At 47.4% G+C, this 144,179-nt stretch overlaps 2 protein-coding genes across 3 annotated transcripts; both read left to right on the top strand.

The window, feature by feature from the left end:
- The first annotated feature begins 32,714 nt into the window (after nt 1-32,714).
- On the top strand, nt 32,715-70,494 carry LOC116954170 (transcription factor E2F5-like). Of its 2 annotated transcripts, none has more exons than XM_032974654.2 (10): nt 32,715-32,902; nt 38,802-38,911; nt 46,196-46,357; nt 48,117-48,160; nt 50,720-50,784; nt 53,634-53,835; nt 55,838-55,990; nt 58,362-58,400; nt 58,641-58,676; nt 60,034-70,494. In XM_032974654.2, the coding sequence occupies exons 1-10, from the start codon at nt 32,774-32,776 to the stop codon at nt 60,147-60,149; spliced, it is 1,056 nt and encodes a 351-aa protein (XP_032830545.1). In that variant the 5' UTR covers nt 32,715-32,773; the 3' UTR covers nt 60,150-70,494. The 2 variants fall into 2 exon arrangements, with proteins under 2 accessions (XP_032830545.1, XP_032830544.1); XM_032974653.2 differs by having other exon boundaries at nt 32,716-32,902; nt 55,835-55,990.
- Nucleotides 70,495-95,360: 24,866 nt separating this feature from the next.
- LOC116954174 (carbonic anhydrase 2) lies at nt 95,361-141,219 on the top strand. Its single transcript, XM_032974662.2, has 7 exons — nt 95,361-95,690; nt 117,720-117,917; nt 118,190-118,308; nt 119,455-119,550; nt 120,692-120,754; nt 122,005-122,160; nt 135,963-141,219. The coding sequence occupies exons 1-7, from the start codon at nt 95,654-95,656 to the stop codon at nt 136,080-136,082; spliced, it is 789 nt and encodes a 262-aa protein (XP_032830553.2). The 5' UTR covers nt 95,361-95,653; the 3' UTR covers nt 136,083-141,219.
- Nucleotides 141,220-144,179: the final 2,960 nt, after the last annotated feature.

The raw sequence follows: 144,179 nt of genomic DNA, 5'->3' as shown, positions 1-144,179 counted from the left end.
CTTAGTTACATCTAGACACGCTGTGTGGGTGTCTCTTAGCTACATCTAGACACGCTGTGGGTGTCTCTTAGCTACATCTAGACACTCTGTGGGTGTCTCTTAGCTACATCTAGACACGCTGTGGGTGTCTCTTAGCTACATCTAGACACGCTGTGGGTGTCTCTTAGTCACATCTAGACACGCTGTGTGGGTGTCTCTTAGTCACTTCTAGACACTGTGGGTGTCTCTTAGTCACATCTAGACACGCTGTGGGTGTCTCTTAGTCACATCTAGACACACTGTGTGGGTGTCTCTTAGTCACTTCTAGACACTCTGTGAGTGTCTCTTAGTCACATCTAGACATGCTGTGGGTGTCTCTTAGTCACATCTAGACACGCTGTGAGTGTCTCTTAGTCACATCTAGACACTCTGTGAGTGTCTCTTAGTTACATCTAGACACGCTGTGTGGGTGTCTCTTAGCTACATCTAGACACGCTGTGGGTGTCTCTTAGCTACATCTAGACACTCTGTGGGTGTCTCTTAGCTACATCTAGACACGCTGTGGGTGTCTCTTAGTCACATCTAGACACGCTGTGTGGGTGTCTCTTAGTCACTTCTAGACACTGTGGGTGTCTCTTAGTCACATCTAGACACGCTGTGGGTGTCTCTTAGTCACATCTAGACACGCTGTGTGGGTGTCTCTTAGTCACTTCTAGACACTCTGTGAGTGTCTCTTAGTCACATCTAGACATGCTGTGGGTGTCTCTTAGTCACATCTAGACACGCTGTGAGTGTCTCTTAGTCACATCTAGACACGCTGTGTGGGTGTCTCTTAGCTACATCTAGACACGCTGTGGGTGTCTCTTGGCTACATCTAGACACTCTGTGGGTGTCTCTTAGCTACATCTAGACACGCTGTGGGTGTCTCTTAGTCACATCTAGACACGCTGTGAGTGTCTCTTAGTCACATCTAGACACTCTGTGGGTGTCTCTTAGCTACATCTAGACACGCTGTGGGTGTCTCTTAGTCACATCTAGACACGCTGTGTGGGTGTCTCTTAGTCACTTCTAGACACTGTGGGTGTCTCTTAGTCACATCTAGACACGCTGTGGGTGTCTCTTAGTCACATCTAGACACGCTGTGTGGGTGTCTCTTAGTCACTTCTAGACACTCTGTGAGTGTCTCTTAGTCACATCTAGACACTCTGTGAGTGTCTCTTAGTTACATCTAGACACGCTGTGTGGGTGTCTCTTAGCTACATCTAGACACGCTGTGGGTGTCTCTTAGTCACATCTAGACACGCTCTGTCTCTTAGTCACATCTAGACACTCTGTGAGTGTCTCTTAGTTACATCTAGACACGCTGTGTGGGTGTCTCTTAGCTACATCTAGACACGCTGTGGGTGTCTCTTAGTCACATCTAGACACTCTGTGAGTGTCTCTTAGTTACATCTAGACACGCTGTGTGGGTGTCTCTTAGCTACATCTAGACACGCTGTGGGTGTCTCTGAGCCACATCTAGACACGCTGTAGGTGTCTCTTAGTCACATCTAGACACGCTGTGGGTGTCTCATAGCTACATCTAGACACGCTGTGGGTGTCTCTTAGCCACATCTAGACATGTTATGGGTGTTCCTTAGCCACATCTAGACACTCTGTGGGTGTCTCTTAGTCACATCTAGACACGCTGTGGGTGTCTCTTAGCCACATCTAGACACACTGTGAGTGTCTCTTAGTCACATCTAGACACACTGTGGGTGTCTCTTAGTCACATCTAGACACACTGTGGGTGTCTCTTAGTCACATCTAGACACTCTGTGGGTGTCTCTTAGTCACATCTAGACACTCTGTGAGTGTCTCTCTTAGTCACATCTAGACACTCTCTGGGTGTCTCTTAGCCACATCTAGACACACTGTGGGTGTCTCTTAGTCACATCTAGACACTCTGTGAGTGTCTCTTAGTCACTTCTAGACACTGTGGGTGTCTCTTGGTCACGTCTAGACACGCTGTGGGTGTCTCTTAGTCACATCTAGACACGCTGTGTGGGTGTCTCTTAGTTACATGTAGACACGCTGTGGGTGTCTCTTAGCCACATCTAGACACGCTGTGGGTGTCTCTTAGTCACATCTAGACACGCTGTAGGTGTCTCTTAGCCACATCTAGACACTCTGTGGGTGTCTCTGAGCCACATCTAGTCATGCTGTGGGTCTCTTAGTCACATCTAGACACGCTGTGGGTGTCTCTTAGTCACATCTAGACACTCTGTGTGGGTGTCTGTAAGCCACATCTAGACACACTGTATGGGTGTCGCTAAGCCACATCTAGACACACTGTGTGGGTGTCTCTTAGTCACATCTAGACACTGTATGGGTGTCTCTTAGTCACATCTAGACACGCTGTGTGGGTGTCTGTAAGCCACATCTAGACACACTGTGAGTGTCTGTAAGCCACGTCTAGACACACCGTATGGGTGTCTGTAATCCACATCTAGACACACCGTGTAGGTGCCGCTAAGCCACATCTAGACACGCCGTGTGGGTGTCTGTAAGCCACATCTAGACACGCTGTGTGGGTGTCTCTAAGCCACATCTAGACACGCTGTGTGGGTGCCGCTAAGCCACATCTAGACACGCTGTGGGTGTCTCTTAGCCACATCTAGACACTGTGTGGGTGTCTCTTAGTCACACCTAGACACGCCGTGTGGGTGTCTCTTAGCCACATCTAGACACACTGTGGGTGTCTCTTAGTCACATCTAGACACACTGTGTGGGTGTCTGTAAGTCACATCTAGACACGCTGTGTAGGTGTCTGTAAGCCACATCTAGACACACTGTATGGGTGTCGCTAAGCCACATCTAGACACACTGTGTGGGTGTCTCTTAGTCACATCTAGACACACTGTGGGTGTCTCTTAGTCACATCTAGATACACTGTGGGTGTCTCTTAGTCACTTCTAGACACGCTGTGTCTCTTAGTCACATCTAGACACGCTGTGGGTGTCTCTGAGCCACATCTAGACACTCTGTGGGTGTCTCTTAGTCACATCTAGACACACTGTGGGTGTCTCTTAGTCACATCTAGACACTCTGTGGGTGTCTCTTAGTCACATCTGGACACTCTGTGAGTGTCTCTTAGTCACTTCTAGACACGCTGTGAGTGTCTCTTAGTCACATCTAGACACACTGTGGGTGTCTTTTAGTCACATCTAGACACTCTGTGGGTGTCTCTTAGTCACATCTAGACACTCTGTGAGTGTCTCTCTTAGTCACATCTAGACACTCTGTCGGTGTCTCTTAGCCACATCTAGACACACTGTGGGTGTCTCTTAGTCACATCTAGACACTCTGTGAGTGTCTCTTAGTCACTTCTAGACACTGTGGGTGTCTCTTGGTCACGTATAGACACGCTGTGGGTGTCTCTTAGCCACATATAGACACTCTGTGGGTGTCTCTTAGCCACATCTAGACACACTGTGGGTGTCTCTTAGTCACACCTAGACACGCCGTGTGGGTGTCTCTTAGCCACATCTAGACACACTGTGGGTGTCTCTTAGTCACATCTAGACACGCTGTGGGTGTCTCTTAGCCACATCTAGACACACTGTGGGTGTCTCTTAGCCACATCTAGACACACTGTGGGTGTCTCTTAGTCACATCTAGACACGCTGTGGGTGTCTCTTAATCACGTCTAGACACGCTGTGTGGGTGTCTCTTAGTTACATTTAGACACGCTGTGGGTGTCTCTTAGTCACGTCTAGACACGCTGTGAGTGTCTCTTAGCCACATCTAGACACGCTGTGGGTGTCTCTTAGTCACATCTAGACACGCTGTAGGTGTCTCTTAGCCACATCTAGACACTCTGTGGGTGTCTCTGAGCCACATCTAGTCATGCTGTGGGTCTCTTAGTCACATCTAGACACGCTGTGGGTGTCTCTTAGTCACATCTAGACACTCTGTGTGGGTGTCTGTAAGCCACATCTAGACACACTGTGTGGGTGTCTCTTAGTCACATCTAGACACTGTATGGGTGTCTCTTAGTCACATCTAGACACGCTGTGTGGGTGTCTGTAAGCCACATCTAGACACACTGTGGGTGTCTGTAAGCCACGTCTAGACACACCGTATGGGTGTCTGTAATCCACATCTAGACACACCGTGTGGGTGCCGCTAAGCCACATCTAGACACGCCGTGTGGGTGTCTGTAAGCCACATCTAGACACGCTGTGTGGGTGTCTCTAAGCCACATCTAGACACGCTGTGTGGGTGCCGCTAAGCCACATCTAGACACGCTGTGGGTGTCTCTTAGCCACATCTAGACACTGTGTGGGTGTCTCTTAGTCACACCTAGACACACCGTGTGGGTGTCTCTTAGTCACATCTAAACACGCTGTGTGGGTGTCTGTAAGCCACATCTAGACACGCCGTGTGGGTGTCTGTAAGCCACATCTAGACACGCTGTGTGGGTGTCTGTAAGCCACATCTAGACACACTGTCTGGGTGTCTCTTAGTCACACCTAGACACGCCGTGTGGGTGTCTCTTAGTCACATCTAAACACGCTGTGTGGGTGTCTGTAAGCCACATCTAGACACGCTGTGTGGGTGTCTGTAAGCCACATCTAGACACGCTGTGTGGGTGTCTCTAAGCCACATCTAGACACGCTGTATGGGTGTCGTTAAGCCACATCTAGACACGCTGTATGGGTGTCTGTAAGCCACATCTAGACACGCTGTGCGGGTGTTCAGTCGCCTCGGGACACCCACAGTGGCCGCTATCCGCGTGCCGTCTTCGCTATTTTCGGTGCCTTCCTCAATTTCCCTCCTCCTCCCTCCCTCCCTGGTGTGCCGGGTGTGAGGTTGCCCGCCAGTGGGGTTGTTGGGCGCGTGATCAACACGCGGCTGCTGAGCCATTTCTCACCGTCTCAGCATCACGCATCACCTGCGACCCCAATCCCCCCCAATCCCCCCCCCCCCCCGCGAAAGCGTGTGCCCCCAAGATGTGCGGCTATCCCTCTTTTCGCGTAAATATATAAATGTGTCGTTAAACCCGCCACCACCCGACACAGCCAACTAGTAAGGGTTGTCACGTAAACAGAACGTGGTCAATTCGTTACTAGGACAGCACTAACCGGTGTGTTGGAGAGAAAATCCACAACATTCGCAATCTGAGTATGACGTTTCGCCAGTAATTACAACTCGCTTCAAATCCTCCTGAAACAGGAGGATTTCTCCACAAATCTGGATATCGCCTGATGAAGCTAGTTGATATTGCTGGCGAAACGTCATATTCAAGATTGTAAATGTTGTGGATTTGTTCTCCAACACACCGGTTAGTGCTGTACTAGTAACGAATTGGCCACGTTTTGTTTATGTGACAACCCTTACTAGTTGGCTGTGTCGGGTAGTGGCGGGTTTAACGACACATTTATATATTTACGCGATCTAACCCCCAAAAAAACCTCAATTATGGAAGATACATTTTACGTTTTATATAAAATTGTATTACTTACCTTTTAACTTATTCATTTGAATTGTTATTTTTTTTATTTCTCTCACGTTTTGCCTCTGACGCGGAAACGGTGGGTGTGTGTGTTTTTTTTTGGTTTTTAATCGACGAAAGCCACAACTAAAGAGCTTCTCAGCGCACAGGGCATACTTCAACAATAAACTGAGCTCAAACTGAACTGAAACAACTCCATCCCATGCACAGCTGCGATCCGGCATTTCCCGTTACCGCCTTATGACGAGCCCAGGGGTTTGTGGCGCTTTCGATCGACGCCCGCGGGAAGAGATTATCCCAACATTGTCGTGATCCACCAACCCCGCCCCCCCCCCCCCCCCACATCGCTGCCTCCCATGCTGTGCGGCGTTGGAGCGACAATAATGAACCAAGGCGGAGTGCGACGAATTCGCGGACCTTTGCTGACGCTCGCCAATCGCCGTTAGCCATTTCAATAAACGTCAGCGGCCGTGACTTACAAAGCTCAAAACGGCCCAGGTCCTCAGCACCTGCAGTCGCGTCTGACCCCCTCCCCTCCAAAGACTGCGTCTGGTCGAGATAGATGCATGCCTTGCTCTCATATTCTTTGGGTCTTTAGGTAAAGTCACGTAGATAGGTTTAAAAAAAAGTATGTCTACGTGACTTTACCGAAAGACCCAAAGAATATGAATCCCTGCAGTCACGAAAGTTTTAAGTGAAGATTTGTGCCCTGCTCTCTCCCCAGGCCAAGCCCTGCTGGCAACAACCCAGGAAATAAATTTCGATTTAAAGCTTTCGTGACTGCAGGGATTCATATTCTATGGGTCTTTCGGTAAAGTCACGTAGAAGGGAAATAATAAAATAAAATAAAATATTCTCACATGTGAGAATTTTATTGTTTTTATTTCCATTATTTTATTATTTCCCTTCTACGTGACTTTACCGAAAGAACCAAGAATATGAAACCTAGGAATTGTTCATTCTACGCTGGGCGGTAGCAGGCAGCAGGTAATTAAATGTACTTGTTGAACCTTTGAATGCATTTGTGTGTATTATCAAATTTCTCTCTGATGCGTTGTGTCTGTCGCTGAGTTGAACTCTCGTCCAGCGGAACTCTCAGATTGGCTCCGAGCCTGGCAACATTTCAGGAAACTCTGCGAGAGCTAAAAGTGTTTTGAGTGTTGTTTTTTGTTTGTTTGCATTTTGACTGCAAGTATTGTGGTTAATGTAAACGTGATTCATGGCACAAAAGGTTTCAGTGTTGTCGCCAGATAAAAGGGGAAAACCCCTATTATTATTATTATTCTTGTTTGTTCCTCTTTTTTATTTAGCTTTTCCTCGAGTGTGTCCCCCTCATTTTCATATATATTTTTATTATATGAGTGCCTTGATTTAAAAGGCCTTCGTTTAATTTGTACTGTAAAGCATTGCGATGCCCTCTTTAGTAATGGAGGGGGGGCGAGTTTTTACTCAAACAATTAATTGAATGAATTAAATAAAGGAGGAGGGGGGGTGTGGATGGAGAGGGCGTGTGTTCACACGACGACTTGATCCAACTATCGATTGCCAATTAAACGACATTTTCAATCGGGCTGCCCCGATCGACTTTGAGCTGGGCCCCCGGATCGGCTGAGCTGCATCGATGCAATTCAACCTCGATTGATGATTTACGATGATCGTATAGGGGCAAAGGGTCCCTTCCCTCCCTCCACCACCGCTTCGACCACCACGACATCTGCACTTTGTTCCACCTCCTCCGTGTTTTCCCTCCACGCTGGGAAAACGCGCCTTTCGACTATAGTGGGAACCTCGGTACGCGTCGTTAATGCGTTCCAGAAGGTAGGAGGACTTACGCCGAAAATGACGAATACCGAACGAATGTTTCCCATGAGAAATAAAGGTAAAGGAAATCATCCGTTCCAGAGTATAAGCAATGATATTTTACATGGCATATTATACATTAATGGGATCGCATAACATAATGTAGGCACTACTAAGTACTAAAATGCATGCATACATACATTAAAATAAATGCATAAATAAATTGAAATAAATTGGAATAAAAATACAATTTAACGTCACTTTAACTTGCTGAGAGGAGTTCAAACCCGTGAAAATTCACAGACAGCTATAGCAAGGGGGTTGTGCACTGAACGAGATCTACAGGCAGACTGAGTATCGGCGCTTTGTCTCAGTCGTGAACGGGGTCTACGCGGGTACCTCGGTGTCTCATCCCGACCCATACAAGTTCTAGCAAGCGCCTCGTATCCCAAGACGTGTTCTTCTCGTCAAAACACGACGTGTACCAAATTCGACGTATTCCAAAGCGGTCGTATACCGAGGTATGACTGTACGTTTATATTTATGTTGCTGCGACGAAATGTCCAAATGCTGGCCCACTTTGTTGAGCTTAGCAGTCGTGGTGGGCAGGTCGCTTCTCTGAGAAAAGAAGTAGAATGCCTCAGCGAGCGTCGTCTGGCATGATGGGGGCTGGTTTAGGGGCCGTCCATAAATGACGTCACGCGATTTTGGACGATTTTTGATCCCCCCCCCACCCTCGTCACACGGCGTCACAAAAAGTCAGACCCCCCCTCAAATATGACGTCACAAAGCTCTGCCCCCCCCCCCCCAAAAAAATATATGAAACATGTTTTAAATCGCTTTAAACTATTGTCATTGTATTGCGTATTTAATGTGGCGCCGCACTGATGTTGCAGGAGAAAACATTTATAAAAAAAAAAAGTCTATTTAATTAAGTAGAACATGTTGTCTATATGTAAAGTTACGCATTTTGATGTGACGTCACATTTCTCAAACCCCCCCTCCCTCGTCACACATCGTCACAAATGTCTGACCCCCCCCCCTCTCCCCTAAGTGCGTGACGTCATTTACGGACGCCCCCTTATCACGTGGACATTTATCGCAGAAGGATCATCGAAATGATCGAGACGCGTGGATGTCGATTCAAAATGTGGAGTGGGTGGGGGGGGAACCCGGAGGAGCCCGGAGAAATCAACGCGACCAAGGGGGGAGAGAGAGGGGAACACGCTGGCATTGTGTTGTATCTATAATCTAAAACATATATATTTGTTTCCTCTCACACAGCTTAAAGGTCGTGATCTGAACGTGGCTCTTTCACTCCAGCGCTGTCCTACCAGACAGTCTCGTCCCTTCACCTGATGAAGGCCGCTTGTGTTGTGGCCGAAACGTCGTGAGAATATTATTGTGTTATTTTATTTTATCAATTTATTATTTTATTCTCATTCTACGTGACTTTACCGAAAGAACCAAAGAAGATATTTTTTTTTTATTTGATCAGGTAAGGCCCGCTGAGCTGTGTAGCCCCTTTTTTCAGAAGCGACCTGGCCGTCACAAATGGTGGCTCAACGAAAGTGGCTCATCATCATCATCGTCGTCGTCATCGTGCGGACATTCACAGCAACGGGCAAACACCCGCAATAACTGGTGGGCGCGAGCCCCGATGCGAGCCAGCTGTGCCGCGCTCAAGCGCCTCTGCTTCAGCCTCATCCGCAGTGCCCGGATGAAGCTAAGTGCGGGGCATGTAGCACATGTTGTTATAAAGGGGCCCTAAATGAAATAAATAAAAAAAACACACGTCAATATTACGACGCAATTTTTTTTTGTTATTTTTAACTTGCAGAGTAAAGTAATTGTATTTTTTTTTCACTTGCTATACAGCCAGATAATACGACAAATCGCTAACCTTTAAACACCCAGCCGTTCGTAAAAGTTGAAGGCGGTATAGTACTGTAGTAATAGAGCAAGTGCAGAATCACTGAACCGGAATTGATAACTTGAAAGCATTTAGCGCGGGGTCCTTGAAAGTGATGGGGCCCGTAGCATATGTAGTTACTTTTGCTACGAGGATAATCCGGCACTCCTTCTGCTTGTGTCAGTGTCACGCCCGAGGTTGGCAGAACGCGAGCGGGTTTCGCGTTTTTTCCCTCGACGCGTGTCCGAATTGCAGCACGGTTGGCTACGTACGGTGCGTGAGTTGTGTAATGTACATTTGAAATTAGTCAGGTGGTATAGAAGAATACAATTCTCATTCGCCGTATACGAGTTGAATTGATTCGACGGAGGTGTTTGCTGCGTCACGTGTGCTACCGATGTATCGCTCTGGTCCACGATCGATATACAGGGTGCTTCAAAAAATGTTAACATTTACATGGGACTATCGTTTTAAATGGAAGAATAATGGATAATACACGGTCACGTGATAACAAATGTATGTCAATAGCTTCAAAAGGTCAAAGAGTCTCCCACGTGTTCGCCATGATTGTCAACGCACGTGCCCTGGCATCTTCTCCAGGTGATCTCCAGAGTCCGGGGGCAGCAACACGTGTCACGTGGTGTTGTTGCAAATTCTCTGAAGTGTAAAGACGTTTTTTTTAAGCAACCCCATGTATTTCCGATGCTGCGCGCCTGGATGGACGTCAACAATCCTGGGGCCTCTCACGGGAATCGCGTCGAGCCGCTGGGGTTGGGGGGGGGGGGGTCCTTTGTTACGTTTCTGTAATGAGGGCTCCCGACGATGTCCCTGGCTCTTAACGAGCACGCGGGCGGTGCCCACCTGCTGTGCATGGGCTTGGAGCAGGGGTGGAAAATGCCACGTCCCTACGGCGGGGGGGGCGAGCATACTCAGGAGGACAAGCACTCCATTTAAAAATGAAATATCGAGGCAATGTGTGGGCCCGTTACATCACTTTGTGATGCACGTGTACACACACACACACCGTCGACGTTAGCCAAACCGGTTATGGAAAGCAGAGGGGGGGGGGGTATAGAAAGATGTGGGGGGGGGGGGGCTCGCTGCCCCAAACCATACGGGGGTCCCACCCAAGGGGGAAAAGGTGACTTTTTTAAAGGGGGAAGGGATGACAACTGGGAGAGAGGGGATAGACCCGAAACACACATTGACATAAAGAAAAAAAATAAACATGAGGCGACCTAAACGACATTTTTTTTTCTATCCACCCCTCCGAATCCGGCTCCCGTCTAAATCTGCAGTGGTTAAGCCCCTTGCCATCGGTCCCTGTCCCAGGAGCTAGCACTCTTGACGTCCGCACAAAGTGGTGCTCTGATTTATCGACCCCCGGAGGGAGGGAGGTATGATGGGCTGAGGTGAATCCATTTACGCGGCTGGTTGGATAACGTGGCCTTCAATTAAACGCAAAACCATTTTTTTTATTCCATACGGGGATATTTATTTCGTGTGTTGCAGGGTGAAAATTGTGCTGAGAATGCCGCGCGAGCCTAGGAGGGTTGTTTTTGTGTGCAAATATCTCAGCAGAGCTGCGTCGTGGGTCGTGTGGCTCTCCACGGAACGCTCTGCTTTTCTGGGCATCCACGGTGTTTATTTCGCCCGGCAACCACGGTGCTCATTCCAACCCGGCAACCCACCCACGTGATTATTACAACCCGACAACCCACCCACGTGATTGTTCCAACCCGACAACCCACCCACGTGCTCATTACAACCCGACAAAACCCACCCACGTGATTGTTCCAACCCGGCAACCCACCCACGTGATTATTCCAACCCGACAAAACACACCCACGTGATTATTACAACCCGGCAACCCACCCACGTGATTATTACAACCCGGCAACCCACCCACGTGATTATTACAACCCGACAACCCACCCACGTGATTGTTCCAACCCAACAACCCACCCACGTGCTCATTACAACCCGGCAACACACCCACGTGATTGTTCCAACCCAACAACCCACCCACGTGCTCGTTCCAACCCGACAACCCACCCACGTGATTATTCCAACCCGACAACCCACCCACGTGATTATTACAACCCGGCAACCCACCCACGTGATTATTACAACCCGACAACCCACCCACGTGCTCATTCCAACCCGACAAAACACACCCACGTGATTATTACAACCCGACAAAACACACCCACGTGATTATTACAACCCGGCAACCCACCCACGTGATTATTACAACCCGACAACCCACCCACGTGCTTTGCGGGTCGCGCTCTCCACGGGCTCGTTAGGAGCCACCCCCTCCACCCCTCCGCAACCCCCCCCCCCGTGTCCCTCGTACCTGGCGATGTTGTGGTCGCGTTAATTAACACGGCGCTCAGCAGGGGCACATTTCGTTGCACGTTACCGCTATGCTGTATGGTGGGCTTCAGGAGGAATGAGCAAACTAAAGCGAAGGGTTAAGAGTCCCAAGAGGCAGCTCAAGGAAGGGGGTGGGGTGGGGGGGGATCAGATCCATATAATAAAAAGGGTTGCACCAACTCAGATGGTAATTAGCATTCAATATTCTTTTTTAAATAACCAGAAATTATCGTAATTGGTATGTTCAACGTCATTATTTCACACGGCTGTGATACACAGTATATTCATATATCTACCGTCATTCTCCGTATTAAAAGACGAGCCCAATATTTGTGCCCGGGGTCAAAAAACGTTACACAAAGACAAAAATCCCCCGAATAGCCTTAACCGACTGTTGGGGCAAGTGCTGTTCGCGAGCACCTATGAAGGCCGGAACGGCACACGAGGGGGTGGGTGGCCAGCACCACGCCCGACCGCCTTTGTCTCCCTAGTGGCGATGTTTACGCACCGCACCAGGTACTCATTTGAGGCTGAATCGACCTAGGGGAGGCCCATTACCGGTTCAGATAATCGTCACTGGGTGCTGGCCGTGAGCGGAAATCGAACTCGAGGCGCCGGATAACCGCACACTACCGCTCCCCACACACACATACATTGTAACCACTACGATGTACACACACACACATTGTAACCACTACGATGTACACACACACACACATTGTAACTGCTACGATGCACACACACACACATTGTAACCACTACGATGCACACACACATTGTAACCGCTACGATGCACACACACACATTGTAACCACTACGATGCACACACACACACATTGTAACTGCTTCGATGTACACACACACACTGTAACCACTACGATGTACACACACACACATTCTAACCGCTACGATGCACACACACATTGTAACCACTACGATGCACACACACACACTGTAACCACTACGATGTACACACACACACATTGTAACTGCTACGATGCACACACACATTGTAACTGCTACGATGTACACACACACATTGTAACCACTACGATGTACACACACACACACATTGTAACCGCTACGATGCACACACACACATTGTAACCACTACGATGTACACACACACATTGTAACTGCTACGATGCACACACACACATTGTAACTGCTACGATGTACACACACACATTGTAACCACTACGATGTACACACACACACACATTGTAACTGCTACGATGCACACACACACACATTGTAACCGCTACGATGCACACACACACACATTGTAACCGCTACGATGCACACACACACATTGTAACCACTACGATGCACACACACACACACATTGTAACCACTACGATGTACACACACACATTGTAACCACTACGATGTACACACACACATTGTAACCACTACGATGTACACACACACATTGTAACCACTACGATGCACACACACACACACATTGTAACCACTACGATGTACACACACACACACATTGTAACCGCTACGATGTATACACACACACACTGTAACCGCTACGATGCACACACACACACATTGTAACCACTACGATGTACACACACACATTGTAACTGCTACGATGCACACACACACATTGTAACTGCTACGATGTACACACACACATTGTAACCACTACGATGTACACACACACACATTGTAACTGCTACGATGCACACACACACATTGTAACCGCTACGATGCACACACACACACACATTGTAACCGCTACGATGCACACACACACACACACATTGTAACCACTACGATGCACACACACACATTGTAACCACTACGATGTACACACACACACATTGTAACCACTACGATGTACACACACACATTGTAACCACTACGATGTACACACACACATTGTAACCACTACGATGCACACACACACATTGTAACCACTACGATGTACACACACACACACATTGTAACCACTACGATGTACACACACACATTGTAACCACTACGATGTACACACACACATTGTAACCACTACGATGCACACACACACATTGTAACCATTACGATGCACACACACACATTGTAACCGCTATGATGCACACACACACACATTGTAACCACTACGATGCACACACACACACATTGTAACCACTACGATGCGCACACACATTGTAACCGCTACGATGTACATACACACACATTGTAACCACTACGATGCACACACACACATTTTAACCGCTATGATGCACACACACACACATTGTAACCACTACGATGCACACACACACATTGTAACCACTACGATGTACACACACACATTGTAACCACTACGATGTACACACACACATTGTAACCACTACGATGCACACACACATTTTAACCACTATGATGTACACACACACATTGTAACCACTACGATGTACACACACACATTGTAACCACTACGATGTACACACACACACACATTGTAACCACTACGATGCACACACACACACACACATTGTAACCACTACGATGCACACACACACACATTGTAACCACTACGATGTACACACACACACATTGTAACCACTACGATGTACACACACACATTGTAACCACTACGATGCACACACACACATTGTAACCACTACGATGTACACACACACACATTGTAACCACTACGATGCACACACACACATTGTAACCACTACGATGTACACACACACACACATTGTAACCACTACGATGCACACACACACATTGTAACCACTACGATGTACACACACACACATTGTAACCACTACGATGCACACACACATTGTAACCACTACGATGTACACACACACATTGTAACCACTACGATGTACACACACACATTGTAACCACTACGATGTACACACACACACATTGTAACCACTACGATGCACACACACACATTGTAACCACTACGATGTACACACACACACACATTGTAACCACTACGATGTACACACACACATTGTAACCACTACGATGCACACACACACACACACATTGTAACCACTACGATGCACACACACACACATTGTAACCACTACGATGTACACACACACATTGTAACCACTACGATGTACACACACACACACATTGTAACCACTACGATACACACACACACATTGTAACCACTACGATGCACACACACACACATTGTAACCACTACGATGCACACACACACACACATTGTAACCACTACGATGCACACACACACATTGTAACCACTACGATGTACACACACACATTGTAACCACTACGATGTACACACACACATTGTAACCACTACGATGTACACACACACATTGTAACCACTACGATGCACACACACACACACATTGTAACCACTACGATGTACACACACACACATTGTAACCACTACGATGCACACACACACACATTGCAACCACTACGATGTACACACACACATTGTAACCACTACGATGTACACACACACATTGTAACCACTACGATGCACACACACATTGTAACCACTACGATGCACACACACATTGTAACCACTACGATGCACACACACACATTGTAACCATTACGATGCACACACACACATTGTAACCGCTATGATGCACACACACACACATTGTAACCACTACGATGCACACACACACACATTGTAACCACTACGATGCGCACACACATTGTAACCGCTACGATGTACATACACACACACATTGTAACCACTACGATGCACACACACACATTGTAACCACTACGATGCACACACACACATTGTAACCGCTATGATGCACACACACACACATTGTAACCACTACGATGCACACACACACACATTGTAACCACTACGATGTACACACACACATTGTAACCACTACGATGTACACACACACATTGTAACCACTACGATGCACACACACACATTTTAACCACTATGATGTACACACACACATTGTAACCACTACGATGTACACACACACATTGTAACCACTACGATGTACACACACACACACATTGTAACCACTACGATGCACACACACACACATTGTAACCACTACGATGCACACACACACACATTGTAACCACTACGATGTACACACACACACATTGTAACCACTACGATGTACACACACACATTGTAACCACTACGATGCACACACACACATTGTAACCACTACGATGTACACACACACACATTGTAACCACTACGATGCACACACACACATTGTAACCACTACGATGTACACACACACACACATTGTAACCACTACGATGCACACACACACACACATTGTAACCACTACGATGTACACACACACACATTGTAACCACTACGATGCACACACACATTGTAACCACTACGATGTACACACACACATTGTAACCACTACGATGTACACACACACATTGTAACCACTACGATGTACACACACACACACATTGTAACCACTACGATGCACATACACACATTGTAACCACTACGATGTACACACACACATTGTAACCACTACGATGTACACACACACACATTGTAACCACTACGATGCACACACACACATTGTAACCACTACGATGTACACACACACATTGTAACCACTACGATGTACACACACACATTGTAACCACTACGATGTACACACACACACACATTGTAACCACTACGATACACACACACACATTGTAACCACTACGATGCACACACACACACATTGTAACCACTACGATGCACATAACGCTCGACTCCTCGCCCCCTCTCCAGCACCTTCTTTCTCTCGCACCTCCGATTGGCTACGTGCGGTTGCGAAAGAAGTTCAATATACGTACATTTATATGCCGTGTATACACGCGCGCCCGCTTGCTTTTTTGTTTGCGGTGTTGGGGGGGGGGGTCGTTTTGTAAATTATTTGAACAAAAAAAAGTGTTGGCGGTGCTTACATTGAGTGTTGTTCTGTCGATTTCTGGGGGGGGGGGGGGGGGGGGGGGAAGAAGAAGACTTTAATTTTACTCTGGCTGGCTCGCCCGGTGTTTTATTCTCTACAGCGTATGCGGCCGCGTGCATCGTTGGTCCGCTGTGAACGAGCGAGCATCCTTTGCGCAGTGGCTATGAGATGTTAACTACCTCGCCTGTTATACAGGAGGTCGTGGCTTCGATCCCGACACTGACGCCTGCTGTGTATTATGAGTTTGCGGTGTCTCTCTCTCTCTCCCCGTGGTCGTGTGGATTTTTTTTCCGGGCCCTCCGGTTTTCCCCCTCCGCACAGCATACACGGTCTGTTATCCCGTAACGCCGCTGGTTGTTTTCATAACACGAATTGCATACAGCGCGATGAATGTATTAGGCAACACGTTTTTTTTTATATAACGTGGATGCGAATTGGATACGAAGCCGAACGAGCGAACGGATCTACGTCGCGCGAGTCGGAATAACGCGGTCGTACGGCTGCCCTAGGCGCAGCGTCGTCGCGCGAGGCATCAGCGGGATGCTGCTGGATGCTTCTAGATGCTACCCACGCGCATCGGTCTCTGTTCAGGGCCTGCGTACGCATCTGGCGCGTCATCGCGGACTGCGCTTTACCTCTACATTGCATAATTATTCATTCATGACGCGGTGTTCATTCAGGAACGCAACTACTACCACGCTTACAGGAGAACAAGACTGTGCGTACGCACTCACGTCAGCTGTTCCCGCGGCGCGCCCCGCACATTTGCCCTCGATCTCCTTTGCTCTGAACCAGACAGCTCTCAGCGATGTTTAAAACTCAAACCATTAATTTGCCAGATGAGCGATTGTCAAAAGACATGCGAATGGAAACATTTCTTTAAATTAAACTTCCGTGAAGGCCCCATCGTGCGTAGCGCAGTCCCCATCCATATCGCTCCCGTTCGAACTCTCTGTTTTCTGTGCATGAGGGCCATTGCCCGGAACGTTTCCTATTGCATACACTGCGGGGCTGTGTTATCGACACGGAATGTCTCGGGCTGTGTTGTTCATTGTGTAGTGACTGGGTGCCATCTGTTGACCAGGAGGGATTATTACGGGTATGTGTGCGCTCTATAATAGCCAACCATAATGGGGGTGTAACTGGGCTAAAGGTCAGAGGCGGGGATCAGTCGGGAAGCTCCTGGAACCTGCACGAGAGTTCTAGAAGGGGGCGTGGCCAGAGGCGGGGCTTGGCCACGCCGAGGGGGGTATATAAGGAGGACGTGACCGGAGGTTCGGGGCTGTCGTGGGGGTTCGGGTCCCGGCTGCCGTCGCTGTCTTCGCCGTCATCCCTTCTTCATCGTCCGGCCGTTTGGCCGATCCGCTGTACGGTTCCCATCGTCGTCATCGTCGCTGTATTAAAGTCAACCAGCTACATACAGGTAGTCCTCTAATTACGATGGAGATGCGTTACGACGACCCCATCGTAAGTCATAAATATCGTAAGTCAAAGATGGCCTAGCCTACCCAGGAGTCTTAAAGAATGGTGATTATTGAGCAAAACAGAGCAATTTACAGTACTGTACTGTATAAACTATATACTGTATGCATTTATTAATTACAATACTGTATTGCACAGTCAAATGTAAAGTAAAAAAAACAAGGTAAATTCTTACTCTACCTTGATGAACTGCAATTTAATAGAAAGTTTTTTTCAGCAAACAATCCTATCTGCTATTAAGAAAAAAAAACTTTTAACATGCGTACATCCCGGCAGCGTCCCAACGTGCAACATCGTACCTCGTACGCTGCTGCGTTTGCCTGCCGCGCGAAATTTAAAATATTTTACAATTTTCTCGTATCGCCATCGTAAGATCGAAATATCGTAAGTCGGGGACCGTCGTAAGTCGGGGACTGTCTGCAGTTAGACGCCGGCGATGGGGCTGTATATTAGTGGATCAGCTCGACGTAGCCCGGTGTATATGTCGCTCAGTGATTCTGCCTGCAAAGAGCGAGAAATAAACAAAGAGCCTTCAACACGTCGCTTCTCGGGAGTCGCTCACTACAATTGAAGCAATTGGCGGGACCCCGGGGTCCCATCACTGCCCCGGGGTGGAAAAACCCGCGGTAGCGACACGAGTCTTGCTGCCTTACCGACAACAAAACTAGTGGTCAATCGATTGGCCTCGTCGAGAGCTACTCGGGGCACTAAGTTTCGTAAAAAGTTGAAAAATTACATAAACACGTTAAATTCACTGCCTGGGGTTGGCGGCGGGGCTCGCCTTGGCAAAGAAGCTGAGGATCGACGGCTGACCGGAGGGCGTCGTCGCCGCGCGCGACTGCGGCGGACGCCCCCCCGGGGCTCGCGTTTGGCCGGTGGGGGTGGCGCCCATCGTGTCGATCGCCGCCTGCTGCTGCTGCTGCTGGCGCTTGTTGGCGCGGCGAGTCTGGGCGGGCGGCGCGTTGCTGTCGGGATCACGTAGTGGGGCGGACTGAAGAAAAATAATTATTATTTTTGACTTGATTTTTGCGGGACCCCAGGGTCCCGCCAAATGATTCAATTGTGCTTGTGCACGCCACTGCCAACGCTGCAGCAGCAGCAGCAGCATCGCACGTGTTGTTCCTTCAAAGGATGTTATTTCGTGTATAATTCCCCATTCGTTTAAAAAAATAAAAACATGTTCAGCACTTACCAGAATTTCCAATTATTTAGCCGCGCGAAGCTGCAAGCAATGCGTTCACTTTAATCACGAATTTTTCAAACGGACCGCAATATGCCTCGACGCGCGTTGAATAATTCCACGTTGGCAATTTACGTGACCTATTTCGCCCGCGAGAGAGCGGTTTGGGATTTTTCTTCTTCTTATTCTTCCCCGACACTAAATTCTACAAACGTTCGCGGCCAGAGACGTCTGCGACATCGCGCGAACTCCTGTCACCACCCTCGCTGCGGCAGCGTCGGATTTTGGCTCGAACAAAGACGGCGGACACCGCAGTCGCCGCGCTTTTCAAGTGCGCTTCTCTGCGGCCGTCTGGAACGCTCTTCCTTCCGACATTAGGAAGCCACTGGGCGCTATGCAATTTTCAATCGTCTCGATTGAAAAGTTGCATAGCTCGTCTCGATTGCTAGCTCAGGGGTGGGGAACGTCCGGCCCACGGGCCGTATGAGGCCCACGACATATTTTGGTGTGGCCCTGCCAAGGCAACCGCAGGCGGGACTCGAAATTCAATGAATCTCGGAGCAAACCTGGAAAAGCAGTTGCGAGTAGCAAGAACATCATCAATACCGGCTAACATCATCACCACGCCTCGCCAAAGAGAAGCAGTGCCAGCCATCACATTAGGGGTGAGTTAATGAAATGTTTGACCAAATATAACGGGCAATTTTTTTGTAAGTTGATAATTTTGTATGGCCTCGCGAATGATGTTACGTAAAAATAACAAATGGCCATTGGCAGAAAAAAAGGTTCCCCACCACTGGCATAGCTCGTCTCGATTGAAAAGTCATTTCTTGAGAACTGCTTTTTGTGTTCAGTTTGTTCCCCCCACCCCCCGCCCGCCCACCCTCGCGCGCACCTCCGATTAGCGCGGTCGCAAACGTAACGGTGCAAAAGGAGTCCAACATACTTGCACGTAGTGCATACCGGGATCTCGTCGGGAGCCTCCGGTGACCGTGAAGTATCCCGTCGCAGCGGCGGCCTGTGAATTGAATGCGAGAGCTAATAATAAAATCCTCACGTTTAAAATGCGGTTTGAGTTCACGTGACGGTACGATTTAGGATGATGGCTCTCGCTGAGCTATTAATCACTTAACCTCACTTCCCCCACATTACCCCACCCCCCCTCCTCCTCCAACACCATCCCGCTGTGTTCATCATTAAATCGGTCTGCGTTTGACGGGCGGACTTCATTACGCTTCGGTGGCTTCAGATACTACAACAACAACAAAAAAGTTGACCAAATGGGCAAAGCACGGAGCCTATTTGAGGCCAAACCCCTTTTGCATGGTCAGGGCAGTGGGGTTCTTCACCTGGGGTGCACGCAGCACCCCCCATAGACTCAACAACTACCACTGGGGTTGCGAAATGCCCTTTCTCTGGGGAGTGCGAGACGTGGACAGATTTTGTTTAGAAGGTAAATCATCGTCACACAAATGTAAGCACGGGCACGTAAGTTACAACTTACTTTGTTTCATAAAACCCCTATGCATTTATTGACATTGTTTTCATTTTTCTTGGTTCTTTCGGTAAAGTCACGTAGAAGGGAAACAATAAAATAATAAAAATATAAAACATTTTTTAAAAGTCACGTAGAAGGGAAACAATAAAATAATAAAAATATAAAACATTTTTTTATTATTGTTTTGTTTCCCTTCTACGTGACTTTACCGAAACAACCAAGAATATGAATCCCTGCAGTCACGAAAGCTTTAAATAAAAATTGTTTCATTTGTTTAACGATTGAGTTCCACAGGGGTGCAAGGCTGGGGTAGCAAAGCCAACTGCCTCGCCACGAGGGGGGGGGCGGCGACTGGCAGGAACGTTCAAAATATAAACTCCCGATTTTTTTGTGTGACTTGCTCTTCATTTCAATTACACGCATTTAATGCACATGTAAAACGCCATCGCGGTCGTATACACCACAGCAGTACACCACGTCGGGTGTTATGCACGAGAGGAGATACATAGACGTAAGGACTGACGACACATTTATATATTTACGCGATTTAACCCCCCCAAAAAACCCTGCATCATGAATGATATTGGTCGCGAAAGCCAACAACGCGTTCAACTTACGTCATCACCTTCGCGAGCCCATACTTACCAGGCGACATCAATAGGGGGCGCAATCACACGCATTACCGCCGAGCGGTGGAGGAGCGGTGGCGCTGTGGTTAGCGCAGTGCACTTCGAATCCAGCGACCTGATTTATACGTCCACTGCCAACGGCTAACATCAGTGGCGAGCGATGTCCGAGCCAGTCACTCGAAACCCCTCTTCGCCAGCCTGCAACACTGTCCAGCCAGCGTGGCAAGGTATGGTTGAACATCCACGTGGTAATCATGTAGGTTGTTCAACCACGTGGTGTGGGGAGTCCATCATCCAGCAGTGGATTTGAACAGGGAATAAAAAAAAGTATTTATTACTTTATCTGCAAGGGTCACTGCTGACATACACGCTCGATTGTCGTGGAATTATGTATGCGTTCTCGAATACACAATTGTAACATCATTTGTATAAATTCCAGCACCGATAATTAAATACATCCGATTCATTGTCATTCGACGAAAGCGTCAATCTCATACGTAGAGTGGGAGCAAACGTGCGACTCTGTGGACCAGAGGTCACTTCGAGGGATCTCGGAAGTAGCTCAGGGATATCCACTTCCGTGGGCAACTCTCTAAACACGCAGGGCAACGCCTGCTCTGCAAGGGATCTGGACGGAGTAATTCATACCGTGACTTGGCTCCGATGCATCACAACAACGAAAAATATCCCCCAAATGTTGAAAACATTTCATCCGACCGAGCTCGAAATAGTGGGAAAGCGCTTTATAGTTACGGAGCGTTCCAATACTCGACTCACAGAAGCAACCCCTGAATTTCTCGGAATCGTCGCCTTTACCACGACGGAAACTTTTACTCGGCGCTTAACGTCTCGCTAGAAATCAGTGTTTTTTCGGGTCACTGGCAGACTGTAGGTGGCACGTGACTAGTCGTAGACCACAGCCAATGCAAAATGAATGTATTTTGAACTTAGTTCGCACCGTACGTAGCCAACCGTGCTCATCGGATGTGCGGGAAATAATGGATGTGGTGTATTGGGTGTCTTAATATTTTTTTCCAGGTCGCCTTAAAGAAAAAACGTTTACAGGGACTCCTCCACTTACGGACATTCGACTTACGACCTTTCAGAGATACGAACAAACCCGGTCCGTATGTCCAGTTGCCCATTCGGACCGAGAGTCGTAAGTTCAACCACCGCGCAATAGATAGCGGTGGTGGCATCTACATCTACAGAACATGAAGAACCAGTGGCATCTACATCTAGAGGAGATTATACAGATTTTAAAGCCATTCCCCGTGTTGAGTATACACGCCGTACAACACGTTTAGAATCGACAGGAGCAAAGTTGGACTTACGAACAAATCGGCTTACGAACAGAGACCTCTGGCACCTAACCCGTTCGTAATTAGAGTCCCTGTAATAGGTGACGTTTTGGCCAACGGGCCTTCTTCTTTGCTACGGTTTTTTTTTCGGGGGCAGTGTTTTTTGACATATGTGTGTGTTGAGTTCGTGTTATTTGGGCTGTGTGCATCACTGCCAATGGAGCATCACCAAACATGTTTCGAGCGAGCGATGGAATAATTCCTGTTGCAAGGCGCGAGGTGGAAGTGTCGTAACTCGGGATCATGAGAGGTGGTGGTGGCGGTGGTTTGAGGAGGCCTTCATCCAGCAGCGGATTTACTGTGAGCAATGAGAATGAAGCAAAGATCTAGACAGTATATATGTTATAATAAATAAGCAGACTACACAGCTGTCAACCCATTGGTTTACCACGTATTCTTGTACAGGGAAATCGAGTTTGCAGGTCCATATGGCGTACAACCGTTTCAGCACGGCCAAACATTTTTTGTTCGTGTTTCTCCCTTGTGATAGAACTTTGTAGGGTGAAGGTTGAGATTTATAAGGAAACGCGGGGTGACCAATAAGGTCTGAATTGGTCTGTAATAAGGTAGGGCACTGATAAGGGGTTGACAGGAATGAGACAATATGCATGAAGTGAACTATAAACTCAACAATTTAACCAGGTAGGCCCCACTGAGCTATATAAAGATTGCTTACTTATTTCGTTATTTTCCCCACAACGACGCCAAAGACTATTTGAAGTCGCACTGTACTGTACATTATATACGTGTAACTTTACATCGTTGATAGGCCGCGGAGTTCTGATAAGAGTTCAGTTAAAACATTTTTTTTCAGTTGAATTTTTTTGTTTTTAAAAATTCTGCTCACAGCGAGCAAACCCGTTTCACTCGCACGGTGGACTGATTCCTCACGACACTGGTGGCACGAGAGGCAATGTTGCACTTGCACCGGAAGCGTGGTTTTCCACATGCCATCGGGGAGCGACTCAACAACGGGGGATTTTTGTTGTTTTTACTACACTGCATAGACCGAGGGCAGACATCCTGCTGATAAAATAACCGAGCTTACAGACATGGCTCAATATTCCACGCTGAGTGTACGATTGGTGATTCATCGGTGAGCGCAGTCGTGCGTGCGCCGATAAAGTTGAACAATTATGGCGAGGAACTCTGGGAATTTGGGCGCCACGGTGACTAGGAGATGTTAACTACCACGCCTGGTACGCAGGAGGCCATGGGTTCGAACCCGACCCCGACGCCTGCTGCTGTATATTTGGAGTTTGCGGTGTCTCTCTCTCTCCCCGTGGTCGCGTGGATTTTTCTCCGGGTCCTCCGGTTTTCCCCCTCCGCATTTAGAATCAACGTCACCACGCGTTTTGAGCGTTTGGCTACTGCCATAAATTTCCACGTGACGATAAGCCACTTCGTCGAGCTAGCATTTGTGACAGCCAGGTCGCTTCTGAAAAAGAGCGACATAGATCAGTGGGTCCTTACCTGGTAAAACAAAAAAATTAAACGTAGTTTGTAGTCTAAATTTAAATGTACTTCATTGGGAAAACAAATCACAACATCACACCCCTGGCCTACCGGCAGACCAGATGCCCACCTGGTAGGCCCGGTAAACGCGTTCATCTTGCGCCACACAGGAACAGCTGCTCTTGGTGGAATTCTGGGGGAACATAGAAGTGCAGTAGAACGATAGTTTTTGGATTTCTCAAAAATGCCAATACGCAACCCTCTCCTCATCTATTATTATTATTATTGCTGTACGCTCCGGATTATAAGATGGGCCCTACCACCACCCAGTGAATTTTGTAGGTTTATATGTTACACCCAAATTTCCCGACTTTCCTGGGACGTCGATGGTTTCTGGAAATGTTCGAGACGGCGCCAAAGTTTCGAGTGCATCTTTACCTTGGGCGGCGTCTTATAATCCAGGGGAATACCGTGAGCAGGTTGTGAGGGGTCGGCGCTGTTGTTGGCGTGCATGACATTTAGCTCGTTGATCATCCGCCCTCTCTCACCTCCGATTAGCACGGTCGACTACGTACGGTGAGAAAGAAGTCCAACATACATATATACATGCATAGCACGATTGGCTACGTACGGTTATGTCATAATCCACGGTCCTGACAGCCAGCCAGCCTGCCTGCCGCAGCAATACAAGCGATTGGGAGCCCTCAACACACAAGAGAGTGTACAGTGTCCCAAGTACAGTAGACTCTCGATTGTCCGCGTGCGGTTTATCAGATTTGCGGGATTAACAGCACACCTGAGATTTTGACACAAGTTAATAACTGATGGATTTTTCCCTCAAGTCCAAATTAATAATGTATTATACAGGGTTATTCTTGTAAATGTTTACGACAATTCACGTGCTTAAACCGAACAAATATGTGCTCCAGGTTAATCCGAAATCCGCGTGAACTCCCCTACAGCACAGTCGTTGCATATCTTTACACCAATTGGGTGGAGTTTTACTGATCTTAATTGGCGTGGCTCTGCTATCATCCACTTAGTGGGCCGAGTCTTCTACACAGCAACAGGAAAGTGTTATCACTGTGCTATCACTGTGCACGCGCATTGTGGAGTAACTCATGCAGCCAGCTATGGCTCTAGGATTTGGTGTTACATGTTATTTATGTAGTTTATTGTAAAAATTCGGTCACAGTCCCTGTGATCACTGTTACGTTGCAATTATGGCTTTATTTTTTGGTGATTTCGAAAACGTTTTTTTGGTTTGGACATGTTTGTTTTGTTGTAGTACGGAGTTAGACTGATGGCCTTAATCTGAGTTGTCTTGTGGTTGTTGTTGTTGTTGTTGTTTGACTTGCATCCCACTGGGATTTTTTTTGCACACAGCGTTGGTGTACGGTGCTTTTTTTCAGGAATATTTTGCTGTTTTTTTGCATGTATTTTCTGTTTGCACAGTCACACACAGTCACTTTAAGATGTTTTTCTTGTTCGTGTTTTTGTTTTTTTGTTTGTTGTGGTTGAACCCGATTCAAGAGCCGAATGGCTCACAGGGCTATACCAAAATAAATAAACTGAAACTGAACTGAACTGACCGGTCGCCCGTTAGTTTTCATCACAGAGATCCGCGGAAAATGATTATATTTTTGGATTATCCGCGATTTTGAATTATCCACGGCCGTCCTCCCCGTCATTAGCGCGGACAATCGAGGGCCTACTATAATGAAACGAAGCCTGTTGCCCGGGCCCCCCCCCCCCCCCCACTTGCTCCTCTGGCCCCGTGGGCCCCAATGCGGTGGCACCGCCCGCGCACTTCGAGGGCCTCGCCGACGGAGCCGTCGGGCTACGGGGAAGGTCAACGGCAATCCATCCGGCGCCTTCTGTGCAAAAACACTGCGGTCGCTCGCTCCCCGTTGCGGTGGATGCCAGAGCACAGCGGGGTTTGGCCCGTGACCGCCAAGAGCGCTCAACTTGTCGCCGGCGTGTGTCACAATGCTGGCCACCAGATGCTCTTCATTGTCGGGCGTGCGAATGGGAAACAATGGACTTATTTAAATCTCCGCGGCTAGGTCTCCCACTTGTCCGGCCCCTCTGCTCGTCCTCCCGTTCACGTGAATCGGGCCTTCTGTGGGGCGGCGTTAAATGAGGTGGAAAACTGCGCGACGCCCACACGGCCCCACTGAGCGGCCTTTGTGGGGCTGTTGTGACTTCCGTGGTTTGAGAGGGCACCTGATGTTCCCATTATGAGGCGGCGGCGGCGGCGGCGGCGGCTCAGCAGATTGTTTCGCTGTAGCGTGTGCGTGGCTGGCAAGTTAACACGTCCTAAACAGTACGGTAACTTATTCTTGGCTCTTTCGGTAAAGTCACGTAGAAGGGGAACAATAAAATAATAAAAAATATAAAAACAATAAAATTCTCACGACGTTTCGGCTGCAACACAATGATTGCTTGTGTTGCAGTCGAAACGTCGTGAGAATTTTATTGTTTTATATTTTTTATTATTTTATTGTTTACCTTCTACGTGGTGACTTTACCGAAAGAACCAAGAATATGAATCCCTGCAGTCACGAAAGCTTTAAATCAAAAAGTACGGTAACTTAATTCAGCTTGTGTACAGATGTTGGGGTGGATATTTGTTTGCGTTGCAAGGCCTTTAGAGATGGTAATGGCCTCGGGAGGTCTTCATCCAGCAGTGGATTGATCATAGATTATGATGATTTTAAAATCGAATTTAAAGGCTGCTGTGGGGTGAGCGCTGGACTCAACGGTCACGAGGTCGTGAGTTCAAATCTCGATCAAGACAACTCAGCCTATCCCCCTGGGGGTGAGTTAAAATAACTACCACTTTAAATTTTGATTTAAAGCTTTCGTGACTGCAGTAATTCATATTCTTAGCTCTTTCGGTAAAGTCACGTTGAAGGGAAGCAATAAAATAATAAAATATATATATAAAACAATAAAAATTCTCACGACGTTTCGACCATAACACAAACGGTCGTCATCAGGTTATGGTCGAAACGTCGTGAGAATTTGTATTGTTTCATATATATTTTATTATTTTATTGTTTCCCTTCAACGTGACTTTACCCAAAGAGTTAAGAATATGAAGTACCACTTTGTGGTCGTCCTTTGGTCGTACTGGCTCCTTGCAGAGGAATGTGCCATTTCCGCTATTGGCCCACATCCACTCATGTAGACGAATAACTGCCCAATGCTCATTTGAGAATGGAGACATTTCAATTTCGATGATGATATAAACATTCAGTTTCAACAAACCGGGTGTGCTCGTGCGCGCGTGTGCGTGTCGTGTTGAGTGACGGTGGTGATGTGGTGGGGAGCGGTGGTGTAGCGGTTAGCGCGCTGCGCTACGAACCCGGCGTACCCGAGTTCAAATCTCGCTCACGGCCGACACCCAGTGACAATTATCTGAACCGGTCGTGGGGCCTCCTCCCCCTGGGTTGACTCAGTCTCAAATGAGTACCTGGTGCGGTGTGTAAGCATCGACACTGGGGAGACAACGATGGTCTGGGCGTGGTGTTGGCCACCCAACCCCTCCGTGTGCCGTGTCGGCCTTCGTAGGTGCTGCCCGCTAACAGCACTTGTCCCTGCCGTCTGTTATGCCTATACGGGGCAGTGATGTATGAAACTAGGGCTGCCACCCGTCCGGTTTTTCTCGGGATATTCCGGATATTGGCATCTGTATTCGGTTGGCAGGAATTGATTTGCACTGCTATTGTCGTGTTGGTTTATTATTAATTTTATGTTTTAGTGCCTTGCTCACCATTGTCTCTATTTTGCACTGCTATCGCTGCTGTTGTAACTTTGCTGACACCGCCAATAACCGGAGGTCCGTGGAGTAAGAACAAACAAAAAAGAGAGAGCTTCACAGCTCATCGGATTCCCCCCGCAGCCTAAATAAAAGATTCTGACCAAAACACGACCACGATTTCGCGCACGTCGTCTTCCGTAGCCAGACCGCCCTCGTGCTGACTTTGAGAACTCGCGTCTCGGTGTGTGCGGAATCAGAATCAGAAAGGGTTTTATTCGCCATGTAAGTTCACACCGACACGGAATTTACTTTGGCAGGATGGTGCATACATTCGACATATAGGAATCTAAAATCTTAAATAAGTTTTAAACAAGTCTTACTATAATAAGGGTTAAAAGTCTAACACCAAGGGGCTGAAGTATATAAAATTAAATACATATCGAATATAAAATAGCTTTAAGATATAATTTAAAAATAAAAAATACAAATAGGGTAACATAGTTAATATCGGCAAGGTGTCGTTATGTAGATCAAATGTTAAAAAAAAGAAATGTGATGACTCCCCCACCCCCACCTTCCTTACTCTCTGCTACCCCCCCCCCCTCCAGCGTTGCTTCAATTTCCTTCTTCCTTCCCCCCCCCCCGCCACCGCTCGCCACTCCTCCATCTATAGCCTCCGCTATCACAATTAGCACGGGTCAGCACAGCACCATAGCGCACCATCTGCCTGCGTATGCTGCCAAAGATTCACCACCCGCCACCCTCCCCCGCGCCCATTATTTATCCCATTGTGTCCCAGCGTCGCGGGTCAAGTGAATCCGCCTGCAATAAATATGTAATAGCCTCCGAAACGAACACACAAAAAAAAACCCAAACCCGCGGCCCACTTTGTTAACGGGGCGTCTGTGTTACCAGTGAATGGTGGTGAAGACAGACAGACGATTCTCGTGTAGTGACTTCTTTTTTTTGGGGGGGGGGGGGGTCGGGGATTTGGGTGTGAATAAAAAAAAAACAATGCATGTTTTTCAACCAAATGTGTGCGGCTCGAAGTGAAGGCAGCTTTATGCGAGTTCCTCGTCACAGAGCAACAGCAACGTCGCCTATCCGAATCTACCATTTACTGTTTTATTAAATTTTATTTTACCCACTGAGCTGTGTAAAGCTCTTTTTTTTTATCAGAAGCTGACCTGGCTATCACACAGCGTTGGTGTACGATGCTATTTCAGGAATATTTTGATGTTTTTGTCCTGGATTTTCTGTTTTGCACAGTCACATAGTCACTCTAAGATGTTTTCTTGTTCATGTTTTTTTTTGTTTGTTGCGGTTGCACCCGATTCAAGAGCCGAATGGCTCACAGGGCTATGCCAAATAAATGAACTATGATAGCTAGACGAGGTCGCTTATAGCAGCCAAATACTTCAAAGCGCACGTTGATTGTAAATGTGGATGGGGAATAAAACCCGAGGATCCGGAGGAAAATCCAAGCGGCCACGGAGAGAGACAGCTCAAAATATACAGGCGTCAGGGTCACGACTGAACCCACGACCTCCCGCAAACCAGGCGAAGTATTTAACATCTCGCCGCTGACTTCAATCTCAAGTCACTAGCTTCTGGGGAAGACATTTTACATAAAGGGGGGATTAGTAAATTAATTACGCTTTATTAAATGCAGCAAGTAATTTCACCCACGACCTCATTGTATACCAGGCGAGGTAGTTAACATCGCTGGGGACGGAGGTACGGGCGGTTATATGAAAAGGTCGCATATCTGAGCATCTGTATAAAATAACAACAAAATCTCAAAAGTGCATAACGCACGGAAAGATGCGCGCTTGCAATGAGAGGCAAAAAGGGGAATACATGGGTCAGATAATGTAAGTATGTATGTTGGACTTCTTTCGCACCGTACGTAGCCGACAGTGCTACTCGGAGGTATGTAAGTTAGGTACGTATTAATGATCAGTGGTTCTTCACATTTAGTGCAGCACGCACCCCCTTTGGTTCTAAATCGTACTCAAAATTATCATGATAATAAATACATAGGGGTTTGATGAAAGACCCAAAGAATATAAATTCCTGCAGTCACGTAAACTTGAAGTCAAACTAGTTGTGCTTACGTATCCGTGCTTAATTTGTTTTTTCGATTATTTACCTTCGGAAAAAAAACTGTCCACGTCTCGCACCGCCCAGAAAGGGCATCTCGCACCCCCCAGATTAAGAATCACTGCTTTAAATAATAAGTAAGCAGGCTTGGGCAGGGTCAGTTCCAAACGGCAACACAACTTCATACCAAAATTGTATAAAGTATTATGCGAGTTATCGTGAGCCCCTGCTACAGACAGATGGACAGAGCTCACGCGATTCGGTGCCTTTCGGGCACACGTGGCCAAAGAGAGTTTACGTGGAAAACCGATCCCATATTTTCTCCGCGTGTTCTCTCGTGTGAACATCCTGGGATAGACTGGACATTTTGTCCAGGGCCGGCAATGTGCAGATGCCCCCCCCCACCACCACCATCACCCAGTACGCCCCCACTCTCAAGGCAGCGGTAAATATAGAAAGCGTGTGTGGCTGGATGGGGGAAGAGGGGGTGCGATGGCTCGTGGTGTCGGAGCTCTCGACTCAGCTTCCGATCATCGCAGATGGAAGCCCAAAGTGGTCGCAGGCTTCTCAAAGCATTGCTGCGGAGGCAGTGGTTTGTTTACCCAGAGTGCAAGCATCTCCCTGGGGGTGCGAGATGCCCTTTCTGGAGGGTGCGAAACACAACTTAAGCTACGGGCACGCAAGCACAACTACTTTGTTTCATCAAACCCCTATGTATTTATTAACATTTCTTTTTTTGCAGTAAAGGAGGCAGGCTCCCTTCCCCTACCCCCTCCCCCTGTTGCCGCTCGCCTACCACTCTCGTAAAAAGTGCCATTGTCAACAAGAGGGGGTGCAGACGGGTGCAATCGGGCTCGCTCTCTAGCCAGTGACAACGACTTCCACCTCCCGGGGAGACGCGTGATCACCCATGCGATACCCCGCATGAGAATCATCAGAATACGTGTTTGTTACTGGAGCAATGCGATGAGCTATAAAGCTATTTTTTCACAGATGTCCAGAATCAGAATACGTTTTTATACTGGCGGAAAACGATGAGCTATAAGTTATTTTTGCACAGATGTCCAGAATCAGAATTGTATTTATACTGGAGGAATCCGATGAGCTATAAAGCTCTTTTTCACAGATGTCCAGAATCAGAATAAGTATTTATACTGGAGGAAACCTATGAGCTATAAGTTATTTTTGCACAGATGTCCAGAATCAGAATTGTATTTATACTGGAGGAATCAGATTAGCTATAAAGCTCTTTTTCACAGATATCCAGCAGGGGCACGGGGTCAAAACGTTACAAAAACACAATAGGAGTGCAATGTATTAAGTAAACAAATCACTTTTTTATTTTTTGTTTCCCTTCTACATGACTTTACCGAAAGAACCAAGAATATAAATCACTTTTTGTGATTTTATCTTACCAGGTAAAGCCCATTGAGCTATTTATTCGCTTCTGTTTTCAGAAGCGACCTGGCCATGAATGATAGCTCAACGAGAAGTGGCTTATCATTGTGTGGAAAAGAAAATGACAGTGGCCAAAATACTCTAAACGCGTGACGTTGATTCTAAACGTGGAGGGTAAGAGCGTGGCATGTGGGGGGCACCGCATGCCAAGTTTGTGTCCTCGGCACACCGCCGGCTCTGTACAACTCCTCGATGCACGAGCAGTGTGATTCAGCCAGAATAGCGCCGGAACGCTGTTAGCAGCACAATGATATCGGCACGTCACATCCATCTTGCCTTATTTTGCTGCTATGTTACAAATCTAGTGGTAGTGCCTTATGCCAACAGTGCATACTCCAAGCCAGCCTGGCGGCATTCCTAAAAATATGGAGTGATATTAAGCGTGGTGTCGATCAGGGTTTGTAGCCCAGAAAGTGCGCCTATTGACGCACATATATATATTTTTAAAGAGGCACAGGCAATGTCTGCCCGCATACAAATTAAGATGGCACGTTCGTGAAAATACTTCTCAGGAATGTTCTGGCGGAGGTGGAGTGGCATTTGTCTCACGGCTGCTGCGTCACCACCTCCTACACCAGCAGCCTTCGCTAATTTTTCGAGATGTGTGGGGGGTCACTTTTGCCGATAGGGCATCACCAGAGTGAGGGTCGACACTCATTTTTGAAACCATTGGGGGGGGGGGGGGGAGGTTGACAGCAGCACGATGATGATGGGGAGGTGAGAGGGGGGGGCGAGTCCACCGTGGGGTGGGGGGCGAGTCCACCGCGTGGGGGGGAGGGCGAGTCCACCGCGTGGGGGGGAGGCGAGTCCACCGCGTGGGGGGGAGGGCGAGTCCACCGCGTGGGGGGGCGAGTCCACCGTGGGGGGGGGGCGAGTCCACCGCGTGGGGGGGAGGGCGAGTCCACCACGTGGGGGGGGGCGAGTCCACCGCGTGGGGGGGGGGGGGCGAGTCCACCGCGTGGGGGGGAGGGCGAGTCCACCGCGTGGGGGAGGGCGAGTCCACCACGTGGGGGGGAGGGCGAGTCCACCGCGTGGGGGGGAGGGCGAGTCCACCGCGTGGGGGGGGGGCGAGTGCACTCCGTGGGGGGGGCGAGTCCACCGTGGGGTGGGGGCCGAGTCCACCACGGGGGTGGGGGGCGTGTCCACCGCGTGGGTGTAAGGGGGGGGGGCAAGGCGAGTGGGGGGAGGGTATCCACCGCTCGTGGGGGGGGGGGTGGTGGTCACCACGTGGGGCAAGTTTTGAATGGGCGAGCTCGCTCCCGTGATGCTCCGCGCGCGCTAACGGCTTCCCCCACCCCCACCCCACCCCACAGTCTCCCCCCTCCCTCCTCCCCTCACACTCTACAGGGATCGCGATGGCGTCGACAGGGACGGACGCGACTCCGGCCACGCCGAGCAGGCACGAGAAGAGCCTGGGACTCCTCACCGCCAAGTTCGTGTCGCTGCTGCAGGAGGCGCCCGACGGAGTGCTGGACCTCAAAGTGGTGGGGCGCTCCTCGCAAACAGCTCTCTGTCTCTCTCCCTCTCTCTCTCTCGCTCGTTCTCTCTCGTCGTCGGTCGTCGTTTGTTGTTGTTGGTTTGCTGATTGCGCGAAGCTTGCGCGGCGAATTTGACATGCTCGCAAGTGACCACCGCGGTCACCGCTCATGCGAGGAATTGGTTAGAATCCCGTGGTGGTGGTGGAGGTGGTGAGTTGAGTGGCGAATCGATATTAACCCAACGCTCGTCCATCATCCCCTCAGAACCCACGTTGCAGCGCGATACGATTTAAGCGACCGCGGTCATTTTTTTTTCAATTTTCGAACCGAAACGATAATTGTCGCGTGCCTTGGATGTTGTTTAGTTTTGTGTGTGTGTGTGTTTGTGTGTCGCCACTGGGGAGACGAAGGCGGTCGGGCGTGGTGCTGGCCACCCACCCCCTCGTGTTGTAACCTTTTTTTTCCGGCCTTCGTTAGGTGGCTCCCCGCTAACGGCACTTGCCCCAGCAGTCTTGTTACAGGCTACACGGGGGAGCTTTGTCTTTGTGTCGTCTCGCATCGTGTCACCGGTTTGTAGCCTCTGGAAATCAATGCCTGTTGTGGACTTTGTCAAACAATCGAAGATTAAATTGTTCGTGTTATATAAAGTACTCGCTATCCGTGGCGGGGGGGGGGGGCGGCTGTTGTTGTTGTCTTCGTTGTGAGAATCGCTTCGCCTCGCCACCATTGTCAACCTCTTGTCGAATGACAACCGCAGTCGCCGATCGAGTGCAATGGTTGTCGATACTTGGTGGAGACGGGGTTTGGGGGTTTGGGGGTGAGGTTTAAACTCGGCGAAGACGTAAGACACGAGGGAGCCCCTTAGCTCCATTGTTGTTGTAGCCGGGACTCGTGTTAAGGTTCCAACGCAGGATAAATGAAACGCGTTTCTCGTAATATCGCAACTCCCTCTTCTCACCAATGTCAAACGGGGATTGCGGCCGTGGTTAAAATCAACGTGGGGTTGGGGGAGGAATTAATCCTGGGGGGTAGAGACTGGAAGGGGGGGGAACCCCACTTGTGTATCGCGGCCAACCTCGTGTCTACTTCATCACGAGAGGGCTTTCAATGGGGCTTTAACTGCGGCCGCCTCACTTGTTACCAGATCGGAGGTTTTTTTTTTAAAGAAAAATATCCTCACGCCCCTTGCAGGGCCCTCTTGTGTTTTGCAAATGAATTAAAGGCAATAAAACACGATTACCAAATTATTGGAAATTTGTGTGGCTGAAATAATGGAGGTTTGCAATTAAGACGTGGAAATATAATAAAAAAAAAATCGGAATATTTATATTGCAGGAGGAATCCAATGAGCTATAAAGCTTTTTTTTGCAGATGTCCAGTAGTTGTCACGGGGTAAGAACGTTACAAAGACAAACAATATAGAATATTAGTGCAAAGTACAAGAAAGGTAACCAAATCACCCAAACACATGGAAATAAAACTAAAGCATCGCCATCTTACCAGGCAAAGCCCCCTTCGGTATTAATTTATTTTTCAGAAGCGACCTGGCTACCCCGAATGATAAGCTCAATATAGTGGTCCCCGTCATTTGGATATTTGTAGCAGCAAATTAATCTAAATAATCTCCATGCGTGTTTCTAAATGTGGAGGGGAGAAAACAGGAGTGCCTGGAGAAAAAATCCACACGACCACAGGGAGCGAGAAACACGCAAACTCCAAATATGCAGGCAGTTTCCCCAACACTTTTACAAGGGAAATCCGTGGTGCTGAGTGAAGCAACACCGCATTTTTGGTTGAAAAAGCGCCAGGAATTTATGTACTTGTTTACGTACGTTTTGTTTTATATTTCGTGGCTTAGCTTTCATTTACTTTGTACTGCTATCGTATTTTTGTATTGTTTATTGTGGTAACTTTTTGACCCGACCCTACTGGACATCGGTGAAAAAGAGCTTCATAGCTCAAAGGATTCTTCCAGTCTAAAGAAATATTCTCATTCTGAACAAAACAACAAAAGCGTAACTATGCCAGAGAACGAGTACCGGGTCCTGAAGGAATATCACAACAAACTAGGTATTTGACAGTACAGTATTAAACATTGATCCTGAGGTTCAGGTGGAAATGTCAATACTTTGTTCACCCCCGTGAGCGTGAAGACGCTACCAATCTGATCACAGCCCTGGGCTACTGTTGGAAATTCCACATTATTATGGTGAGATTGAGGACAGATGCTGTTGACTTGCACAGGTGACACTGCATTTTTTTAAAAATAGAATAAAATATTAAGCAGAATGACGATCCTATGCATCCAACTATTAATAAAACTAGATTTTTTTTTGTCCTCGTCCATCCGCCTATTGGATTTTTAAGGCCAATATTGTCAAGCTGCAGTTGTTTAAGCAAACCAACCCTGGACCGGTTTCTACCTTTTGAGAGTTTCATCAGCAAAGTTAGGCTCACTGGCCGGAGGACTCCATATAAAGTGCGGGACGTCGTACAACACAAAAAGCAATGCGGTTATTAACGTGTTTTTTTCTGCTTTGAGATATATATTGCTGTTAAAGAGTAGTTGAAATAGATGTGTAAATTTCGATTTGAAAATTTCGTGACTGCAAGGATTCATCTTCTTCATTACCGAAAGAACCAAAGAAGATAGATGTGTAAGCCGATAATTTAACGTTTTAGTTTTATTTAAAAATCTCTTTCAAGATGTCTGGCCAGCATGGAAGAGTAGACCAATGTTCCTTTACAGGGGCTCTATAGTGTTCTCCTTCGCAGTGGCCGTCCCTCCGCCAGCAGTGGCGTGAGCAAGACATTTCAGGGCTGTCTCTTTACCTTTTCAAAAATCTAAATGGCAATGCTTGTAATAAGGGAATGAGCTTGCTGGGAGTTCACTGAAGGTGCTGAGATTCTATGTTAATGTCACAACAAGTGGCCACTGCACAGTTTTACCAGGTCATTGCGTATTGAGATTGGCAGAGTTTTACTTGATAGCGTATAATTCGAATATTGTATTCTAAACTGGACAGGTAATAGCTTTGCTGATGTCATGCCTACCGATTAACCAATTATGGAAGTTTTATATATTTATAAACGATTAATTGCTTCAGCGCTAATGTTCAGTATATACACTGATGGGAAAAACATCCAATGAAAATGCTAACATCACTTAATCCCTCTCCGTTGCTCGAAACGAAGGGTAACAATGCTTATGATGGTTGCTCTTATCTTTTAAAATGTTCAGCAATTCGATTCCCAGATTCCCCTTGTTCACCGTTGGCCCGCAGTTGAACGCCTCTGTCAGCAGCGTACATCACACGTGCGCGGTCTTGACCCTGTGGGGAATGCATTCGCGAGCAACGTTGTGTGGCGATGCAAATCTTTTTGTTGTTGTTGTTAATGGTGCAGTGGTCCAGCACTGCAGTGTATTGCAGCAGTGCGTAATTCACAGCTGTGTAATTTATAGGACGCCAATTGTGAAACGGCTCTGCGGACTTGCGTATGCTGCACGCGTGACCCCAGAGCTATGCGCATCAGGAAACCTCTGCCGCTTCACAAATGCGCATTGCTCGCAGCTACTTGCTATAGCCCATCTCCACAACGCAAGGCACTCCGTGCGCTGTCACAGGACCGTGAACAATGTTCATGAACAAATAGTCAAAGGTCAGCGGCGGCTTGAGGAGGCCTTCATTCAGCTGTGGATCGACCATGGCTGATGGTGAGATGAGTCTATCTCCACATGAAAAATATATATTTTTGAATCCTTCAGTCCGTGGGTACTTCTGGACCATTATTTTACAGGATCATCTGAAGCAGAATAAGTAATATTAAAAAAAACAACTTTTTCAAAAAAACACGCTTTAATTAAATGTACCCTACGAGTAATTGAAGAACTTCACGACTACAGGAAGTGGCCCCGAAGCTTGCCATAACGTAAGAGACCGTGGTGATTTACAGCCAACGTTAGTTGAGCGTGGACAATTAGACCCAAGCCGAAACATAACGTAAAATTATCGTTAATTTATTTTTTATGATAGAATATAGTATTGTCATCAGTAAGACATAAGTATACCAAGTTTGCAGTCGATACCACATTGGGAAGTGGGTTAAAATTGAGTTACAAGATTTGAGGATACAACAACAACAACTGACAGAGTGAGTTAATAGAAAGCGTGTTAAAACCAGGACCAGTATTTAACTTTGTTAGTATCATCTGCGGCGTCCAGCTTGTGGTTATCATGTTGCCAGATGCTATTGGCAAGAGCCATCCACCTACACCATAGAGCCCATTCAGTGCAAAACAGTTTTATGTGGAGAGACAAACTCTTGTTTATTTATGTTATCCAGGTTACAAGGTATGCGTAGTTCTATAGCTGCACGGAAAACGTGTAGAGGATGCTAATAAAACACAGATGAGTGGTGCCCCATACTTCACCATTATTATTCTCTTCGCACAAAAAAAGACAAGTGAAAGGCAAACTGCAAATTAAAAAAAGTGTTAAAAGATGTGCAGGTGAGGTTGGAAACCCAAGAGGGCTTATATGAAAACCACAGCAAAACAAAAATAATAATGTATATGCAAAACAGATTGTTCAATCATGCTATTCACTGCAGTGTTGGTGAAGACGGAAAGCCCACTGCCGCTTCTGATATCACCCGACTTAGCCGGGAATTGAACCTCAGGTCGCCGGGCTCATGGTGCAGTATGTTAACCACTGTGCTACAAACCGTATCTCCCCGGGCACAATATTGCACATGTCGCCTCATTGCTTTTTGACACTCGCCAGATAGATTCACTGAAATTATGATGTGGTGGATAATTGAAACAATGCAGCTGTGACCACTCTAATGATTGCTATTACTGCTCTTGGAAATGTGCAATTAAATGCGCTGACTAGTACAGCACGAGTGAGCATCTGCAGCGTAATGTGTAATCATTACAGAAGCCTGCAGTCATTTATCCCTGCCCCGCGGCTGATGCGTAATCCACTGCTGTGTTCTCTGCATGTTTCTCTCCTCGTGTTCCTGCGGTCACCTCACCTCTAGCACCCCCCTTTTTAACTCTCACCGCTCACAGGTTCTGACCTCGCCTTCGGGTCTCCTGAACTCCCCAACATCATTTTGAGATTTAAAAAAAAATACAGGGCTGAACCTTTACCTTTCAAGCCAATGGAATCAACGAGACGGAACAAATTAGTACGTAACATGAACAAGACGCAGTCCAAATAAGATGCTGAAAGGACAAAATATATGTTTTAAATAAAATCGTACACCCAAGTTTAACAGGTTATCACCTTTTTGGGGAGGGATGGTGGCGGGTTGAGGCTGATTCTATAACGTGCCTATTTCTTTAGCTGTCAGTGCACTCTTGCAAATTTTAAATGTTAATGTGTAGAGTAATTATATAAAGGGGAGACATTTGTAAGATCGTATGGTATGAGATGCACAACATACGTGTTGTGTGACGCATTCATCTTTGTTGTAGTTTTAATGGGCTAATGGCCTACGTGAACATTATAAGACAAGAAGATCCCAATGCTCTAGGGCAAATGTTAATCAATAAAAAATAATAATCATTTGTTGGCTGTGGCACAATTATGACATGGTGTGTTTTGTATTCTGTGTTATATATGTGTATCCTGAAAATGTGGGGGCCTTTTTGCTAACACATAGACCACTTGTCTCTTAAACTAAACTCAATATCCACTTTTATTGCAGGCAGCAGATTTTCTTGCCACGCAGCTGAAGGATAAACGTTGGACTTTTTAATCTGTATTGGCTCTGGCACAACGAGTACAAGAGGCATTCTGTTGTGTATGTGTCAACGCGAATGTGTGTGTGCGCGTTTGCTTACGAACAGACCACTTTGTGCCTTACACCAGGCTATGAATGTCCACTGTGTTTACAGGCAGCAGATACCCTTGCCGTACGACAGAAACGGCGTATATACGACATCACCAACGTGCTGGAGGGCATTGGCCTCATTGAGAAGAAGTCCAAGAACAGCATCCAGTGGAAGTGAGACTTCTATTGCTCTCCTTTACCTACATTTATGTTTAATGAATATGACATGTAATAATTGTCCACGATAGTGTTTTTTAGTTGGGTTACGTCACGTTAATATAAATGGTGTCGTTAACCCGCCACCACCCGACAATTCGTAAGGTTTGTCACGTAAACAAAACGTCTTAATTTGGTTACTACAGCAAACTGGTGTGTTGGAGAGTAAACCCACAACATTTACAATTCAAGTACCGTGACCTTTCGCTGGTGATTACAACCAGCTTGATCAGGCGATTTACCAGAATTGTGAAGAAGTCTTTTTTTAGGTCTTAAATACACTAATAATTGTTTTTGACCAAATCACCCAGTGAATGCACCATATCCCATCAGACCACGGAAGCGAAATAAAATGGAGCTTGGATATTGCTTGGATGAGTGACCAGCATGTATTAAAACAGGTATTACAGGTGCTTGTGGGGCTGAATTTTCAACAGAGGGCAGTGCAGCAAGGCCAGTTTTTTGTATTGAGCAGCAATGGCTATGCTCCACACCTTCAAAAACATCCGAATATTTATGCTGGAGAAATCCGACCAGCTATAAAGCACTTTTTAACAGATGTCCACCTTAATTCCACTGCTGGATTTAAGCGCTTCCCACACCGTTGCCAGTCTTGCGAGTTGTTTGATCATACTTTCGCCATGCTCCTTGCAGTGCAAGTTGGCGAAGAGTGGTGGGTTTGGGCCAGGACCGGGTTGGATAATGCTCGTAGCTAAGTATCGATCTCAAGTTCACTAGGTTGTTGTTAGTGCAGTGCGCGTAACACAGCAACACTGCCCTTTCCCTTCATATAAAATGTACTTACAGTTTGAATGTGTAAGAAACTCACTATTTGAATTTGCCAGTTGAGGCCCACTGAGCTAAATAGATATATATTTTTTTCAGAAGCGACCTGGCACACAAATGATAGCTCAACTAATTTGCTTATCGTGTGTAAAATTATATCAGCTAAAACCTCTAATCGCACGTTGATTCTCAATGTGGAGGGAAAAACCGGAGGACACGGAGAAAAATCCACGCGACCGCGGGGAGAACACGCAAACTCTAAATATACAGCAGGCGTCAGGGTCACGATCGAACCCACGACCTCCTTTATATCAGGCGATGTAGTGGGGAGAGAGTCGGGGATGTGGGGGGGGGGGATAGTGGGGTATTTGGAGGGAGAGTGGGGGATGGGGGGGGGATGTGGGGGATGTGGGGTGGCGAGCGGGGGATGTGGGAGGGCGAGCGGGGGATGTGGGAGGGCGAGCGGGGGATGTGGGGGGGGCGAGCGGGGGATGTGGGGGGGGGAGCGGGGGATGTCGGGGGGGGGGGGGATGTGGGGGGGGAGAGCGGGGGATGTGGGGGGGCGAGCGGGGGATGTGGAGGGAGAGTGGGGGATGGGGGGGGGGGAGCGGGGGATGTGGGGGGGGGAGAGCGGGGGATGTGGGGGGGGAGAGCGGGGGATGTGGGGGGGCGAGCAGGGGATGTGGGGGGGGAGAGTGGGGGATGGGGGGGGGAGCGCGTGATGTGGGGGGGGGAGAGCGGGGGATGTGGGGGGGGGAGAGCGGAGGATGTGGGGGGGGGGAGAGCGGGGGACGCTGTGTCTGTCCTCAACTGAGAGAGAGGGAGTGGTGATGTCAGAATCACAAAGGCGTTGTGAGCACTCTGCACCCACAATTGATCTTAAATCAAGCGGCATTTTTTCGTAGCACGTTAAACAATTTATTGTACGTGACTAACTGATGCATAAAATGTATAGCTTAGTCTTTTTTTTCTAACATTGCAGTAATCACACTGTTGTATTGTGGGTTTTTTGTAGTGAAAATGTATCTTCCGGTAATGAACATTATCCACGTGATAGTTAAGTGTCAATGAAAGCACGAAGTTATTCCATAATTTTAATATGAATGTATGTTAAAGTGGCTCTCTTTCAGCAATTACACTTAGTCAACTCAGCACCAGACAAGCAAAACCTGTTTTAGTCAATAAAATCCACTGGTGTGAGCTGCAGCCATTCACAATTAAGGATGCAGACAACCAATGAGAGCTGACCTTGCTAATGGGTGTACATTTTTCTAGCACGTGTGCCAGCAGTCTGCCATCTTAGGTAGGGGATAAAGGATGCTGTATCATCTCTTGTACCCTGGCACAGCAATGGTTGTCTTGTGGATAAACTGCCCCCTGCCATAGGAATGCAGAATTTCCAGCACTGGCTATGGACTGCTGTTGGAGATGAACCTTCCCCCAGGCCCATCAACAACTGCAGCAACAATCGGCCATTCGCCACTAAGGCGCTTGTGCCAGACTAGGTGCACTTTAAGGCCACGTGAAGTGTCGAAAGCCCGCTGGTAGGAGGTCACGGGACAGACCCAGGTGCCGTGGGTTGACTAACTGAGATGACTGGCCGATGCACCATCTGTGCCCCCTACTATGCCAACTTGCTGCGTTTTAGCCGCCCGGCGCTCCGCGCATTGTCATGAGCGTCGCTCCTCTGCCCCCGTTGTTAGAGGGCGACTGCCCCAGGCTCATCGAGCAGAGAGAGATTGACATTATTGTTTGATGTTCACGAAAAATAGGTCAAGTCTTGTAAAGGATCGGTATGAACACATTCTTTATTATTTTTAAAATCGTCCTTTTAAAATGTAAACTTTCAATTGATTTGCTAGATTAACTTTTTACATTTTTCCTGTAGAGTAGCTGCAATTATGCACATATCCTGACAACAAATATTACTCTCTTCAAATTTCCCTTTTAACTTTGTACCCATGTCCATTGTATATACCAACAGGTACAATCTGAGTAGTGTGACCACCCAGCAGTATATATATGGGTACTCCACACTTAATGGATCGTCAGGGGGCGGCATCTATGCTGTTTGGGTACAGGGTGGGGTACTGCCACTGTGCCCAAAAATCTATGGCCGGTGTTGAAGAGGAGGCCACAATACCCTCTGCGGGTTTTCTGGCGCTCCCTCAAATGGAGGCTCTTCTGCCAGCAATGGCGCGAATGGTACGCCGCAAGGACTGCGCCCTTTCACCTTTTAAAGAGCACTCTTGTCATTGAAGGGCCCCTCACATTCGCGCAGTCAGTTTCCCCCGTCCTCTGTTGAGTGGGCAAGTGGCTGCGCCGGTGCCAGGCGTGCGTTTGCAGGTGACACCGCGGAGCCGTTGCCTCAAGCGTTTGAGGCGACCGCCGCTTTTAAACGACGAGCCGTCCTCTCGAGCCGCGCCGAGGCGGCTGTGGCAGGTGCACACAAACACACGGGCGCACACGCGCGCACCGCTCTGCGAAAGCGTCGCCGTTGTGGAATGTTGGCTTGCGTATGCTGACGCGGTGATGAAGCGACTTGTTCAGAACTGTAATTGTCGAGGTTAAAAAGTTTAAAAATATGAGATGTGCGTGCTTTTTTTTAGTTAAAAAAACATGAATTGTGTATGCTAAATATGCTAAACACAATGTAAACCGAAGGTATGTGCATATGTTGAGCTTCTTTGGCACCGTGCGTAGCCGGCCGTGTTAATCGGAGGTGCGGGAATGAACAGTCTACAGAGGAATCCAGTTGGCATGCGTTTATTTCGTCTGACAGCATTTATCTTGACAGTCGATAAGGCTCACATTTTCTGTTATGTCAGTGAATGTTGCTATATATATCACATCGATATTATGCGTCTGCTTGATATGAGCATGGTTGTGTGTTCTCCCCTCTCAACTCGTATCTGTCTTTACCACGTGTCCTCAACTCCAGCAACCAAATACACTTTTGTCAAAGCCCGAAGTCATTCACTGTTCAGTGGGTTCGTCACTCATTTTCTGCTGTTGATCCCACAGTCTGGAATTTCCTCCCTCTGGCCACCTTAACTTGCTCTCACTCCTTCTCTAGCCCAGGCCTAAGTTTGACTCTCTCTCTCCTGCCTGTGACTGAACATGTGTCTCTCAAGAGGCAGATAATTGTATTGTCTGTTTAAAAAAACTTTTTTGTCAGTGATTATTATTATTCTTTAATATATTTTTGAACTTATTTCGTTTCTGAAAATAACAAAAATTAAAGTTCATTAATTTAATTCAAGGGGAAAAGCTGGCATGGCGACGTCATCATTTTGTTTGTAAGCGTTATGGATTGTAAAGTGACCAAAATATTTTCCGGGCCTTTAAGGCAACTGCAGTTGAGGTACTTTTAAGAAGTCTTTGTTCGTACTCAAAGTACACCAACGCACTTGAGCAAAGTGAGAACATTTGGAGATACCATTACAAAGTTTAAAGGAAACTGACATCACAATAATCATCACAATCGTAAAATGTAACATCGCATTGTATCATGGAAAGATTATTTTCGCAGCAACCCTTCCAATGACCCTTTTAGAAAGTTTGACCAAACTTCCAAGAACCATACTTGTATTTTTTGGAGCAATTACTATCTTTTAGTTGCTCCCAATTAAATGCATTGGACTGTAAAATTGCTCTGGATCATTTTACTACGACCAAAACAGTTGTGCAGCCCCCTCTGAGCTGTCTCTGGCATCGTGCTCAGAACCATGCAATCATGTTTTCAGTTTACTCCCTACTGGATGTGAGAGACATTGCCAGTGTATAATGATTGATAGAGGATGCATATTGGTTACTAAGAGATCATTGGACATTATCAGCGCATTAGCAAGTGTACACGCTGTATACCCATGATGCAGGCAGCCGGGTAAAGCACACCTTAACCATCAAGGTTGGAGGGAAGTGATGCATATTGTACACCGTTTAAAGGGCATAAAATGTTGATAAAGTTCTTACTCCTAGAAACAATTATTTAAAGTACTCTGATGGTTCGGAGTGTTGGGAGAAGCCGGAGTGTTGGGAGAAGCCGTGTGTGGTTTATGTTTAATCTTGTTGCCACAAAATGGTAGATCAACAAAGCGGCTTATCACGTGGACATTTAAAGCAGCCAAATACTCGAAACGCATGCTAATTGTAAATGTGAAGGGAAAAACCGGAAGGACCCGGAGAAAAATCCACACGACCACAGGGAGAACATGCAAATTCCAAATATACAGGCATCAGGGTCAGGATCGAATCAACGACCTCCTGTATACCAGGCGAGGGAGTTAACATCTTGCACACCGGCGGCACCTCCTAAGTGTGCCTTGCCTCCCATTTTATAACAATCGTGAAACTTACCCCAATGGGTAGCAACTTGAAAGATGGTGGCAAGATTTGGAAATCCTGACTCGTTTTTTTATCCTTTTGTCTAGTCTCGGAAAACTTCAACCTTCACGGCAGTGAACCATATCCAGTGCAATGCTTTGTCCTGCACACTGACGGCGTTTATCGCAGGAAGGAAAACGGTTTGATGAATATTTCGGCATGGGTCTTGGATGTATCACACAAGCGCGTGAACTTTGCCTGTAGGCGCTTATTTGTCGTCTACCTTCTTTGTGGTTTGTTGACTTTGCGGTGTTGGGGTTTCAAGACAGAACCTCAGAACATTAAACACACACACGGCGGCGTTGTGGTGTGTAAAAGTTTACTCTCGCTTCGTTTGGCTCCCCAGTGTTCCCTGTGCTCCTATCACTTTTTTTTTACAACCGCTGTTATCCGACAGTTGTTGCCCAGGTGTGGGCATTGAACTTTTTGTGAGTACGTAAAATTGAGGCTTTGTTTGGTACACTTTTACTGCAGAGTGCACAGTCTATTCACGTCTCTCTTCATGTGTTAACTCAAAAAAAGTGCTTATTTATAAATATCATATTTTGTGTAAGGGTATTCACACATTATAGCCTGATTCGTACAAAGCCAACGTCGGTGAGAGATGAATGACGGTATTAAACAATCAATATATGTATCCATAATATATGTATGTATGTTGAACTTCTTTAGCACCCGTACGTAGCCATTCGTGTTATTTTTGTCGAAGAGCAGCATTTATAAACTTGAGCAATTGGGTCTGCTATAACGACACGCAATGTCTACCCCAGACACTCGACGTGGGGTAGAGAGGCTGGCCCCTGCTCTATTTTGGAGCTCGATTGGCGCTGGGTGAACCTCGATATAAATTGGGAGTTCAAAGCGGGCAGTGTCGGATATCAGAAAACAAGTTGACCGTGCAGGCCTGTAACAAGTGGCTCGTGCGTGGTGGTCTCCCTTCCAGGCACTATCTGGGGTCAGCCCTGCTTACCTTCCTAGATATGATTATGTTGGATGCATTGCAGTTGAGTTTGGCATATGCATGCAAGTTAAATACCTAAGGTTTATTGCATGTCAGTTCCACGGCAACCTTAGTCGTTACGATCGATCGTGCCGTGGCTCGTGTTTAATCTTCGAAGGTTGATTGGAAGTGCTTTCTGGTTCTTATTGACTCATGATCCAAGGAAAGTGTCAAGATCACACTCACCACCTTGAAGATCCTCCATGGCAGTGTTCTTCACTAATTTTGAGAGGGGGGGCCACTTTTGCCGAAAAGGCATCAGTGTGAGGGCCTTTGCATATTATTTGAAACCATTGGGTGTTTGACAGCATGATGAGATGTTTTCACGTTTGTGTATTATTGGGGGCCGCAACGTCAGGGGCCGCACTAAAGGTCACCAGGGGCCGCCAGTGGCCCACGGGCCTTGCAATGCAGAACGCTGCTCCATGGACTCCACTCTGCATACAACTATTGCCTCTCATCTCGCTCTACTATCCTCCACACACTCTCCACTCAAACGTCCAAGGCGTTATTTTGTAGTCGCCATCGCTCACTGGGATGTCACGAACTCTCCTATGCTGTTCCAATATTTTGGTCTGTCTGTGCTGTCGACTCCCTGCCTCCTGTTCAAGTCAATACTCACTACTTTTCTTTTTTCCCTGCCTACGACTCTGCCATAGGCAGAGGAAAAAAAGCCCACTGAGCTATAGAGCTCTTTTTCAGAAGCGATCTGGTACACAAATGATAGCTCAACGACGCGGCTTATCACATGGAAAATATATAGCAGTCAAATAATCTAAATGCATTTTAATTCTAAATGTGGAGGGAAAAGCCGAAGGACCCGGAGAAAAAACCACACGACCACAGGGAGAACATGCAAACTCCAAACATACAGGCATCAGGGTCGGGATCGACCCCACGACCTCCTGCATACCAGGAGGGACATTTAACATGTCGCCATGGTGCCCATATATATCATCTTCATGTAGATATGGTACAAATCCACATTGTATGTTACGGTGTTGACACGACAACTCAACACGTCGATTGTGCCGTGTGTCCCCATGGTTGCCTGTGTGTCCAATTAAAAGGGGGGTGGGACCCGGAGCGAACACACGGGAGATCTCCGATCGGCTCGTGGAAATCAAGGAAGAGCTCGAGGATCTGGAGCGACGTGAGAGGGAGCTGGATCAGCAGCGCCTGTGGGTGCAGCAGAGCATTCGCAACGTCACGGAGGACTCTGACAACAGCAAATATCCTTTGTCGACATGTGCGCGTGTGCCTGTGTGTGGACGTGGAGCTGAGTGGACTTGCCGATGACTGGTACCAGCGGTGTCAAGATCGGCCTCTGTGGAGGAGGCTCGTGAAGGACGCTATTGGGCAGTTGGAGGCAGTCGCCCTCCAACAACAACGGAGGGCGGAGGAGCGACGCTCACAACAACGAGCGGAGCGCCGGGTGGCTAAAGCACAGCAGGTTGGCACAGTAGGGGGCACAGGTGGTGCACCAGCTAGTCATTTTCAGTCGACCCGTGGCACCTGGGTCTGCCCCGTGACCTCCTGCCCGCGGGCGTTCGACACTTCACGGTGCCTCAAGGTGCACATGGCCTGGCACAAGCATCGTGGTGACGTCACCGCCACTTAGTGGCGAATGGCGGTTGTTGTGTGTGCGCAGCCCTGTGAGTAGTTGCTGGATGTGTGCCATCGCTTGAGGAAACGCGAAGGGGCGGTCCAGAGCCTGAGAGGAGATGAAGCGCCGGGGAGAGATGACTTATCAAGCGAGCTGCTGAGAGGGGTAAGGGGGTGGTGTCTGTGTGCAGACTGCCCTAGGTGACGTCATTAGAACCCTCTGGTCCACAGGATGGGTTTCCTGCAGGATTGGAAGGATGCTGTGGTGCGCACCGTTTAAAAAAAAAATGGGAACTTGCACTGAGTGAAACGACTTCTTGGGTATCTCGCTTCCTCTCCAGTTTGCCAGGGAAGCTCCCGGCAAGGATTATTCCTTGACGTCATCTCTCCAGGCATGCTGAGGAGAGAGGCTTGACTTTAAGGGTGGAATTTCAATCTGGTATAGATGCAATAGGTCTGACTCCCTATTGGTCAATCGTGTTATCTATGCTGATCTGGCAATTGCTGCTTGCCCTGAGAAGGAGTTGGAGATGCTACTGCTGAGCCTGAGGCATGCTACTCAAAAGATGGGGGCCTAACCATCAGCCCCCAAAAAAACAAAGCACCTGTATGGGTATTTTATGTCATCAATACTCCCCACATCCACTCCGCACGAGTGATGGGGTAGTTGAGGATAGAGTGGAGAGGTTTCCATAACTGGGCAGTCTGCTTCTGACTAGCTCCATCTTCACAGCAGAGGTCTCATTCCGAATCAGTCGAGTGGCATCTTTTCGACAGCAGCGTGTAACCCTTTGTGGAAACTACCTAGCCTACCGCTCCATACTAAGCCGGTTTTCGAACCGTGAGCCTCTGCAATACCGCTCGACCACTTGGCCTGCATCTACCTATCTATGCCTGTCATGCTTGTCAACCCATATGATTTACCTGTATTCTTGAACGGAGTAATTGAGTTTTCAGACCCATACAGCCGTTTCAATATGGGCAAACATTTAAGGTCTAAATTGGTCTATAATCAGGTAGGCACTGATACGGGGTTGACAGGTATGGCATGTCTTTATATGTTCGCCAATGACTCACAATAGTCCTCAATATGTGGCACACACGTATTCATATAATGCATTGCCTCATTGATTGTTGCCTTATAATGCTTTCCAAGTTGATGCAGTTATTAAGGGCGAAGTTGTGGAGCTTCTATTAAACGTTATGTTTAGCCATTGCATTGGAAGTCATTAGAGGAACTTTTGTTTCGGAGATATGGCCGTGTGCCGTGTGTAACGCTGAATGCCACACACACACACAGCTTAAGTTTAAAATGGATTGCCGGGGCGTTTTGTTTTTTTTGTAAGAGTTTGGTTTTGCCGATTGCTTTCCTGAACACACCCCCACGTCCGCGTTCCTTACCCATGAAGATATCTGCAAATGCTTCAGAGGTGGGGAGATTCTATTCACTTTTTAAATCAACACGGTTGATACATTAAAGCAGTGGCTCTTAACCTTTATTGCAACTTTGCACCCCTTTGGTTCGCAAACTGTATTTTTTGTTTGTTAATAAATACGTAGGGTTTGATACAAAATAGTTGTTTTTACGTGCCCGTGTTTTAAGTTGTGTTTCGATGATTTACCTTTAAAAAATCTGGCCATGTCTCGCACCCCCCCCCCAGAAAGGGAATCTCGCACCCTCATAGGGGGTGCGTGCACGCCAGGTTAAGAACCACTGCTTTTAAACGATGATTGTGCTTTTCATAAGGAGTGCTTACCAATATTCTTATATATATTTTATTATTTTATTGTTTCCCTTCAACGTGACTTTACCGAAAGAGCTAAGAAATATGAATTACTGCAGTCACGAAAGCTTTAAATCAAAATTGAGTGCTTACCAATGTTACGTGAACCCAAATGGTGTCGTAACAGAATACATACGCAGACAGTACGTGCCTTCACATATCCATACCAAATATTTGTAGGTTTAGGAATTTTTGGTATTGTGATTTCATGGTCTCAAAAGTACTGAGTGCTTTTTTTTTTAACCAAACATTAATTTATATAATGTGTACTTATGTTGGGGAGTTGTAGGGGTGTAATGTTTAACACACTGGACTTGCAATGCTAAGGTTGCCAGTTCGATGCCCTATTCTGACACAGCAGTCGAAACACGAATGCAAATATTTTTAAATCGTCCACTGTCAGTGTTCACCCAGCAGTAAGGATTGTTTGAAGGCCAGCAAACTCTGGACCGGTTTTCGGCATTCATCGTTTCATCAGCAGTCAGGCTTGCTTGAATCGATACCGGTCCAGGCAAGGACTCTCCTCTTACGTTTTGGGATCTTTCGCAACCGGTATTATAAAATAATTGAAAACAAAATATCTATCCCAGCCCATCGTACGGATGGCGTAAACCTCATTTTAAAAACTACAATAATGAATTATCTGAAGCATCGTCATGCTTCGCCCTCCACTATGATTAATAATGATGGATCACGGCATCATTAATAATCATTATTTGCACTTATAAAGGTGACTTTGACAATGTCTCCAAGGTGTCATTACCACTTCATAAATGGAACATCAGCGTTACCACCTGAACACAGCATTATCACAAGAACATTACAGCCACATGTGCCTGGGCTTCCTCTCCTGCCGTAGTGGTTACTGCTGATTTATTCCACCGCTGGTTTACTTTGAAACATTGTATTTGAGCAATGCCTTAACAGCTTAATTTCAGTTTAATGTGGAAATTGCTCTGTGTTAAGGGTTTAGGGTTGGTGTATTATTCAGTACATTTACTGGCTATTGCCTGTAATTACTGGAGAAACTTACTCGAATGCTAAATGTTCTCAGTTTACTCTCCAACACACGTGTGCTGTACTAGTAACAAATTGGCATGTTTTATTTACGTGGCAAACCTTACTAATTAGCTGTGTCGGGTGGTGGCGGGTTTTAACGACACATTTACGCGATCTAACCCCAAAAAAACACCTTACAGTGATTTGACTGGAATGGCTAGGATACATTTTTAAAATACTTTTATCGGCAACTTCTTGGTGATCAACAGATAACATGAATAGCTATGGATCTCCTGGCCACAGTGGATAATGGAATTCACTGATAGGGGGATGACAGCTCAGAATTGATGCGCTGTAGTGTGAGAAATATTTTTTTGTTGCCATGGAGGAAATAACACGAGCACCTTGAATCGATACTACCTTGCCGTTTTTGACGGAAATAAAAAAAAATTCACATCCAATTCCAAATTTACACTTGCTGTTATAAATATCCCACTGATTTCTCATTTCCCCTCTTTTATTTTCAAGAGGTCATTGACCCTGTGTGAAAGCAATGGCTCCAAGTCTTACAAAGGAGAGCGCGTTTATTTGAATCCGTTTATTGAGATTCGATGGAGACACGTAGAGGCCATGAAATAATGTTGTTTTCTCTCTACTATCAGAATCGGAATCTTAATCTTAAGACTGTAGGAATCCGATGACCTATGAAGCTCTTTTTCACAGGTTTCCAGTCAGGGTGGGTCAGCAAATCTACCTAGCATTACCTAGAAATGGATCACCATGTATTTGCGATGCTTGCAAATAATAAGGTGCATTTTAACATGTAGATTTTCGCGACCAATATTCATAATACAGGTTTTTTTGGGTCAGATCGTGTCAATATAAATGTGTCGTTATAAACCCGCCACCACCCGACACAACCAGTTCGTGAGGTTTGTCACGTAATCATAATATGCCAATTCGTTACTAGTACAGCACACTGGTGCGTTGGAGAGTACACAACATTTACAATCTTGAGTACGACGTTTCGCCAGTAATTACAACTAGCATCATCAGGCGACAGCCAGATTTGTGGAGAAATCCTCCTGTTTTGTTCCTTAAATAGAGGGATAGATGTGATGGCGTCACTTGTGAGCTCCCGACGTGGGGTGCGTCTCAGGTGTGATTGACTCGAATGCCATGAGAAACGTGTTCTTCTTTGTTTAGGCGACACGCTGCTGGTGATCAAAGCTCCTTCTGGCACCCACCTGGAGGTTCCGGTCCCCGAGTCGGTAAGGAAAAGCGTTCTCCACTGTCTGAAAAACAAACTCGGTCTGGGCGCTAACGTCGGAGGCGATGCCGTGGTCGGGGCGATAGCGCGTTAATGTTGCAGAAGTTCGCAGTTTGTACCCAGCGGCCGCCCTGGTTAACCCTACCCCGTTCCGATGACGTACGTGTACATTCGTTTACACCATCAGTTTTTCTTGCGATTCCGTTCCAATGACGTACACATACATCATCCATAATTGGGTTAGATCGCGTATAAATGCGTCGTTAAAACCCACCACCACCCAGCCAACTAGTAAGGGTTCTCACGTAAACAGAACATGCCAATTCATCACTAGTACAGCACACCCGGTGTGTTGGAGAGCCAAGCCACAACATTTACAATCTTAAGTACGACGTTTTGCCAGTTAAAACAACTAGCTTCATCAGGCGACAGCCAGATATGTGGAGATGTTAACCTTGTTGTTTCCTTGTATCGTGGCGTAGACGATGACGTATTTGTATGGAATCGGAAGAAAAACGAAAATAACTTCATCGGTACCGAGGCTCTCTCACAAGGCCACGCGGGAGGGCGGTGTGGCACAGTTTGGCGCCAGCTACCGTATAGAGTGCGGCGGTCGTGTCGCTGCGGTTTTCTGCGGTGCGAGTACAATGTCTTTTCAAAACAGCGGCGCTGCTATGCCTCTAAAGAAAATGAACGCTGACCCGCTTGCGCGTTCCGAGATTCGGCGGTGAACGGGACACCCACCCTGCAACTTGCAGACGTCTCGGCACGGGGAAGGGTTAATGGTCCAGGTGTATTTAACAAAAGATACTCGCCATCGTGCGTCTTTACAGTGGACGTTAAAGATCCTGCGAAACAATTAGAATCAAGTAGGGCCGTGTGTCGCTGGCACGGTTACAATTTCAAAATTGCTCACAAACCTAATTGGGTAATTGCCTGGTAATAAGGTAGCATTGCATTTTACAGTTTTCATTCAGTTAAAGTAGGATGCAACCATTTAAGGTAGGTTCAGGAAATGTAAATGGCATTTTTAAAAATACATATGTGTTTTTTAAAACTCAACACATTCATGAATATACGCATATTCCATGTCTGCAATCTGCTTTAGACAAACTATAATACATTTATGCTTTAAGCTGGCATGCAATCATCTCGACATGTTTGCACGTATAGTTTTTTTACGTGTTTGTGTAACTACATGTTTGCATTGTACACACAAATACTTTACAAATCTATTGCATCACAAAAGGCATTTCACTAAGCGTCTTTAGTCTCATCGCAGTGTCCCATGTCCATTGTTTTATTCAGTGGTGCCCCTAGGTGGCACTGTGTCACAATCTCTGAATCCTGTGTATGGCTTCATTACTGGCTGTTTTCTCATTGTAAAATACAGTGAAACCTTGGATTGCGAGCATAATTCGTTCCGGAAACGTGCTCGTAATCCAAAGCACTCGTATGTCAAAGCGAGAAAGAAATCATGGAAACTCAGATGATTCGTTCCACAACCAAAAAATACTGTATTCATATAAAAATTATTAATACAAAATACATTTTTATATTTTTATTATTTAATATAAAGTAATCAAATTGATTAATTACATTTAATCGTGGCTGGTGTGAGGGAGATGAGAGAGAGGAGAGGAAGAGGAGGGTTATTGTGTAGGACGACTTTCACTTGCAGTACAGTTACTAAAGAACAGGCACTACACTTGGACACAAAATAAAAAAAATGGTTTACGCACACACACGTGGTCACAACACTATACTGTAGTAAACAGTATACACTCGCACGGATGTTGACTATACGAGTGAGGGACGCCGACTGAGACCGAGCATGGGAGATGATTACCCACAATCCCGCAGTGAGGGAGAGAGAAGAACCATTGGCTCAGTTGTGATCACGTGACGCTCGGCAGACAAAGCGTATACTGTACGTACTGCTCGTATTGCAAGACATCGCTCGTTTATCAAATTATTATTTAGTTAAAAAAATTGCTCGTCTTGCAAAACACTCGCAGACCAAGTTACTCGCAATCTAAGGTTTCACTAATACATTTCCATGTGTTTGACGAAGTCGTTAATGTAAAGCTGAATTGAAATCTTTCAAAAAGTTATAAGTTGCAATCCACCTCGAGGGTACTATACATGTTTTGAAGGGATGGATAAATCTGTTGCAAGAAAATTTTAGGATTTTCTCACGTAAAGTCCCAGTGACAAATTTGAATGTGCAGCTATCCCTCGGTCAACTCTGGGTTCAGAGGTCGACAGCGGACACGTGAAGTGTGCGAGTGAAGCGTGCCAACAGCGAGACGTCCGACCGCGTCCCTCTTGTGCTCGCCGAGCAGCACTGGGGGCTTCAGGTTGCCGAACGAGTGCATGAGAAGGTCGCACTCGGTACACACAAAGTGCTTCGCGCAAGTGAACCACAACACCGTGCTGATCCTCGTAAAGGGGCATAAACCACCGTCGCGTGAAATCCGGTCACCCTCGCAGCGGCGGCTTTTGACTGGCCACCAAACAGAGAGGGTCGCCGCATCGCGTGCTTTCAGATGCGCTTCTGCAGCCGTCTGGAACGCTCTTCCGATGTTAGGAAGCCACTGGAGCTTTGCACTTTTAAATGTAGGTTGAAAACTCGTTTCTTTAGAACTGCCTTTTGTGTTTAGCTTGGTCTTCCCCAACATCTCCGATTGGCACGGTTGGCTACGTACGGTTCAACATACAACAACTGCACCACTATTTCCACTCCCCACCCTCGCATCGCACCCAAGATAACCGATGAGATTGCATTCGAGGTTAAACTCTTTGGGGATGCGCGTCTCTCATTCCGTGTCCGTGCCCTTGTTGTTGCAGAGCTCTAACGGCCACAGAAAGTACCAGATCCACCTGAAGAGCCAGTCTGGACCGATCAACGTTCTGCTGGTCAACAAGGAGTCGTCGTGCAGCCCGGTGGTGGTTCCCGTGCCTCCGCCGGACGACATGGCGCAACCCACGCGGCACCTCCCGCCCCTCCCTCAGCGACCCGACCCTCCCGTGCCGGCAGACGGGCTTCTCGGTGAGCGGACGTGCGGGCTCGCCAGTCGTGCGGCGTAGCGTGGATCGCTCACAACAACGAGCGGAGCGCCGGGTGGCTAAAGCACAGCAGGTTGGCACAGTAGGGGGCACAGGTGGTGCATCAGCCAGTCATCTCAGTCAGTCGACCCGTGGCACCTGCTGGGTCTGCCCAGTGACCTCCTGCCAGCGGGCGTTCGACACTTCACGTGGCCTCACGGTGCACATGGCCTGGCACAAGCGTCGTGGTGACGTCACCGCCACTTAGTGGCGAATGGCGATGGCGGTTGTTGTTGTGTGTGTGGGGCGGCTCTCTCGCTATTTGGGCGTCCCGACGACGAGGCACACACTGAGGATCTTGCAGCCAGGGACGGCTGCTGCGTGTCGGGCCTCGCAGGAGGATTCATTGTCCCCCCCCCCCCCCCACCGCCGCACCTCCGATTAGCACGGTCGGCTACGCAACATTACTTAGTACGTACGTGCACGACAAAACAAACGCAGGGAAGAAAAACCATGCGCGTGTGCGGACGGATTTTTGCGGGACGCTTTCCGACGTGCGTTTGTCCTCCACATGCTGCAGTTCGTGAGCAGTTACAACGCAGGGTTCCATCTTGGCACGAACACTATTCTTACGTAAGTGATATTTCGAGGAAACGTGCATATGGGAACGCCTTATCAATTGAAATCGGGAAATCTGAGTTGGTAGATTTAATCTAGATTTGAAGTTTTCGTTTTTTTTTCCGAGACCAAGGTACTCTGCAAACCTTCGGGCTACTATCAAAGGTTTGTTCATGAAGCCATCCAGATATATAAACACAGACATAACTTCAACGGGGAAGATGGATACAAATTGAGCAATCATTGGAAGAATGTTATTAACCAGGTAAAACCTTAACTGCTTTATGGCGTTGCCTTCATATCCGCATCTCCAGTTTCTTCAGCCTCCCACTCGCTTCCCCCCTCCCTCCCCCCCCGGCATTTTGTCGTGCACGTGTCTTAGCTTGCAGCACTCCACTCTCCCTACCCCACACCCCCACCCTCTCTATCTCTCCTCCCTGGCTCCTCCCTCCCCCCCTCTTACCTATATGGCCTCTTGTTACAGCAGCTCTTTTGCCCAACTTCGGCAGTTGTTTCTTGCTGTGGTTGTCCCAGCTGATGACGGACGCTTGCGTTGCGCCCGAAACGTGGTGATTTAATTGCCTGCCCCTGGTTCTGTTTTTGTTTACTGCTTTCCATGCATTGCGCATTGGGATCCTAGAATGGAATGCCCATTATACATTTTAATTCTTATTATTATGCGTGATGACACTTTCACCCTCCGTTCAAGTGATCGCTTTTTTATATACACACGGGGCACGTTCTCACACACTTGAGTATGACCGTAAGTTGTGAACACTCTGCCTGACATCCTCAATAAAACGTACAATAGAACCCCTCTTAACGACCACCCCTGTTAACGACTAATCACTTTACAACGGGCCTCCCTAGAGCCCAATGTCTCGTGTATAGTAGTTTATTGTATAACGTTCAAGGCCGTGAGCTTAACGATCATGTGATTATGCAAGAAGAGGCCACGATATACAATAGCCTCTAGGTTATTACACAGAGTGCTTCAAGAAAATGTTAACACTTATATGGGACTATCGTTTTTAATGGCAGTATGTAACATGATAATAAGTGTATGTTAATAGCTTCAAAAGGTAAGTGAGTCTCCACTTGTTCGCCATAATTGTCAACGCGTGCCTGGAATCTTCTCCAGGTAGTCTCCAGAGCCCGGAGGCACATTTCTTGTGGTGTTGCAAATTCTTACAAGTGTTAAAAAACATTTTTAAGCACCCTGAATGTCGAAAAAAATAAAATATTAGGGCCCCCCCCACCTAACCGATTTACGCACACGCCCCTAGCCGATGTTGTTACTACGCCACCGATTATGACATACGAGACGTTTGCATTCAAGCGTGCGCGTTGTGTGTGTTGTGCGTTTTTGGTTTTTTTTGCTGCAGCAGGGAGCCTGCAGCTGAGCGACCCCCCGTCGCCGATGAGGGGGCAGGCAATGTGCACCCAGAGTCCGGAGAGTCATGCCCTCTCTGGAGAACCGCAAGGCAAGCCACAACCTCTGCACCTGGCGCTGGAGCCCATCAAGGCGCAGACGGTGGAAGGTGAGGGCCGTCGCGTTCCCGTCACGAGAGGATTTTCCCCAAAAGCTCATCCATGTTTTCCTCTTCCCCCCCCCGCCCGTCTCGCCGCACGCGCTTGTGCTGCTGTCGCTGCCTTAAAAGGACTTGAGTTGTGCAGCATGTTCGTCGTCGGTGTCGTTCTCGTTCGGTACAATCCGCTGTTTGAGATGAGGGCCTCTCCCCAGGCCTTTTTGTTTTGTAGTGGTCATGTGACCACACTTTCACACGCGAACGTGGGAGCCTAGGATCACAGTACAGCAATGGACTTTGCCACACGACCCTATTGTGCCCCAGCCACCTAGCCCCATAAGCCCTATGACAATCCATTTGTGCATTGTGGTCACCCATCCAATCGCTTTGCAAGCTCAGACGTTGTTAGCTTCTGATGAGGTTTTATTGTGGATGATTTCGACTTAATTCGGTGGTGTGGACACGGTTGGAATGCTGACAGCTCTGTTTCATGCATATATTTGAACACAAGTTTGGCACATTTTTGTGGCTTTGACCTGAAGACAGCATAGGTGAGAGTGAACTTAAAAATTCAAACATGCGTCAATTTCCGTAATTTACATTATCGTTCATGTATGCATGTTGAAGGTCTTTCGCACCGTTCATAGCCAATCGCGCTAATCAGGTGCGACAGACAACTGAAACATCACCTGATACAGCCCAGGTTTTTGTAAACTCCATCCAAGTTATACAACTTCAAATTTAATGTATCCTTTAACTCTTCGTCATTTTCATTACCTTCTGATGTTCGAGTTGCAGCTTCAACGAGCACGTAAAATAAAGACATTAGTTTTGATTTCCCGATGCAAAATGCACGTTTTCCCCATGCATCTTCGCGCACACGTTGTGTTATTCAACAATGCGTTTTATATATTCGAACTGCACCGTTAGCGGCATGGTGTACACAGAGGGTGGTGTTCGAGAGAACACAACAGGCAGACAGTGTTGGGCAACAGCGATGGATGGAGGTTTAGACATGCACGCCGGCTACACTTGGGGTTAACTCTTTTTAAAACGCATGATGGACCTCGGCGGGGAATAAAGGTTTTGCATCTCTAAAAACCCGTAGCCAATCGGGGGGGGGGTGCCCATTGTGTGCCCTTGGCACGGTATGAGTGGCTCCAGTGTTGGTGGTGCACAATGATGCACGTTGGCAGCACATTCCCCATTTTATAAGTTGGCACTTGTGTTTTCACGTTTTTCGTGCCACCGAAGACGAGCGACGGGCCCAGCATTTTTGTTGCTGTGCGCCTTTTCAAAAGAGGGGCTTTTAAAAAAAATAAATGTGAAGAAGGGCAGAATTCAACGTTTGTGTCGTACATATGGACAGTGTAAATGAGTAAAAGGCGACCCTTGGCTGCGAAAACACACGGGGACGGGTCTTTCGTGTAGGTTCTCCGAAATTAATCAAGAATACTTATTGGGCATAAGAGGTTTTTTTTTTGGGGGTTAGATCGTGTAAATTAAAATGTTTCGTTAAACCCGCCACCACCCGACACAGCCAATTAGTAAGGTTAGTCACATAAACAGTACATGCCAATACATTTTTTTACGTGACAACCTAACTATTTGGCTGCGTCGGGTGGTGGCGGTTTTAACGACACATTTATATTTACACGATCTCACCCAAAGAAAGCTCTGGATAATAGTGGTCGTGAAAGCCTACGTGTTAAACAATTGAGTTTTACGATATTTTTTATCTGCATTAAATGAAATGTTCTAATAAAAATGTTGTTATAATTGTGGCCATTTCGAGGTCTCTCTGAGCCATTGTCTTTGGCCAACTTTTGCCGTTGTCATACTTCAATGACCGTGTGGCGCTGCACAATGGGACTGTGTGAACGTGCCAGTATTTTTTTTATAGGTAAATAGTGTACAAATTTTTTGACTTTTTCTTGAATTGAGATTAAATGACATATAACGCTCGACTAGTTGATGATTTTATTTCACCTGGTTTGAGATTGACTATTATGAGATACAAAACTAAGTTATACATGCGCACATGTTAAATATTAATTATTTCAATGCAGTTTTAAAGTAAATTATTCCGTGTATACTGTTGTAATATTTATTTGCAATTATTTTGGCACTAAAATTGTGCAAAGATTCTAAACAGATATCCATGTAATTTGATCCCAAAATTCATATTTACATACTGTTGCTTTTGTCATGCTCTGTGATATATCATCATCTGGAAGTCTAATCACGAGTAGATTCGATTTCAGAATGATCAAAAATGTTTTACAAGGTGCAATCTTATAGGAGGATTATGGATTAAGTCATGAACACACAAAGTTGTATTGTGGGAAGGATACCTATTAATGGTTTTCATTTTAACTTTCAGGTCTGCAGCTGCCTAAAGATATATTCGAGCCGTCAAAAGGTATACTATTCAATCCTTTTCACTTCCATGCACATTAAACGTAGTCACTTCCGTTAGTTGTTACACAGCGTTGCTGAGTGGTGTGTGCTTTGTATAACTATAACTAATTTACTTAGTTTCCTTCGAAAGTTTCAACTTCAGTAGCCCTAACGTGTATTGGTGGCAGACCTTGTTGTCCCCGTTACTTATGTTTGTACGTTGACCCAAAGTAATTCTGCCATTGTTTACTTTTCCTTACAGCGGGAGATTTCATTGATGAGCTCATGTATTCGGACGGTGAGTTTGTCGTCGTCACTCGCCCCTTTGCCATTCAGGGATCGCACCGAATGCACACTCTGCAAGGATCTCTCCTTGCCTCGAGCGTAATTGAGAAAACAGCTGTGAAAAGTGACCGAGTGTTAACACGGCATTTGAGTTTTGTCGCTGGGCGTACATGGGTCATGAACGAATCGTTTTCCTGGTGTGGTGGTTGGCGGCCCACACCTGTGACCCAGCCCTTGCGAGGTGGCGTTAGTGAGTCTTGCAAAGATATCGCCTAGCCCTGTGTAGGTTGACGTGGTGGACAGCAGATGGCAGTACAGCAAAATGGGTTTGTCTACCATTCATCTCTGCATATGTATTTGTGTTGCCCCATTGTTTGTGTAGTTTCTCTGATTATTCCCAGTTTCCTTTTCACATTTAATATATCCCAAATTAAGATCCTCTTTAAAAGTGTATGGATAATAAGTGATGCTGCATTCCGATTAATAGATCTTCTTCACCACGTTGTAAGTGAATATTTATCACGAGACTAAAGGGCTTTTTCTGAACAAGGACATTTATGAACTTGTCTCGTTATATAAGTAGGCATAAAATTGCATGCCCTTTCTATATATATTTTTACTACTTTAACTTAGTCCGTGACTCTCACAGTGTAAATTTTTGCCTGGGTGATGACGCATAACAACCTGTGCGCTGTACCCCACCATACAACCAGCACAAAGTTTGTATGTATTTTGAATCTCTTGTGCACCGCACATAGCCAACCGTGCTAATCAGAGGTGCTGCGGGGGAAGGACAACAAATTTAAACACAAATCGGTTCTAAAGAAAATAGTTCTCAATCTAGATTTTAAAAGTTCACAGCTCCATTGGCTTCCTAATATCGGAAGGAAAGAGCACTTCAGACGGCCACAGAAGCGCATCTGAAAGCACACTACTGTGGCCCCGTCTTTGTTTGATGGCTGGTCAAAAGCCGCAGCTGCTGCGAGGATAACTGGAGTTTGTGCTACCCCGCTAAACTTTACACGCACACACAAACGACAAAGATCCCCCGTATAGCCTTAACAGACTGTTGGGGCAAGTGTTGTTAGCGAGCACCTATGAATGCTGGCAGGGCACATAAGGGGATGGGTGACCAGCACGACGCCCGGCCGCCTTTGTTTACAACATGACCGGTTCAGATAATCGTCACCGGTGTCGGCCATGAGCAGGAATCGAACTCGGGCGACCGGGGTTCGTAGCACAGTGCCCTAACCGCTACATTACCACTCCCCACACTGGCACACACGTGCCCCGGTGTCCACATGTAAACTCTAACACCCCGTGTGCGTGCGTGCCCCCGCTCCCCTTTTGTCACTCTCTACCGCGCGCAGTGTTCACGCCACTGCTCCGATTGTCTCCCCCTCCTGCTGACCACGACTACTACTTCAACCTGGACGAGACTGAGGGCGTCTGTGACCTCTTTGACGTGCCTATCCTGGGAATCTGAACGCTCAATGCCGTCGGTCGTTTGAAGGTTTTCCCGAGGCGCGCCTTGATCCCGATTTCCACGTGCGTACGCTCCCTCCCACCCTTCTCTCCTCTTCAAAGCGTGAGACAGGATGGACGGAGCGAAATAAAACGGTGACATTGAGAGACTCGAACAGATTCTCAGTCCTGCCAAAATGTTTTTGATCGAAGTGCCTTTACCAAGACTACTGCCCTTCCTACTGCCCTAAACTGTCTCGGTCCACACATTATGTTATGATTTCTAAGTCCCATTTTTCAGAATGAAAAGAGGTTCTCTTGTTTCAGAGGCCTAAAACATGGCATGGAATTGCCAGTCCCAAAGGTTTTCTTTACAGGGTGTGGATTTTCAGACAGTCCTTCGAGACTGGATTTTTTGGTTTCCAAAAATAGTAGATAAAATAACTGTAAAGTCACCTATGAGTGAACAGTTTGGCCAGATGTTTGAGCTCCGCTTTCACGTGCCAAATTGAAACAGAAGGAAACGGTCAGTCACGATGTTTTCTTGATTTTTGTTCTGTTGGTGTTGTTGTAACCTTGCTATATAAAGATTTCAGGCTTAAATTTGGAACCGCATTAAAATTAGGAACAGGGAATTGGAAATGTTTTCGCATCATTGTGATGAGATTTAACATTGTGTGCCCTTGTGTGGATGGGACTATTAATGGCATAGAATAAACCATGCAAACTGATGTACATTTTATTACGGCAAAGAAAGTATGCTTAATTTACTGCTTACTACAGGAAATTGTGTTCTTAGAGGTCTCTGTATTTTGGTCGTTGAATATTTTTGTTTGTACATTTTGTCGACATCGGTTGCAAAAAAAATAAGCAGCAGAAATATTTCATAGCAGGGATGGGGTAAGTACAGGGCATCTGTGGGATTATTGCGTTAATTCAATAAAAAGGTTAACCCGAGTTGAGCATGGTTAGAAGTGTTGTTCAGATGTCTTGTAGTTGCTCAATCCTAAGTTTTGAGATCACTTATTTTTTCCCGGGACCTCCACTGGCCCATCGGCTTGATTGTTGGGGGACGGTTCTGCTTCTGTCGGGCACCTTGTTTTGCGAGTCGGCAAGATCGATGTTTGAGAGCGAGTCAACAGGCACAGGCCCGTTCATTACTTGCTTGCTCATGCCTCTGCTGCCGAATTGGGCCTGCACTACAGGCGACTAAAGAACAAATCTACATGAGGGTATATGGCCACGGCTCGCCTGATGTTTTGGAAGAGGAAACGTAATTCACTATTCCAATTAGACTAGCTTTTCCACAGCTAGGGATAGGGCATACCTTTTTATTTTTACCAAATTTTCACCATCCACAGGACTCTTCACGTTCATTACATTTAGCGTGATCCCCACAGGGCCACGGAACGTGCAGAGTAAGCCTTTGGACTGCCGTCTTGTACGCGTCGATAAATGCAATTATTCCTTGGGTTGTATTCCATTTAAATTGTACGTTTGAACAGTACGACCCATTTGATACTGCCAATAATATCTAAACCGAAGATATGCTGCTTGCCCCTAAAAACAAAGGGCCGTGACTGAGGAATACCCATATATATGACAATTTTATTATAATTATGTTTATCTCATTGTTTCTAAATAATTCTGGCTAAGCTCCACCTTCCAGTGGATGTGTAGACTGTACTTTAATTGGGTGGAATGTATTCAGTGTGAGATATGCCTTAAAGAGAGCTGTTATATAAGGGACGTTCGATATTGGGTCAGAAATGTTGACATTTGAAATGCGATGACATTTGCTTGGGTGCTTGGCCTATCTATAAGTCAGGCATTTGTCTTACGTGAGTTTCTTTTTTATTTTTATATTCACAATGGCAAGAGTAGGGAATCTAAAGCTGATAGAGCAGGCAAGGTGTTGTTAATTGGTTGCCTTTCCAACGGAGGTGGCTTGCACCGGGAAGTATTTTTTTATGGTGGCTGCTTTAGACCGGCGATTCAACCTTCAAGTGCGAGTGGTGAATCGCAAGAAGACCGAAGCACCGTACATTTGTCACTGATGCGGTGCAGTGGGGGGGATGCCTGTTGGTTATTTTGCGAGTTGAACGGATGTGTTTCTCGTCTCGGATGGCAACAACACCCACTCCCTGGCAGTGACGAGGTCCCTACATTGGTCTTGCCACAACAGAGCCAAGTGGAATGTAGCAAAATGGTGAAACGTACAATTGTTTAGTACCACACTTTATCCATGCCTTTATATTTTCTGTACATTTTTTTTTACTGTGACATTTGTGTGATGATATTTTTTGTTTGCGGTTTATTGTGGTGATTATTTTTTTACTTTACTGTGTGCGCGCGCGTGCGTGCGTTTTGTTTTTTTACTAAGATACGTTTGTGTTAAGCACCCAAAGCTTGCTTTGGTCGTGCTTATTTATTAAATTTCTTTGTCAGACTTTGTTTAATCCATACTTATTAATCCACATGTGAGCCTGCAGAGTTTTTTTTTTTTCAAAGCAAAGCACAGGTCCCTTGTCCTCTGCAACCCCTGGTGAATTTCTTGGTTCATCCGTGTTCATACCTGTGTTTGAATGGACTCGGGTGGAGCGGGTTCAGTGAACTATCACAGCACACATTGATGTCATTGAAATTCCACCAAGTGATTGTTGTCAAAGCTGCATATGTAGTGCTCACATTTGTACCGACATCACGCTCAAAAGCAAATAAAATCAAAAAGCTTGCAGGTCCATATTATATCACCGCTAAGTCATGGCAACTTTTAGTCCATGGGGTTTTTCGCATACTGGGTCCACCTAATTCAGAGGCCAGGCAATTTACCGACTTATATGCTAGCAGAAATTGAGAGGACCAGGTTAATTTTCAGTTTGCCAACAGGTGTGATGATGTATGTTGGACTTCTTTCTCACCGTGTGTATCGAACCGGTGGAATTGGAGGTGGGTGGGATTCTTAAACTGTTTTGGAAATTCCACCAGAATCCAGCTGTCAATCCAGAAATATCACCTTTCATGGGCCCTCATGCATCACGTTTGTAGACATTTTTATAATTTGCATCGGGACAGGAGTGGTTAGAGATCGAAAACAGAGTTGCCAACGTTCAGAAATATACTTTCTTTAAGAAGTCATTTTCGTTCCGGGTCTGTTTATCTTGCAACTTATATATATAAAAAAGTATCAGTGCAGTGGCTGTAGCTCGATACGTTCGTTTTACACAACAGTACTTTTCTTTGCAGTAACGTTGGTTTCTGTTCACGAACTGTAGTCTGAAATGCCACATCCGCATTTCTGACAACATCCGTTTTCGCCTTGCTCGAATTATGAAAAACAGTTCGGAAGTTTAGAGACGTCAAACCTGTACGGCTGCGGCCGCGGCAAAATGAGCGATACTTTGGTCTCAGTTGCATGCCACCTCTTGAACAGATCTCGTTGAATAAACTGTCGGTTAAATAAACTATTTAGCCACATTACACCTTTGGCAATTCAACACAACGGTTGTGTAACTCGGTAATGGGGTTGGCAAGGGCTCCTTAACCAGATGAGCTGCATTGAGCCAAATACCGTTATAAAGTGGTGTTACCAACATACCCTGCTTGTTCATTTGCGAGTATCGCAAGCATGCACATATTAACTAGATAAAACCTGTGAATTTTACTACCTTTGTGAATTGAGAATGCTGTGTGTGTTGCGTTGAAGCTTCTCAAATTCCCCATTTTGTTGTTGTTGTTGAAGTTTACATTTCAAATGCGACCCTGTGTGGTTCTGTAGCTCGTCACAAAGTAAGCGTTTTAACAACCAAATGTTGTACCTTCTGCTTTAAATGTGAAGGTGTGTACCGTCCGTACGAAACGTCTCGCCGAGGTGGCGAGATGTTAATTACCTTGCCTGGTATAAAGGAGCTCGTGGGATTCTATCCCGACCCTGTGACGCCTGCTATATATTTGGAGTTTGCATGTCTCTCTCCCCGTGGTTGCTTGGATTTTCCCGCGAGTCCTCCAGGTTTTTCCCCTCCACATTTCGAATCAACATCACGTGTTTAGAGACTTTGGTTGCGATAAATTTCCACACGATAAGCCACTTTGTAGAGCCATAATTTGTGATAGCCAGGTCACTTATGAAAAAGAGCTACAGTGAGGGAAAAAAGTATTTGATCCCCTGCTGATTTTGTACGTTTGCCCACTGACAAATAAATGATCAGTCTATAATATTTTTGGTTGGTTTATTTGAACAGTGAGAGACAGAATAACAACAAAAACATCCGGAAAAACACATGTCAAAAATGTTATAAATTGATTTGCATTTTAATGAGGGAAATAAGTATTTGACCCCTCTGCAAAACATGACTTAGTGCTTTGTGGCAAAACCCTTGTTGGCAATCACAGAGGTCAGACGTTTCTTGTAGTTGGCCACCAGGTTTGCACACATCTCAGGAGGGATTTTGTCCCACTCCTCTTTGCAGATCTTCTCCAAGTCATTAAGGTTTCGAGGCTGACGTTTGGCAACTGGAACCTTCAGCTCCCTCCACATATTTTCTATGGGATTAAGGTCTGGAGACTGGCTAGGCCACTCCAGGACCTTAATGTGCTTCTTCTTGAGCCACTCCTTTGTTGCCTTGGCCGTGTGTTTTGGGTCATTGTCATGCTGGAATACCCATCCACAACCCATTTTCAATGCCCTGGCTGAGGGAAGGAGGTTCTCACCCAAGATTTGACATTACATGGTCCCGTCCATCGTCCCTTTGATGCGGTGAAGTTGTCCTGTCCCTTTAGCAGAAAAACACCCCCAAAGCATAATGTTTCCACCTCCATGTTTGACGGTGGGGATGGTGTTCTTGGGGTCATAGGCAGCATTCCTCCTCCACACACGGCGAGTTGAGTTGATGCCAAAGAGCTCCATTTTGGTCTCATCTGATCACAACACTTTCACCTAGTTGTCCTCTGCATCATTCAAATGTTCATTGGCAAACTTCAGACGGCCATGTATATGTGCTTTCTTGAGCAGGGGGACCTTGCGGGCGCTGCAGGATTTCAGTCCTTCACGGCGTAGTGTGTTACCAATTGTTTTCTTGGTGATTATGGTCCCAGCTGCCTTGAGATCATTGACAAAATCCTCCCGTGTAGTTCTGGGCTGATTCCTCACCGTTCTCATGATCATTGCAACTCCACGAGGTGAGATCTTGCATGGAGCCCCAGGCCGAGGGAGATTGACAGTTCTTTTGTGTTTCTTCCATTTGCGAATAATCGCACCAACTGTTGTCACCTTCTCACCAAGCTGCTTGGCAATGGTCTTGTAGCCCATTCCACCCTTGTGTAGGTCTACAATCTTGTCCCTGACATCCTTGGAGAGCTCTTTGGTCTTGGCCATGGTGGAGAGTTTGGAATCTGATTGATTGATTCTGTGGACAGGTGTCTTTTATACAGCTGAGATTTGGAGCACTCCCTTTAAGAGTGTGCTCCTAATCTTAGCTCATTACTTGTATAAAAGACACCTGGTAGCCAGAAGTCTTTCTGATTGAGAGGGGGTCAAATACGTATTTCCCTCATTAAAATGCAAATCAATTAATAACATTTTTGACGTGCGTTTTTCTGGATTTTTGTTGTTATTCTGTCTCCCACTGTTCAAATAAACCTACCATTAAAATGATAGACTGATCATTTCTTTGTCAGTGGGCAAACGTACAAACTCAGCAGGGGATCAAATACTTTTTTCCCCTCACTGTATATAGCTCAGCGGGACATACGTGATAAAAAATATATTTTTTTAAAACATCACTTCCCCAGTTCACTTTGAGCAGTTGCTTAACGTTCAGTGAATTATAATCGAGACTACATTGGTCCTTGGGGTCGTTTTCCTTTTTACAATTCAGCATGAGCTACAGAAGAGTCCCTCGTATTTAAAAATGTGTGATTATTTTATTTTATTTTACAATGTCACATCTGTTCGGAGTTTTGCAGACGTTAGGATCAGTTGCATTGCGTAACGATTTTAAATCACCTTAGGAAACATTGCGACGTGACCTGATGCAACTGGACATCACCGTTGAAATAGCGAAGTCTCACTTTGCGTTGTCATACTCTCAGATGAACCAGACTACCATTTCCCCCCCCCCCCCCCAATTAACTGAAATGTTTTACATACTCTGGTTCTTTCGGTAAGTCATGTAGGTAAAGAAAATAAAAACAAAGATAAAAAATAAATTAAGTCACGACGTTTCGGTCGTAACACAAGCGATCGTCATCAGGCATGACGACGACCCCTTGTGTTGCATGATTTAATTTATTTTTAGCATTTTTTTTTCTTTACCTATGTGACTTTACTGAAAGAACCAGAGTATGGATCCTTGCAGTCACGAAACTTCAAATCTAGAATGAAATGTTTTATATAGGGAGGTTCTTATTTTCAGATTTGACAGATTAATCGGACAATTGGGAACACGTGTCTAACCATGTGGTGATGCATGCGCCGTGTCATTGCAAGCCATCATTTTACTAAATTACACCTTTATGGCTACAATCCTGGCACTTTCTACAGGCAGCCGATGGAATGTTACCAAAAATTGGTCTGGTACGGTGCTTTCATTTATAACCCAATTACATTTCTACCATATCTCATTACGAGTGTATTTATCCTTTTTAAGTCAATGAAAAGGAAACAAATTGATAACATTTGGTGTTCTTGGAAATATTTACTGGTTTGTACATTGTGCTAGCTTTGGCCAAAATGAAAATCCCATCAGACTTCATCTACTCTCGACTTATAATGCACAGAAATGACTTGTCAGGTGTAAACAATTCAATCGAGTTGCTGAATGTAAACTACAAACTAAACTATTTAATTTTATCAGGTAAGGTTCACTGAGCTATGTAGCGCTTTTTCAGAAGCGACCTGGCCACAAATGACAGGGCTTATCACGTGGAAATTTATTGCAGCCGAATACTCTGAACGCGTGACGTTGATTGTAAATGTGGAGGGGGGAAACCGGAGGACCTGGAGAAAAGTCCACGCGAGCACAGGGAGAACTTGCAAACGCCAAATAAACAGCAGGCGTCTGGGTCGGGATTGAACCCACGACCTCCTGCATACCAGGCGAGGCAGTTAACATCTCCTAGCCACCGTGGCGTCACAATGAGCGAATTCGCACAATTTGTAAACGATACCAATCCGTGGCTTCATCCAGGATGAGGGGGTGGTGGGCCGCTCAGGTTATGACAATTGGCGGAACAGCACGGCGCAGGACATTGTTTCACTTACGGTATTGTCAAACAGGACTACATTTTGGGACATGAATCAACCTTTTGTGTCCTTACACTAAAAGTATATACAAGGAAATGGGATGTGTAAGTCGAGTCGTGTCCTTGTAGTGTAAAAAAAAAAAAATGGGTGTAGAATTATTTACACTTTCACGCAGGAAATTGATTGGCCAAGCTGGAACTGTGACCGCTCTTGCGTCAAAGTTCCATCGTCGCGTCAAAACGATTGCCTCGTTGCGGCCCGTCGTTTGACATCCGCCACGCACCTAAGTGACAAGCCGTGGCAAGTGACTCCGGCTAAAAAGAACAAACCCAGACTGCTGTGCACACATCACAAATTTAAAGGTACCCTCTCCAACAGCCGTCAATCTCAAAACATAGCTTTACCAGTCGCCATCCTCGCCATCATCAGCACGACCTTGAAATCCTACGCGGTAGTACAAGGCATCTTATTGTAAAAAGCGAAGGCACACATGAAAGCTGCCTCGTCCGTGTTGACATTGATTGGGATGCCATGGGACTTTTTTTGCCACTATCATTACGGAAAATAAGAGTAGGTTTGACCCTTTCTGGCAATAAAACAGGAGGTGGTAAGATGTTCGAACACTAAATAAGATACTTTTTGCGAGGAATCAAGTCTGCAGTAACCGCACATACTTTTGGTGAACATGCAAACAAACATCGTCTGATAATATTGGCCTTGATGCTGATTGGGCCTACAACCATGCTTGCATGTTCACCACAAGCACGTGTGGTTAATGCAGACTTGATTCCTTGCAAAAGGTTTATGTTTGGTGTTTTATTGCCAGAAAGGGTAAAACATTCTTTTTCATACATGGATTGGGATGTCGTGATGCAGCCACTTGGTAAACTTTACTCACTGGCTTTGTGTGTCCAATCTCTGATGTTGTGTCCATAGCGAGAGACAACCGTTCGCTTTACTGGGGGTCATGGTGAACGCAGCATCACTTAAACTTATTCTACTATAGACGGAAAAGTCTCTATACAAACCCATCAATACATTTATCAAGAAGGTATTATTTGTGTTGTTTTTGCCATTTTATGCTTATGAACTGTCCACAAAATACATTGCAATTTACCACGAATACTGATTTCATTCACCTGGGCTCTTTGGAGCCATAAAGTAGTGGTCGATTCAAGGTTTAACTGCACAGTTGTAAATACAATGTATTCGTGAAAAAGGATCAGCGTGTGGTTTGCAATGTATCGTGTTCACATTTATAATTCTGTGCTCAGCGGAAAAAAAAAACAAATATACTTAAGATATGCGTCATTCAACAAGTGAACGTGTCAGTGGCTGGATGGCTTTGGGGGCGACAGGGGTCGGAGCACCGAGCCCAGCAACGCTGAGATTCCTGGGTTCAAATCCGGGCAGCCACCTTGCGATTTAAACCAGGTTCTCAAGTGTGTCGACTTGGTGGTCTCAGCCGGGTCACCTATGGCTGCACAGGAACAAAAAAAAAGCCGATTTCAAATTATTGTTTTTTTGGTTCGCCTCGCTAAATTGCCTTGGGTAATATGTTCGGGAGTTAAATGCCAGTGTTGAAGTCTTGCTCGCCACGAGAGGGCTTCAGGAGAGAGAGAGTGAATATTTGGTGGTAGAACGTTCAGGGTGCCGTGCGATTGGTGTGGTTTTCAGTTTTCTGGTGATGATGCCTCATTGCATCCGGTAGTTTTATGTACGAGTTCCCTGACCAGGCCAGAGGGCAACACACTGCCAACCTGGTAAATTGGCGATCGAGTGCCATTTGGCAGCACATCGGCTAAGGCGCGCTCCAGGTTATTCCCTGCAAGTTTCCTGAGCAGAAAGTTATTTCTTAAATACTCGCAGGTTTTTATGTGGGACTTGGAGGCCAGGCTTCTATCCATGTTACCCCCCCCCACCCAGACATCTGGAGATTTGGGAGTCATAGCACACTGCTCCACCACATGACACAAAAGAAGTGGCATCTGTTGCACAAATTGTTCAGGTGGAAAACGCTTGCGGTTTTTAGAAGGATCTGGTCAGTCTCCAGCGATGGATATATGCCTCCGATAATATAAGATCGGCTGAGTATTTGCAACGTTGTTGAGGTTTGTGCCCTTGTGCAGCAAGAACTATATCATTTGCAAGATGATGTACATGGAGGTTCACTTATACTTTGCAACGGTGATGGTGCTAGTACCGAGGCTTGATGGTGGAAGGCCATTGTTCACAATTCTCTTGTGGCTGCCTTTACAAGCGAGATGTATCCTGATTAACACGGTTGGCTACGTTCAGTGGGAAAGTTAACATGCGTTACATATGAAAGTACGGTTGGGTGTTATAGGAGAACGGCACCTGATGATGTTGGCCAACCTCAGCAGCAGGCCATGACGACAAACCGGTGTGATGGAGCAAGCAAGAGGAGAGGTCGATCATTGTTGCTGTGCCAAGATTTCTGTTGTCGGTGGAAACCAGTTTCCACCTTATGAGGGTGGCGAAGGCAAACGATTTGTTGTCCCCAGCAGCCGTGGCCGGTTTTATGGAATCCGATATTCGGCTGCGCTGATCATTTTAGGCGGAGCTCGAATTATATCGACGTCCACGTTGGCCCAGATGTGACGGTCTTGCGTTTTGAAGGTTAACTGACGAAGACATCGCACGGGAGAGCCGCTGGAAGGCTTTTGCAGGCTTCCAACTCGGTATGAGAATTAAGACGGTGAGTTGATTACCGTGCACAAATTGCCCTCTCTAGCGCGTGGATGATGAGGTCACTTGGGAAGGAATCTCCGGCCTACTGTTGACATTTTCAGTTGGACCGTTTCCGTGTATCCCGGGGCGTGATGCATTGCTCTGGAAAATAGTTCATAATGGATAAACTTGGTCTCATAACATGGTCGTCAGTTACATAATTGGAACAAAAATAGGGGGGGGGGGTGTTAAAAAAAGTAAAATGTATACAAATGCTGCCACGTGATGATGCGAATGTCCAGATGTCCATGTACCTTTTTGGGGACTCAGGTTTCTTTGTCACTGCCTTATGTGCATCTCTGATGTCCGACTTTTATTGGACTGTCTTCCCACACTTCAGAACTTAAATAAAGTTAATTCGTGTTTTGCTGGTTTTGGTCTTTTGTGCTTTACTTACACACCGTCCTGCAATTCATGTTTGTTTTTATGTATGTTTGTTGAACTTATTTCGCACCCGTGCGTAGGCAACCGCACTTATATGAGGTGTGGGGTGTGGGGGGGAAAGGACAACAAACTAAACACGAGAAATCTCCGCTCTAAAGAATTTAGTTTTCAAAAATAGGCGCTCGGAACACTGAGCAACACTTCAGTTTCCTTACTGCAAATACACGCGGCTGTGAGTTAAATACGTTTTCTGTGCATTTTTCTCTCGTTATTCATATATATAAATATTTGCCAAGTAGTGGGGCTTTATTTTCGTCTTTTTTGTACAGAACCGGATAATTGCTATGCAGCGTTGTGGGATGCTATTCCATGAATGACGCTGTATAAAATTTAATTGTTATCAAGGATGGAGTTAAAAATCACCATCCTGTGCCATCGAGTTATTCTTCAAGGTATCCCGCCATACCTCCTCCACCTCTCCAATAATAAGAGAATGACTATAGCAACCGGCACATCGTACAGAGCACGTTTAGCAATCTGCTCATCGTCCCCACATCCAGCACTGCTGCTGGCTGAGAGACCCTACTGCGTAGCAGCACCATCCCCTACTGGAACTCTACCCCGCTGCACACACGCAGCATCCTAAACGAAAACTGAACTCAATGTGCTGATCGTGGCATTGTCTTTGTACTGTGATCGCTTTTTGGCGTCCTCTGGTCTAACTATTTGTGGTTGCACCCGATTCAAGAGCCGAATGGCTCACAGGGCTATACCAAAATATACTGAACTAAAGACGTCTGTCTTGTGTGGACCAATCCGTTTCAAAGACTGCAATCATATGCTACCAGAGCATGTTTTATTATTTGCATGTTCACAAGTATATGTGGTTAATGCAGACATGATTCCTTGCAAAGGTTTCTGTTTGGTGTTTTAACATCTTAACACAAACCGTTGTATTGCCAGAAAGGGTTAAACCTATTTTTATATTTTGAACTATTACTTCTTTCACCAGGTAAGGCCCACTGAACTGTTTAACTCTTTTTTTCCACATTCTAAATGTGGAGGAAAAAACCCGGAGGACCCAAAGAAAAATCCATGCGACCACGGCGAGATAGGCATGCAAACTCCAAACACGCAGGCGGTCTGGGTTGGGATCGAACTCACGACCTCCTGTACACATGGCGAGGGAGTTAACACATCGCCAACAAAGCTATGGAAATGTGGTCAAACACACGAACCTCCTTTTGAATTATAGGACGCGCCCTTAAATCTTGCTTTCAAATATAGGAAAACTGTGTGTCTTGTGATATGAAGAATACCATAAGTTTACCAAAACTAAATGTCAAACTCCACGATTCAATGTCCAATAAAAAAAGGTTGCATCTACATAAAACACGTTTGTACAGTGTATAAACATTCTTCATGGGGTGTACACTGCAAGCTTCCCTTTTATTGTTTTAAAATCATCGGTTTTAAAAGCATTCAAAAAGTGAAATTATATATTGCCCATAAGGTTGCTTTCTCTGTTTAAAGTGCACCACTTCATCAAGCAGTGACGGCTCTTGGCTCCTGCTGTCGTTTTTGCGCCACTCGAATTTCGACGGCCCCCGGGGGCCCGTAAGCGGCCACCTCTCGTGCGGGAGGCGTCTCGGCGCCTCGCCCGTCGCACTCACCGATGTCCTCTCCTCCCCCCCCCCATGTGTGTGCAGATACTTATGGTTAATGTATGTAGGGTGTGTAGGTATATAGTAGGAGATACTGCAGAGTCAGTAGATACTAATGGCTAATGTATGTAGGGTGTGTAGGTATATAGTAGGAGATACTGCAGAGTCAGCAGATACTACTGGCTAATGTATGTAGGGTGTGTAGGTATTTAGTAGGAGATACTACAGAGTCAGTAGATACTACTGGCTAATGTGTGTAGGTATATAGTAGGAGATACTACAGAGTCAGTAGATACTACTGGCTAATGTATGTAGGGTGTGTAGGTATATATTTGGAGATACTACAGAGTCAGTAGATACTACTGGCTAATGTATGTAGGGTGTGTAGGTATATAGTAGGAGATACTGCAGAGTCGGCAGATACTAATGGCTAATGTATGTAGGGTGTGTCGGTATATAGTTGGAGATACTACAGGGTAGATACTACTGGCTAATGTATGTAGGGTGTGTAGGTATATAGTTGGAGATACTACAGTCAGCAGATACTACTGACTAATGTATGTAGGGTGTGTAGGTATTTAGTAGGAGATATTACAGAGTCAGTAGATACTACTGGCTAATGTGTGTAGGTATATAGTAGGAGATACTACAGAATAGATACTTACTGACTAATATATGTAGGGTGTGTAGGTATATAGTTGGAGATACTACAGAGTCAGTAGATACTACTGGCTAATGTATGTAGGGTGTGTAGGAATATAGTAGGAGATACTACAGAGTCAGTAGATACTACTGGCTAATGTATGTAGGGTGTGTAGGTATATAGTAGGAGATACTACAGAGTCAGCAGATACTACTGGCTAATGTATGTAGGGTGTGTAGGTATATAGTAGGAGATACTACAGAGTAGATACTACTGGCTAATGTATGTAGGGTGTGTAGGTATATAGTTGGAGATACTACAGAGTCAGTAGATACTACTGACTAACGTATGTAGGGTGTGTAGGTATATAGTTGGAGATACTACAGAGTCAGTAGATACTACTGGCTAATGTATGTAGGGTGTGTAGGTATATAGTAGGAGATACTACAGAATAGATACTACTGACTAATGTACGTAGGGTGTGTAGGTATATAGTAGGAGATACTACAGAGTAGATACTACTGACTAATGTATGTAGGGTGTGTAGGTATTTAGTAGGATATACTGCAGTGTCAGTAGATACTACTGGCTAATGTATGTAGGGTGTGTAAGTATATAGTAGGAGATACTACAGAGTCAGTAGATACTACTGGCTAATGTATGTAGGGTGTGTAGGTATATAGTAGGAGATACTACAGAGGCAGCAGATACTACTGACTAATGTATGTAGGGTGTGTATATATAGTAGGAGATACTACAGAGTCAGCAGATACTACTGACTAATGTATGTAGGGTGTGTAGGTATATAGTTGGAGATACTACAGAGTCAGTAGATACTACTGACTAATGCATGTAGGGTGTGTAGGTATATAGTAGGAGATACTACAGAGTCAGTAGATACTACTGACTAATGTATGTGGGGTGTGTAGGTATATAGTTGTAGATACTACAGAGTCAGTAGATATTACTGACTAATGTATGTAGGGTGTGTATGTATATAGTAGGAGATACTACAGAGTCAGCAGATACTACTGGCTAACGTATGTAGGGTGTGTAGGTATATAGTTGGAGATACTACAGAGTCAGTAGATACTACTGACTAATGTATGTAGGGTGTGTATGTATACATGCATACAAAATAAGTATTTTTCTGGGGTGGCAGGTGGAGGTCGACCATTGTAACCCTGTTGGATCAAATTAATATTATTGGTTCTTTCGGTAAAGTCACGTATATAGAAAATAAAAATAATAAAATTAAATTAAATAGAAAATAATAAAAACTTAAAACCCACGACGTTTCGATCGCAACACATCTCGGTGAGGGGGGGGGGTCCACTTTCTACAACTTTTTGGTTCAGGCCTTCTGAAAGGCTCTCATCATTTCGTTGATGGCCAAACGGGCACACGGAAGGCCGGGATTTCATAATAGATGTTGCTGTCCGCATTGATACACGTCCTGATGTTGGTGACGCCTTGGTGGCGAGATGTTAACTACCTCGCCTGGTATGCAGGAGGTCGTGGGTTCGATCACGACCCTGACGCCTGCTGCTGCTGTATATTTCGAGTTTGCGTGTCTCTCTCCTCGTGGTCGCGCGGTTTTCCCCTCCACATTTAGAATCAACATCGCGCGTTTAGAGAGTATTTGGCTGAATTTCGATTTAAAGCTTTCGTGACTGCAAGGATTCATCTTCTTTGGTTCTTTCGGTAAAGTCACGTAGAATGAGAATAAAATAATAAATTTTTATTGTGTTATTTTATTTGATCAATTTATTATTTTATTCTCATTCTACGTGACTTTACCGAAAGAACCAAAGAAGATGAGTATTTGGCTGGTTTAAATCTCCACACGATAAGCCACTTCGTTGAGCTATCATTTGTGATGGCCAGGTCACGTCTGAAAAAGTGCACCATAGCTCAGTGGGGCCTTACCTGGTACAATAAATATCAGTTTAACACGTAGTAGGCTTTCGCGACCAATATTATTCATAATAAAGGTTTTTGGGTGAGATCGCGTTATTTATAAATGTGTCGTAACCCTCCACCACCCGACACGGCCAATCGGCAAAAAAGTATTACGTTGACAAAAGACAAATAGTTCACTACTTAAGCCCACCGGTGTGTTGAAGAGTAATCGCTTACCAATCGATTATATAATTACAATACTCCCCCCCTCCGCCTCAAATCACTGCACCTGAATGAGTTAAATGATGACGTCACCCTGCTGCTCTATTTAAGACCGGGAGCAAGTGAGGGCTTTACCATTCTGGCGAATTGCCCGATGATGCTGGATGTAATTACCAGCGAAACGTCGTACTCAAACTGTAAATGTTGTGGATTCACTCTTCAACACACCGGTGGGCTAAAGTAGTGAACTATTTGTCTTTTTGTCAACGTGACACTTTTTTGCTGATTGGCCGTGTCGGGTGGTGGAGGGTTACGACACATTTATAAATAACGTAATCTAACCCACAAACCTTTATTATGAACAATAAATATCGTTTAAATTTTGATGTAAAGCTTTCGTGACTGCAGGGATTCATATTCTTGGTTCTTTCGGTAAAGTCACGTAGAAGGGAAACAATAAAAAAATAAAATATATTATTAATATAAATATCGTTTTGTTAACGTTTTTCTTCAATACGTTAAGTGGCTGCTGAAAATGTACACTATCCAACAGGAGTACACTATTACGCCACTATTTTAGAAATGTTGAAAGGTGTGCAGAGTAATACAACACCTAAGATACTAAATATATTCTGCGGCAATTCTCAAAGATATTCCTTAAGATTTGGAACGTCCGCTAAACGTGAAACCTTATCTGACTGTACGGTTATTGGAATTCAAACATTTTTTGTTGTTTTCCTTTTACCCCGACGCTGCGTTCTATTTAAGACGTGGCTCACGAATTTTTGCTTTTGCATTCACATCAGATTACACCAACACGAGAAATTATATAACCCCGAGTGTCTCAGAGGTCAGAGCTTCAGGGGCTCAGAGCTTGCACATCTCACGGAGCCTGGGTTCAATTCCAGGCACATGTCTGTGATTACGAACCGAGTTTCTCGAGGGTTGTGAGTTCACGGTCGCCAACGACTACGCCTCAATGTCACAAAACGTTGGACGTGAGAACGAAAAGTTGGTTGGCAGTCGTGTGACAAACATTAGTCTTCTGGTTTGAAGCTTTCGTGACTGCAGGAATCCATACTCTTTGGTTCTTCCGGTAAAGTCACGTAGGTATCAAATAAAATAAGATAAATCACGACGTTTCGGGCGCGACACAAGCGTCTGATGACGGACGCTTGTGTCGCGCCCGAAACGTCGTGATTTATTTTATTTGATACCTACGTGACTTTGCCGAAGGAACCAAAGAGTATTAGTCTTCTGGTCAGGAGTGCGTGAGAAAAGTGTCTCTTCCTAACTTGCGCGGACCTTAATGTCACTTGAAGGGATCTCCGAGGCAGCTCTGTGATATCTGCTTCTGCGGGACATTCTCGAACACGTAAGGGTCGCACTGCACTGCGAGAGATCCGAATGGAATCTTCTACCTTTTTACACGCTTTCATTTAACTCACTGTCTGTTGTTGTATCCTCAAATCTTCTAACTCAATTTTAACCCACTTCCCAATGTGGTATCGACTCCAAACTTGGTATACTTATGTCATACTAATGCCAATACCATATTCTATCATAAAAATATTTATTTTTAAACCTTATTTTTTATATGTTATGTTTCGGTTTGGCTCTAATTGTCCACGCTCAACTGACGTTGGCTGTAATTGGCCACGGTCCCCTTACGTCGTGGCAAGCTTCGGGGCCACTTCCTGGAGTCGTGGAGTTCTTCCATTACTCGTGCATTTCATAAAAGCGTGTTTGAATTTTTTTTTTAATATTACTTATTGTGTTTAAGTTTGTTGTCCCTCCCCCGCACCTCCGATTAGCACGGTTGGCTCCGTACGGGTGCGAAAGAAGTTTTACATTCCGACGTACATCTCATGACGCCACCCCTATAGGACTATCGGCGGATAAAATCTGGACGAAAAATAAATAAAAAGGATTAAAGTAAATTGTATCAGCCAAGAAATTTGGTACATACAAAAAACAAACTGGGTTTTTTTTTTGCAATCAAAGAAGCAACAGGGATGTTGTTTAGTTTCTCTGCATGCCTGTGATGGTCCTGTTGTTGTCCGACCTTTGAAGATAAAACGGCACGGGGTGCACAGACGCTGCGTCCAATGTACGCACGCGCGCTGCGTAAACACGCAATCACCGAGTCGCATTGCCACGGGCGAAAATTATCGTCGCCGTTCCAAGTGATTCTACGACCCAATATTGGACCTTTAGTTGTACGTATGTTGAATTTCTCTCGCGCAGAACGTCGCCAACCCCGCTAATCGGCGGTGCAAATTCCAAATGTCGTGACGATTCTGGTTCCGCTCTTGGTATTAAGGGGACCGCGCCCTTTTGGCTGACACTCTGCGCAGATGATGAGATAGCGCGTCTGCCTCTTAGTGTTTTCGGGACCACCCTGCCAAATGGGTGAGCGCTGAACCCGAAAAAGGTCCCAATTCCTTATGCCGATCCTCCCCTACCGTCCCTCCTGTTGCGGCTCCTCCAGCAATGAACAAAAGTCTCCATAATAGAGGTGTTCTTGGGTTAGGTCGCCTAAATAAAAATGTGTCGTTAAACCCGCCACCACCCGACACAGCTAAATAGTGAAGGTTTGTCACGTAGACAAAACGTGGCCAATTCGTTACTAGTTCATCACACCGGTGTGTTGGAGAGCTCGCCCACAGTAACTCGAATTGTAAATGTTGTGGGTTAGCTCTCCAACACACCGGTGTGCTGAACAAATAACGAATTGACCACGTTTTGTTTACGTGACAAACCTTCACCAATTGGCTGTGTCGGGTGGTGGCGGGTTTAACGACGCATTTTTATTTAGGCGATCTAACCCAAAAAACACCTACACTGTATTATGGAGACTTTTGTTCATCGTAACGAATTGGCACGTTTTGTCGCTAAAACAAAAATACCCTCGTCGTTCAGCGGCACTGCCAACAACTGCTGACAATGCAAATGTATCTGTCGCTACATGAACTATCAATGAATCGCAGTGGTATCCAACGCCGCTGTGATGACTCACCAAACGAAGACGCACATTACACCAGCCTGTGCGCCCTGCCCCACCAAACAGCCGACAACAAATTTAAACACGAAAAACAGTTCTAAGGAAATGAGTTCGTCAACCTAGGTGATTTACAAGTGCTTAGCTCCAGTGGCTTCCTCACATCGGAAGGGAAGAGCGTTCCAGACGGCCGCGGAAGCAGCGTCTGAAAGCGTCGCGCGATGCTGTGGCCCCTTCTTTGTTCGACAGTTCTCCGAAAGCCGCTGCTACTGCTGCGAGGATGACCCGAGTTTGTGCTACCCCCACTGTGCCAACTTGCCGTGCTTTAACGTATGCAACACACAAAATACAAAGATCCCCCGTGTAACCTTAACAGGACTTTGAGCAGGTGCTGTTAGCGAGCACCTATTCAAGGCTGGAATGGCATACGAGGGACGGTGGTGTGGTTAGTACTATGCCCGACCGCCTTTGTCTCCCCAGTGTTGGTGGTTACACCTATGTCAACTCATTTAGAGGACGACTCTCGAAGAGAGAGAGAGAGGACGACTCAAGAAGCGCGAGAAGGAACCACAGGCGAAGCGGGAAGGCAGCAACGCAGTGAGCCGGTGCCAAAGTTCCCTCCCAAGCTCTGCGGCCCTCTATATATCATGGTGGTACCGGCCAATGAACATATGGGGGGAGGAAACCGGAGCACCCGGAGACAAGCCGCGCGTGCGAGGGGGCAACGCTTTATCCCGTGGAGTTGGCGCACGTGGAGTCCACCATGCTCCTGGCGAGACAGGGCCTACGGGGTCACAACGCGACACGTCTGGTCACGTGTGCGTCGCACGCAACTGCTGCCTCGTGATAAGACGCATCACCAGCTTCTGATTTGAAGCACTTGGAAATTATTCCGTGTGATGGTCCGGAAAAAAATAAAACACGGTGGCATTTTTTTGTGTGTTTTGCACGGAAGACCGGTGGTGCCTGAGCGCGAGTGATATTCACGCAGACGTCTGCCTTGACACCGTGAATATTGAATGCGCTCTAAATAATATCTCCGACATTACATTTGTCAGAAAAGCTCTATGTCATTCTCTTGACATTGTATGGGGGACGGGGCGGGGGGTGACATGCAACGTGTAGGGCATTTACCCGTCAACAGAATTATTGCCCAGTTTGTTGTTCATGTCAATGGCAATGGGATGAGCTTATTCGATTACAAACTATCACGTACAGAACACCACCCCCTCCCCCCCGTGTGTAGCCCTGCACGGTTTGTTTGGGGCAAGTGCTGTTAGCGAGCAGCGCCTATGAAGGCCGGCACGGCACACGTGGGGGTGGGTGGCCAGCACCACGCCCGGCCGTTTTTGTCTCCAGAGTGGCGATGTTTTACATATCGCACCATGTACTCATTTGAGGCTGAGTTGACCTAGTGGAGGCCCCAGGACCGGTTTAGATAATCGTCGCTGGCGTTGGTGGCCGTAAGCAGTGAATCGAACTCGGGTCGCCGGGTTTGTAGCGCAGCACGCTAACCCACTACACTACCGGTCCCCACTCATCAACTAAAAAACACACACACAAACCACACACAACAACCACCACCGCCATTCGCCATTAAGTGGCGATGACTGCACGACGGCGCTCGTGCCAGGCTACGTGCACGTTGAGGCCACGTGAAGTGTCGAACGCCCGCTGGCAGGAGGTCACGGACCCAGCAGGTGCCACGGGTCGACTGACTGAGATGACACGCACACACTACACACACCACACTACACACACCACACTACACACACCACACTACACACACCACACTACACACACCACACTACACACACCACACACACACTACACACGCACACCACACTACACACCACACTACACACACACATCACACACACCACACTACACACATCACACACACACCACACACACCGCACTACACACACCACACACACCACACTACACACATCACACACACACCACACACACCGCACTACACACACCACACACGCCATACTACACACACCACACACACACCACACACACCGCACTACACACACCACACACACCATACTACACACACCACACAAACCACAGAAACACACCACAAACACACCACAAACACACCACACACACAGCACACACACAGCACACACTACACACACCACACACACAGCACACACTACACACAGCACACACTACACACACCACACACACAGCACACACAACACACACCACACACACAGCACACACTACACACACCACACAGCAAACACTACACACACCACACGCACAGCACACACTACACACACCACACACACAGCACACACTACACACACTACACACACCACACACACTACACACACCACACACACAGCACACACTACACACACCACACACACAGCACACACTACACACACCACACACACAGCACACACTACACACACCACACACACACCACACACTACACACACCACACACACAGCACACACTACACACACCACACACTACACACACCACAGACACAGCACACACGCTACACACACCACACACATTCTTACAGTGTAACATGTCGCGGTGCACGCTGTCTGTCGGTTTGCGGTGTCTGCACCTCGCCTTTCGCAGCGGTCATTCATAAATTAAAGCGGTCGGCCACGCAGTCTCGGCTTGCTGCTTCTGGCCACGTAAGCCTCTGGGCGATGGGCCAACCCCTCCTCCTGATACGCCACTGCAATTTATTTAAGATACATTTAAATGCGGCGTTGTGATATCGCTCGAGAGACGATAATAATAACATCGCACGGACGAGGAACGTGGCAGGCGTTCAAGAAAGGCACCTCTGCGGCAGGCGTAATAAACTACTAAACTAAAATAAAACTATGTTTTATTTATAAAACGACGTTTTATTTTACCAGGTAAGGCCCACTTTGCTGCTATACAGCTCTTTTTCAGAAGCGAGCTGGCAATCACAAATGATAGCTCAACGCAAGTGGCTTATCACGTGAAAATGTATAGCCTCCGAATGCTCTTAAACGCGCGTTTATAAACGTGGAGGGAAAACCCGGAGGACCCGGAGAAAAATCCACGCGAACACGGCGAGAGAGACAGAGAGAGAGAAACACGCAAACTCCAAATTTACAGGTGTCAGGGTCGGGATCGAACCCACGCCCTCCTGCATAGGGGCCATGTATTGAGTGGGTACGCAAAAATCTGTCAAAACTTGACCCCTCCACCCCTCCCTGTACGCACGCGAATACCTATAGAACGGCCGATATTTAATCCACGCAGAAACGATCAAGGATTAATAATATTAACGTGTTTAAGCAAACAGATAGTTCACCGCCAGACTATCTAACTCATTAGAAGGCAAATGTAGACAAATTATTATCGAGGCTTCACCCCCTCCCCCCGTTTCCTATGCGTACATTATCAGTACACCCCCCCCCATACGCACGCGTACGCATTAACCCCCCCCCCCCCCTCCATGCGTACGTACCAGATGGATGGCCCCATACCAGGCGAGGTAATTAACATCTCGCCACCGTGAATTGGAGTTGGCACGGTTCAATATCGGATTTAACGTTCTTGTTCGGTTGTTTGGTCATTCTGCGTCCACAGAGACATTCAGGAGCCGTGCGCCGCACGTAACGACGGCTAAAGATGAAGCCCCCTGACCATTATAGCTCACAGCACCGCTGGTTGAAGGGCCCTGCCACTAACCCCAACGTATATCACAATCGAATCTTGAGTTAAAGCTTTCGTGACTGCAGGGATTCATATTCTTTGGGTCTTTCGGTAAAGTCACGTATTTTCTTTGAACCTATCTGCGTGACTTTACCGAAATACCCAAATAATATGTATATTACAATTGGTTGACGTTTCAGGCAATGGCCCTTGCTTCAGATATAGAGAGAGAAGGGCCCATTGCTTTTCGCTTGCCTCAAACGTATGTGTGTCAGAAGTCAGTGTCAGAAGTCAGTGTGTGTGTATGTATGTGTGGCTTAAGCACAGCAAGTTGGCACTGTAGGGGGCACAGGTGGTGCATCAGCCAGTCATCTCGGTCATCTCAGTCAGTCGACCCGTGGCACCTGGGTCTGCCCCGTGACCTCCTGCCAGCGGGCGTTCGACACTTCACGTGGCCTCAAGGTGCACATGGCCTGGCACAAGCGTCGTGGTGACGTCACCGCCACTTAGTGGCGAATGGCGGTTGTTGTTGTTTGTGTTAGAAGTCAGTGTGCGTGTGTGTGTGTTAGAAGTCCGTGTTCGTCGTAGTTGATGTGATCATAACGCTGTGCCGCTGTGTGCGTGTGCACCATTGAAAGGGCTCGCAGGATTAAAGTTGTCATTGTTATTTAATTTATCTTTGGCGAGACAATATCCGGTGCGGACTGGTTCACTTGCAGGTATTTTTTTGGATTTCACTCGCCCACGCCTGTCCTGCAATGGCATCACACCGCCTGTGAAATTTGTGGACACAGCACACAACTGTGTACACAACAACAATGACTCGTGGCGAAAATAAATAAGCGGACAGGACGCAACCATGCTGCCCATATCTGTCCAGACCGCATTAACAAAAAATGAAATAAAAATGTAAAAATGTGCACACATCCCAAATCAGCCACACGCTGCAACGCCCCGTGGATTAGAGCGCTCATTATACTGACACTAACAAATACAAAAATACCTTTAAAAAAAATCTAAATCTTTTTTGTGAGTGCATAAATCTTGCACCTCGTTAAAAGTGACCCAAGCACAGCTAAAGTGGGAGCCCACACGCGGGTGGGAAGCGCCTCGCAGCCCACTTGGTTCGCGACACAAACACGCGACTTTGCTGTGATTTACGAGATAAACAGACCCGGGTCTACGAAAATTGCTTCTTAAAGAATTTGTTTTGATGATCGTCGGCATCTAGAGATCGTTGATCTCTCACCACTCCCCTCCTGATCCATATTAGAGCTTTTTTTCCCGCATATTTCTGGATCGACAGCGGGGTTCTGCTGAATTTCCAATGCAGTTGCAGCATCCCACCCACACCTCCGATTCGCATTATTGGATACGTACGGTGCGAAAGAAGTGCAACATACAGCGAAAACAAACATACTGCCCGCAGACTAACACTACACATAGACTAACACTACCCATAGATTAACACTTCCCATAGACTAACACTGCCCACACACTAACACTACCCATAGACTCAACACGGCACCTCCGATAATATAATTATTATCACGGTTGGATACGTACGGTGCAAAAGAAGTTCAACACACAGCACACACATACATACTGTCCATAGACTGATACTACCCATAGACTAATACTACAACATAGACTCAACACTGCACCTCCGATTGGTCTACGTACGGCGCCATCTGGTTGAGCACCAATTGGGTCGAGGCTCAAAAGAAAGCCGTCCCTTGGTGTGGACCAATCAGTTTCAAGGACAATGCATCATATTATCATAGTATGTTTTTTTTTGTTTGCATTTTGACTGCAGGTATTGTGGTTAATGCAGTAACATGAATCCTTGAAAAAAAAGGTTTCAGTTTTGTTGCCAGAAAAAAATGGGAAAAACCACTATTATTACATTTTGGTACTGGCAAAGGAGGTCTAATGATGAAGTCCAACAGACATTCGTACAATAGGCGGCTATTAATGTGACGTCACATTGACCCCCCTCTATGTAAGACCACAATTATGGATGCTGGCTGCTGTTGTGACAATGCGAAACGTCGCGCGGTGCTCGAATCGTAAACGTTGCGGTGTGGGGGGGTGGGGGGGGGTTACGACCCAGCACACCGCCTGTGCTGAACTCGTAACCCATTGGCACGCTTTGTGCACCGCGAGCAAACCCCGCCAATCGGCTGTGTCGGGTGGTGGCGGGTATTGCCGACGCATTAAAACCCCCTTCATTACAGACACGTTCCGGTGCATCCAGCCAATGTCTCGTCCACGCCAGACAGCGGCGGCGGCGGCAGCAGCAGCAGAAGCGGACGAACGGAACGCGCTTCGGGGTAGGAGTCGTCACGTGTGGCCACTCGGGTTCAATGCGCGCGCGCGTGCGTGCGTGCGCGTGCACCCTAAGCCTTGCGCGGTGCCGATTAAACTCGGCCCGACTCGACCGCGCGAGTCTTGCTGCTAGCACCGGACCCCAAAGACAAAGATCACCCCCCCCCCCACACTCCGTGTGTATAGCCTTAAGACCTTGTCTCAGTAGCTTTATCTCTCTCTCGCTCGCTCACCTGAAGACGGTCGCTTGTGTGTTGCGATCGAAACGTCGTAATCTATGAATGTTCTACCCACGTGACTTTACCGAAAGAACCAAAGAGTATGGAATTCCGGCAGTCACGAAAAGCTTCAAATCAAGACTTAAAGAGACTGTTGGGGCAAGTGCTGTGAGCGAGTTGCAACTATGAACGCCGGGACTGTGGCACACGAGGGGGTGGGTTGCTAACGCTACGCACACGGGCGCCTTTATCTCCCCGGCGGTGATGTTTACACGCCCGGGTATTCGTTTGAGGCTGAGTCGACCTAGGGGAGACCCAGGGCCCGCTTCAAATAATCGTCACCGGTGTCGGCCGTGAGCGGGAATCGAACTCGGGTCGCTGGGTTCGTAGCGCAGCATAGCGCTAACCGCTACGCCACCGCTCCTCACACTCATACAGGGGTGGGGGGGGGGGGGGGCATACACGTGGTACGAACGTCACACACGTCACAAAGAAAAAGGGCAGCCGAGTCGGGAATCGAACCCAGGCGCTCCTTGCTGTGCGGCAAACGCGTTCCGACTGCGCGACACCGCCGCCCGGTATAGCGCACTGTGTTACCACCCCTAAGGTGCATCAAAGTGTCCCTTCAAGTCCACACGTGTCCAACCGTCCAACCCAGTGGCTCTTAACCTTTAGTCCGCGACCTTGCAACCCCTTTGGGTTCTCAATTGTTGTTGTTTTTTTTTTTACAATGTTAATAAATGCGCAGATGTTTACATGAAACAAAGTCGTTTGCACTCACGCGCCCTTGCTTGATTTGCACGGGCGCGTGACTGGGAATCTCACTCGGGTCCGCTGGGCTTCGGAGCAGAGCGCGCTCGCCGCAACGCCGCCCCGAGCGAATCTTCACACAACAACAACAACAACACCCACACCCCCACATCACCAGGGCAGTTCGTGCCAGGCTAGGTACACTTTGAGGACACCTGAAGCAGCAGGCCAGAACTCGCTCGGTGTAGGATGTCACGAGACAGATCCAGATGCTGGCGGGTTACCGTGGGGGGTGGGTGGTGGGGGTGGGTGTGGTTGACTTGGCAGATCGCGCCTCCGATTAGCACGGCTGCTCTAAGTGCGGTGCTAAAGAAGTTCCACGCACGTGTCAAGGTGACAATTTCGCGGACTGTTTAAGATGAACCGAAAGCCGATGATGACACGGCCGAATGTAACGTGGCCGTGTCAGTGTCACCGAAGCGTATCGTCATCAGACCCGTCGGGAAGAGCTTGATGGGGCGATGGTGTGGGAGGTGAGGAGGGGATGGAGCGCGCCCTTCAAGTTGTGTTTTTGAAATATTTTTTTTACTCCCGAGCGGAGAGGTACACAGCGAGATGAAACCGGAGCTGGCTCGGTGCGAGAGGCCAAACTCTGCCCCGAATTCCACAAGAAAACTCCCTCCTCTCCGAAGGCCACCGTCGTCACCGAGAAGGCCCAACGCCACCGTGGCCAGAGAATGGGGGACGGGTCAAGGGCGTTTGGTGGCCTGAATGGGGGGGCGGCTGTTAAAGATGTGGACATTCAATTGCTTACTCGATTGCTGTGTCTGAGATGCGATGCACACACGCGGTACACCGCAATGCACACACGTGGTACACACAATGCACACACGTGGTACACACAATGTACACACGTGATACACACAATGCATACACGTGGTACACACAATGAACACACGTGATACACACAATGCATACACGTGGTACACACAATGCACACACGTGATACACACAATGCACACACGTGGTACACACAATGCATACACGTGGTACACACAATGAACACACGTGATACACACAATGCACACACGTGGTACACACAATGCACACACGTGATACACACAATGCATACACGTGGTACACACAACGCACACACGTGATACACACAATGAACACACGTGATACACACAATGCACACACGTGATACACACAATGCATACACGTGGTACACACAACGCACACACGTGATACGCGCGACGCGACGATTGTGGCGATGTGGTGTGCCAACAGAAGGTAGTGGCGCAAGATCAGTTGTTGTGCTGTACTTCTGTGTTCTCACGTCTACGCTCTCAGCCATTACCAACCCGCGGTGACCAGCGGAGTGAAGTATGGTTTCGGTGTGTGCCGCGATATTTATTTGTTTATAGGCACGGCAGCACCGAGAGGGCTGAAGACATTTTGAACAAAACACGCACATTTTTAATGAGGTCAGAAATATGTAACTCGAATAACGTGAATTATTAAGAACACCAGAGCCACGGATCACATTTGAAATGAAAGAGAACGCATAAGGTTTATATTGATTTTAAATATTAATACGGTAACATAAATTTCCTTTTACATCGGCACAATTGCCGAAATGCCCCGTCGACTTGCAATGCATACCCAGGTAACACGGGTGACGTCGAACCAACGTTCGGCCAATTCCATGGCCAACGTTGGCACGACGTTGGCTCGACGTTTGGAACCGTTGGACCAACGTTGACTCGACGTCGCCCACAGCACGTGTCCAACCGTCCCAACCCAGTGACTCTTAACCTTTAGTCTGCAACCTCGCACCTAGCGGGTTCTCAATCGTAAATCAAAAAACGGTAGAATGTTAATAAAACACACAAAGTGTTTGATGAAACAAAGTCGTTGGCACTCACGTGGCCGTGCTGAATTTGTGTTTTCGATCATTTACCTTCTAAAAAAAAAATCTGGCCATGTCTCGCACCCCCACCCCACCCCCAGAAAGGGCATCTCACACTCCCGGGGGTGCAGGTGGCTACGTGCACCCCCCCCCCCCCCCCAGGTTAAAGACCACTGCTCTAATCTTTCATGACATTGACACCCCCCGTGCCATTTAGACTCCTGCAGTGACCACCGGAGTGAGACCGTCTCGCCTGGCTACTGGATGTCACCCACCCCCCCCCCCCCCGTCCTTGTTTCTCTATCTCTGTGAGTTTCTCTATCTCTGTGTGTGTCTCTATCTCTGTGTGTGTCTCTATCTCTGTGTGTGTCTCTATCTCTGTGTGTGTCTCTATCTCTGTGTGTGTCTCTATCTCTGTGTGTGTCTCTATATTTGTGTGTGTCTATATCTCTGTGTGTTTCTCTATCTCTGTGTGTGTCTCTATCTCTGTGTGTGTCTCTATCTCTGTGTGTGTCTCTATCTTTGTGTGTGTCTATATCTCTGTGTGTTTCTCTATCTCTGTGTGTTTCTCTATCTCTGTGAGTTTCTCTATCTCTGTGTGTGTCTCTATCTCTGTGTGTCTCTATCTCTGTGTGTGTCTCTACCTCTGTGTGTGTCTCTATCTCTGTGTGTGTCTATATCTCTGCGTGTTTCCCTATCTCTGTGTGTCTCTATCTCTGTGTGTTTCTCTATCTCTGTGTGTCTCTATCTCTGTGTGTGTCTCTATCTCTGTGTGTCTCTATCTCTGTGTGTGTCTCTATCTCTGTGTGTGTCTATATCTCTGTGTGTTTCTCTATCTCTGTGTGTCTCTATCTCTGTGTGTGTCTCTATCTCTGTGTGTGTCTCTATCTCTGTGTGTTTCTCTATCTCTGTGTGTCTCTATCTCTGTGTGTTTCTATATCTCTGTGTGTTTCTCTATCTCTGTGTTTCTCTATCTCTGTGTGTTTCTCTATCTCTGTGTTTCTCTATCTCTGTGTGTTTCTCAATCTTTGTGTCTTTCTCCATCTCATTTGGTGACCTCCGATGACCCCACCGACTCTGCCTTCGAACACCGCTTTAATGGTTGCAGTCCCCTGCCCGACTCGCTCCGGTTCATTTGGAGCCGAGTGCGCAAATGCCTGGCGCAGTCTCGCTCGCTGGGGTTCAATGTCGCTCCCTTTTCACTTTTCATTTGCCCCACTCGCAGTTCCTGATTGCCCGAGCTGCGTTACCGCAACGAGGGAGTTCTCAACCTCTTCAGTACAATGGCCACAACCACCTCCTCCTCCTCCTCCTCTCTCTCTCTCTCTCTCAATCAACTGGTCCCTGCCAACTCAGCCAGCATGATAATCAACAACAGAAGCAAAAACAACAACAACCGATGTCGTTGGCTTGATGAGGCTTAAATTTTGATTTAAAGCTTTCGTGACTGCAGGGTTTCATATTCTTGGTTCTTTCGGTAAAGTCACGTAGAAGGGGAACAATAAAATAATATATTTCATATTTTTATTATTTTATTGTTTCCCTTTTACGTGACTTGACGAGGCTTGTTGTTGTTGTTGTCATGACCGGTACTCGAATTGTAAATGCTGTTGTGGGTTTACTCTCCAACACACCGGTGTGCTGAACGAGTAACCAATTGGCCTCGTTCTGTTTACCTGACAAACCTGAACTAACTGGCTGTGTCGGTCGGTGGCAGGTTCGACACTACATTTATGCGATTTAACACAACAACAAAAACAAACCCTCTATTATGGATACCATTGGTCGTGAAAAGCCTCCTACCCACTACGCGTTACGCCGACACCCGACTTGACGACGCATTCAATGCCCAGAAATGTAGTTATTTAAATGTATAAACAGGTGTGTGTGTGTGTATGTCGACGTTAAATGTGTTTGACTCAGCCTCAGATGAGTAGCTGATGCCGTGGTGTGTAAACATCGCCACGAGAGAGACAAAGGCGCAGAAGATAGATAGATAGATAGAGCCGATTTATCTTTGGTTGTCTTGACACAAACACACGCCACCACCCATTCCCTGCCATATTTAATCAATCGGCTTTACGTTAAATTATTATTTAAGTTTAAAAACATTTTTAAATCGGCTGCCCGCATGGGGGTGGGGGGGGGGGCAGCCAAAGGGGCCATTGCGTCCCATTCCTGAGGCCCCCAGCAGGTTACCGACACCCTGAGCACGAGGGGACTCTGACCGCGTGGCTTCTTACCGTTGGAAGATTTTTTTAATTGAAAATTTTCAAAATATACAACAACAACAAAAATCTACTTAGCGAACAGATAGACGGGGACATTTCTACCTCCCCCCCCCCACCACCGCTGTGAGTGATGCGGAGTGGAAACCGAAACGTGGAGATTCCATTAGGAACCCATCCGCCTCTCTCGCTCACGCACCTCCGTTAGCCTCTTACGGCGGAAGACGAAGAGTCATTGGGGTTACGGTTGGATTGGGGAATAGACGCTGACTCGTATCGGGAATAGGTGACTCGTATCGGGAATAGGTGACTCGTATCGGGAATAGGTGACTCGTATTGGAATAGATGACCCGTATCGGGAATAGGTGACTCGTATCGGTAATAGGTGACTCGTATCGGGAATAGGTGACTCGTATTGGGAATAGGTGAGCCGTATCGGGAATAGGTGACTCGGATCGGGAATAGGTGACTCGTATTGGGAATAGGTGACTCGTATCGGGAATAGGTGACTCGTATCGGGAATAGGTGACTCGTATCGGGAATAGGTGACTCGTATCGGGAATAGGTGACTCGTATTGGGAATAGATGACTCGTATCGGGAATAGGTGACTCGTATCGGGAATAGGTGACTCGTATCGGGAATAGGTGACTCGTATCGGGAATAGGTGACTCGTATCGGGAATAGGTGACTCGTATCGGAAATAGGTGACTCGTATTGGGAATAGATGACTCGTATCGGGAATAGACGACTCCTATCCGGACACAGCACGTGCGAGAACTTAGCAACATCTCTCGAAGCCGAACTAATGAACACGAAGTAACAAATAACTCAACTTTTGCAGCAGCAGCTGCGGCAGCGGTAGTGGTAGTGCCTTACGCCGACAAAATCCGTACAACGCCATCCGTCCCATTTTTGCGGCGGCGTTCCGGAAAACATCGAGAGAGCGAGAAACGCAAGGCCCCCTCCGGGCGTCGTGCCGAGGGGTCATTTCAAAGCGTCAAGGCGAAAAGCCATCGCCACGATCCAAACGAGCACGCAACGACGCACCGACGCACAATGATGAATGCGATATGAACGCTATACGTGACCTCAGGCTGTCGCCAAGGTCACGATATTAACTTGAGACGACCGAGGCTGCGGGTGCTTGGGTTGGTGGTGGATGGGAGGGGAGAAGTGGTGGGGGAGGAGGAAGAGGAGGGGGGGTAGAGACGCAAGCGATGAGAGAGCGCTTCGGGGGCTTGGTGCAGTAAAAGTTGTTCCAAGGACACACGCACAAAAGAGAACAGTCTTCCGCCAAGGGTAAAAAAACGTCTCCCATCCCGTGTAGCCTCCGAGGGGCTGTTGGGGGGGCGCAAGTGCTTCTCGGCGAGCGATCACCACAAAGGCAAAGACCTCCCCGTGTCGCCTCTAACGCGCGGCTGGGGCAAAGCGCTGTTTGCGAGCACTTCGATAGGATTAATCATGCTGCTGCTGCTGCTGCTGCCGCTCCTGCAGCGTTGGCGATGGTGCACGAGAGCAACACGCCACCGTGGCTAGGAGATGTTAACTACCTCGCCAGGTATACAGGATGGTCGTGGGTTCGATCCTGACCCTGACGCCTGCTGTATATTTGGAGTTTGCGGTATCTCTCTCTTACATCATCATCACAGTGGCTAGGAGATGTTAACTACCTCGCCAGGTCTACAGGATGGTCGTGGGTTCGATCCTGACCCTGACGCCTGCTGTATATTTGGAGTTTGCGGTGTCTCTCTCTTACATCATCATCACAGTGGCTAGGAGATGTTGACCAACTCGCCTGCTCTGCAGGAAAGTCGTGGGTTCGATCCCGACCCTGACGCCTGCTGTATATTTGGAGTTTGAGTCTCTCTCTCTCTCCCCGTGATCGCGTGGATTTTTTTCTCCGGGTCCTCCGGTTTTCCCCCTCCACATTTCGAACGAACTTCACGCGTTCAGAGTTTTTGGCTGCTGTATAAAATTTCCCCACGACGATGATAAATTGGCCACTTCGTGGAGCTTTCAATTTGTGATAGGTAACTTTTGAAAACAAAAAAAATTAGGTCCATAAAATATCTCAGTTAGTGGGCCTTTACCCGGTATTTTTTTTAATCCGTTACTAGCTTATAGTTTAGTTTTTGAAGGCGGCGATGCTCGTGAGCGGCACGAGGGGGTGCCCCGAGCCTATGATGGATGCAGTCACTCTCCACGTGCAGCTCCAACACGGCCACCACCACCACCACCAGCCGCCCAGGGATCACTACGCGGCCAGCTCAGCCAGCTCTCGACTTACATTGTCAGATTCACACAACGCGATTTATTCACCAATGACTCTCACGAATGATGTAATTTCACACTTTATAAATGACTAACACCCCCCCACCCCTCCACGACACAATTAAGCGCCCGTGTTTATCGAAGTTCTTTTGAGCAAAAGACACGGAGGGCGAGAAGTCCAGCACCGGCAGAGGGACGCACGCACGCGCGTGACCCCTGACCTCAGCGGAGTACGTCTTGCCGGCCACGGTGTGCTCAGAGCCACTGCCGTCCGCAGCCCCCCAGTGGAAGTGGAACTGCTTCAGCTTGTACGGGTTGGGCAGGGGCCCCCCACTCAACACTGCAAAGGCAAAGACAAAGATGCCCCCCCCTTCGTGCCATTAGCGAGTTGGCGCCTGCGAAGGCCGGCACGGCACGCGAGGGAGTGGGGAGCCGGGCAAGCAGCACCACGCCCGGCCGCCTTTGTCTTCCCCAGCAGTGGCGACGTTTACCCACCCCAACCAGGCAATCATTTTGAGGCTGAGTCGACCTAGGTGAGGCCCCGGACAGGTTTGGATAAATCGCCGTTGACCCCCCCCAAACTCGGTGTGTAGCCTTCGACTGACCCTTCGGGGGTCAAGGTGCTGCTAGCGAGCGGCAGCACCGAACGTCGGAACTCGAAGCTCGCTGTGGTGAGTTCTGGCTGTGGCCAGGAGTTGCAACTCGAAGCTCGCTGTGGTGAGTTCTAGCCGTGGCCAGGAGTTGCAACTCGAAGCTCGCTGTGGTGAGTTCTGCCCGTGGCCAGGAGTTGCAACTCGAAGCTCGCTGTGGTGAGTTCTGGCTGTGGCCAGGAGTTGCAACTCGAAGCTCGCTGTGGTGAGTTCTAGCCGTGGCCAGGAGTTGCAACTCGAAGCTCGCTGTGGTGAGTTCTGCCCGTGGCCAGGAGTTGCAACTCGAAGCTCGCTGTGGTGAGTTCTAGCCGTGGCGAGGAGTTGCAACTCGTAGTTCGCTGTGGTGAGTTCTAGCCGTGGCGAGGAGTTGCAACTCGAAGATCGCTGTGGTGAGTTCTGGCTGTGGCCAGGAGTTGCAACTCGAAGCTCGCTGTGGTGAGTTCTGGCTGTGGCCAGGAGTTGCAACTCGAAGCTCGCTGTGGTGAGTTCTAGCCGTGGCCAGGAGTTGCAACTCGAAGCTCGCTGTGGTGAGTTCTGGCCGTGGCCAGGAGTTGCAACTCGAAGCTCGCTGTGGTGAGTTCTGGCCGTGGCCAGGAGTTGCAACTCGAAGCTCGCTGTGGTGAGTTCTGCCCGTGGCCAGGAGTTGCAACTCGATGCTCGCTGTGGTGAGTTCTGGCCGTGGCCAGGAGTTGCAACTCGAAGCTCGCTGTGGTGAGTTCTGGCTGTGGCCAGGAGTTGCAACTCGAAGCTCGCTGTGGTGAGTTCTGGCTGTGGCCAGGAGTTGCAACTCGAAGCTCGCTGTGGTGAGTTCTGGCTGTGGCCAGGAGTTGCAACTCGAAGCTCGCTGTGGTGAGTTCTGGCTGTGGCCAGGAGTTGCAACTCGAAGCTCGCTGTGGTGAGTTCTAGCCGTGGCCAGGAGTTGCAACTCGAAGTTCGCTGTGGTGAGTTCTAGTCGTGGCCAGGAGTTGCAACTCGAAGCGAGCTCGACCCAGAGTCGTGGATGTGCGGCCCATTGTTGACTGCGGCGTGAGATAACAGAGAAAAAGGTTCCCCCGTGTAGCCTCAACAGACTGTTGGGGCAAGTGCTGTTGCGAACAGCACCACGCCCGGCCGCCTTCGTCTCCCCAGTGGCGATGTTTACACACCGCACCGGGAACACATTTGAGGCTGAGTCGACCTAGGGGAGGCCCAACAGGGCCGGTTCAGATAATCGTCACTGGGTGTTGGTGGTGGCCGTGAGTGAGAATCGAACTCGAGTTCGTCGGGCTCGTAGCGCAGCGTGTCGCTAACCACTGCGCCACCACTCCCCCACTCCAAACGCACAGAGTCACCGCCTCAGCAGTCAGTCTCACACAGCCAGTCAGTCTCACACAGTCAGTCTCACACAGTCAGTCTCACACAGTCAGTCAGTCAGTCTCACACAGTCAGTCAGTCTCACACAGTCAGTCAGTCTCACACAGTCAGTCTCACACAGTCAGTCTCACACAGTCAGTCAGTCAGTCTCACACAGTCAGTCAGTCTCACACAGTCAGTCAGTCTCACACAGTCAGTCTCACACAGTCAGTCAGTCTCACACAGTCAGTCAGTCAGTCTCACACAGTCAGTCAGTCAGTCTCACATAGTCAGTCAGTCAGTCTAACACAGTCAGTCTCACACAGTCAGTCAGTCTCACACAGTCAGTCAGTCAGTCTCACATAGTCAGTCTCACACAGTCAGTCAGTCAGTCTCACACAGTCAGTCAGTCTCACACAGTCAGTCTCACACAGTCAGTCAGTCTCACACAGTCAGTCAGTCTCACACAGTCAGTCAGTCAGTCTCACACAGTCAGTCAGTCAGTCTCACACAGTCAGTCTCACACAGTCAGTCAGTCAGTCTCACACAGTCAGTCAGTCTCACACAGTCAGTCAGTCTCACACAGTCAGTCTCACACAGTCAGTCAGTCTCACACAGTCAGTCAGTCAGTCTCACACAGTCAGTCAGTCAGTCAGTCTCACACAGTCAGTCTCACACAGCCAGTCAGTCAGTCAGTCTCACACAGTCAGTCTCACACAGCCAGTCAGTCTCACACAGTCAGTCTCACACAGCCAGTCAGTCTCACACAGCCAGTCAGTCTCACACAGTCAGTCTCACACAGTCAGTCTCACACAGTCAGTCAGTCAGTCTCACACAGTCAGTCTCACACAGTCAGTCTCACACAGTCAGTCAGTCTCACACAGTCAGTCAGTCTCACACAGTCAGTCAGTCTCACACAGTCAGTCTCACACAGTCAGTCTCACACAGTCAGTCAGTCAGTCTCACACAGTCAGTCAGTCAGTCTCACACAGTCAGTCAGTCAGTCTCACACAGTCAGTCTCACACAGTCAGTCTCACACAGTCAGTCAGTCAGTCTCACACAGTCAGTCTCACACAGTCAGTCTCACACAGCCAGTCAGTCAGTCTCACACAGTCAGTCAGTCAGTCTCACACAGTCAGTCAGTCTCACACAGTCAGTCTCACACAGTCAGTCTCACACAGTCAGTCAGTCAGTCTCACACAGTCAGTCAGTCAGTCTCACACAGTCAGTCAGTCAGTCTCACACAGTCAGTCAGTCTCACACAGTCAGTCTCACACAGTCAGTCAGTCAGTCTCACACAGTCAGTCTCACACAGTCAGTCAGTCAGTCTCACACAGTCAGTCAGTCAGTCAGTCTCACACAGTCAGTCAGTCAGTCAGTCTCACACAGCCAGTCAGTCTCACACAGTCAGTCTCACACAGTCAGTCTCACACAGTCAGTCAGTCAGTCTCACACAGTCAGTCTCACACAGTCAGTCAGTCAGTCTCACACAGTCAGTCTCACACAGTCAGTCTCACATAGTCAGTCAGTCAATCTCACACAGTCAGTCAGTCTCACACAGTCAGTCCCACACAGTCAGTCAGTCAGTCTCACACAGTCAGTCAGTCTCACACAGTCAGTCAGTCTCACACAGTCAGTCTCACACAGTCAGTCAGTCTCACACAGTCAGTCTCACACAGTCAGTCTCACACAGTCAGTCAGTCAGTCTCACACAGTCAGTCTCACACAGTCAGTCTCACACAGTCAGTCAGTCAGTCAGTCTCACACAGTCAGTCAGTCAGTCTCACACAGTCAGTCAGTCTCACACAGTCAGTCAGTCTCACACAGTCAGTCTCACACAGTCAGTCTCACACAGTCAGTCAGTCAGTCTCACACAGTCAGTCAGTCAGTCTCACACAGTCAGTCAGTCAGTCTCATACAGCCAGTCAGTCTCACACAGTCAGTCGCAAGTCACAACGATCCAACCCGGTCTCTCGCACAGAATGATTGCGCAAGGCACCTTCCAAATTAATTCTCGCCCCGCCTCCTCCACCACCACCCCCACCCCCCCGGCCCCTATCTATGCTCCAAAGCCGCTTGCAAAAAGCCGCTGGGACTCGAGTGGAAGAAGTTCGCTCACAAAGCCAGAGGCTTCACCCTCCTCGTGTGCACCCACGCATCCCGTCGCCTCTTCGCGTCCCACCTCTCACTCTCTCTGTCTGTCTGTCTCTCTGTCTGTCTCTCTGTCTCTCTCTGTCTGTCTCTGTCTCTCTGTCTCTGTCTCTCTGTCTGTCTATCTGTCTCTCTGTCTGTCTCTGTCTGTCTGCTCAAGGACGCTCGTGCCAACGAAGGGGTTTTGCTCGTCAGAGTTAAGTTCGCAATGTCCGGACATCACTGGGGGTATGGCGAGGAGAACGGTGAGTTCGCTCTTCTTACCCCACCGTGTGCGTTCGACGTTCATTTTGATATCTCGTTTTGTTGTTCTTGTTTGCTGATTGTTGTTGATTTCGTTGATTGTTGTTGATTTCGTTGAGAGGAAGAGCAGGTGGGGGAAAGATGCACTCTCTCGAAATTACATAAGCGCTTTTTTTTCTCTCTCCGCGGTGGTACTGCGTTGTCACCGGTGCACACATTCCACGTTCCCATGACGGGGAAACGGATTTTTTCCCGTAGGTGTAATTATAACTTAATACTTTTGTCATTCATACTGCCCTAAAATGACAACATATATAATTGTCGACGTTTCAGGCAATGGCTCTTCATCGCAGCGGAGAGGAAGCTTGTACAGAGGGAAAAATAAGTATTTGATCCTCTGCTGATTTTGTACGTTTGCCCACTGACAAAGAAATTATCAGTCTATAATTTTAATGGTAGGTTTATTTGAACAGTGAGAGACAGAATAACAACAACAAAATCCAGAAAAAAAACGCATGTCAAAAATGTTATGAATTGATTTGCATTTTAATGAGGGAAATAAGTATTTGACCCCTCTGCAAAACATGACTTAGTACTTGGTGGCAAAACCCTTGTTGGCAATCACAGAGGTCAGACGTTTCTTGTAGTTTGCCACCAGGTTTGCACACATCTCAGGAGGGATTTTGTCCCACTCCTCTTTGCAGATTTTCTCCAAGTCATTAAGGTTTCGAGGCTGACGTTTGGCAACTCGAACCTTCAGCTCCCTCCACAGATTTTCTATGGGATTAAGGTCTGGAGACTGGCTAGGCCACTCCAGGACCTTAATGTGCTTCTTCTTGAGCCACTCCTCTGTTGCCTTGCCCGTGTGTTTTGGGTCATTGTCATGCTGGAATACCCATCCACGACCCATTTTCAATGCCCTGGCTGAGGGAAGGAGGTTCTCATCCAAGATTTTACGGTACATGGCCCCGTCCATCGTCCCTTTGATGCGGTGAAGTTGTCCTGTCCCCTTAGCAGAAAAACACCCCCAAAGCATAATGTTTCCACCTCCATCTTTGACGGTGGGGATGGTGTTCTTGGGGTCATAGGGAGCATTCCTCCTCCTCCAAACACGGCGAGTTGAGTTGATGCCAAAGAGCTCCATTTTGGTCTCATCTGACCACAACACTTTTACCCAGTTGTCCTCTGAATTATTCCGATGTTCATTAGCAAACTTCAGACGGGCATGTATATGTGCTTTCTTGAGCAGGGGGACCTTGCGGGCGCTGCAGGATTTCAGTCCTTCACGGCGTAGTGTGTTACCAATTCTTTTCTTGGTGACTATGGTCCCAGCTGCCTTGAGATCATTGACAAGATCCTCCCGTGTAGTTCTGGGCTGATTCCTCACCGTTCTCATGATCATTGCAACTCCACGAGGTGAGATCTTGCATGGAGCCCCAGGCCGAGGGAGATTGACAGTTCTTTTGTGTTTCTTCCATTTGCGAATAATCGCACCAACTGTTGTCACCTTCTCACCAAGCTGCTTGGTAATGGTCTTGTAGCCCATTCCAGCCTTGTGTAGGTCTACAATCTTGTCCCTGACATCCTTGGAGAGCTCTTTGGTCTTGGCCATGGTGGAGAGTTTGGAATCTGATTGATTGATTGCTTCTGTGGACATGTGTCTTTTATACAGGTAACAAGCTGAGATTAGGAGCACTCCCTTTAAGAGTGTGCTCCTAATCTCAGCTCGTTACCGGTATAAAAGACACCTGGGAGCCAGAAATCTTTCTGATTGAGAGGGGGTCAAATACTTATTTCCCTCATTAAAATGCAAATCAATTTATAACATTTTTGACATGCGTTTTTCTGGATTTTGTTGTTGTTATTCTGTCTCTCACTGTTCAAATAAACCTACCATTAAAATTATAGACTGATCATTCCTTTGTCAGTGGGCAAACGTACAAAATCAGCAGGGGATCAAATACTTTTTATCCCCTCACTGCAGATGAGTTTTCACAACTCGGTGCTCGTTTTATCGACCAGGGCGGGGGTGATGGGGTGAGTCTCGGCCATTTCGCCACGGCGAATATTAAACGTTGAAACGAGGCAATGTGCCGCGAATGCAGGGCTCATTGTCAAAATCTCCGCATTATCGGACGCACTTCCCACCACCCCCCCCCCCCACCATTAATGTTAACGAACAAGCTTCGGTGCGGATTTTAATTATTTGCGCGCGCGTGTGTGCGTGCGACCAGATTTATACAACTTCATTTACACTGGGCACGAGTTAGCAATGCGTCTTCCTCTGCCGCGCGTCTTAGCCGTCCGGAGAGTACGGGTCTTGCAGGGTCAAGACGTCTTTGATTTTGACGGCGAAGCTCTGGGTAAAAGCAACACCTCAAACGGATCGTGGGGTGACGGCTACTGCTGCTTCACTGGCACAATTAACGTTAAAGCAAATTCCATTGAACCATTTAAAACTTTCATAAATAACAATACTTGACAGAAAAAAATGTAATAAACCTTTTTAGGTATTGCTGCTTATTTAAATGCGCTATAAAAATAGGTCATTCGCCCGAAACGTCGCCGAATGTATATGAATATTTTAAAATAAATCTTCGTCTTGCCACGGTGTTATTGAATGTGTTGAGGTTTCGCTTCAACGGAGCTCGAAGTTACACATCAATGAAAGTCATCGGTGAGTTAACAGCGAGTGGGAGCAAGGTTCAGGGCAAGGGGACAGTGTACCTTATCATCATCATGAACCCCGCTATCCAGCGTGGTGAAGCATAAATACTAATTTAGTTGCCGTGTGAAGCGGTGGTGCAATGCGTGGTCCGAAAACTTCACTCTGCATCGTCGTGACCCGAGTTACATCACCAGGCACGGCTAACATCAGTGACAAAGATCCCCCGTGTAGCCTTAACATACCGTTGGGGCAAGTGCTGTTAGCGAGCAGCACCTATGGAGGCCGGCACGGCGCACGAAGGGGAGTGGGTGGCCAGCACCACGCCCGACCGCCTTTGTCTCCCAGGTGGCGATGTTTACTACGCACCGCACCAGGTACTCATTTGAGGCTCAGTCGACCTAGGGGAGGCCCTGGACCGGTTCAGATAATCGTCGCTGGCGTTGGTGGCCGTGAGCGGTGAATCGAACTCGGCTCGCCGGGTTCGTAGCGCAGCGCGCTAACCGCTATACATTACACCCTCCAACCCACACTGACCAGCGTGGTGAAGTATGGTTAAAAATTCACCCCTCCCCCGGCCGAGCCCTCCACCCCCCCCCCCCCCCCCCACACATTGTAGGGAGGCCCTCATCCAGCAGCAGTACATTGACACAGAAGGGATTTGACACGTAGCTGTACCGTAAGTCGCTGCCAATTGATCTAAACGGTGGGGGGGGGGGGGGGGGGTGCAAACAACGGAGCACAACCCGGAGAGAAGTCCACTTCGTTACAAGGAGAGAGAGAAAGAGAGAGAGAGAGGGAGAGTTCACGCAAACTCCAATCACGCAGGGGTCGAGGTGCGGCTGCGGGACCGCACCGACCACGACCTCCTGCATATTTGGCGAGACAAGATGACGTCTCCTGGGCTAGCGCAGGGCCCCGTGGTTGTCACGGTCAAATATTTGAGCAGTTTGGAAATATTTTTATTTTTTTTATTTTTAACAATTACATTTTGGGAGGGAAACACACGGAGGAAACATCGCACTGCTAACTGCTGCTGCTGCTGCCTGGCTGGCTGGCTGGCGATAGCCTAATGTCCACTTTGCAGGCCCGTTGCTGCTGTGCTGACCAGGCAAGAATGCGCGTTGAACTTCTTTCGCACCGCACGTAGCCAGCCGCGCTGATCGGAGGTGCGGGGGGAAGGAAAACAAACCGAACAGAACCAAAGCAGTTCTAAAGAAATGAGTTTGTCAATGTAGACGATTTAAAAGTGCACAGCTTCCAGTGGCCTCCTAACATCGGAAGGAAGAGCGTTCCAGACGGCCCCAAGAAGCGCGTCTGAAAGTGCGCGATGCGGTGACCACCGTCTCTATCCAATGGCTCACTATTTAAGAACTGAACAGTGAGTGCGCTTGGCACTGTGGTGGCAGAAAGGGAGGGGAGATCGAGGCTTTTAGTTAATTCAATTGAAGCGCACGTTTGGTAGGGAGAGTGTTCCAGACGGCCGCAAGAGGCGCACGTGAAAGCGCGAGCCGGTGGCGGTGGCTGCCGCTGCGAGGATGATGACCTCTGTGCCTTGTGCCGCACAAAGACAGCTGACAACTGGGGGAGAGGGGAGGGGGGAGGGGAGGGGGGAGGGGCCCCCTCCGCCCCCCCTAGGCTAAATAAAAACCTGCTTTCTGAGACCTTGGTCACATAACGGATGCAATTTAAACAAACGCGAGTTTTGATTTTCTTTTCGTCACTCAGCTTTCAGCGCACGTTTGACCGCAACGAGGGAAGTGCAGCGTCCCCGGGTCAAACGGTTTCATTCGTTGGCTGAAGGAATCAATGCGCGGCCCTCTGTCGACAAATCCACTGCTGGATGAAGGGGCCTGCTCACGCGCCCCTGGCACGGGTCGTGTGCAGGGCCGGATCAAGGCGTGGGGGGCTTTAGGGGCTACAGCCCAGGGGGCTCTGCCAGCTGGAGAGCCCCTCCAGAGATGAAGTGAAAAGTGATTTCGCTTGTGAATGCTGAATTTTATTTGTTGATAGCCTTGTAAAAAAATACCTTACATTTTTCTTTAATTGTGTTTTCCTTTTGATAAATATTACTGGGGGAAGGGGGGGGGGGCTCACAGTACCTGTAGCCCAGAGGGCCTACACAATCTCAATCCGGCCCTGGTCGTGGAGTGGCTTTATTTCGCCGTTACCTCACCAACGATGGTCAGCGCGAGTCTGTGACGTGCGGGGAGCATGCACGTGGACGCGTAGAAAGTACGGTACAATAACGGATATATTTTGTTGCTGTTGCGCAAACTCCTTGGCTGCCCACGACGTATAAAGCGCAGCTCCGCGCCAGCCGAAGACAACGTATACTCATTGGGTCTTTCGGTAAAGCCATCGAGATATAAAAATAATAAAATAATATATTTAAAAAGTTTAATTATTTTTTCTATCGGTAAAGTCACGTAGATTGAAAAATAATAAAATAAAATAAAGTATATTTTTTTTCTTTTTCTACCTACGTGACTTTACCGAAAGACCCAAAGAGTATGAATTCCTGTAGTCACGAAAGCTTCAAGTCAAGATGACAACATATGCCCTGTGCACCGCTCAGCGCCCATCAGAAGCGCTACCCAGGTTCAAACCTCCACCCGCTAAGCTTCTGAGGTCGTCGCTGATTGTTCTTGTTGTTGTTGGTCACGGGGCGAAGGAATCCTCTGAAGACGACGCGGAGGAAGAATGGGGGGGGTCGGGGGGGGGTGGCATCGTGGTTGGCGCGCGACACTTACGAACCTGTCAAAGCTGAGTTTGACTCCTGATGTATCGTGCCTAACAGTGGCGAGCGCCGTTGCCCGAATCAGTCCTGGCCCTACCACTATCCCCCCGTCCCTCCTCCCCAGTACTGAAGTATGGTCCTCCCCATTTACTAATTAACTTTTTTGGCCAAATTGTTTTTTGGGGTTTATTTTTTTTTTGGTGTTTGAAATCTGCACGAGGATAAATTTCCGGGCAGACATGGGCGGTGATAAACACGCTTCGTCTGTGCCTACTTCGCCGGCTTTAATCGGCGGCGTCATTTTGTGCTCGCAAACATAAATGCACGGAGTATAACAGTGCACTGCTGGTAAACAAAACCGCGCCCTTGCGTTGGCCGTTTCTGTCGTGAAATAGACGTCGAAAAAACCCGTGACATTCTTCTGATACGAACATGTAAATGCGTGTGAATGAACTGCACGACCAGCTAACTTTTCTTACGTGCGTCAAATACTGTTACCCCCCCTCCCCTCCCCTCCGCCCGTGAAATCAGAATTTTTATTTGGACTGGAGGAATCCTATGAGCCGTGAAGCTCTTGTTAACAGATGTCCCGTGAGTAAGTGCCATCCAGGGGTTCGGCGACTCATGGGAAGACCCCAAAGCCAGATAGATGTTGGAGGTGGTGATCAATTTTTTTTTAGAAAATCTACAAGGGTGGCGCTTGAACGTTGAGTGTCGACTGCACGAGACAGCCGAGATATTTGGCAGAAGGAAGGAGGGCTTCGCCAGGGCCCAGTGGCCTTGACGGCGTCGCTTGCGGTGACCTCCACACCTCCGATTAGCGCGGTTGGCAACGTACGGTGCGAAAGAAGTTCAACGTACACGCACGTGCATGCCTCTTGACCATGGCTTGCTTCAAGATCGTTTCCACTCTGCCGGAGCAATATTGACATCACCACGCACCGCATTGTATACACAGAAGCCTCGCCCGCTCATTAATTCTCAGATGTGTGCTTAGGGACAATAGTTGGCAATGTTACGGGGAAATGTTGTTTTTATATATACATGAACATTTATATAAATATATAATCAGATACACAAATACTAAATGTTTTCGTCTCCAGTCTTTTGTCTTTCAAAAACAATATTTTCCATCAGGATTTGTTCAAAGAGAAAAAAAAGCTTGAACGCTTTCACCCTTTCGAGTCTCATCAGCAAAGTAAATTTTGGAGAAAAAAAATAAAAATATATATGTTTATAAATATCATGCTGGTGACAAAGGAGTGCTCTGTCTAAACGATTCCGGTCTGTTCAACGCAAGGTGCAAAATTGTGCCGTGTACACACAACTCATTGTGCGTGTACACAAAACTCATTGTGCGTGTACACAAAACTCATTGTGCGTGTACACACAACTCATTGTGCGTGTACACAAAACTCATTGTGTGTGTACACAAAACTCCCTGTGCGTGTACACAAAACTCATTCCGCGTGTACACAAAGCTCATTCTGCGTGTACACAAAACTCATTCCGCGTGTACACAAAATTCATTATGTGTGTACGCAAAACTCAGTCCCACGTGTACACAAAACTCATTGTGCGTGTACACAAACTCATTCCACGCGTACACAAAACTCATTCTATGTGTACGCAAAACTCATTCCGCGTGTACACAAAACTCATTGTGCGTGTACACAAAACTCATTCCGCGTGTACACAAAACTCATTCTATGTGTACGCAAAACTCATTCCGCGTGTACACAAAACTCATTGTGCGTTATTGCGGAGACGCGGTGCGGCGTTTGTAATGTTGTTGCGGGACAAGGCACTGCTCTGGAAAAGCCAATGCGCTGATGACCAAACACACACACAATTTATAGACACGTAAACACACGCGTATAAAGTATACATATTTACACACACATACATATATTCAAAACAAGGAAACGTTGTTTACACAATGCACAGCAACCCTCAAGTTCCAATTCCACATGTTTAAAGAAAGAGTGCGATGGGTTCAAATCTGGGGTTTCAAACCGCCCAGCGGTGATTCAAATGAGGCCCTCACTCGCGGCGAGTCGGCGGTCTGAACCTGGTCACCGACGAATGGGGGCTACAAGCTGCACCCCGAGGCCACGTTAAAGTGTCCTAGGCGACTCGCTGCTGGCAGGTGCCATGGGTTGACTGACTGACTGGCTGACTGGCTGGCTGGCTGGGTGGCTGGCTGACTGACTGACTGGCTGACTGACTGACTGGTTGACTGGCTGGCATGACTGACTGACTAGCTGACTAACTGGCTGGCATGACTGACTGACTGACCGACTGACTGACTGACCGACTGACTGACTGATTGGCTGACTGACTGGCATGACTAACTGACTGACCGACTGACTGACTGACCGACTGACTAACTGACTGGCTGGCATTACTGACTGGCTGGCTGGCTGGCATGACTGACTGATTGGCTGACTGTCTGGCTGACTGGCTGACTGGCTGACTGGCTGGCATGACTGACTGACTGGCTGACTGGCTGACTGGCTGGCATGACTGACTGACTGGCTGGCTGACTGACTGACCGACTGACTGGCATGACTGACTGACTGGCATGACTGGCTGACTGGCTGACTGACCGACCGACCGACCGACCGACCGACTGACTGACTGGCTGACTGGCTGGCTGACTGGCTGTCTGACTGACTGGCATGACTGGCAGATGACCCAGCTGTGCTCCCTACACTGTGCCAACTTGCTGCGGTTTATCCGCTCGGCGTTCCGCTCGTTGTTGTGAGCGTCGCTCCTCCGCCCTTTGTTGCTGCCGCTGCCTCAAACTGCCCAGCGGCGTCCTTCGCGAGGCTCCTCCACGGAGGCCGATCTTGACATCGCTGGCACCGGTCTTAAGAATACACACAACGTAAATCCGCTGAACATCTTCAACCAATTTTCGCAATCGCTGGAAGCTTTGTGCCAAGTCAAAAGTTATTTCCTGCTCAAACGATAATTTTATTAGCAAGACTTCGCACTGCTCTGCGAGATTTCTGACGGGGTTGTTCATCCTGCGGGCACCACGGTGGCTAGGAGATGTTAACTACCTCGCCTTGTATAGAGGAGGAGGTGGTGGCTTCGATCCCGACCCCGACACCTACTGTATATTTGGAGTTTGCGTCTCTCTCCGTGGTGAGATGTTAACTACCTCGCCTGGTATGCAGGAGGTGGTGTGTTCGATCCCGACCGTGATGCCTTTATATTTGGAGTTTGCGTCTCTCTCCGTGGTGAGATGTTAACTACCTCGCCTGGTATACAGGACGTGGTGGTTCGATCCCGACCGTGATGCCTGCTGTATATTTGGAGTGTGCGTCTCTCTCCGTGGTGAGATGTTAACTACCTCGCCTGGTATACAGGAGGTGGTGGGTTCGACTCCGACACCTGCTGTATATTTGGAGTCTTCGTTCTCCCCGTGGTGGCGTAGATTTTTCTTATAGTGCTCCCTTTTTTCTCCTCTACATTTAGAATCAACATCCACGTGTTTAGAATAATTTGGCTGCTCTACATTTCCACGCGATGGGCCACTTCCTTAATAGATAATTTGTGATAGCCAGGTGGCTTCTGAAAAAGAGCTGTATAGCTTAGTGGGGCCTTACCCGGTAAAATAAAAAAATATATATAGTTTAGAGTGGTATCTCAGGGACAAATCTGCAGGAATTTATGTACAGGACTATTGTCTTTCAACACTTTATTTAAATTCCACTCTTAAAGCCTCACCGCTTCCCAATTGTCCATTCCCTTCCCTCCCCTCGCCCCTCCAACTCCTTCCCATCCCGCCCCTACCCTTTCGCGATCCTTAAGTACCACCCTCGATCGCTGTCCTTCCCGCACCTCCGATGAGCACGGTCGGCTACGTACGGTGTGAAGGAAGTTCAACAGACACACACTGCTCGATCCTTGCACGCTCCCCCTTTGTCAACGGCACCATTCCGTTCTGCTGTCGCTTTGCGAGCGGTGACAAGTGCTTCGAGCAAAAGGCGCTCTGTAAATATAAACGGGGTTATGTAATGCCATTTGTTTATTTTGGAGCGGCTTCCTTAACGTTACTTGATCTTCGTCGTGCATCCTGTGCTGCACTGTTTTGTTGACGAAGCCCGCCCGCCCGCCCGCCCGCCCGCCCTCATTACTGGACAATCCGTGACAAAAAAAGAAAAAGCTTCACAGATGATCAGATTCCTCCAAGATGAAAAGAGATTCCGATGGAGAAATTTGTTTCAGTCGGGGAGGGGAAATTACCGAATATATTTTGGAGAAGACAAAAAAACGAAGTGTCTTTGTTTCTCCTCTTTCAGCGTGCACTTGTGCGACGCGATATTTTCCTTTTTTGAAACCGCATGCACGGACAAAGTAACCATCCCTTGGCGGTGATGTCGATGCGTCCAGCAACACTCTCCCGTCCACGGCAAGCACCTCCTCCCCATCAATTTTAAAAGGCCAAACAGAGATTATTTTTTTCTCTCTTTCTCTCTGGCTCCTTCTCTCTCTCTCTATCTCTCGACAATCCAAGAGCTGCGTCAAAGGCCTCCGAACGCACAGCAGCCGAGCTCACGTATCGACTCGGGAGCCCGCTGGGCGGCACGCGGTGTCACCCCTGCAGTTGCCACCAGTTGCTCCGGGTCGGTGACAAAAAAAAATTGTTTTAAATAAGTAATTACTCCATGGTTCTTTCGGTAAAGTCACGTCGGTGTAACATAATAATAATAAAGTGAATTAAATCACGACGTTTCGATTGCAACACAAGCAATCATCATCATCAGGTGGGGAAACCACAGCAAGACAATTATTATTATATTCTTGGTTTTTTCGGTAAAGTCACGTTGAAGAGAAACAACAAAATAATAAAATATATATAACAATAAAAAATTCTCACGACGTTTCGACCATAACTCAAACGGTCGTCTTCAGGTGTGTTGGTTCGCATAAATTTATTTTTAAACGGCGCATTGTTTTGCTGATGTGGGTGATAGAGTTTCCGTGGTAAGAGGTTATACAAGTAAGACAGGGGAAGGGGCAAGGGGGGGGGTGGTGTGGGCTAGGGGGAAATTGTCAAACGCGGCCGCCTCCGCTTGCCCAGACGTTGCAGAGCTCTGCGAACCAGCCCGAGGCACCCTCGCTCCAACCTCGTCCGACTTTTGCGGTTCGCACAACCTAAAGCAAGTCACGGCGCTACAATGCTGCCTCCATCCCTCCCTCCCCTCCCTCCAACCCCCTTGCATTTGTAGCCAAGTTCCTTAGAGCGGTGGCTCTTCTACTGCAGCCCCTGCGTCCACCTTTGGTTCTCGACCGTTACAAAAAGTACAATGTTAATGACCACGTGGGGGTTTGATGGAACAAGAGTAAGGCGTCACTTACGCGCCCCGTGCTTAATTTGTGTTTTTGATTATTTACCTTCTAAACAAATCTGGCCATGTCTCGCACCCACCAACCCCCCCCCCCGCCCCCCCCCCCCCCCCCCCAGAAAGAGCATCTCGCAACCCCAGGGGGTGGCGTGCACCCCAGGTTAAGAACCAAAGCCCTAGAGGGTTCCTTTAGTCCCGCAGTCGTTGAGTCTCAGTCATTGTTTCTTAACGCAGAGGGGTCTCAATGGCACCCGAGACGACGCTGAATAGTCAACGCTGTCTTGGCGAGGGTGCTTCAGTGAGTCTCGGCCAGTGATGCCGAACCCTTAGAATGTCTTGCGGTGACTGCACGGGGTTAATACCCCGCTGCGCTGTGAACACAGATGTCCAGTTTACAAAAGTTTTGATTTGAAAGCCAGCACTCCAATGCAACGCAGCCCCACGTGCTCCCCACACTCAAAGCCACCGAGCGGTGGGCCTGGTGCCCTGCTCAGCGGCTAACGTCAGCGGCGGGTGACGTCTGAACCTGTCCGCAGAAAACCTGCACTGACCGGCGTGGTGAAGTATGGTCAAACAACTCCCATGACTCGCAATCCTGTATGGCGGATGCATTCGTGGGGGAAGTGGTGGTGGTGGTGGTGGGGGGAGGTAACAGCGGGGAAGTTTGCCGGGAGCGGTAATTGGATTGGAGGCACCAGGCCCCCCCCCCCCCCCCCCCCCGTGGCATTGACCTTGCGAGCGTGAGCTACACGTTTAACCCAGCGCCTATGCAGCCGTCAAATTATGATAAAGTAGTTTTTTGGGGGTGGGTGGGTGGGTGTGAGTGGGTGGTGGTGGCAATTATTGTGATTTCTCGAACACCAGCGCGAGCAGAAATGGGCCGATGTGAAATAAACCCCGAGCCGCTGCAGTTCCGTGACTTTCATCGCTAGCCACATGCAGGGCTGCCGTCATTAACACGTGCCCCGCTGGTGATGGGTCAAAGGGGGTGTTTGCCGCGACCGGAGATGTTAACTACCTCGCCTGGTACACAGGAGGTCGTGGGTTCGATCCCGATCCTGACGCTTGCTGCTGCTGTATATTTGGAGTTTGCGGTGTCTCTCTCTCATCATCATCATCACGATGGCTATGAGATGTTAACTACCTCGCCTGTTGTACAGGAGGTCGTGGGTTCGATCCTGACCCTGACGCCTGCTGCTGTATATTTGAAGTTTGCGTCTCTCTCTCTCATCATCACGGTGGCTAGGAGATGTTAACTGCCTCGCCTGGTATACATGAGGTCGTGGGTTCGATCCCGACCCCGACGATGCCTGCTGCTGTATATTTGGAGTTTGCGGTGTCTCTCTCTCATCATCATTATCATCACGATGGCTATGAGATGTTAACTACCTCGCCTGGTGTACAGGACGTCGTGGGTTCGATCCTGACCCTGACGCCTGCTGATGCTTATTTGGAGTTTGCGTCTCTCTCTCTCTCTCATAATCACGGTGGCTAGGAGATGTTAACTACCTCGCCTGGTATACAGGAGGTCGTGGGTTCGATCCCGACCCTGACGCTTGCTGCTGTATATTTGGAGTTTGCGTGTTTTTCTCTTCCCGTGGTCGCGCGGATTTTTCTCCGGATACTTCGGTTTTTTTCCCCTCCACATTTTAGAATCAACATCACACGCCGAGAGTATTTGGCTGATATACATTTCCGCACGATGGTGATGAGCCACTTCGTTGGGCCTATCACTTGTGGCCAGGTCGCTTTTGAAAAACGAGCTACGCACCTCAGTGGATTCTTAACTGATCAATTTAAAAACTAGTCGTTAATATTCTTGGTTCTTTCGGTAAAGTCACGTAGAAGGGAAACAATAAAATAATACGTGACTTTACCGAAAGAACCAAGAATATGAAACCCTGCAGTCACGAAAGCTTTAAATCAAAATGTAATAGTTAATAGTTACGTGGCTAGCTTCAAGGGCTGCAGCCTAGAGGCCTTGCCCTCATCCTCCTCCTCATCCTCCTCCCCCATCCACACAAAACCAAAACGCATTATCAGTGCTTAATTTTCGCCCGATCGGTCTGGAGTGTGTGGTCTGGAAAGCTGTTCGCCAGCAATGAGCGCACCAACCAGACGCACCTCATCCTCCGTTGTACTCCGTTGTTCACGCTACGTTCCTACAAAAATATATATATAGATCTTGCAACAACCAAAAACACCATTCTTTTCATAGGATTCTAGGAATATGACGATCAATAGCAAAAGAGGATTGTTGTGAGTAAGTGGACCTTGTACTCTTTAGTGGCAGCTCCTTACACCCCTTAAATACCGCGGTTCCCGAAATACTCGAAGCGAGCTCAGCAGCATGATGTGACCTCCTTTGCCGGTACCAAAATATGATAATCGGGTTTTCCCCTCTTTTTGGGCAACAAAACAGCTGTGTTAAGATGTTAAAACGCCAAACTGAAACCTTTTACAAGGAATCACGTCTGCATTAACCACGATGCGTGTGGTCAGAATGCAAACAAAAAACATACTCTGATAATATATATGCATTTGTCCTTGAAACTGATTGGTCCACACCAGAGACAGCTTTCTTTTGAGCCTCGTCTCAAAACGGTGTTAGACCAGAGGACGCCAAAAGGCGTCGCACAGCACAAAGACAATGCCACTATCAGAGTAAAGAGAGGCCTCGGGTGAGCATCTACATCATGGGACCTCCTTTGCCAGTACCAAAATATGATAATAGGTTTGTTACAGCACTGTAGCCAGAAGTGCGATACGGCTTGCACGCACCTCGGATAAATCCTTTTGGAAATGTGGGTGGTGAATGCTAAAGCATCACACTCTCTCTCTGTGTTTATTACTACCGGATTAGTGCTGAATTTCAATTTTTTTGTTCGAGAAAACCTTGATTTATATTTACAATTCGCATAGAGTATCTCACTTAAATAAAATAAAAAAATTGTCCCCAGGAGGTTCATGTTGTTTGGAAATCAGTTGAACACGGAGCAGTCGCAGTAGGCTTTCGCGACCAATATTATCCATGGTGGAGTTTTTATGTGGGTTATATCGCGTAAACATGTGTCGTTAAACCCGCCACCACCCAACACAGCCGATTAGTAAGGTTTGTCACGCTTACAAAAGATGCCAAGTCGTTACTAGTCCAGCAACACCGGCGTGTTGGAGAGTAAACCAACAATACTGGTGAAACAAAGGCGGCCGGGCGTGGTGTTGGCCATCCACCCACCCTCTCGCGTGCCGTGCCGCCCTTCGTAGGTGCTAACAACACTTGCCCCAACAGTCTGTTGAGGCTATACGGGAGGGGGGGGGGTCTTTGTCTTCGCTTTAATTGTGCTTTGATGCACCACCGCCGACGCAGCGGCAGCGGCGGGCATCACCAAAATAATGTTTCACATCACTTGCGTGCTCAATCCATGGACGCAACACACATCTGTCTCAAACTTGATTTGGAGCTTTCGTGACTGCAGGAATCTGTCTGGCCGCATCGATGATTATGGAAGCGCCTGCAAAATCCCTTTTTAGTTTGTTTTTTTTAGTTTTTAGCGACACTCGATCCCGGATCTCGGCGTCCGCACCTGAGCGATCGACCGCTCACAACGCGTTCGGAGAAAAAGAGAAAACCCCGGACCCAAGCCGCACAGCGCTCGCCGCATGCAAATCCCCGCGTTACGCAACGCGCCGCAGTCACCCCACGGGGAGGGGGGGGGTCGCAATTCCCGAGCCCCCCCTCCCACGTGCCCCCCCCCCATCCACCCCCCCCGCGCGTGCCCCCCCCCCATCCCACTCACCCTCCGCAATACGTAACGAGGCAAGGCTGCGGTGGAGGGATGATGGAACGGAGCTAAGAAAAGCGCTTCAAAACGACAGCGGCTGCGCACACATTCCGAGACGCGGTTCAAGGTGACAGTGCGACCCCTTTCACTGAAATCTTTGCTCGCTCGCGCCGCTGCTCTGGCGGCGGCGCCTCCACTCGAGTGAGGTCGACAGAGGGCCCCTGCGTTTGGGTGTTTGGCCTACTCTTCCACACGCAACAAAAATACAGATTTGAAGCGGTGGGAGTACCCACACTTTACCCCACCAAACCCAACCTCCCAATTAATTTACACTGCTGGGTTGACAGAGGGTGGGGGGGGGGTGTTTAAGGAAATTTCACCGTTCTTGCCACTGCCGCGCCGAGCGATCGAACCGGTAAAGCGATTCCGATGCGCTGTCCATTCCACCACTGCGGCAGCATCGCTCATGGCTTGAGTGTTTTTTTTAATTTGATTCGAATCAGTCGGGAGGCGCAGTGGCACGGACCTCAATCGACATCCGGGAGATTGTGAATTCTAATCCAGATTGGGGGGCCGACTCGGCTCAGCATCCCTCCGGGGCTGATAAAACGAGTTCCACTTTGTGACACTTAATTCAAACCATAAACTAAACTATTACGAAACGATTATTTTTTTTATTTTTACCGGGTAATTAATCTCGATTCTAGCTCAACCAAGTGGCGTATCACATGGAAATTTCTAGCAACCGAATACTGTAAACGCGTGATGTTGTTTCTAAATGTGGAGGGGAAAAACCCGGAAGACACGGAGAAAAATCCACACTAGCACGGGGAGGACATTAAAAACTTCGCATATAAAGGCGTCACGGTTGGGATCCAAGCCACGACCTCCTGTATACTCAGCGAGGTAGTTAACATCTCCTAGCCACCGTGGCGCCCGCAAGATGAAGAATCCCGTCAGAAATCTCGCAGAGCAGCGCGAAGTCTTGCTCAAAAATACTCATTTAAGCAGGAAATTACTCTTGACTTAGCACGAAACTCGCAAACTCCACATACACAGCAGGCATCAGGGTCGGGATCGAACCCATGACCTCCTGCATACCAGGCGAGGGAGTTAACATCACGCCGCCGCGAGCCCCCTTGGCGAAACGCGGCTCACCGTGATGTCATTTGTTTCTCGATCCGATATCACGTCTCACGATCTGGACTATAATCGCGATATCAGTTTCCCCATCACGTTCTAAACGCATTTCACAGTTTTATAAACGTGTTCGTTGTGCGTTGCTGTCCAGTGCAGTACTTGCAGCGTGTGTGTACGCATGCACGCATGTATGTTGACCTTTCTTTCGCACCGTACGTAGCCAACCGCGCTATGCGTGTATGTGTGTCGAAATTCTTTCGCAACCGTACTCATCGGAGGTTGCTGTGGAAATACGAACGACGATGGCTTGGAAGGTTCTCCAATCGCGTTTCATTCACTCGGAGCCTCCCGCCTTATGCCTGGCAAATTCGAATCATTGCCAACGCATAACCTGCGAGTGCTCTTCACGAACCGTGCTGTCAAATGTTAACTTTTTAATTTTCACGAAGAAAATTATGACGTCGTGTATCTGCCATGCCGCCCCGACGATCTCATCGGTGGCGTGAGGATCGATGCGCACGATGCGAGCGAGCAAGCGAGGGAGAGAGAGAGAGATAGACGGGATTTGCATGGCCGGGTGATTTTTTTTATTTTCCCGGAGGGGAGTTGGGCGAGGTGTTTGGAAGGCTGCGAGGCAGGGAGCGAAAGGAAATGCGCAGTGTGGTGAAGGTTTAGAGGATACATTCACTCACGTATGGTGGAGATGTAGAGAATCACAGTCAGAGGTAGCAGAGGCAGTAGCGGAGGAGGAGCAGGAGGAAGAGGTGCAAGGACGTACGGAATCTGGGCGTGGGTAAGGAGAATGAACCGTGAATTAGTACGGTTGGCTACGTACGGTGCGAAATAAGTTCAACATGCGTCCACGCACAGAAATCCAGATGGTCAAGGGAGAGGCAATTCCAGACAGAGGGAGCAGCAGAGAGGAAGAAGTGACCTGCCAGAGAGTGTTGTGTCACCTCTTCGATGATTGTAACACTGCGGTGACGGTTCAGTGTTTACCGGCTGTCGTGCGAAGTGCTCAACGTGTCCACAATTGTTCTTGACACACAACTCCAGACGAGATGCACGGTCAGCAAGCGCACGGTCAACGGTATCGGTGGTAACTGTGTCACGTGCATCAATAATGCCCTACCGCAAATGTTCAACACTCTGAATTTTCTCTGCGCTGACCAGCGCCGCCTTCAAGTGACCCCCCCCCGCCCCAGAGATTAAAAAAACAAATCCAGCGGTGTGAGATCGCGGCTTCTCGCTGGCCATTACACATAGGCCCTCGACGTCCTATCCAATGACCAGGGAAATATGAATCAGTTATTTTTCCCTAACGAATCCAGACTTATAGGACACCCTGTAGTTATAGCCTAACATATTATTGTATTTACGGAGGTTAAAACAAACATAAAACATCCGAAAGCTATTTCAGTAAAAGTGAGTCGGGAGAAAGGAAGGGGGAGGGCCCACAGTCCAATCTTGCATAGCCCCCCACTCCGCCCCCGGGTGAAACCGGTGGCTGGGCCCATGAATGTTGAGCACCGTGCCTCTCAACATTCACCGTCGACACAAACGCAGCACGTTGACAACAACGACGACAACAGCGACAACAAATGTGCAAATGAAGCCCGCTGATCAACTCCTCGGAACACACACACACACGCACACACACACGCACGTACACACGCACACACGCACACACACGCACACGCACACACGCACACCATAGTTCCATAGTTCCATTTATTTGGTATAGCCCTGTGAGCCATTCGGCTCTTGAATCGGGTGCAACCGCAACAAACAAAAAACATGAACAAGAAAACATCTTAAAGTGATTATGTGACTGTGCAAACAGAAAATCCAGGAAAAAAAACATCAAAATATTCCTGAAATAGCACCGTACACCAACGCCGTGTGCAAAAATCCCAGTGGGATGCAAGTCAAACAACAACAACAACCACAAGAAAACTTAGATTAAGGCCATCAGTCTAACTCCGTACTACAATAAAGAAAAACATGGCCAAACCAAAAAACGTTTTCGAAATCACCAATATAAAAGCCATAAATGCAATGTAACAGTGATCATAGGGACTGTGACCGAATTTTTAACAATAAACTACATAAATAAATTATAACACCAAACCCTAGACTCCTAGAGCCGTATTTTAGGCTACTGAATATCAGTGGCAGCTAGGGGTGGACAACTCCTCTAGAGCAGTTTTGAGTGAAGATTTCATAGGTAGTGATTCAACTTGCAGTTTATTGGCAATAGCATTCCAGACCCTGGGGGCATCAATAGCAAAGGCCCTTCCTCAAGTTTTTGTACGGTAATAGGGAATGTGAAGCTGGTAAATGAGCGAAGACCTGAGGTCAAATTTGTTCTTTGAAACAGAGAGGAGATCCAGTAGGTAGTCTGCGAATTTTTTTGTAAGTACATCGTGAATAAATAAGATATGGTGCACAAGCCGTCGAACATTAAGAGATGTTAAGTTTGACCCAATGTAGAGATCACAGTGGTGAGTCCTATATGGGCAGTTCAATGCAAATCTTAAGGCCGAGTGATAGATGGAATCAAGCTTCTTTAGTACAGTACTTGGGGATGATTTATACACGATGTCACAGTAGTCAAGTAAAGGCAGTATGGTAGCTTTTATCAATTCCAAACGGAACATTGGGGGGAAGCAGTGCTTGTGTCGATACAGAAAACCAATTTTTATTTTTGTCTTTTTACCAATATAATCAATGTGATCTTCAAAATTCAGTTTTGAATCCAGGATGACCCCAAGATACTTATAGATCTTGACTTGCTCTATTTGATCATTATTCAAGGAATGTAATTGGGGAAAAATAACTTCCTGCTTTAGTCCCGGTGAGAAGCATAGCACCTTGGTTTTGGAGGTACACACACACACCCACGCACGTGCACAGCGCCACGGACGCGACGCAGAAACCACAAGAGCCGCGCTTCTGATTCTCAACGGAGACAAATGTTCTGCGCGTGGAGATCTTCGGCGATGCCAATTTCATCGGCTGTTGCGTAACTGGCGGCCAAGCCAGCTCGGGCCCGCCTTGAGGTGTTCCATCACCGTCTGCAGGGCTTCCCCTTGACGTGCCCGACCGCGTACGCGAGGACCCGTAGTCGATTTTTTTTATGTTGGGGTTCGGTCGCGTAGTAGCAGTTTTAATAATAAATATTAACAATAACAATCATAGTAATAGGGTTTTACCCTTTTAGCTGGCACAAAAACTGACACCTTTATACAAGGGATCATGTTTGCAATAACCAAGGAGGTCTCATAATGTAAAGGCTTACCACCGAGCTCTCAGTACTCTGATAGTGCGCTGTTTTTGAGGTGTACGCCTTATGGTGTCATCTGGTCCAACACCAGTGGAGACTAGGCTCTAAGAAAAGCCGTCTCGGGTCGTGGATCAATCAAATTCAAGGACAGTGCATATCATTATCAGAGTTGTCTTTTTTTGTTTGCATTTTGACTGCTTTTGTTGTGGTTATTGCAAACATGATCCCTTTTATAAAGGTGTCAGTTTTTTGTGCCAGCTAAAAGGGTAAAAACCTATTATTGTATATTTTTACTGGCAAAGGAGGTCTCATAAAATAACAATCATTTTTAATCTACATATATAGCGCCTTGCGTTGAAAGAGGAGCGCAAATGGCTGCACAGGATTGTTGAAAATAAAATTCGGGGTCAACGGAGCGCACTTCGTCCTGAGCGAGCTGGGGGGGGGGGGGGGCGGGGGGAGGGGTCGATTCGCCCGTCTCACTGGTAAACCGGTAACCCGAAAACCGGAACCGGCCCCCCCCCCGCCGTCCACTCTGCACACGCGGCTCAACTCCACCGCAGGTAGCCTCAACACCTCCTTGGCACGTGACGAGCGTCACGTGACGATAAGCAGCTAAGTCGCTTCTACAAAAACAAATAGCGGATCGCTCGGTGGGCTTTTACCTGGTAAATAAAAATGTAAAAAAAACATTTTTGTAATTTGTTTACCTTTCTTATACTTTGCACTCCAATCGTGTGTTTTTGTAACGTTCTGACCCGCCTCTTACTGGACACCTGTGAAAAAGAGCTTTATAGCTCATCGGATTCCACCAGTATGAAACAATAATTCTGATTCTGATAACTTACCCTATCCTGCCATGCAGGGAGAGATACCAACGTTGACCTCCATGGGATAAAACATTCACGGAACGTCGAACGTTTTACACATTTGGTTCTCCATTTTTTATTTTCTTTTGTTCGACGTTTCGAGCGACGAGAGAACTTTATTATATCCAGTACCTCTTGTGAGTTTGTATGAAAAACCACCGTGATTAAATCGACCGTGATGCGCCTGATCTCGTCAGATCTCGGAAGCTAAGCCGATTTGATCCTGGATAGGGTAAGGATGGGGCGACCAAGGCAGCAGAGTACCATGCAGCAATATTCACTGTCGTTCCGCACTACTTGCCAACTCTCATCATCCCCGCACCGACCAGCACGGTGAAGTATGGACAAATATCCTCCACGGCCCGCAAGGTGCGGAGAGGGGGGGGGGGGGGCGGGGCGTGGGTGGGACAACTGTGAACAAGAGCTTTGTAGCTCATCGGATTCCTCCAAGTATAAATCAATAATTCTGATTCTGATATGAACGGACTGCACGGAGAATGTGCAAGCCACGTGCCCTTCTCGTGCTCTGCAGTGCAAGCCGCTCATGAGTGTATGTATGCACTGTATGTTAACCTTTTCTTTACCGTACGTAGCCAACCGTGCTGATCAGAGGTGCGGCAGAAGGACGACAAACTAGACACACGAAGCAGTTCTAAAAAAAACGAGTCTTCAATCTAGACGGTGATTTAAAAAGTGCAGAGCTCCCAATGGCTTCCTTATATCGGAAAGTAAGAGCGTTCCAGACGGCCGCAGAAGCGCACCTGTAAAGCGCGAGCGATGCGGCGACACGCCACCTCTGCGCGACAACACAATTTGTATTTGACCTCAATAGTGAGTGTGCTTGGCACTGCGGTGGCAGATGGGGGGGGGGGGGGGGGAAGGCTTTTAGTGATTTCAGTTGATGCCCACGTGTTGGTAGGCAATGCCACGGACTGTAATGAGGGCGCACCGTCTGCTGCTGCTGCTGTGGGGAGAGAGACAGAGGGCATCAATGCCCCTGTGACGCCGGGTGGGTAGCGGAGTGACCCAATTTTTTCCCCCTCTCATTTCGCTGGCGTGAGCCAAATGAAAAAAAAGAGGTTTGCTTCTCAAATGAGCATCGAGCCAGGGGGGGGGGGGGTGGGGGTGGTTCGTTGCTTGTTTACAGCGCGATGGGCCAGCGGTCGACATTCCACATTACTATTGCAGAGACAAGTCTATCCATGTTGACTTCCCCACAAAGTGGCATTAATTTTACCGACACAAGGCAGAAGATGGGCTGAGTCAACCCGCAAACCCTCCCACCCCCGCCTCCTCCAACCAGGAATTGATCTCGTGACCTTCCGAGCCGCTGACTCTGTCGCCAAACTTCACGATGAACTTCACAACATTTACAGCCCTTCATCAATCCACTGCTGGATGAAGGGTCCACCTCCATACCGTGTTGGTCAAGAGCCGTGTTGGTCAAGAGCCGTGTTGGTCTCTCTGTTCCATATTTTATATTTTATATGGAACAAAGACAGTGACTCAGAGGCGTGGGGAGGAGCCATAGACACACGCGAATGTAGTCAGGTGGTGAGGCGTTAACTCCCTCGCCTGGTATGCAGGAGGTCGTGGATTCGATTCCGACCCTGACGCCTGCTGCTGTATATTTGGAGTTTGCGTCTCTCTCTCTCCCCATGGTCGCGTGGATTTTCTCCGGGTCCTCCGATTTTTTTTCCTCCACATTTAAAATCAACATCACGCGTTCAGAGTATTTGGTTGCTGCTATAAATGTCCACGTGATAAGCCACCTTGTTGAGTTATCATTTGTGACCAGGTCGCTTCTGAAAAAGAGCTACATAGCTCAGTGGGGCCTGACCTGGTACAATAAAAAAAAATAGTTTAGTTCATAGAGGTAGCTCCAACGATTGCCCAAGTTCTTCCATCCTCTATACAGCATATACAAACGCGTTAGCGGCCAATTGCAAGTGGGAGGAACCCGTCAGCGCGCGGAGAAAACCCCACGCAGTGCGGGAGGGCGACGCTCTCTCTATCCCCGTCCAGTCGCACGCACGCACGTAGAACTTATTTCCCACCGTCCGCAGCCAGCATGCCCGCCGCCTTCTTCCCAGGCTACGGCGGCGCCTCTTCGACATCCCCCGGCGGGAAGGGAGCTCGCGCGAACGCGCGGTCCGCCAACCCTCCGCGATGTTTCGCCCTGCGCGCAGGCCCCGCCGAGTGGCACAAGGACTTCCAGATCGCCAAAGGGGAGCGGCAGTCGCCCATCGACATCCAGCCGGGCGAGGCGACGTACGATGCCACCCTGAAGCCCCTCTCGGTGATCTACGACCCCGCGTCTGCCCTCAGCATGGGCAACAACGGCCACTCCTTCTCCGTGGAGTACGACGACTCCGGCGAGAAGTGCGGTACGTGGCCGACCGATCGGGCGGGGGGGGGGGGTTGGTCAACGGCGTTTTATCCGAACCAGTCCCGGGCATCACCTAGGTCGACTCAGCCTCAAAATGAGTGTTTGGCTGCTGTGTGTAAACGTCGCCACTGCTGTGGGAGACAAAGGCGGCCGGGCGTGGTGCTGCTTGCCCGGCTCCCCACCCCACTCCCTCGCGTGCCGTGCCGGCCTTCGCAGGCGCCAACTCGCTAATGGCACGGAAGGGGGGCATCTTTGTCTTTGCCTTTGCAGTGTTGAGTGGGGGGCCCCTGCCCAACCCGTACAAGCTGAAGCAGTTCCACTTCCACTGGGGGGCTGCGGACGGCAGTGGCTCTGAGCACACCGTGGCCGGCAAGACGTACTCCGCTGAGGTCAGGGGTCACGCGCGTGCGTCCCTCTGCCGGTGCTGGACTTCTCGCCCTCCGTGTCTTTCGCTCAAAAGAACTTCGATAATCACGGGCGCTTAATTGTGTCGTGGGGGGGGGGGGGGTGTTAGTCACCCCCACGAGTACCGGTGATTGTCAACAGGGGGTACGCGGACCCCCCGTGGGGGTACGCGTGGCAATGTCCCAAGGGGGCGGGAGTGTACGTGGGGTGATTTATAAATGTGTGGAATTATATCATACGCGAGAGTCATTGGTGAATAAATCCGCGTTGTGTGAATCTGCCAATGTAAAATAACTACAATAAAATGTTACTCCACGCGGTAACCTAGAACGTTATAAAATACATTTCTAAACTCACTGATCGTAAACAATGCGGTTGCCAAGAGTCACCAGCGAGCGTGAACAAATTACGCGACGCTCATTTGTTTCATTTGCTTGCGGTTTACTGAGCTAGTTAGGGATATGTCTCGGAAAATTGACAATTGGTAAAAATAATATTGACGTTAATTATTCACACATTTATTTATCGGAACGATGTTGGGTCAGGCAAGGAGGGCGTGGGGGGGGCGGTGCTTGGTTGAAACAAAATGCAACGGGGGGGGGGGAGGTAAGGTAGTCGCCAAACAAGTTTGAGAGCCACTGCTCTCGAGGCAATGCGACTCTTGAGTGACGCTTCGTTCACATTCGATCATCCTTACCCAGAGTTATTGTGCCCCCCCCCCACCCCCGCCCCTCGCATGCCCAAAACATAAAAACAATTTAAAAAAATTGAGAACAATATAAAAAATAACATAAAAATTCTACTTAGATAAAAATTATATGAAAATAACATGAAAATTATATAAAATGTATATCAAAATAATAAGATTAAATTATTAGTAATATGAACATTTATAATATTAAATTGATAAATTTTAAAAAAAATCACATAATAAAAAATTACGTGAAAATTATCACGTAAAAATCTAATAAAAATTATAATATAAACATAATAAAAAAATTATACGACAAATTCTAATATCAAATAATATAAAAATGACAACACAATAATTATGATGTAATAATTAAACCAATAATGAATGACATCATTGTTGTCGCCCCTACTGTTGTTGTCCGCGCCGTGCTGTAAAGCTGCACCTCGTCCACTGGAACTCGGCCAAGTACAAGAGCTTCGCGGAGGCGGCCAACAAGAGCGATGGCCTCGCCGTTCTGGGCGTCTTCCTCGAGGTGAGTTCCGTTGTGTGGGGAACTTCCTTCCAGACGTCCGCAGCACCGACATCACCACCACCACTATCACCAACATCATCACCACCACCACTATCACCACTATCACCAACATCATCACCACCACCACCACTATCACCACTATCACCACTATCACCAACACCATCATCACCACCACCACCACTATCACCAACATCATCATCACCACCACCACCACTATCACCACTATCACCAACATCACCACCACTATCACCAACACCATCATCACCACTAACATCATCACCACCACCACTATCACCAACACCACCACCACCATCATCACCACCACCACTATCAACAGCGCCGGATTAAGCTAGTGCGGAGGCCTGTAGGCATGATGTTATAAAGGGGCCCTAAATAAAATCACACACAAATATAGAAACACGCAAATGTTTTACTTGCGCAGTAAAGTAATTGTATTTTTTAATTTGCTACACAGCCAGATAATACGACAAATCGCTCACCTTAAACACCCAGTCGTTCATAAAAGTTGAAGGCGGTATAGTACTATAGTAATAGAGCAAGTACGGAATCACTGAACCAAAACTGATAGCTTGAAAGCATTTAGCGCGGGGCCCTTGAAAGTGCGGGGCCCGTAGCTACTACATATGTAGCTGCTTTTGCGACTAGGATAATCCGGCACTGGTCATCAACGTCAACATCCTCCATTTCCTCGACATCACCGGCATTGGCATTTAGCTCCTGAACATATTTCCGCTGCCATAAAGAGCCGAGCCAGGTGATGTATCAGCAGCCCGTGTCCACCACGCCACAAGTCCATGTTGTCCTGCATTCCTCCGCTCTCCGCCCCCTGATGTCGTTCAAATATTTTCTCACGTCCGCCGAAATTCCTGCTCATTTGTAAAAAAAAATATATATATTAAAACCCATGCCTATTCTTTTTTAAAAATACAAATCGTTTCACCTTTGACACTCATCCCGCCAGCAAAAGTCGGCTGCGGTACCCACTGTGGCTGCTGGTGATGAAACCGTCTTTCGTAACTCATACAATCTGGGAAAGATACGTGCTCGCGCGTGTTCCCAAGTGCATTTCCAACTCGAGCATTTGCGTTTTCTCTCGCCTTCTCTGTGATTGGTGGAGTAGGCTGGTGCGGAGAACCCTGGTCTGAAAAAGGTCACGGACACTCTGAACATCATCAGGAGCAAGGTGAGTGACGAAGAATATCGGGCTCAATCGCCGGTGCTCTCAGCCGCTAACGGTTCAAGCGGCCTCGCTGCAACACCGCCAACCCACATCGTCTCCACTCCCCTATCCATGCACTCTGCGAGCTCTCCCATGTCACCGCTGGGGTTCAGCCGCCTCTAGGTGTCCTACATCACGGTAAGGTCAAGCAAAGGTAGAGGCGCAGCCCTGCAATTGCATGCTCACGCCACTGCTGGTGGAAGGGCTTCCACTCGAATGAGCTCTCGAGAGCCACCTCCAGAGGGTATTTGGCCTACTCCTCCACACATTTTTAAAAAACGGTGGAAGTGCCCACACTTTACCCCACCGCAGGCGGCCCGCCGATCGACTTTGATAACCATGGACGAGACTGCTCCCCGCAGACGGACAACACAGCGTGCACATTCACACAACCATTTAAGCGTCACTGCAAGGCCATCGAAACCACTTGAACGTAAACTCACAAACTTTTGCGGGGCAAATGACATTGGCTGAAGTGACGTGTTGTATGTGTGTGTGTTGTATGTATGTTATGTATGTGTGTGTGTTATATGTGTTAGGTGTGTGCTATGTTGTGGGGAGTAGTAGTTTAGGGGTTCGCGCTAAGCTGCATTTCTAACGCGACGACCCGAGTTCGATTCCCGCTCACAGCCACCGACACCAGTGACGATAATCTGAACTGGTCCTGGGCCTCACCTAGGTCGACTCAGCCTCAAATGAGTACCTGGTGCGGTAAACATCGCCACTGGGGAGACAAAGGCAGCCGAGCGTGGTGCTGGACACCCACCCCCTCGTGCGCCTTGCCGGCCTTCATAGGCGCTACTCGCTCACAGCACTTGCCCCAACAGTCTGGTCAGGCTATACGGGGGATCTTTGCCTTTGTGAGTGTGTTATGTATGTGTTATATATTTGTGTGTGTGGTTTCACGCGGGGAGCGGTAGTGTAGCGGTTAGCGCGCTGCGCTATGAACCCGGCGACGCGGGTTCGATTAGTTGAACCGGTCCTGGGCTCCTAGGTCGACTCAGCCTCAAATGAGTACCTGGTGCGGTGTGTAGTAAACATCGCCACTGGGTAGACAAAGGCGGTCGGGCGTGGCGCTGGCCACCCACCCCCTCGTGTACCGTTCCGGCCTTCATAGGTGCTCGCTAACAGCACTTGCCCCTACAGTCTGTTAAGGCTATATGGGGGATCTTTATATATTTTTTTTGCGTGTTTTACCTGCGCCATGCTGTCAGGGAGCCAAGGTGGACTTCCTCGACTATGACCCCTCGGTTCTCCTGCCCAAGTCACTGGACTTCTGGACCTACCTGGGCTCGCTCACGACCCCGCCGCTCTTCGAGAGCGTCACCTGGATCGTGTTCAAGGAGCCGATCTCCGCCAGCAAAGAGCAGGTGAGATGGCGGCGTCGCTCGCTAGAGTGTGCAGGCGGTACAACTGCAGTTACGGTGTGTCCCCCCCCCCCCCCCCCCCCGTGTCTTCGATCGCCGTCCGTGTATGCGTCTCTGCCCCGTGTGCGTTCGCTCACCCATGCGATTCTCCTTCTCTGTCGCGAAGCAATATCAAGTACGCATCCCCTCCACGCTTCTTTGGGCGCTTTTCAGTTTCGTTCATATTTTTTTTGTTTCGGCTAATGACCTGGGGTGTTTCTGAACCAGGTAGTGTTTCGTCATTCACTCCTTTTTTTTCTAAGTGTCCTTCTCTAGGCGCACTTGGGGAATGTTGCTTGTCATTATCAAGCTCGGCTTTGCGGTGGCAGGGTGGTGACACTCAGAATCAGAACATTTATTTATAATGCAGGAGGAATCCGATGCACTATAAAGCTCTTTTTCAGGGGCGGGTCAAAACGTCACAACAACAAACATTACAAACGCATGATAGTAGTGCAAAGTACAAAAAAGTTAAACAAATCACCCAAACACGTACAAACAAAACTCAACCATCCCCATCCTACCAGGCAAAGCCCACTGAGGTATTCACTTTCCAGAAGCGACCTGGCCACAAATTATAGCTCAACAAAGTGGCCCATCATTTGGACATTTTTCGCACCAAAATAATCTGAATACATCACAGCAAGAAGTACCTGGGTTCGATTCTCTGTGTGCAGTTTGTATGTTCTCTCCCCCTGCTTTTGCTTGGGTTTTGCTTCGGGTTCTCCCATTTTTTTTATTTTCTCCCAAAGCAAAAAAACACACAAACCACAAGTGCCACCGGGGATGGCCAATATGCCAATGTAGCAGGACCCTCCTGAAAAAAAATCCGTTGGAATCGGTGTAGGTTTTCTTGGGTAAACAGGTAATTATTATTAGCTTCAAATCTAGAGGTAATTATTATTATTCATTGCGAACGCACTCAAAGCTGCTCGTCTCCACCTTTTTGTTTCATCAAACGAAAACTAAACTAAAAGTTTTATATGACCAGTTAAGACCCACTGACCCGTTTTTCAGAAGCGACCTGGCCGGCAACGAATGATAGCTCAACGAAGTGGCTTATCATTGTGTGGAAAATAAAATGATAGCAGCCAAATACTCTAAACGCGTGACGTTGATTCTAAACCTGGAGGGGAAAAACCAGAGAACCCGGAGAAAAATCTACGCGACCACGGGGAGAGAGAGGGACACGCAAACTCCAAGTTATACAGGCGCCAGGGTCGGGATCGAACCCACGAACCTCCTGTATACCCTCTGTCTCTCGATGTCACTGTTGGGTTTTCTTTGAGACGTGTTCCTTTTGTTGAAGAGAAATTGTACGCTAGGTCGACCGTTGTCATCGTTCCAGACGCAAACAGAAACGAGAGCAAGAGGATTAAAAAAAAAACTTTCCAAGGTACCGCGGCTTTTTTTTGTGAGCGTGGCTAATAGCCGTGGGTCGAGCGACCGCACAGCGGGGGGTGGAGGCCCGGGAAATAAATAGTGAATCCCACCACAGATTGCATCGCCAGATTCCATCCAATTGCATCACTGTTCGTAATTGCGGTGCTTTATTAACACTCGGATTAGAGAACCTGAGCAGGTTAATGACTTCATTCTCAGCGGTAATAGTAAGAGGCTCGTAATTGGAAGGTTTCCAATTCAAATCTATGGTTGGGGGCATGGGGTTGACTCAGCCCATCATCCATCCGGGGTCGATAAAATTGCTACCAGTTCGTGGGGAAGTTAACAATGGTTAACCTTACGATAGACTCGCCTCTCGCCACCATAGGAATGTGACTTTTCCACGACCGCTGGCTCAGGGCTGTACGCGGGAGACAAGCACCACCTCAGTGCTCATATGAGCGGGAAATCACTTTGACTTTAGAAACTCACGCGGTCGCCCTTGCTGTAATTTTTTTTGTCGCCGTTCCAAGCGAGCCATCGGAAGGCGTGAGAGGTGAACGTGCGGGCGAGCTCAGGTGGCCCGTGATTTATCTTTGTTTTGAATGGAGCAACAAGTGAGCCGTGGCTCCCCTGAGTGGTTTTCACCGCGAGTCGCTGAAAAAAAATCCTCAAGTGCACAGCCATTACCGGCCGCACGTCGCTAATAATATTTTAGTGCCCCCGTAAAGCCGTGCTGGGCACACTCGCGGACAATAAAGGGCACGGCCCGTGCGGTAAACCAACAGGCTAATGGGCAACACGTGAAACTCACGCAAATACAGATGTTGTCCTCCCTCCGCACGGTTGGCTGGTAACGGTGCGAAATAAGTTCAACATCCATACGGTCGCGGTGGCGCAGTGCTTGGCGCACACTGCACTACGAACCCGGCAACCTGAGTTCGATTCCTTGGGAGTGGCTAACATCGCAGAGCGAGTGACAGCTCAACCGGTCTTGGGCTCTCCCCTTTTCATTAATCCGTACTGATCAGCGCGGTGAAGTATGGTCAAATGAACCTCCCGCATACATCGTACGGCACGGAGAGTCCTTCGTCAACCAAGGAGCCTAGTCTTTTGGCGTCATCTGGTCCAACACCAGTGGAGACTGGGCTCTAAGAAAAGCCGTCTCGGGTGTGGACCAATCAAATTCAAGGATAGTGCATATCATTATCAGAGTTGTCTCTTTTTGTTTGCATTTTTGACTGCTTGTGTTGTGGTTATTGCAAACATGATCCCTTGTATAAAGATGTCAGTTTTTGTGCCAACTAAAAGGGTAAAACCCTATTACTAAATAGACTTTTTAATAAATGTTTTCTCCTACATCAGTGCAGCGCCACATTAAATACGCACTACAATGGCAATAGTTTAAAGCGATTTGAAGCATGTTTTATTTGGGGGGGGGCAGAGCTTTGTGACGAGGGGGGGGGGTCACAAAATCGTCCAAAATCGTGTGACGTCATTTATGGACGTTGTTGTCATATTCTTTAACCAATCAGATTTCGAGTTTGCCATGTTGGGCGTATTCTTTGACACGCCGGAGCCTTCTAGCTGGCCTAGCTGCCTACGTCAGCATTTTTAGTGTGGCGTGATCGGAGGGCCAGTTAGCTTACTGAAGTAAAACTAGCTAGCACGTAACGTAGCATCATTTAAGATTAATTAAACTTTCTTTCGTTACGTTTAGATGTAGTGCCTTAGATTTTTTTGTTGTATTTTTCTGTGGGGAAGCCTTTTGAATCCTGATTGTGTTGTGTTTTACGGCATTTTTGCTTGCTTGGTGGTCGTATGAGTAAATGCGACTGGTTGTTGTGAGTTTATTCTTGTTTCTTTGGTAATGACATTGATTTGGCCTATGCGATGTCTATTTGTGATGCAGCATCCTGTAATACTGCGTAATAGTAGTACATCCTTGATGGTTTCAGTCACCAATGTATCCATGTCTCTGCAATTAGTGTATTGTAACTCTCATAGGTGTTGAGCCTCGTGTTAAATCACTGTATTCCACTCGATAAAGGTTACCGTCATTGTGAATATGGGGTGGTTACGTCGAATGACAATAGCCTGTAGCCCTAGTGTCATGGTGAGGTTATTCGAAGGCGGTTTAATTGCGGGAGGATAGCACTGAAGGCCTAGGTGTAAAATACACGGCCCGCCATTGGTGTAGGCCAATCAGTTGCAAGGACAATGCTTAACATTGTTATCAAAGCTTGTCTGCTTGCATGTTTGACAAGGAGCACGTGTGGTTGATGCAGACTTGATGCCTTGTGATGGGTGTCTATTTGATGTTTGAACATCTTAACACCACCCGTTTTCTTGCCGGGAAGGGTAAAGCCTATTATTTTTTCATCAATGTACAGTCATTAGTAAATGGGATGAAACTAGATTTGAACCCAGGAATGTAGATGTGCAGGCTCAGTGTCCTTACACAGGATTAGCCTTCTAACACACCCAGCCACCTCCACACATATATATGAAATATACGTGGTGATTCATATATTTAATCACATGTCAACCACTAATATACGCCACTTCTTTGACTGCATTACCCAACAATTACAGGGCGGAACAAAGTATACATCATTACCACGTACAACGATTAACGTACGTGTGTAGTAGTGTAATCTAAGATTACCCTACATACACTATAAACGTGTACCTTAATACACTAAACTAAAAACTTTTTTTTTATTTTACCAGGTAAGGCCCATTGAGCAATACAGCTCTTTTTCAGAAGCGACCTGGCCACAAATGATAGCCCAACGAAGTGGCTTATCATTTGGAAATTTGTAGGAGCCAAATACTCTAAACGCATGTTTCGAAGTGTGGAGGGGAAAACCAGAGATAAATCCACACGACAACAGGGAGAGAGACATGCAAACTCCAAATATACAGCAGGCGTCAGGGTTGGGATCAAACCCACGACCTCCTGTATACCAGGCAAGGTAGTTAACATCTGAAACAGCCATTTAGGGCGTGTGCCATTGTGATCGCAGAGGAGTCTCCCAAGCCTCAACGTATTACGATTTACTTTATTTATATCAATCGAATGTTGAACTTCTTTTGCGCCATACGTAGCCAACCGTACTCATCTGAGGTACGGGGGAAGGACACCAAACTAAACACAAAAGGCTGTTTTAAAGAAACGAGTTTTGACCATACCTCACCACGCTGGTCAGTGCGGGTTGGTGAAGGGAGCAGCACATTTTTATTCGCGTCTCGCTGAAACGGTCACCGCATTGCTCGGCGCTTTTAGATGCGCTTCTACGACCGTCTGGAATGCTCTTCCGATATTAGGAAGCCACTGGAGTTATGCACGTTTTAATCATCTAGATTGAAAACTCATTTGTGTATAACTGCTTTTTGTGTTTAGTTCTTTGTCTCCCCCCCCCCCCCCCGCACCTCCGATTAGTACGGGTGGCTACGTACGATGTAAAAGAAGTTCAACATACACACAAACGTCCGTCCGTGCATCCGTGAGAGGGCACAGGAAGGTCGCGCAGAGAGCCGGTGCCAACCAGCCCCAGGGCGGGATGGAGGGGGGAGGGTCTGGCTCCACCATCGTTTCCGTGCCCGGCGTATCCTCTCGGGGCGGTGTGTGTGTGTGTGTGTGCGAGCGTGGTGGGACGAGCGACGCTTACTATAAATTGATGTAATTTCCCATGATTTAGCGTGCGCCACATCAACCCAGATCTAAACAGCGGCGACAAATAAAGCGAGTTATGTAATCGCGCACGGACGCCGGGTACTGCGCCATGAGCTGGAGCTCCGCTCGGGCACAGCTGGAGTTCAAGTGCCCCATGGGATAACGTGTAAAAACACAGGCGCTGTCCACGCATCGAGACAGCGTCCTCTCTACCTCTGAAACGTCTGCGGGCCGCCGAGAGTTGAAATCTGTAAATGACGAGGAAAACCACGAAAATTAGCGCAGCCTGGGGGGGGGGGGGGGGAAACCAAAAGAATCATTGTTTTACCGCTGCCTGTTTGGGAAAGCCACGTTTTCCAAACTGTCTGGGGTCGGTCGGTCGGTCGGTGGGTCCAAGCGACACAGTGATGGCGCAATGCAGATATCTCAAGCCGGTGGTCTGGGGAAGGCAGTGAACATCTCTGTGTGTGTTGTTTAATTCAGCCGCCCAAAAAAAATCCATATTAACCTCGTAAAAGCTCTACTGGACATCTGTGAAAAAGAGCTTCATAGCTCATCGGATTCCTCCAGCATAAAGATTCAGATCCTGATAAAATATTCTAATTCTGAAAGCCACAGAGCGCTGCTTATGCATTTCGCCACTCACAATCATGATTAACATCAATGCTAGAATTACTGCATCTCGTATTTAATGTCGTGGTATAATGGTCAGCACACTGGAATTGCAATACATTGGTTGTCGGTTCGATCTCTCGGCGTGGCAGTGAGTGGCCAACATCACGCGCGGTCACCGTTGTCTCCCTAGTGGCGATGTTTACACATCGCACCAGGTATTCATTTGAGGCTGAGTCGACCCAGGGGAGGCCCAGGACCGGTTCAGATAATCGTCACTGGTGTAGGGCGCGAACGGGGATTGAACCCGGGTCGCCAGGTTCGTTGCGCAGCGCGCGAACCGCTACACTACTGCTCCCCAAACACACGCACGCACGCAGCTAGACTGACGCCCATAACAAAAACTAACCCAAAAAAAAAGGATTCAAGAAATAAACGGGGGGGCACCACAGCCGATCGGCAGGTTGCGTGTGGTGGGATACAGTGGCGTCTGGCCAGCGTGGAAGAGTAGGCCAAACACCCAATAGATGGGCTCTGCGGAGCTCCCTCTGGAATTGCTTGTGCATTGAGACAGAGTTCCTCCAAGCTGGGATTAAAGCTCTGGGACATCGCTGATTTAGGAGGACCACGTGTACTGAAAGTCAAGGGGATCGCTCAGTGGGCTCTACCTGATAAGATAAAACATCGTCTAGTTCTATTTGTACATATTTTTAAGTGATGTGTTTACCTTTCCTATACCTTGCACTCTCATTGTATTTTTGTATTGTTTGTTGTAATGTTCTGACACACCCCTACTGGACATCCGTCAAAAATATCTCTATAGCTCATCGGATTCCTCCAGTGTAAGTAAATATTCTGATACTGATTCTGACAAAAACATAGCATCACCAAGGGCCACTGATCGTGTGCAGGTGAAAGTCAATCAGGTAAGCCGGTGCCAACACTAAATTATATTTTATATTATAATTAATTTTGCTCCAACTTTGCTGTGTGTATAAAAGGGGCAAGGTCACCGCCGACTGTGCTCGCATACCCTTCGCAAGGGCAGCTATGCAGCCCATTAATGATTCCCTCTTTGTGGTGCCACAATGCTCACGGCGAAAGGGGGCCCATTCCAGCCCCAAATCCACGGTCACCAAAGACAAATACGCACTAACGTTCTCCATTACACCCTCTTACAGCCTCTTAGCGCAAATGGGATGGTGTTGTTATTGTGCTTAATTTGAACACAACCAGCGGGTGCCTGGTAGGCCCTGACAGGGGAAAGTACACTTTTCGGAGGTTTATTGTATTTACGTTATAATGAGTGTTCAATCATTTACTAGCTAGGTCATTCCAATAACTAATCGACATGGTACGCTACCATGGTGTAATGGTTAACTTAATACACTTGCAATGCGGAAGGCGAGATGGGATTTTTTTGTATTCCCACATCCCCCCCCCCCCCCACGAATCTTTTCAATCCCCACCTCCCCACCTTTGCCCACCCAGCAATTTATAAACTAGAGTAAGTCAATCGGCAGGTCACGCGTGTCGTGGGATAAAGTGTGGGCACTCCTTGCCTCGTCGAAGACGTTTTTTTTACCGGCTTGAAAGAGGACGTCACAGTGCCCTCACATTGACCACATTGAGTAAACCACTGTGGTCTGCGCTCCTTCAATGGAGGAATAGCAAAACTACACCAACTCTCTATCTCCGGAAGCCCTCTTGTCGTGATCCACCAGACCTCCACATTGGCCCTTCAACTCCTAAACAATATCGCTGCCATCGTACGCAAGAATATAAGGCCACGAGGCTTAAAGTTGGAGAAAAAAGGCGAGACATCTTTTGTTGTTGCTGCTGTTACGAACTCGCCATACGGTGTGTTCCTGAATGCTGGTGTAAGCCTCACGAGTTGCATGCAAGCGCTCATGAAGCTCTTTCCAGGTAATGAGCTTTGTCGCTGACGCACGCTCTCAGCGCTATTATAAGCTGGGGGGGAAACCCAATAACGAGCGATTGAACTCCCACGGAGAAGCCCTCTCTCTGCCAGGGAGCTCTCGAAATGCACGCTACAGGTTCGCAGATTAAACCTGTCCCACCGACCCATTTTCAGTACGACTCTCTATTTAAGAGACTATTTCACGGTCAGCTCAAATGTCAAGATCTTGTTCTTGACACGGGTGTCTTGACGTTTCGCTGCACATGCTGAGAGCTTGGAGCCTGCAAGGAGCCCCAAGGTTTTGGGAGGTGCTGAAGAAGCTCCCGGGGGCACGTGGAGCGAAACGTCGGGCATCGTGCCAAACAACGAGCAGTACAACGATCGGTACAACCCGAAACCCCGTCGGAAAGCTGTATGGCACAACCACGAAAACCTATGCAGTTCTATGTCTGTTTCCTGTAACAGTAATGAAGGAACATTAGAACATTGAATTAGTCTGTTCTCTTATGGATTGATTCAATGATGCAGCATTTTAAGAGTTTAGTTAACCAGGCAGAGACCTTTATCCAACCGGGGGATTGACAAAGAGCTGCAGATTATTATCTTAACCAAAGGGACTCTTGAAATTCACGTCTCATTTCCAAGGGGGTTCTGACGAGACGGCAGTGATTTATACATTCACCATTCATTTACATAATCACACAAAGGCCGTAGCCATGGAGTCAACATTGGGGGGAGACCAAATCTACCAGGGGCTCTGGCGGTCCCAACCCAGAAAATATCTCAATTTAAAAACTCATTTCCTGCCTAAATTTTTTTTAAAATTCACTAACACATGGGATGGACTTTTATTTTATTTTTTACAATAATGTCAAATAGTGTATTGTATTTACATTGCTCAGTTTTTACTTTTTTTTACCATTTATTGTTTCATTGTATGTAATGGCAGAGATTAGGGATTAATAAAGTACAATCATAACCACAATCATATAAATAGAAATCTATGCATTGATTTATATGAAGACAAGTCCAGATATTGTGGCCAAGGTTTAGCAAATTGTTGTTTTAATTTACATAGCATAGCAATTTTTTTATAGCAATATATTGGAGGGGACATTTTGAGCATTTTTTTATATTGGGGGGGGGGGGATGTGCTCCCCCCAATATATATTATAATTACGGCCTTGTAATCACATATATACCCATCTAATAATACCCCCAAAGTAATACATATATAACATATATACATTGCAAAGATAAGGACAGTAAATGTTATAAATGAACATTTTTAAAATATATATTTTAAAAACGAGACATTATGGATGTTTTTTTTCTTCCAGGTCTCTGCATTGGGATATTTGGCAATATTGGTTTCATGTTGGGTGGGGGTACAAATAGAAGGGATTCAGGCTCACAGCTCTGCACAGATGGACACAATAATCCATTTGCTGTGTTGGCAATCTCCCTGTCTCCACACAGCCCCACACCTCCAAACACATGGGTGACCACTGTCGTGGTCTATCGTGGTCACCCATGCAAGTACGAACCCACTACGCTTCTGAATGTGCCCCAACTTATCAGACCCTGCGATGGGTGACTACCAAGGCTGGTTGTTGTTGTTGTTTTAACAACGATTAATTGAATCGCAAGTGAGGAGTGAATCATGACAACCCGCGTGTGTGCTTTGAAGCACGCACGACTCTCAATGACGTCCACGAAGTTAAGCGTCGAGTTTTAAAAAAATGAATAAGTCAGATGCCTAGTCACGGTTCAGTTATGGATCGTGATGAGCTGAGAGCGTCTGACTATTTTTTTATTGTTTGTTGTTGGAACTTTCTGACCCCGTGCCCATACTGGACATCTGTGAAAAAGAGCTTTGTAGCTCATCGGATTCTTCAAGTCTAAATATTCTTATTCTGACTACGTAAATGCCAACATGACTCCAATCTCCCCGTCCCCATGCGATGTATCCGTTTAACCCGGGGTTTATATATTTTTTTAATATATAGTTTGCAACTGTCTGCCGTAGCAGCGAGCTGATATATTTTGACGTTTCAATTCCTAATGGGAGGCTGCAACTCGGTGGCCTGGACGTTGGATGCGAGAATCATTTCGACGTTTTTCAATGCAAACAAAAATGATTTCAACGCAACGAAAAGTATTTAAATACAAATCTACGCCAGTTCCACCAACGGGAACCACCCGAAAACGGAGACACGGCCGAGAGAGGAACCCGGTTACAATGCCGACGATTGGCGCCAAAATCCTCAAGTTCTGTTTACCCCCCCCCACACACACACACCACCCTCCCCTCAGGATCGACAACAACGAAACAACAATAGAAATAAGCAAAAGGTACTTAAATATAATTTATACGAGCAGTGGTATACAAGAGAAGCAGATGGACAACGCCGGAGGGTTCCGCCACCGACACGGCTGAGGGGAACCCGGTTACAGTGTCGACGATTCGCGCCAAAATCCTCAAGTACTGTCACTCCCCTCAGGATCGACAACAACACAAATAAATAAAGAGTATTTAAATAAAATCTGCACGAATGGTGGGACACAATTGGCGCCGAGAAGCAGATAATTAAGAAGCATTTCACCAACGAAGGCCACATGAGTTACAATGACAATTGGCGCGCCAAAAAAAAATCTCCTCAGGTTTCGACAACAACCAACAACAACAAAACCCATAGAAGCGTTGTTACATAATCACTGCTTCGCGAACATTACTCACGCGATTACAGGGGCACGACTTTGTGTGTATGTGTGTGTGTGACGGCATTATTCGTGTGGGGGGGGGGGGGGGGTTAACAGTCTTTTCTTTATATTTCAACATTCGACTTAAGCGAATAATTATTTAATACGCGCGGGGGGTGGGTGGCATTGGTGATTGTAGTGTTTTCGGCTTCGCTGCCCACAGTGTGCGTGACACGGCAGCGATGGAGGGCTGCTTGTGTTGCTTTAAACCCCGACTTGTTAATCGGCAAAATTTTCCACTGGGACAAGAGTGGCAGTATTTCAACCACAACCAACAACAACCACCACAACAACCACTCTATACCACCTTCTCCCGCCCCCGGGATTGAGACCACAGTGGGTTTCGTTTTTTTTGTTTTGTAATGTATCCTGAGAGTCCTCTCGCATCCCCATCCAGTTTTGTGGCGACGTTCGGCCGGGGCCCGGGTCAGTTACGAGGACAATAAAGGCCCCTTGCGAGGACGTCCACCTTGGAGATGGAGTTGATGATGACCACATCGGTATCGCGTTGCGGGTAACAACCGTGGCAGACGAAGATACCTGATGCACAAATTGGAACATTAAAAAAAATAACTCTCAAGTCAGCATACCTGTCAACCCCTTATCAGTGCCCTACCTGATTACAGACCAATTCAGAGACCTTATTGGTCACCCCGTGCCACTTATAAATCTCAACTTTCATCCTACAAAATCCCATCACAAGGGAGAAACACAAATAGACAATCACCGCTTGTACACTCACCACCACTACGCTCACTACATAAATGTCAACCCCTATCAGTGCCCTACCTGTTTACAGACCAATTCAGACCTTACTGGTCACCACGTGCCCCTTATAAATCTCAACTTTCATCCTACAAAGTCCCATCACAAGGGATAAATCCAAATAGACAATCACCACTAGCACACTCACTACATAAATGTCAACCCCTATCAGTGCCCTACCTTATTACAGATCAAGTAAGACCTTACTGGTCACACCGTGCCCCTTATAAATCTCAACGTTCATCCTACAAAGTCCCATCACAAGGGAGAAACACTAACAAATAGACAAAAACGTGTTTTTGTTGCCCGTATTGAAACGGCTTGTACGCCGTATGGACCTGAAAACTCAATTTCCCTGTACGGGAATACGGGGTAAACCAATGGGTTGACATCTATGATAATAGCTATGATACCTGCATGCACAAATGGAACATTAAAAAACAGCTCTGCGGTTAGTTACGCGACCGTGGTCATCCCGAACAGACCATGCACAACGTATTATAACGACGCAATACCCCGATCAACAAATATGAAGGAAGACATCACAGCGATACACTCCGCTTACTCCTGACGCGGTTATCTGAACGTGAAATTGTAGTTGTTGCGCTGCACCTACGTCAGCCGTACAAAATAAGAAGGCACGCGGACGATATATATTTTTTTCGATTTAAAGCTTTCGTGACTGCAGTCACGATATCTTTTTTTTTTTAATCGAACAATCATGAGGACATAGCAATGGCTTGTGTGCGGCAAGATTTCACCCGGCGGTGGAATCATCATGCCTGTCAGGTGTAGTTTCAACTCGAAAGTGTCGTCGATTTAGGGTCAGCGAGGTTCCCATTCCTCGTTGCTTGTCTCTTGTGTGTAGCGGTCTCCCATCCAAGTACTATCCAGGCTCAACCCTGCCTAGATTTCGAGATCTAAACTAAATCATTTTTATTCTTGGTTCTTTCGGTAAAGTCACGTAGAAGGGAAACAATAAAATAATAAAAATATAAAATTGTGAGAATTTTAAAATTGTGAGAATTTTATTGTTTTATATTTTTATTATTCTGTTTCCCTTCTACGTTGCTTTACCGAAAGAACCAAGAATATGAATCCCTGCAGTCACGAAAGCTTTAAATCAAAATTTAAACAATTTTTATTTTACCAGGTCAGGCCCACTGAGCTACACAGCTCTGATTAAATTGGGCATTTGCTGAGCCGCCCTTAGCTGGGTATCTGTTGAAAAAAAAATCTTCATAGTTCATCGGATTCCTCCAGTCGAATTAAAGATTCTGATCTCGGACGAATTGATCATAGGCAGGTTTACGAGACAAACACCCCCCCCCCCTATATAGCCTGAACAAGCTGTTGGGGTAAGTTCTGCTAGCAAGCAGCACCTATGAAGGCCAGCAAGGCACATGAGGGGGATGGGTGGTCAGCACCATGAACCGGCCCACCTCTGCCTCCCCAGTGGCGATGTTTACACACGGGTGCTAATTTGAGGCTGAGTCGACCTAGGGGAGGCCCAGGACCGGTTCAGATAATGGTCACTGGCGTTGGTGGCCGTGAGTGGGAATTGAACTCGGGTCGCCGCGTTCGTAGTGGATTGCGCTAACCGCTGAACTACCGCTCCCCACGGGTATACATTACACACACAAATGGCTACGCATGTCTATGCATACGCATATACGACCCACATTCAAACTCATTCCTGCATATTAATGCATTCTTATAGCAGGTGCAGTAATAAAAATGTACGCCGTGTAGTTGTGAAATTATTGGTAAGCATATAGGAAATTGCAGTCTTACTAAAATGTAATCATCTCTACAGTAACAGTTCAATCAAATGTTCTTTATTTCACTAGATAGAAGCCCATTGAGTTGTGCAACCTCAAGATGTCCATGCCAGTTCAAACATTGTAACCATATATAGAGGGGGTAAAATATTTGATCTGGCAATGCCTCTTTACATGCACGCTGGGACAGGTGCGTTTCTGAAATACATTTTTTGAGGCAATACCAAAACACATTTTAGGTTTCATAAATGTTTTGTTAAGATGTATATCTAGGGGCAAGTATTGAAGGTGGACCAGGACCGAAAATATAAGGTGTGTTACTTTTTAAAAGTACTGTATAGCCAGGTATATTGAAAAAAAAAATACACACCCTATATAGCAAGCTAAACTCTGGCTTCAGTGCTAAAATCTCATTACCGGGCAGGCTTAGCTAAACTTCCATTCCCTGGACAGTTTTGAAATAAAATCTTTGACAAGTATGTGACTTTGTTAACGTTTGAATTTGAGAATGTTTGCGAATGTTTGCGAATGTTTTCTCTCTCCACGCTTCCATTGTCCGCTGTTTGCCACGAGACGCGGATTCGTGCGACGACCACAATGCGCATTCAAATATTACAAATAAAAGATGTGATTATTGATTACAAAAATATATATTTAAATCGAGTGATGCAATCACAAGTCTGAATTTAAACTACTCAGCAACCCGTATATATAAGGTAGTATCCACCCATTCTGAATGGTGTGACACTATACCATGCGGTAACCTTAATGGTATCGTGTCACACCAATAGTGACCGATGGAGTTATTAATTATTATTCTTTTTTTTGTCCTTGCTGCTGCTGCTGCTGCGTCTTCCCACAGTTGGCGCGCTTCCGCGAGCTGCTCTTCACGTGCGAGGGGGACAGCGAGAACTGCATGGTGGACAACTACCGTCCGCCACAGCCCCTGGGCGGACGCACGGTGCGCGCCTCCTTCCAGTGAGGAGCGCAGCGGTGGGGAGCACGGATAATCATCATCACCCACTGCCCGTGGCTTCCCAACCACCAGCGAGGAAACACACAACCCTCGCGCACACGAAACCTGCACCGCTCGCTCGTGTAGCCCCTCTCCTCCCTGCATCCAGTGCCGGATTATGCTAGTGCGGGGCCTGCGGCATATGTTAAAAAGGGGCCCTAAATATAAAAAAAACATACACAAATATGAAACACAATTTTGTTTTACTTGCATAGTAAAGTAATTGTATCTTTCCATTTTCTATACCGCCGGATAATACGACAAATCGCTAACCTTAAACACCCAGGCGTTCATAGAAGTTGAAGGCGGTATAGTACTATAGTGATAGAGCAAGTGCAGAATCACTGAACCGGAATTGATAACTCGAAAGCATTTAGCGCGGGGCCCTTTAAAGTGCGGGGCCCGTAGCATATGTAGTTACTTTTGCTATTAGGACAAATCCGGCACTCCCTGCACCGCTTGTCACATGCCTTTAACACTCGCCTAGATATCAGGAGGGGTTTTGTGGATTATCCCCGTATCTGCTCACGTTAAGGGGCACTTAGAAACAGGAGCGCCGGCCACTGTGGTGGGGGGAGGTCGGGGGTTCGTGGGTGATCGGACACACGTGGAAGTGGGTTGGGTATGGATGGCCAAGAGACACCCACAAAAAAATATACATTTGGACAAAAAAAATTACGGATCGGTCGGACGTTGCATGGTGCTGTATGTTGAACTTCTTTCGCCACCGGACGTAGCCAACCGTGCTAATCTGAGGTGCGGAGGGGGAGGTGGGGGGTTAAGGACAATAAACGAAACGCAAAAAAATACATCGACCTAAACTAAACGCAAAAAAATGTGTTGAGTTTAGATCGATGCATTTCGAGTCCACACGCTGTTGCCCCTTTCAACAAGGTCACGTAAAACGCCGATTTGTGCCGATGATGGAATTTAATGCACAGCAGCGCGCAGGCGGCAGGCTCGGAATGCCGAGTCAGTTGCCAGTAATTGCGTAGATTGAACTTAATAACAGTGCAAGTAGAACTCCTCTCATCCATGATGAAGTGAGGAGTGTGCGCTTCACGCATCCTGTGTGTAACCTAACCAACAATCAGGGCACCCACCCCGACTCCCAAAGTGTGGCTGCGCCCCTGCTTATAAGGCCACGGATTGCCGCTCTTAAAGCACCTTTGCGCTTCTAGCAGGCGTCTTAAGATGCCATCTAGAAGCGTGCCACCGATGCACCGATTCACGGATTAGTGTAAATTCGTGACACTCGCGAAACTAACATGCTCAGCATCAAGTGTGTGATAACTGATGGTGTTATATTGTAACGCACATACTATACAAATTATAATATAATAGAGGCTATCGGAGTGAGAGGAAAACAAACTTTAAAAATAGACAGTGAAAATAAAATAACTAATAATCGATTCTTTATTCAAAATCATGACGACCCCCCACCCCTCACCCACACAAAATCATCGGTCGCTGAGATAAGAGATATTTACACGCCTGGTTTCTGGCCTCGGAAGCAATTGTGTGACTTTCAAACGCAGCTCAAATTGTCTCACAACCAATGGATTCCTACATCTTAACGATGACATACCCCGGTAAACCTGAAAACTCTGGGACCAACGTTGCCACGTTGTTGGAAGCATCTGTGAACCAACGTTCCACGCTTACTGGGCATGGATTTCCGTACGACATAATGTACACGTGTGTGTGTGTGTATATACACATTGCACATGTACAGCCCGAGTTTCAATCCACTGCTGGCTGGACGAGAGCCTCCCCACGCCTTGCGGGCCACAAGGGGTTATATGACCATACTTCACCACGCTCGTCAGTGTGGGTTGATGAAGGTGGCGGGGGGGGGAGTGAAGAACAACAATTGATCCGCTACCCGCAGCGCCCACTACACCGGTCTTTTATTGCGTGGTGGTCCCCCATCCAAGCACTCTCCAGGCTCCGAGATCTTGATGAGATTGGGTGCACCTTGGGCGAATTGGTCATAGGCACATACTTAATTGGCTATGCATGTACACGTAAACGCTTAATACAGCCCACAAACAAACCCACGTCTGCATATGCATGCATTATTATAGCACCTGCAGTCATTGTAATGTAAGCCGTGTAAGTGTGAAATTAATGGTAAAGCAATGAGGACATTACGGTATTACGAATATGTAATAATCTACGCAGTAACATTTCAATTCAATGTTCTTCATTTCGCTAGGCAAGAGCCCATTGAGTTATGTTGGCCTCCATTAGCCATATGTTGTAAGAGAGATCCTTCTGTAAGTACATTTACAATTGGACATATCAGGCTGTGACACTGAAACATAATAACTTACACACTCGCCAATTACATTACATAGTAAACTGGCCCTGGGTAATTTAGCCCCACTAATCCCAAGATAATAACCACCTCACACATACAGTAAAAACATACAGTACTGTATATAACATCAGTGTAATATGATGAATACGATTAATTTTAAACACCTGATGTGCTTAGAGGTACAACATTACACGAAAAAAGTCCAAATCTGTAATCCGTCGCTAATGGTGAGCGACGCTGTCTAAGCAGCTTCTAAGTAGCTTAGTGTCGATGCTTGCATTTTAATTGAGTTTCAGTCAATGTGGTACTTAACCCCTGATGCAGCTATTAAATCAAATAATCCTCAACACATTCGTCAACAACGATGTGTGGCCTTCATAGTACAAATATAAAATAGGCGACGTTTCGGGCAACAGCCCTTCTGTAAAGCACAATGAAATGTACGTGCTGTGAAGTACGGGAATTTTAAAAAGAAATGCGCCTAATATATATTTTTTCCCCTTTGGAGCCACAGTGTTATTGATGAACGTTTTGGTTGTTCCTCTGCGAGCAGCGTCACCAATTAACATGCAAAGATTTTAAAACAAAGCCACAAGCTGTACATCGATGTCAACATTATGCGACACAGGGGGGCTCAAACCCGTCGGACAGAATGGAAAACGCCGAGCCTCATCGCCCACCTGCCATCATCACGCTTCTCCTCCAGTCCACATCTAAGATTACCGTCACGGGCTGCCCACGATCAAACCGCGCGAATATTTAACGCGTGGCCGTTCGCGACCGACGTCCCGTTCGCTGCTCCATCGTTGATTTCTGGATGGGATCGCCGCCCGAGTTGTCTGCCGACGTGTGTCGTACACCCTCCTCCACTCCACGCCGACAGCCCAAAAAGTGTGCACGTGTCCACGCAATTTGGCAGTGGTACGGACAACAACGCCCTCGGTTCGTGCACCCTACCTCCGCCGTCGCTCAAAGGGCGATGCGACGCGGACGGACACCGCAACCGGCGTTCAAATTTCGATACGAACGAAATGCGTGGACCCCATTGTGTAGGGCACGTGTTGTGGGCGCGTGTTGTGGGCACGTGTTGTGGGTGCAGGAGGGCAGTGCGGCGATACCCATTGCTGTTCTGTGCTCCTACGCTTCTCACGTCCCCTCTGCCTGCCTCCACCGATCAACGATTGAGCAGCGGCCAGCGGTTTCGGGATATAAATCGCACGTCATTGGCAAAAGTAAATTGCGAATTACGCGAACGTTCTCAAAACGTTGTAACCACTCGCAAAGGGTGAACGGGCGAAAGCAACGCAGAGTCGGATGTGGATAGCGGCAAGCTGTGTTAAGCTGTTGTGTCCACATTTTCACCTGCGACGCGCTATTCGTCTTTCTGGAAACAGATTTACGATGAGAAAACCTGCTTCCAAAATGTGGCCTTTCTTCACGCACTTAGCTGGCAGGGAGTGGGGATGGGGGGCTAAAAGCACACGCACTATTTAAACAAGTAGCATAGTACAATCTGGTCACGTTTTATGAGAGGGTGGCTTCGCATTGATGTGCGTTTGTCCCAAAATCAACTGCCGGCAATTTTAGTCTGGGGCTAAGGCAGGTTCTCTATTAGAGTAACAACCGTGATTTTGTAATTGAATGGAAACGTGTTCTTTCCCAGTGACAGACAATCATTATCTTTTCATTCATTTGAAAGTTACGCAGAGTAAATTCCAATACGTGATTGGGCCTGCTGCTCGCATTCATTGATTCCTAATAGACTCGTGAGCGATTGCAATTGCTTGGGAAGCCTTCATCCAGCAGTGGATTGATCATGGCTGATGGTGATAACGATCGTCATCATCGGCCACGATCTATTCAAAGAAGAACATGTGGTTTTTGTTCCAGGGCATCCATGATTTATCGCACAGCATAATATTTTGTGATTTAGCAGTATGTGGTAAAGAGAATATGTATTTGCTGTCGAGTATAAAACAAATGCTTACATGCGAGTAGCACACATATATATTGTCGGGCTGTGTACATCGTGTTGTCTGGTCTGACGAACTAATATCCCAGCACGTGGAGCAAAACGTTGGATAATCTTGGTTTTTGATCATCGAAGCACATGCAGTAGACAGATGAGTCTTCGGAGACGCGGACAGACCAAGCCTGTAAAATAACACTTTGATAAAGACCACAAGAAAAATACACAGCTTATATATGTGTGTGACTCCAGGAAACTGCACTCTTTAAATGCCATCTGCTTATTCTATATTTCATACACAGCTTATATGTGTGTGTGTGTGACCCCAAGAAACTGCACTCTTTCAATGCCAGCTTCTTATTCTATATTTCATATATCTATATCGAGTATATGCATCTGTGTGTGTGTTTGACTTATACGCATTCCGAAGTTATTGCACAGTTGAAGCCCTAAAAGTGGCAGCGGGCACGTGTAAACTGTCATGTCGAGTTGGTGTCGCGCTGGCAAAGTTATCTTCAACGAGAGGCGCGCACGTATGTGCATGTCCCACATGCTGCACTGACTATTCTGCATTGCTCTGTGTAGCCGTTTGGTCATTGGCTGGCAGCTGTTTATAGGACTTCCTTTTAAAACATGCTTTTGTTTCTGTTGCGCAGATGGGAGTTAATCGCTCATGCATGCACGCACATTAAAACACATTTTTGCGAATGTGATTCCCGGAAGGTCCTATCTAAGCGTTGCGCAATGATTTCTATCGAATGATCTGCCCCGTGTTATCTTGTTAGCAATAAAAGCATCAACGAAATGGCCAACGTGTACTCGCTTGTGTCAGAGGGGGGCCCACTTTGTGTTTAATACGGCGCGGTTATATTAATGTGATCTGCATTTATTATGTTTTTTTTTGTCCGAGGTTTATATTCAAAAGGAAATGAAATTTTAAACGTGGGCTTTGATGACCAATGTAAGGATTCATAATAAAAAAAAAAATTGGTCACATAATATATCATCATAAAAATAATATGCTTATTTATCCAGGAAAGCAACACTGAGTTGTAGGACTCTTTTTTTGCAGGTTCTTGCATTGGGTATTGTTTTAAATGTGTGTTTAGCCAGAATGAAATATAAAAATAGGTGTTGTTACTCTTTCTGGCAATAAAACAGGTGTTTAGATGTTCAAACACCAACTAAATACCCGCCAGGAATAAAGTCTGCAATAACCACACATACTTGTGGTGAACACGCAGAGAAACATGCTCTCATAATGTATGCATTGTCTTTGAAACTGATTGGCCTACATCAGAGACAGCCTTCTTAATCGCCTTGTCTCTCACCAGTGTCAGACCAGAGAACGTCAAAAGGCGAGCAGTACAAAGACAATGCACGCATCACAACATTTACAGCTTGGGGTGCGCAGCGATATCATGGGACCTTGCTACTGTAAAATAAGTAATATTAATTTTTTTATCATTATTAAAGATAACTTTTTTGTTGTTAAAGATAACTTTATTTTTTTTTAAACACGCTTTAATGAAATGTACCGTACGAGTAATGGAAGAACTCCACGACTCCAGGAAGTGGCCTCGAAGCTTGCCACAACGTAAGGGGACCGTGGCCAATTACAGCCAACGTCAGTTGACCGTGGACAGTTAGACCAAAGCCGAAACATAACACATAAAAAATAATGTTTAAATATATATTTTGAATGATAGAATATAGTATTGTCATCAGTATGACATAAGAATACAAAGTTTCCAGTCGATACCACTTTGGGAAGTGGGTTACAATTGAGTTACAAGATTTCAGGATACAACAATGACAACGACGACGATAACAACAGCCAGAGTGAGTTAATAAAAAAGCGTGTAATAAAAAAGGGTCCCATGATGCGTTTAGCCAATTAATGATTATTTTATACAGATCGGGCGAGTTAAAATGTGGCTTGCTCTCCAACACACCGGTCAGCCGACAGCGGTAACACATCGACTCATGCGTTCATCGCTCGACAACTTTATTCATTGCCCGTGTCGGGTGGTGGAGGGTGCACTACGACACACACATTTTATTTTACATATATAAAAAAAAAAACATTCATGAATGAAAATAGTTTAAGACATTTGTTTTTTTGGGGGCATTCTTAAGAGCGCAACACTGTTTTGAAGGCATTACGTTTCACCGACAATTACAGTCGACAGCAGTTTCACAGTAGGGGTGGTGTGGCAGGCGATGTTGCTACGTGGTTTTACCCAATTCATTTATTTGCGAAAAATATTCAAATTCTGACCGCGACGCCAGCACACGCGGCTTACTCATTTTATAGAATAACGTGACGGGATCTCTCACGTCCATTACGATACAGACGGCGCATATTTAACGCAATGGCAGTATTAACAATGGGGGGGTATTAACCATGGGGGTTAACACTGCCGCCTTTGTATCCCGAGTACCGGATGTGTACACACCACACTCATTTAAGGCTGAGTAGACCTAGGAGAGGCTCAGAAGCAGTTAATTAATCAGACATTCGTCACCGAGTTTGGCTTTGAGCGGCAATCGAATTCAGGTCGCTGGGTTCGTAGCGCGGTGCGCTCACCACTACACCACCGCTCCCCTCAAACGATGGGGACACGTTAATGGGCCCTCTTACCAACCCGCCAATGTTTCACTGCCTTGTGAAATTAATTTCACAATTTGCCACCGTCGACACAATGCAGCAGCTGATTCAGCTTTATCTCATGCGTGAAGAAATGGCACTCACTTGCAACACGGGGCTGGCTGCTGAGCAATGCCTTCTTTCCTAACGCTGGCCGTGTATGACATGGCCTTCTGGCAGTGTCCATGTGCAAAACCAAAAAAAACCCTTGTAATGGAGTCGATTTTCTTTTGTGAGTTGGAAGTACAAGGTGATCCTTTTCGAGATTCCCCACTGGTATGCCTTGCGAAAGCAAAGGGTTTCCGTCTTGCTGAGGAACAGAGAAGGAAGGGTGGCAGCGTGGATGGCGATTCACAGATCTGGGACTCACACAAAGATCCCCCGTATAGCCTGTAACAGACTATTGGGGCCAGTGCTGTTAGCGAGCACCTATGAAAGCCGGCACGGCACACAAGCGGGTGGGTGGCCACCAACCACGCCCGGCCGCCTTTGTCATCCTAGTGGCGATGTTTACACACCACACCAGGTACGCATTTGAGGCTGAGCTGACCTAGGGGAGGCCCAGGACCGGTTCATATAATCGTCACCGGTGTTGGCCGTGAGCGGTAATCGAACTCGGGTCGCTGGGTTCGTAGCGCAGCGCGCTAACCGCTACACTACCACTCCCCCCGACATAAATTATATACATACCCTGAGCTGTTTGAATCGGTCCCACAATTGTGCGCACAGGTCTCGTAATTTGCAAGGCGTGCAGGGTGAAGTGGGAACTGCGAATGTGAAACGCCAAAGAGCTTGGGACGATTGCAATTCAGCGTGGCTGTATACTCCCTCCTCCGCTGCAGGGATTTCCAGTCTGGATGCACATCGCATCAGTTACTCATTTGAGGCTGAGTCGACCTAGGGGAGACCCAGGACCAATTCAGATAATTGTCATGGATGTTGGCCGTGAGCAGGATTCGAACTTGGGTCTCCAGGTTCGTAGAGCAGCGCGTAAACCACTCTACACTACCGCTCCCCATGTGTCTCACACACACACACACACACCGCGTCTCTCCCAGGCGTGGGCCACCGCAAAGGCAAAACGATGTACAAATTGTGTCGCAAAATCTGTAACATGGGTTC

Source organism: Petromyzon marinus, chromosome 54 (assembly GCF_048934315.1).
Source record: "Petromyzon marinus isolate PM22_M1 ecotype Great Lakes invasive population chromosome 54, UKy_Petmar_22M1.pri1.0, whole genome shotgun sequence".
Taxonomy (NCBI): Eukaryota; Metazoa; Chordata; class Hyperoartia; order Petromyzontiformes; family Petromyzontidae; genus Petromyzon; species Petromyzon marinus.
The sequence above is the reverse complement of the archived record's forward strand: the minus strand, read 5'-3'. Positions and strand labels throughout refer to the sequence as shown.

Coding starts and splice junctions, on each gene's coding strand:
- LOC116954170 (XM_032974653.2), top strand. CDS start 32,774: ATGGCGTCGACAGGGACGGACGCGACTCCGGCCACGCCGAGCAGGCAC. Junction 48,161..50,719: donor TATCTGCAAATGCTTCAGAG/GTGGGGAGATTC, acceptor TTCTTTGTTTAG/GCGACACGCTGCTGGTGATC. Junction 58,677..60,033: donor TGAGCTCATGTATTCGGACG/GTGAGTTTGTCG, acceptor TACCGCGCGCAG/TGTTCACGCCACTGCTCCGA.
- LOC116954174 (XM_032974662.2), top strand. CDS start 95,654: ATGTCCGGACATCACTGGGGGTATGGCGAGGAGAACG. Junction 117,918..118,189: donor CGACTCCGGCGAGAAGTGCG/GTACGTGGCCGA, acceptor TTGCCTTTGCAG/TGTTGAGTGGGGGGCCCCTG. Junction 119,551..120,691: donor TTCTGGGCGTCTTCCTCGAG/GTGAGTTCCGTT, acceptor TTGGTGGAGTAG/GCTGGTGCGGAGAACCCTGG.